The 137,011-nt window shown below is 46.5% G+C and overlaps 2 protein-coding genes across 2 annotated transcripts; one reads left to right on the forward strand and one right to left on the reverse strand.

The window, feature by feature from the left end:
• The first annotated feature begins 5,012 nt into the window (after positions 1-5,012).
• DENND3 (DENN domain containing 3) lies at positions 5,013-34,888 on the forward strand. The gene is made up of 22 exons (XM_084306707.1): positions 5,013-5,067; positions 5,827-5,942; positions 6,436-6,575; positions 13,566-13,677; positions 14,534-14,653; positions 15,895-16,113; positions 16,686-16,807; positions 17,301-17,456; positions 19,603-19,699; positions 22,304-22,407; positions 22,737-22,918; positions 23,285-23,806; positions 24,824-25,086; positions 25,442-25,612; positions 26,497-26,626; positions 27,075-27,182; positions 28,500-28,639; positions 29,877-30,037; positions 30,931-31,064; positions 31,834-31,949; positions 32,081-32,218; positions 33,341-34,888. Exons 2-22 carry the CDS (start codon positions 5,937-5,939, stop codon positions 33,539-33,541), a joined length of 3,342 nt encoding a protein of 1,113 aa, XP_084162833.1. The 5' UTR covers positions 5,013-5,067; positions 5,827-5,936; the 3' UTR covers positions 33,542-34,888.
• A 5,728-nt stretch (positions 34,889-40,616) lies between these two features.
• Positions 40,617-63,273, reverse strand: SLC45A4 (solute carrier family 45 member 4). The gene is made up of 7 exons (XM_084306919.1): positions 62,947-63,273; positions 47,617-47,805; positions 45,485-45,664; positions 43,405-44,480; positions 43,208-43,307; positions 42,260-42,471; positions 40,617-41,545 (listed from the first exon to the last, which is right to left on the reverse strand). Exons 1-7 carry the CDS (start codon positions 63,188-63,190, stop codon positions 41,183-41,185), a joined length of 2,364 nt encoding a protein of 787 aa, XP_084163045.1. The 5' UTR covers positions 63,191-63,273; the 3' UTR covers positions 40,617-41,182.
• Between the last annotated feature and the right edge of the window lie 73,738 nt (positions 63,274-137,011).

Genomic DNA, 137,011 nt, shown 5'->3' on the forward strand with positions numbered 1-137,011 from the left:
CCCCCTGAGGCGGGGAGCGGCTTCCCCGGGAGCTTTCCCGGAGGAGGAGCCGCGACGCTCGCCGAGCGGCTGCCGCCATGCGGCGAGCCCGGCTCCCCCTCAGCCCGGGCGGTGACAAGAGGCGAAGCCCCGCCCCGAAAAGCCCGCCTAACTCAATTCCGCGTCTCTTATTGGTCGTATCCTTAGAGCGACGTGAAGGACGGCCAATCAGAAAGCGGAACTCCCTGAGGGGAGAGGAGGGCGCGGAGCCCCCTGAGGGAGCGGCTCCTCCCCGGGGCCGCCTGAGGGGAGGGGACGGGTGGTGCTGAGGGAAGGCGGCGGAGCGCCGCGTCCTGCCGGCCAGTGCCGCTCCGTGCTGCCGTGCCATGGAGGACGTGTTGCCCTCGGGCCTGCTGGAGGTTTGCCTGATGGTCGGCGTGCCCAAAGAGCAGCTGAGGGCGCTCCTGCAGGTGAGGGGGGTCGGGGGGCTGAGGGGGAGCGGCGGGCAGCCTCCTCCGTGAGGTAACCTCCATGGGACAACCTCTGCAGCTTCTTCCCCAGCTTTTTTTCTTTCCTCCCTGCCCTCCTTGAGCTTCTCTCCCGAAGTGTTGAGGCGGGCGAAGCACCTGGGTTGCCTGCTTGCTGGCATCGGGTGCGGCAGAAACGCTCGAAAAGTTGACAGGAGACCGTCAGCAGCAGGGGGAATTCTGCAAAAAATGTGAAGTAATTGCGCTTTGTTGAAGGTCTGGGCTTTGGTGGAGGGTGCAAAGTAGCTCTACATAGGCAAAATGCTTGGATAGTGTGTATCCTTTACAGGTTAACATCCCATTTCCCACCTCGAGGTGGAAAACAAGGTAGAAGTAGGGGAATAAAGCCAGGTAACCGGTACCCTGAGGGCAACCTAAAGGTCGAAATCCTGGTATTGAGGTTAAGGTTGGGCTCATTAAATGCTCCCAATTACAACCTGTTTGATTCAGGTACAGCAGGAGTCGATAGGTTGGACTCAGCCTCGAATATTTGTAATATGCTCGGGACCCGCTGCTGCACACGTGAGTTAACAATTAAAGTCCTCTGGTTAATTTTGCTTTGTTGGTACGTGCTGATGGCTCTGTTTGAGGCTGTCCGGCTGTGGGAATAGCCGTGATGCTGCTGGCATGCACTAAAAGCTGAGCTCCTGCTCCCACGGATCTCCTCTTTCTTCAGCTTGGATTTGGCCGTGCGTTCTCATAGTGTTAGATAAAAAAAAGGCTTTGTTAAAATATTATTGTTGCTTACTCACTCAGGAGACGGTTTCTGCTGATGTCAGCCTCTTCAGTGATAGTGGCTAAGCAGAGGTTCAAATTCCAGGATCTCATTCATGTATGCATTCAAATTGGGGAAGTAGTTATGCCATAAATGTTGCCACCAGGCTTTTGAAATCGGTGTGTACGTGTTGTTCCGGCAGCTGCTTCAGGAGCAGACCCAGAAGGGATGGATTTCCTTTTCACTTTCATCCACTGTTGTATGCTCAGCCTGAGTTCATTGCTTCCAAAAACATGTGGAACAATAAATAGGAAACTGGCTTAAAAAAATAAAAGGAGCCTTTCCATTGTTCTGATCACATCACATGCTTTGAATCCTCTTTTTGCGCACAGTGTCAGAAAGGAAAGTAGGCTCTGTGGGTGTGGATGTTACTACAGTAACATCTCTTCAAGCTGTTACACCACAGGGTAATTGTTATCTTGGGGAAAGTTTGTAGGTTTATCCCACTTCCTTTTCCTTCCACAGCACTATGGACATCAGAAAATGTTGGGATATGTTTTGTGTAATTCCAGTGAATGCAGAAAGAAGAGAACTTCTGACAGGAATAATAAAATGTGGATGGAAACTGGTGATATTTGCAGATGTAACAGTAGGATAACCTTGTCAATGCTTCAGATCTTGGTCTGGAAATTGTGTTTATGCATTAACTTTATTGCAATGTGGAGTAATAAAGTCAGTGAGGTCAGTGGGAGCATGATGTTTAAACCACTCCCCAAACAGGAAAAATTTTAAGAGACCTGTTGCCAGTGGGGATTCCAGGAACAAAGAGACAATTTTGCACAGAAGTTTCTGGGCTGTCACCCAGTAATTGTCCTTATTGCCAAGATAATTTTCGCTCTAAGATTTCCAGATATAAAGCTGAGTTTTGAAGTGATGAGTGTGACATGCAGTCTGTGAGATGTCTGGGATCTTCCACTGGCTCCATCGTTGCTGGGTTTTTGATCTACCCACCACCATAAGTATTACAGATGCTGCTCTTTAATGGCTGCGTTGTGCTTTCTGGCCATCCCAAAGCAGACATCGCCACCAAACCATTTTTTTTTGGACATTTTCTGTAACGGCCTTCTGGAAGTGAGGTGTCACGTTGTGCAGAAGCAGCCAGGTGTGAGCACGTTGAATATTAGTCAGCAGTGTGAGCTTGTGGCAGTGAAAGCTGCCAGGTAGTGACCTGTGTTATCAAGACCATTGCTGATAGGTGAAGCTAAGTGGTGATTATTGTTATTATTGTAGCTCAATGCTCTCGAGGACACACCTGAAATACTGGCCCACCTTTGGGTACCTCGATACAGACAGCTGCTGACCAGCAGGAGGGCTACCAGAAGAAGTGATTTGAGTTATTTGAGGGCTGCAGCACAATTTGGGAGAATCTGCTTCTCGATAGATTTCTGAAACTGCTGGATGAGACCCAGAGCAACTTGATTTAACTTCAAAGTTATTATTGCTGTCACCTCCAGAGGTCCCTTCCTCTAGGGGAAGCCTTCATACCTTTCCCTGCCTGGTTCTTCCTTAAAGAAGCCAATTCTTTGGTGAAGTTTGAGGTGGAATTAACTTCTTTAGCGATGGGAAGAGGAGAATGCCATCGAGGAGACACCAAATAGTCAAGATCACATGGCTGAGAGGACGCTCCGTTCTGTGGTTTCAATACTCCTTGTTTTTGTCAAAAGCAGTGTGGTCATTGTTTCGTTTTTTTTTTTGTTTTTAAAGAAGTCTCTTTTATCTGTGTTGCATGTGGCACTGTTGTCACAGGAGCATAATTGGTGCAAATAGCGACAGAATAAAGTCACTGACTTCAGAAATCTTGCAGAATTAAAGGAGAGAAAAGGCACAAGTCTTTACAAGAAGCTAGGTGTGCTGCAAGGGCATTCGGTAGTGAGAAGCATCCCAAAACAGAGAAGTGGCAGGAGAAGCAGAGAATAAGAAATGCTCAAAGAATAGTAGACACGAGTGGATGTTGTTGGGTTGCTGCCTCTTCGTTCTCTGATCTGAGAGGTTAAGAAAATATGACTTGGGCTTTAGATCTTAATAAGAGCTGATCTGACTGCTGACAACTGGGTCACTGAGCCAGCGACAGCGCTGACGAGGCTGTTCTGTGGGAAAAAAATCAAATTGGTGTCTAATGCCTCTCTTGTAGTCCCAGCCATCAAGGCCCTGCCACGTTAGAAGCTGTTTAGCTGAGGGGCCGTGGAATCGCTGGCTGCCATCCAGCGCTCTGTAGCACAGAGATGCCTTCAGAGGCAGTCAGGGATTGCCTTGTCGCAGCAGCCTCCTATCAAAAGCTCTGCGGGGCAAAGCTGCCAAGTTGAGATTGCTGCTGTTGGAGTGGGTCCGTGTTTCCCTAGTGCAACAGCCTCAGGGCTAAGCCTTAATTCTCAACTTCCTTCTGCAGTGCTTAGCAGTGTGGTTTTTTTTTCTGTTTGTGTTTTATTTATTTATTTTTTTTGAGAGGGATCATGTTAGGTTTCTCACTTATTTTTATGTATTTTCTGTCAAGTATGCTATTATAGAATATGGTGGATCTTAACGATTCAGTAACTAATATATCATGAAGGTTAAGTATTCCTTCTCATTTTTCCTGTGATGCCTCACAAGTAAAGAAGACCGCTGGTGGGCTCATCTGCTGGAATGTGTATGCTGAGACTTCCTGTTACAAAACTGTGACAGAGGAGGATGGGCTTCAATGAACAAACAGAGCTTTGTGTATTACAGCTACCTGAAAAAGTGGGGCAAATGATGAGGCCAGCACTGCTATTCAATGATTATTTAAAATATAAGTGTCAGTTGCATCATGTCTTAGGGTAAAAAAAGTTGTATGCATGCTTTGTCTGTCTTTAAGGTTGGCAAAAAATGCACACGGAAAGGCTTGTCAGCCACACTGAGGCTTGCCTTTCCTGTTTCTAAATATCCGTTGGTTAAACAAAGTTCTCGCTTGCTGCTTTTGCCTTGCCAAAAGAATTAAAATGACAGCGAAGTAGTTCAAATGTCAGCTACTCATGTCAGGTACGTGGTCAAGAATCCAAGAAGTTGTTTTGTGAAAGGGCCCCCCTCCTTCTCCTGTAGATGTTATTCTGAGTCAAAACCTAACTTTCCCTGAAACTGAACAAAGACTTACCCAGGGAGTTCAGCTCTGCTTCCTTTGGTTTGTTTGTTTTCATTTATTTGTTGCCTGGTTTGTTTTGCTACTTTATAGAGAGCCTGTGTTTAATCCTAATGCTTGGAAGGAGGAAATAGCTTATTTGATATTTGTTAGTTTTCTTATGTGAAAGGGATTACTGATAAGGAATGTTTTTGAAAGATGAAGAATGATTCTTTACAGATTAAAAATGACCAGAGTATTCCCCTTGCACTGATTTATTTAAAGAGGGAAATTGGAAGGAAAAATGAATTATTTAAGAAGAGAAAAATGTATTCTAAACCCACAACTGTAGAAGCAGGGAGAAAACAGGGTTAGAATGGTTCAAAAACCTAGCAGGATGAGTATCAACTTAATGCATTATTGTTATTTTTTATAGGATACTCAAAGAAGAACCAAAAATCTTCCTCCCCTTGATCCGGAAGTTCTTTCTGTATTTGTGCCTCCATTCATCAGCAGAGATGATATTCACACGGCTAATACAAGCACTAATAATTTGAACAGAAGTAAGCGTCGGTCTTTCCGAAAGAAGAAGGAGAAACCCAAGTTTGAAAACATCAAGAGTGTCAATGGGGAGCAGAAAGTGCCCGACACCGAGGACATTACAGTTCCAAAGGACATTGATCTTATTGGTTTGCCACAGCTGTGCTTCCCAGGTACTGTAGGGCTCTCACTTCTAAGTGAGAACTGTTTTAATATGTTTTTCATGACCCATAATACGATCATCTTCACTCTCTTAGTGAATTCCACAGTACAAAAACCGTGTCTACTTCTCAGCAGGTCAGTGATGAGAGTAGGGCTGAACTGGGTGGGACAGACCCGTTAGAACAAGAAGCTGCAGCAGGTGCAGGGGAGGGAAGCAGAAAATCCCCGTCCACAACGGATTCACAATCTTGGCTTAAATGGATGAGCACCCGTGCACTTTTTCTTTTTTCCCCCCTTTTTTTTGAATGACTCTTGGAATTTGCATTTGCTATTAAGATAGCCTAATTAGTGTATTCTTAACATATACAATAAAGTTAGTAATGACTCTTTCCTCCAGGCTTAAGTGCAGCAATTTTAACATGCATATTAGTACTGCACACCTTACAGATACCTTGAGGGGGGAGTGAGCAAAACTCATCTATTGTACTTTCCATTTAAAATGCAAAATAATTGTGGAATATTTCTGGCTTCTTCAGTAATGTGTGGCTTGCAACCTTTGTAAGAAACCTTAGATTGATTGGATTGTATATGTGCATTTTAATCCCTTCAGATGACACATTTCTCCTGAAATTAAGTAGAAATGTGCAGTATTTGGTATGAATAATCACTTTTCAAGCAGTTGTCACTGTGTGTATATATATATCATTATATATTTTAACTACATATATATATAGTCTTAAAAAAAAAACAAACTTCTGTCTTCATTGCAGGAGGACTTCATGTAACTTCTGAATCAAAAGAGGACCAGATTCATTTCCTGGTCTTCACAGATGTCTGTGGTAACAGAACATATGGTGTTGTTGCACAGTACTACCAGCCTATGCAAGTATGTTATTTAACTCATGCCATTATTGAAACATATTAAAAGATATAAAATAAAATGCTTGGAAAATAATGCCGGGTTTAATTTCTGCAATTAGTTAACATAGTTTTTCTTAGCAGAAGTATAGAACAAATCATATTTTATAATGCCGTTGTAATTTAATGCATTGCTATTCTAGTGTACTCTGATTAAAATCCATAACAGGTTTTTCAGGAGTTTTGACTGAATATTTAAGAGCAGACTTGTCCCTTGGGCACGTTTTTTGTGAAGGCTGTGCCCTCTGTTCTTTCTAAATATCTTCTCTGCTAAAATTCTTTTTGATATGTGTGTTTAGTTGTGTAGGCTGAAATTTTTCTGAAGAGCTCAAGGGAGATAGGCATCCAAATCCCCTGAAAATGCAGAGGGAATTGGGTATCATATCTCTTGAGCTCTCAAGAAAATACCAGCCACAAATTCCTGATTAACATAAACACATTAATCTGTAGTTTCCTTGTAGGGTGGCTGTATTTCCTCAAACGGGCAGCCCCCCTGGGAATCTGCGCGGACTGAGAAGAAGTCGGAGTGTTTTGTACCGCTCGCTATTTGCGTTATATCCAGATACCCGTATTTCAATGCCCTCAAGGATTGCCTCTCATGGTAAGGCTTGCTATCCTCTGTGTTTTTACTGGAAATAACTGCGCAGGTTTTCGTACATCAGTTCCCACAACGTGCAGAATGCTAAAACAGGTTTAAGTTAAGATGCTATCAGATGGGAGGGAGTGGAAGAGAAGAAATGTGAAGTGAATGTTACCTGGGCAGCAGGAAAACACACATTTTAAATATCAAAAAAATTAATGTTTAGATCTGATGACGTCTTTCTATTCTTTGATATTCTTGGTATGCCTAGAAGAATAACAATTTGCAGGAAACAGATGCCTCAGACTTTGTGGTATTTTTTTTTGTTTGGTTGGGTTTTGTTTTTCTTTACACTGGAAGAAGGATGAGTGCAGTTCTGGCACACTGGTGAAAATCACTTCAAAAGCCAAAGACCTCTTTATTATGCAGCACACAAATGCCATAAGAACGTGAATATGTGTATGGATAAGCAGTTAATGACATTTTAACTAAATCCAAGTTAATTGAGGGAGTATGGTGGCTGCCTGGCTGTCGTAGAACTAGCAGAGAAAATTGTAGTGTTAGAGTACTTCATGTGTCAGAAACACTCAAACTCTGCAGTACGGATGAATTAAAAGAGAAATGAACATAAGTCAGTCTTCTTTCGTAACTTTTGAGGTCATAACCTTTGTATGTTGCTTTGTTGTTAAACTGTTAAAATCTGTATGCTTTTCTAAAGTGGATTAAACCCTCCTTGCGTGAGGGAGCCTGGCACTGCATGGTGGACATTCCTGGCTAATTTTGCTTGCAGAGGTAGAAGATTCCTTTCAGGAAATTTCAGCCAAGCTTTGTAGAGACAAATTTGACGTAACGTGTCATCTTTTTGCAGGGATTTGCCTCAGCAGGTGATATTTGTATATGTAAGCCGAGAAATACTAGGGTTTTAGGTCACAGCTTGAGTCTGCCAGTCTTTTTCTGCCTGCTGTTGGTGTTCTGAGCAGACAGCAGTGTGTTTCGTGGGTGCAGTGGGTGCATCACTGCCCCCCAACTGGACTCTGTACCTTGGTTGTTTCCCCTGTGGGCTTGGATGTTGTAGGGGCTGGCTTTCCCCGGTTTAGATAAGAGAGCCCTGGAAGAACAAAGCAGTGCCTTCCTTCCTCCCTGGTAATTCAGATGTTTCCTCCAAAAACCTTTGATACCAGAAGCGAGTAACTCTTGGCTGCCCTTAAGGAGAAAACACCCACTGCTGTTTTTCATGCTAGCTCTGTCCTGTCACTTTCAGAGCATTAATAGAGGGGTTAAGTGTGGACGAGGGACATCGATGTGGTAAAAACTAGGTATTCACAGGCTACTGCAAAATCCAGACGATCAGTAAATTAAAAAGGAAATGTTTTGTTTCACTTTCTCCTTTCCTGCCCAGATCACTTTTTCCAGTCCTTCCATTTTAGTCAGTTGCATCAGCCATTGGTACTGCAGGAGGTGATTCATTCGCTTTTTATAGTCCCAAACCTCAAATAAATACTAATTTGTGTGACTGTTACAACTGTGTACCTGAGCTGTGATGCTTTGCAATCTATCAGGCCTTTATAATATGCTTCTGTGGTGGTTTTAGCCAGCTGGGCAGCTGAGCTCCACCACAGATGCTTTCTCACTCCCCTTTCTCAAAGGGAAAGGGGGAGAAAATAGGATGGGAAGGGCTCAAGGGTTGGGATAAGGACAGGGAGATCACTCACCGATTATTGTGACAGCCTGAACAGACTCAGCATCGGGAGATGAATGACATTTATTGCCTATGACTAACAAGCTAGAGCAGTGAGAAACCACAAGCAAACTAAAAACACCTTCTCCCGATCCACCCTCTTCTCCCTCAACGCCCTGAGGGGCCCAGGGGAATGGGGAGTGGGGGCTGCGGTCAGTCTATAGCGTTTCATCTCTGTCTCTCCTTCCAGGTCCCTTTCTGCCCCTGCTCCCTGTAGGGTCCTTCCCAAACTGAGCCTGTGTGGGCTGTCCACAGGCAGCAGCTTTTCAGGAACTGCTCTCACACGGCTCCATCCCATGGGGTCCATCCCCCAGGAGCAAACTGCTCCAGCATGGGTCCCCCACGGATGGGCGGCAGCTCCCCTCAGACAGAAGCCAGCCCTGCAGCTCCCTGCTAGCAAAAACTTGCCACGTAAACCCAGTCCAGCTTTATGCTTTTTTTTTATTCCCTGAACTCAGCTCTCCACAGGCTGGGAAATAGTCTAGATTCAGTTTTGCAGTTATGGTGCTCAGCAGAGGTTTATATGGTATGTTCATGAGTCATTTCTTCTCTAAGGGAGATACTTCCGAGCTGGATGAAGCAGTCAGTTTGTGAAAGCATTTTTAAATAGTCCGCTAAGGGAGAAGTGGGAAAATGTTCAGGAAAGCCATGGAAAATTCCAGAGGCTACAGAAATGTTTCTAGGTTCAGAGCAGACAGGAACCAGCTTGCAGGTGGAGCCTTGCACGTGTGGAAAGGAACTAGCAGGTAGAGTCATCTCTTTAGAAATTCAACCTTCTGCCTCTGGCTGGGTATTTTAAACATTATAATTAAATATTTCCGCCTTGATCACCCATAACACGTTTTTTGCACTCACTTAAAGCATTAGCCTCCAAGGTAACTATAGATGGCTTCTTCCTTTAAACTGCACTGGTTTCTAAGGGCAGTTCAAATTCGTCTTTAACCTGCCATCTAAGCTTTAATTGACTTGTAGATATGTCAATAATTATATGGCAGTTCTCAAGGGTAATAGAACTGCAAGTTGTCCTGGTCATTTAGCGGGGGAATTTAGTGGCACAGCTCTCCTCCTGTATCTCTGCTGCATCTGGCTGTAAGATCCTCATGTGTGTGTGTGCAGCTGGAAGGAGAGGGGAAACGCAAGTGGCAAAACTCTGTTCAGTGCTGGCTTTTCCTGCTGAACTGGAAACTCAACCGATGATGTTTCGGCTAGCAAACGTGACGCCCATCTACAAGAAGGGCCGGAGGGCAGACCCGGGAAACTACAGGCCTGTCAGTTTGACCTCAGTGCCAGGAAAGCTCATGGAGCAGATCCTCCTGAGAGTCATCATGCAGCAATTGCAGGGGAAGCAGGCGATCAGGCCCAGTCAGCATGGCTTTATGAAAGGCAGGTCATGCCTGACGAACCTGATCTCCTTCTATGACAGAGTGACATGCTGGGTGGATGAGGGAAAGGCTGTGGATGTGGTCTACCTTGACTTCAGCAAGGCTTTTGACACCGTCTCCCACAGCATTCTCCTCAAGAAACTGGCTGCTCTTGGCTTGGACTGGCGCACACTTCGCTGGGTTAGAAACTGGCTGGATAGCCGGGCCCAAAGAGTCGTGGTGAATGGAGCCAAGTCCAGTTGGAGGCCAGTCACTAGTGGCGTCCCCCAGGGCTCGGTGCTGGGGCCGGTCCTCTTTAATATCTTCATCGATGATCTGGACGAGGGCATCGAGTGCACCCTCAGTAAGTTCGCAGATGACACCAAGTTAGGTGCGTGTGTCGATCTGCTCGAGGGTAGGAAAGCTCTGCAGGAGGATCTGGATAGGCTGCACCGATGGGCTGAGGTCAACTGCATGAAGTTCAACAAGGCCAAGTGCCGGGTCCTGCACCTGGGGCGCAATAACCCCAAGCAGAGCTACAGACTGGGAGAGGAATGGTTGGAGAGCTGCCAGGCAGAGAAGGACCTGGGAGTAATGGTGGATAGTCGGCTGAATATGAGCCAGCAGTGTGCTCAGGTGGCCAAGAAGGCCAACGGCATCCTGGCTTGTATCAGGAACAGCGTGACCAGCAGGGCTAGGGAGGTGATCGTCCCCCTGTACTCAGCTCTGGTGAGGCCGCACCTCGAGTACTGTGTTCAGTTTTGGGCCCCTCGCTACAAGAAGGACATCGAGGTGCTTGAGCGGGTGCAGAGAAGGGCGACGAAGCTGGTGAGGGGCCTGGAGAACAAGTCCTACGAGGAGCGGCTGAGGGAGCTGGGCTTGTTCAGCCTGGAGAAGAGGAGGCTCAGGGGTGACCTTATCGCTCTTTTTAGGTACCTCAAGGGAGGCTGTAGCGAGGTGGGGGTTGGCCTGTTCTCCCACGTGCCTGGTGACAGGACGAGGGGGAATGGGCTTAAGTTGAGCCAGGGGAGTTTTAGGTTAGATGTTAGGAAGAACTTCTTCACTGAAAGGGTTGTTAGACATTGGAACAGGCTGCCCAGGGAAGTGGTGGAGTCACCATCCCTGGAAGTCTTCAAAAGACGTTTAGATGTAGAGCTTAGGGATATGGTTTAGTGGAGGGCTGTTAGCGTTAGGTTGGAGGTTGGACTCGATGACCTTGAGGTCTCTTCCAACTTAGAAATTCTGTGATTCTGTGATATATTCTTTGGGATTTTTATATTTGTTTCAAAGCTCGTGATCACCATGTGCTTTCCTTGACTCCATTGGACAGATAAGATCAGAATGTCTACCCTTAGGGGTGTTTTGTTGTTTTTATAAAAAGGTAGCATACTGTGCCAGGGTGGAGTTGAGAGGAAGAAGTGGAGAGGTAACATTTTTTTGGTTTTGATTGTGTTACAGACTTATTTATTTTTCCTCATAGGGCATCAAACAGTTCGCTGCAGGGATGCATGGCTGTTCTGAAAGGAATACAAGCAATTATAGCAAACAAGACCTCAGTGATCTGTTTGGAGCAACCCCTGTGCAGCTGGGGTTGTTTCAGCTTTTTGTAACGTTACAAAATTCTGTCGCTGTTTGCCTGTAAAGCAGAAAGGCAGTTATGTTCATCTACCACTCTTCTGGGTGCTTTGGCTGATTTATCGTTCTGCCAGCCTGGGGATTTGAAAAAACTTGCTGGTGGACCTTAAACCACCTATTTCTGGTGTGTAGCTCTTTCCTGTAATTACTCATGGGAAAAATCCTCTTTGTTATTGCTAATAAAGGGCTGATGCTGAAGTAGGTTCTGTTTCCACTTAGAATCCTGTCCCAGCAAGAGATTCCTGGGGAAATATAAAAACAAAAAACTCTGTACTGCAGAGCTCGTTGTTTGCAGGCCCTGCAGTGCAGAGGATCGTGCATAGGTAGGGTGGTTGTTTGTTTTCATTTAGAAGATTCCTCAGAGGTATTTTGTCGTCATAAGCATTTCCAGATAAAACTTGGGCTCCTAATCTTTATCAAACACCAAAGTACAGTAAAAATAACTGGAAACCAGCTCAAACTAAAGATGAGAATGGAACATCCAAAGTTAGATCCATGTATGTGCTTTGAAGTGCAAGGTGAACTTCCAAACCTTCATCGTAGTGATGATGATCTTTCGTTCACAAAGTGAAATATCCCTGGCACTGATCTCCCTCTGGATGAGCTCTCATCTTGGATGGATGAACAGGCTTCGTTCAAACAAGAAATCTTCCAACCTGTGTAAGAGTTTCTTCAGCTGCCTTGGGAAAAGTGCAAATAGCTTGCAGCACCGAGGCAGTACAAAGCACCTACTCTCCCGTGGTCTTGCTTTCTGAAAAATCTGTTTGAGGGCAGTTAGCAGAGGTAATGGAAGGTGCTTAAACTCATTAGCTCCCTCTCTAATGTCTCAGAGATTACCTCCTTTATTTCAGCAGGCTTTTGCAGTGCGGATCTGTCAGCTGCTGTTACACTGATGGGCGTAGCTTGCTGATCAGGAGGCTCTCACAGCCCCTTTTGTACATCTGCTCCTTTACAGCATCAGGGTCAGGTGGTTTCTGTTGTAACACTTACTGGATGTGTTGCCACATGCTTTATAATCTCGAATAATAAAGCAACAAACAAAAACCTCTTGGGTCTGCCTCTGCTGTTGGTAGTACCTTAGATATGGTCTGAGTGTGGCAGCATGTTTAAAGTACATTGCTTTGAGAATTTCTAAATTCCTGTCCCCCTGCCACCTCCACACCCCCTGGTAGCTGATGGACTCTGCAGGATGCATGTTGCAGCCTAGTACTCAGCCCAAGGCAGCTTCCAAAGGTGAATTTAGTAAATCTAAATGTCTTCCTTATTGCTAACGTGCTATAAAGCTTGGTGACACAGAACAGAATGTCTTTATTCAGGAGTCTACGTTCTGTACACAAATGTGGAAACCTGACTTCTGATATATCTCTCAAGCTACTCAGTTGCTTTGTAGACTGCTTCTTTTCCCAACTACAAGTTTCCTGCAAGAGTCCAAAGAACATACAAAGCAGAATAAAACTGCAAAGGAGAATATTAACCATACGAAGTTCCTCATTTCTGCACATACAGATTAGGCTTAAATTCCAGATTTGTAGCTTCTGAATTGTTACGTTTCAGGAATGCTGTCAGACTTCCTGGTTTGCTGTGTTAATATCGTGTATGTTTAAATGCACGTGAGTTGAGCTGGCATATAATGCAAACCGCATGATCTGCGTGGCCTTGAAACAGCTGAGGTAATGCAGATCCAGAGTAGCAATATTGGACAAGTTTGCACTTTGCATTTGTCCTTACGGGGGTAAGAACGATAACAAACAGCGGTGTTCATACAGGGTTAGGCCTTACATTATGTATGGCTCTTGCTTCAGGTTCCTCTGCTGTTTAGTCTTTTTTTAATACACAGTTTCTCTTTTTTTGATAGTGTTTTCCATCTTAGAGCTGATCTTTGATGCTTGGGATGGGATGGACATAATGGCACTGTGTTGTTCTTGAAGCAATCTGAGTATGCTCCTTCCTCAAGCTGCATCTCACCTCTAGATTTCTTTGGCCATCATTAGATGAAGTGTGCCAGCTGCATCCTCTGATACATATGGAGCATTATTTTATGCAAGGAAGTAAAATAAAACAACCAACCAAAACAAAACACTGGTCTGCTTCTGATGCAGCAGCATCATTAAAATTAAATGGAGCCGTTAAAGTATCCAATAAATTAGAAACAAATTATCTGGTATAATAGCTTCATTGCTCCTAGTAATACCTCTTAATTCTAGGTTGTCATCAGAAAAGCTTTCTTCATGTTTATATGTTATTATTTATAATTTTTTCTCTATAATTTAATTTCAGCTTACTGGTGCAACTGCGACCTTTCAAGGATTTAGATGTCGATGATCACATAAAAGAATTTGCAGCAAAATTATTTTTAATACCCAGCCCGCCACCAGGACCACTGCACTTGGTAATTACTGATGCTGAATTTCCTAATTATCTTCGTATTACACACTATAAAGCTCTAGGATGTTGCTTCGTATAAATTAGAGAAATGTCTTCCCTGTCAGATCAGAGATTTTGCCTGCTGATACATAACTGATGTCAAAAGGGAAACAAAATTTCCCTCTCAACTGTGTCACTTGACCAAAGTGTGGGAGTTCCCTGTCTTGTATCTGATTTTGGGCACCTTGTTATCTTTCATCTACCTGAAATGGCTTCCAGGGAAGCAGTGCTTCAGCCATGTGCTTCTCCTTATCTGATTTCCTTGAACCTTGGATAAGGGGTTTGGAGAAGAGGGAAAAAAGAGCATAGGTGGAACATTGAGTGATTGGCTAAACCAACTACCGAGTGCCGAGATAATCCAGCATTTGTACCCCTGATATTTGAAGTGGAATATTTGAAACACTGAAATAATCCATTTGGTTTGGCTTGTTTTGTCTTCTTCACATAACATTCATAATTTTTCTGTTTCCTAAATGAATTTTATCAAGACTTTGAGTTTTCCAGTTGTACCTACAGATATAAATTACATTATAATATATTTATAACAAAGAAGGTTTTAGAAGTCTTAAAAGTATTTTATTTTAAAGTTTTATTGGCCAAGTAGCCTATGATAATGAAAGGAAACAAAGTCCTTGTCAGTCTTTCAAACTAGAGATTTTATCTTTTGCTATTTCCCTCTGTTTCTATTCCAGTGCTCAAATACCTGTCTTTTTGCTGCTAGTTCATCTTGATGCTTTGTAGCTGGACCTAAAATTCTGGGCTAAATGCGGTGTGGGAACACTTTCATTAAGAAATAAACAAAAAAACATCTGTTGTAACAGGTATTTAATATGAAACCACTTCAAATAATAATTCCTTCACGGGAGGACCCGGACAGTCCAGTTATTGACTTGGATCTTCACCTTCCGTTGCTGTGTTTCAAGCCAAAGCAGGTGCTTCAGGTAAAGCTCATCAACACTTTAAATTGTATGTGGGATTGATAGTACTGGTAATTTGTATTTAAAACAAAGAAACAAAACAAGATGTTTTAGTTACTGAAAAGCATCGTAAACCCAGGAATTCAGAATAGCCTTAGTTCTGCATATTAAAAATATAACATAATAAACCGTACTTATTAAGATATTTCCTTACTTAAAGACCAGATTAAGGCATATTGGATTTATTTCTTCTACAGTTTAGCAACAGGTGCTAAATTTCTTAAGCACACATTTTAAAATATAAATGCCCAAGCTGACAGATTTTATTTTGATTTCTCATAAAATGCATTTTCAGAAGGTTCATAAGAATGCTTCTCATGTGTTTAAAAAAAAAAGGACCTGTGGGATGGATTAGTGACAGTTGGCATTCCTGTAAAGAGAATGTAAATGGTACAGAAAGACAAGAAAATACAAGAAGCTATTTGCAAAGAGTTTTTTTCAGGGTTTCATAGAATTGTCCAGTAATTTTGATTTGGAGTGTCTTTGTAGGTTACTTGGTCTGACTCTGCTTAAATGTAAGATCTGACTTCAAAGTTCAATTAGGTTGTCCAAGATCTTTAGCAGTACTGGTGTCACTTCCTCTAAAAAGCTCAGGTTGGAGACTTCTATCCATGTTTGTAAACGTCCTCAGTCCTGAGAAGGGAGGTGGTACTGGCTTTTTTTTTTTTTTTTTTTTTTTTTTTTTTTTTTTTAATTTTTTGATGTGCCCATTTTTCCACCCACTTCTGCATTTTATGAATGGAGCTATCAAAAATCCTCCATAATGGTCCTCTGCAACTGGTGCATCTGGAGCTTGGAGTTTGCGTTCTCGCCTTTTTGAGATAACCAGTATGTGCCATGGCTTGGCTTCGAGTCATCCCACTTAACTCAAGGCATCTGAGTTTGGTGCTGAGATGCCATTAAGTCCCTCTCTATCAGAGGGAAAGGGTGAATTAACTTCTTCAGTGATTTCAGCTAAATCCTAGCCTCTTTGACATTGGTGGCAAAACGCCTCTTGACTTCCATAATTAAATTTACTCTCCTTCTCTGTTTTCTTCTCTTAGTTTTCTAAGAGCCCATAAATGGATGTTATTTCAATTTTAATAGTACGTAAGTTATCTCTTAGAAAACAGAACTTGTGAGACTGTTTTGCAAGCAGATGGAATATTTGTGTATATGCTGTATGTTCTAGATGTAACTCCTTGTAAACGCTTTGTTGTTTTCAGATCTTGACCTGCATTTTGACTGAGCAGAGAATTGTTTTCTTCTCTTCTGACTGGGCCTTGCTGACGCTCGTGGCTGAGTGCTTTATGTTGTACCTTCATCCTCTTCAGTGGCAGCACACTTTTGTGCCTATTCTGTCTCGTCACATGCTGGATTTCGTAATGGCCCCAACATCTTTTCTGATGGGGTGTCATATCGATCACTTTGAAGAAGTTAGCACGGTATGTTCCCATTCTTGCTGTTCAGTTCCATGTGTGTGTTTTCTCCCTTCTTTCAGATTCACCTAGAAACCTGGTTTTGTTATTTAGGTGTGTGAGAAGTGAAGAAACTGAAAGTAATAGAGCCATGTTAGTGTGACCATTGGCTTATTGGGATAAGCTGCTTGTTATATCCTTTACCCTTATTTTCTTTTCTCATGGCTTTTTCTCATGGCTTCTGGGAGTTTCTTTTTCATCTGGGAAAATTTCCATCTACATGTTGTTTGTGTATGAGTAGTTTCCCTTCAGATCTTTGCTTGAAGAGTTGTGTGGGCTGAATTCCTTTTCCAGGCAGCTGGGTTAAGAGGTCAGCATGCACTTGAAAATACTCTAATGGAGCTGCTGTTCTCTATCATGGAACTACTTAATTAATTAGAAGAAAAACAGCAATATAAAGAATGTAATTTCTCAGTTATTCTGAAGGTTTATTTTTGTCCTTATTTTTGAAACACTCTTTTAGTAGGTGGTAGTACTCTTGTGTATTAAGGAGAAAGAGAAATACATTGTCAGTCTTTCTGTTTTCTTCTGTTAAAAAGGAAACTGAAGATTTAATTCTAATTAATATTGATAATGGGAATATTGCACGTTCAAAAATGGATGAAGAGGAACCTGAAATTCCAGATGTTCCGGCACAAGCCGCAGAAACTTTCATAAAGAGGTAAAAAGATACTGAAACTGTGTTTATCATAGTGCATAAATCATGTCGGGCTCTCTTTTTAATGTTTTTATTGTGTGTTATTTATTATTAATTCATATTTTTCATATAAAATGCCATTTGATGAAGGAAAATTGAAGTTTTCAATTAATTAATATACAATTAACTTTTAAGCGGTTGTAATCATAGCCATGTTATGCTGCAACACCTAGAACAACTGTTTATTTTTGATTTCAGATATTATTCTTTGAACTTTACTGTTCTTTATACAGAAAACTGAGTGCACTGTGATGTACGTGCGCTAATAGGACTTCCAGGAATCTTGTTCGCTTGTCAGTGTTTGTAAATCAGTCTTGCACTTGGTAAAAAAAACAAAAACAAAAACAACAACAACAAAAAAACATTTGTGAGAGCTAAATGACTTTTTCTTTAATAGATAAGAAGAAAACATTGGTGTTAGGATGTAACTTGACATTTATTTTTCTTTTCCGTGTAGAGTGGAGGGTCTTCAGCTGCATTATGACCTAGAGCTGTGCCATCTCCGTGCCAGCACAGATCTTGGTGAACTCCAAATGCGCAGAAGGGCTTGGCAGCAGAAGCTGAATACAGAAGTTCAGCAAATGACTTTGCAGTTAATTGTTAATATATTCAGGTGAGCGGGTATAGAATTCTTTATCGTAAGAGCGTATGGCACTGGTTAAGATGTCACTGAAAATATTCTTATTTTATCCTGTTTCATAGACATTCCATAAATCTTGTAGGTTTTGTGAGGGAATGAGAAAGAGGTCCTGCCAACCTGCTGGAATATCCATCATTAATGTATTCAGATACATCTAGTACCTGCTGTAGGTGGCCCTGCTAGAGCAGGGGTTGGACCAGATGACCTCTAGAGGTCCTTTTCAACCCCAGTGATTTGGTGATATACGTTTTTAGGACATCTTAGGTAAAGCTGTTCTAATTGTGGACTTGCGTGTCTCTTTTGAGAGGATTCCAGGAAGAGAAGTGCAGCCCTTTTCTCTAGAAGAAGAGGGGAAAATCCCCAGCCATTTACCACCCCCCTCTTGTTGGGGATGGAGCTCCCTGTGGGTCAGCTGCTCACCTACCTGCTCCTAACACTTCCAGTCCGGAGGTGCTGGGTTAATTTATATAGCCCAAGTGCCAGGGCTGTGTTAACTGCTTGCTTTTGTTGGGTCACTGTAGAGAACAGTCACGCAAGTGGCTGGGCCCTCTGCAAGGACAGTAGCTCCTGGATGTGGACGAATCAACAGACTCCAGAGAGCACAGCTGGATCTGGAAAACAAAATCCATTTAAAGCCTGATGTGCTGCCACTGTGGAATTTGGTGGATTGCAGTGTTTGGCAGCAATATGTTCCAGATAAAGATGAACAAGAAATGCCTTTTCCTGCCTGAACAGCTTGAACTCTCTAACTCACTAAATGCCTGTATACAAAAAAAAAAAAAAAAATGAACAGATGCTTTGGTATTTAAGAGATGATAATAACCTTTTGATTGTTTGATTCTTTTGATTCTTTTCTTGCTTTCTTTCTCCTTGCCTTCAAACTTCCTCTGTTCTTTTTTTTTATTTTTCAGCATTGTTTCTTCTATCTTCTAATGCTCTATCTACCACCGTCCAGGAATGAAGGAAAGTAAATCTCTGATGCAATTGTGCTGCCACTTGCTGCTCTCTCCAGTGAAGCACTGTAGTATTTCTGTGTGCATGAGGTTCCATGTTCAAAGCAAGCCATGATAAATAATATAGAACTATATACTTGTACTAACTACCATTTTTCTGAACACATGCATGAAAGATGAGCAATGTAGTGGCCTTTTGTCAGGTCTCTGCATGGATATAAGATTCCCCAGTTGTGCTTACATTGGATTTTAGCTCACCAAGTTATTTTCTTCATTTACGAGTTTTTTTTTTTTTATTTCTTAATATCCAGCATGAATAGATGAAATAAGATAGAATTTTATTATCCTAACCTTTTATTAGAAGCCCTGGTTTTAGCCACTTGCATGTATCTAGCTTAAATAATTTAACCGTGGGCTTGAGTTCGGTGAACAGCTTTTGTTTTTTTTCCTGAAAAACTCACACATGCTGCTCCTGAGACAGCTTGTTCTCTCTTGTTTTTAGGACACAGAAGTTAGAACTGATGTCTGGTTTTTCAGAGATAGCACAGAGCCTCTGTTGCCTGCTGTGACCATGCATATGCTAAAAATTGCATTGATTTTGCATCTCACTTTCTCTCTTATTGAAAGAACTCTTTCTCTTCAGACACAACACAAGTTGTCACTTAGTGCTGGCTTTAGGAGCAGAGTTTGAGAGCACAGCAAAACATTTTCAGTGCCTCATGTGCATGTTACAGACGTGATGCAGTGGGACAATATGAAGCCAGATCACAGATTTCACGTTGCCCACGTGGAGAGGTGCCTTCATAGTGCCTCCAGTGGGTTGTATGGGACCCTGCATATAGACACAATTTCAGGGTTGGAGCCTAAGTCATGACTTACATGTAAATTTACAGATTCTCCTCCAGGGGTTACTGAAATTAAACCCATGGACTGTAAGTGACCTTGCTGGTTGGAAATGGCAGTGACAGCAGGTAGCTTGTTTTGCTTCTTACAAGAGTCTGTATTTTTTTTCTGTGATTCGGTAGCTCAGGCTTGTTCAGTAAAACTGAATTTTCCTTCTGATACTGCGGCATGTTTCTGGTAGTATCAGTGGGTTGCTGCTGCAAAAGGGCAACTTACTTACAAATCCCCAAGCATATTTATCTTTGTGTTTATTTTATCTCCAGGGAAGTAAAAGACCATCTAAATTATGAACACAGAGTGTTTAACAGTGAAGAATTTCTGAAAACAAGGGCAGTGGGAGACCAGCCGTTTTACAGAAAGGTAAATTCAGTGTTAAATATGTTGTGATTCTGCTATTAATCCCTACTTTAGGATTAATGCCAAAAATTAATGGCATGGTCACAGTTTGGGCTGTGTAGTGTTCCTGACTCACCAGCTTTCACAGAACGCTTTATGAGATTTGTTTTATTTACTGTAAACAGATTAAATAGCAGGCAGCATTTTGGAGAGCAAGACACTACGTAATTTCAGAGCAAATAAAACGTAATTCCCCAGGGGTGCGATAAACCTATGGCAGATGGTCAGTAGAGCTACATCTAAACTGCATTTTAAGCGCAGGCACCTGTCCAGACTGTTTGGACCAAAGCCCACGCGTGGACACGGGTTTTGAGCAAGCCTGTGAGCACGGCAGAAGAGCCTGAATGGCACGAGTTGAAGCACCTGCCTTATCTGCAGCGTGGGCAGCGGGGCATGGAGCTACTGATGCCTGCTTGGCTGCAAGCCCCAAGCCCGTTTCCTACAGCGTGTCACAGTGAGAGTGTGCTGCTCACACCAGCCACAGGATTTGTCTCTTGTTGGGCTCAGTAGGTAGAACTACAGCTGCTTGGGCTAAAGGAAACCCTAAAATTCCCACTTAATTTTTCCTAGCACTCCTACTAACTCAGCTTATTGGAATATACCTTATTTTAAAGCCCTATAGGCATGTGGAGTTTTCCTGTACAAGCCCTGAGTTCCTTTTGTTCCTTCTGTGAGGTTGCAGGCATTTTCCTTTGGAACACCAGTGCATGAGGATGCTTTTAATGTAATGACTGTGTATATCCTAAAGAAATAGGGTGGGTGTGATTTCCTCATTAAAAAGAGAGCATCTTGGTCACAAGGCTGTAGGATTTGGTGCTGTTCTCTTTGGTGTCAGGCTGTCACTGATCATCAAAGGCTGGAGACCCTTTGGGTGAGGAGGGGAAGTGAGGAGAAAGGAAGTGAAAATGGAAGAAGGAAAGGAGCAGGGAGAAAAGGAGAAACTAAGAATAGACAAATTACACCAGAGCTTCTTGAAGTGTTCAGGCGCTTTGCCCAGAAGCTCAAAGTTTGAGATTTTTATCCTTGCAGTTAATTTTTCATCAAACTGTTTGCACCTAATTAAATTAATATTTACCTTCAGGTAATTAAACTAAACCGTCACGTGTCTGAGAAATAGACTTAGCGTATTTAAGGGTTTGTGTCTAGCCATTTACCAAACTAAATACGGAAAAAATATAAAGAACCTGTCAATGTGTCAGCTGGCCAAAAACTTAGGAGAAATGTTCTGACTCAGATTTCAAACGAATAGAAATAATTGAAATGTTCTCAATGGCAGTTTCTAATGCTATAAATGAAGGAGTGGCAATTTCATGAGTTGAAATTTAAAGCACATCCATATTTAAGAAGACCTTTGAACAGATGACTCATTTAAATACTAAAATACCACAGTGGTACGTTTGCTTTCAAGTAAATCTTGCAAGTTAGAAAAATATGGACTAATCACTAGTGTTATCTAGTGTTATCGATAGTGTTAATGGTATCTAGTGATATCTGGAGTTATCTTGATTAATTATCTTTAAAAACCATTAGGAAGGACTCAGTTCCTGCAGCTTGTCAGCGCCTGTATATACAACTGGAAATAAAATACGCCATCTACTGGAGAATACCTGAAAGCAGAAATCTTGGTGCTTCTGTAGATGCCATTTTACAGGATGCATTGCAAATAGGTAGCTAAGAGGCATCCTGAGTACAAACAGGCTATTTGTTGTGAAAATGTTTCCATTAAGTTCAGAGTACCAGAATTACTTACGAATCTGATTCATAAATCAAAATTACTTATGTTTATCTGATCAATAAACTCCCACCCCGGTAACTACAAGACTAAAAAGCATACTTTAGCCAAGCCTCTGTGATAAAGCATTAATTAAACAATTTTTGTATTTACAGTCAAAGATACAACTGTCTTTTTGTTAGTGTCAGTCCGTTTCTAATGGCTAAAAGTTGCATAAGCATAAAGACAGGATTCCTGGTTATAACAAGAATGGTTATAATTCCTGGTTATGACACTCTCCTGATGAAGTTTGCATTGGATTTTTCTGAACGATCAGTTTTCTGAATGGTTTAACTTCAAACAATACTTCAGTGCTCTGTGTTAGTACTAACATTTATAGAGTTATACATGTTATGCTGCCTCAAATCCTGGTTTCATCTTGTTTTAATTTGGAACGGTGAGACTGGTAGCTTTGTAGTTTTATGTAACATTAGAGTGCCAGAAACTTTGTGTTCCAAACCATAGACAATATCTGCATCACTTTGTTACAGGCAGAAAATAATGCTGTTACACTTCAGTAGCTAAAACCCTCTGTTATGCTCAGTATTTCTCTTTTTTATTTTTCTTTCCCTCTTTTCGAGGTTGGTCTGAGATTGTGGTTTGCCACTAAGCAAGTACGGAAGGTGCATGAAAGCTGAGTTGGTTCTTCTGGTGTTGAAGTTTGTGTTGAAATATTTTTGGTTTTGTGACTGCTAACATCAACGTTCTTAGCTTTGTATAAGCAAAGCTAATAAAAATAAGCAAAAGATGCTGCTAATTTGTAAATGATCAAGAGTTAATCAGTTTATCTCTCACAGGTTTTGGAGACCTACATGTTTCACTCTTTTCTTAAAGCCCGTTTGAACAGAAAGATGGATGCTTTTGCTCGACTTGAGCTGAGTACCCAGTCTGAAGAAGACAGGTGATGCTTTCTCATTTCTTACTGTGTTTTTGAATCTCATCTTGGTGTCAGCGATAAAAGTCCTTTTGTCTCTATTGGTGTGAGATCAGGTTATCCATGAATAAGATTGTGACTAACTGATAGGCCATTTTATTAAGCTTGCTGTGAAAGAATGATATAAATGTGTCCAGTCACAGCTGTTGGAATTGTAAATTAATAGAATGATGGTAACTTAATACTGTAAAACTTAATATTGTAAAACAGCAACAACATTATCAAGTAGTCGTTTAGTGTGTATGTATACAGAGTTGTAAAATTAATTGTATATCTATTAAAATTATTTCTCTCAGATTAAACTTGATGTTTCGTATCCCAAGAAGAATGGCTACGGAGAAAATGGCTTCTAAACAAATGAATTCACAGTCCACGATGAATAGGCGTATGGTGATCAGTATGCCTGATCTGCAAGATATCAAGCTGCCAGAAGTACCCCCTAGAAATTCCTCATTTCGAAGAGTAGGAACAGACATTGGTAAGGGAAGAAGGTGTCAAACAAGTGCTTTTCTGTCGTTTTTATTGGTGACATCATTCAATGATTTCCACAGAAACAGGGTCAGATGCTAGAAAGAAATGGTGAGCTGGGTCACTTTGAGCCTGTGCTTGTATATATATGTATCATATTATATATATGAATACACAAATTAAAATATATTTCCTATTACTGACGTTATCAGAATAGGGAATACTCTGATAATAAGGAGGATGTGCATACAGTGCATCTGTGTCCTTAGCACAACTGGAATTTCTTTGCATTATTTATAGTACTGCTGGTTGTGAAGACACTCACACTTTTACTCTCTGCTTACGCTAATCAGTGTACCTTCTTTTTTGTTTTTAGCTCTGAAGATGCCCTCCAAATCAGTCAGCACATTCAAAATCCCAGAAATTCACTTTCCTCTGATGTACCAGTGTGTTCACTCCTACTATACAGAGTTCTTCAACCATCTCAGCAAAGCTATAAATACCTTACCACCTGACAAGTCAGCATTGCTGGCAAGGTACTTCTACCTCCGGGGACTTATTAGCTTGATGCAAGGGAAGCTACTAAATGCACTTTCTGACTTTCAGAACCTAGATAAAACAGACTTAAGAATTTTTCCTACTGATCTTGTAAGAAAGATCGTGGAAACTATGCCTCCTTCTGAGCGTTTTCAAGCAGACCGCAAGCCTGAGCTGAAGAAGCTGATAAGTCGAGTGATGGAAAAACAAAGGGAAGTTACAAAAATAGATGACCACGTAAAAAACTTTGCGTTGCCAAAAACACACATGCAACTGGATGATTTTGTGAAGCGAATCCAGGAGTCTGGGATTGTCAGAGACAAAGACACTATACATCGGTTGTTTGATGCCTTAACAGTAGGTGGGTAGAAAATGTATTTTTATGGATTATCTACATTGACATAAAGACAAGGAATCTGCTTATGTGCACACAGCTTACAGTTTTCCAGATTGTGTAGATGAGGTAGTTTTACTTGTTTTGTGATCTGTGGTGTGCAGTTCTGCTTTGGCTTAGATGAGAAAAGTGTTGTCTTAATTGCCAATGGAAAATAACTCTTAAAAATCACCAGGTAGCCTGGTAAGGTGGCAGACTGTTAAAAGCACCTAGCAAATTCCAGAATTCAAGTAGCTACAAATTAAATTCCTCTTGGATGGTCATCGTAGCAAAAGGAGAGGTTACTTCAATGTTTGAGAGAACTTTCTTATCTCCTCAAAGAGATCTGAGTCTTGTGACAGATTTCTAAAAACAGTTTGAGAGTGCTTTTCTAAAACACTGTTTGGTTCTTTCTGCACCTAGTCACTGCAGTAACTGTTACATTTTGTGCCACGAAGGATTAAATGTTAGTCAAAATAGCAAGACTTTCTGAGGCCAAAGGTAGAATACACTTCTCAAGAATTTGTTTGACTCTGCTTTCAGACCCACTTGAATTCTTAGAATAATTATGTATTTGGAATAACTGTTGCTGAAGTATTTAATTGCTGGAAGTCTAACTTTTATTCCAGGTTAAGTATGTAGCATAGTCACACAGTATAGGATAAGGAACTGGAATGTAATAATGAAAAATACTCAGTTCAGTAGGGGATTACAAATCCTTTCCCATTGTCTGGCTGGATTTTTCTGATAAGAATTTAAAGAAAAGAAATAATGGTGCAGTGTTTGCATTTTCCTTCTCTAGAAATCCTTCTCAAGAAAGTTTTTGTCTCCAAACTCTTTTCCAGGCCAACTTTTTTTTTTTTTTTTGATATTTTTTGTACTCTGTTTACCCATTATGCTGTTAGAAGCACAAATTGAAAGTTTAAAGCTATCCTTTAAAGCCATCTTTCTGTTTAAATCTGTATAATAGTTTCTCACAGTAACCAGCATTCTGCTTTTTTTTAGGGCATCAGAAACAAATCGATCCTGAAACATTCAGAGACTTCTACAACTACTGGAAAGAAACCGAAGCAGAAGCTCAAGAAGTGAATCTGCCACCAGCAGTAATAGAGCATCTAGATAAAAATGAATGTGTCTACAAGTTGTCTTGCTCAGTTAAAACTAACTATGGTGTAGGAAAAATAGCACTGACCCAAAAACGCTTGTTCCTTTTGACCGAAGGAGGACGTCCTGGCTATATCCATATTGCTGCTTTCAGGGACATAGAGGTGAGCATCGAGGAATTTCTCTTGCATGATCCTGGATCACGAATCTTGTTCCATTTTGCAAAGAGATTTTCCTCAACCTGACTGTTTCAGTGAGGATTGTAGGAAACACCTCTGATATCAGTGATTGGATAAAATTCTGGATCTTCAGGCCAAGAATTGCAGGGTTGAGGTGTGCTGGGTGCTCAGATGGCATGGTACAAAAATCTGGAGCCCGTAACCTCTAGATTTACAGAAAGATGCAAAGCACAGTGGGATATAGAGGTGGAGGTGTGTAAAAACACGAGTGTTTTTACTCGTGGGTCTGCACCTCACCCGTGCCTGCACGGTACATCTTCCTTGCTTTCTTTCTTCCCAGGATGTGAAGGTCACAACTGTAGCTTTCCTTCTTTTGAAAATACCTACTCTGAGGATTGCAACAAGATCCAAAAAAGAAGTCTTCGAAGCTAACCTTAAAACAGAGTGTGATCTCTGGCACCTGATAGTGAAAGAAATGTGGGCTGGGAAGAAAATGGCAGACGATCACAAGGTATATATTTGGGCATATCTAACTGGATAAGGGGTGTGCTTTCTCTGTTCTGAATTATTCAGGTATCAATCTTGGAATTTCTAGGTTTCAGCACATGATAGCTAAGTAACAAGCTGTTGCTTCTGATGTTTCTTCTAAATATGGTACATCCAGAATACTACCAAAAAAATGTGAAGTTACATTTAAAAATTACTTTTTTCTAATCCATTAGCCTGGACCTTTTTGTTTATTCACCAGTTATGGGAAATAATTCTATAGTTTAAACTTACAGCATGAGAGTATCGATCCCAAAAGAAAGCTTCGCACAAGTTGCTTCCCTTAAAAAGCATAATATACAAAAAGATTTTTGCCACGTGGGAATCTTGGTGGTTGTAGATCCCTTCGAATGAACAGAGCAAGATGCTTTCTTCTGCCACGGAAACCTTGAGAAAAAGGATCACACAACCATGGTTTCCATCTAAAACACCAAATCCTCCAGCAGTGATGAGTTTAATAGTGAAAATGTGTCTTGATGTTTCTCCAGGAAGGTTTTGGATCATTTTAGCTGAGATCAAGAGTAATGCACTTCTGTGCAGAGAGGTCCAGGCTGAAAATTGGTCTCTATCCTGTCCATGCTGCGTGGTTTCCATCAGTGCAATTCACGTGGTTTCGTTTGCACATCCTGAGTCTGAACTTCCAGATCTAGAATACTTCTTTCAGTGCAATGAGTTAAAAGTAGCTCTTCTTTCCCTGTTCCATACCCTTGCTTGGGGGTGAAATGGGACGCAGGAGTGGGGTTTGAAATGGGGTCTGACTGCACTTAGCATGGGCTGTGCTCCAGGGACACAACCTTGTGAAAAATAACTTGTGAAAATAACAAACTACAACAAGACTTTTGTCTTTAGGATCCGCAGTACATTCAGCAGGCGCTGACAAACGTTCTCCTGATGGATGCTGTGGTTGGTGCACTGCAGTCCTCCAAAAGCATCTACGCAGCCTCTAAGCTGTCCTATTTTGACAGGATGAAAAACGAAGGTCAGTCACACAGCAATACCACGAAACCTGCTCTTGGTTCACCATCTGCCTCAGCTTCTTCTATTTACATTATGTTTTTCAAGCTAATTATCTGCAGAAATATAAGATGACGATAGTCTAATTGCACTTTATAGCTATAGTTTATTAAATAGTAACTTTATTTATTTATTTTGCTCCTGTGCACAACATAGTTGGCATGTCTATGTCCATATATAGGCTGCTGGATTTTTGTTTCACTTCCTTATTGCTTGGGTGTTGTATGCGTGATTCTCTTACCAGAATTCATACAAATACTGTTTGGGCTTTCATGGTCAGCCAAAGTTAGAGGGAAAGAAAAATGAAAAATAATAATTTTAATAAGTGATGCAGAATTATTCTTTCAGAAAAATTACAGATCTATTTCAGGCTTTAAGCATGCGCTTTGTAACCTTTTACATCTCTTTTTCAGTGCCCATGATGGTCCCCAAAACAACCTCAGAGACGTTAAAGCACAAGATCAACCCCTCAGCTGGTGAGACGTTTCCACAAGCAATAGATGTCTTGCTTTATACTCCAGGTGAGATGATGAATTTCTCTGTGTTAGCTTTAATTAGTCTGTGAAGCAGGTTATCTCCCAGCACCTGGTATGGTTCTGTTCACATTCTGATGGCCTTTGGTTGCGTATAGAATACTAAAACAGGAAAATCATTAAAAAAGAACAGTAATATTGCATATTAAGATACTCCAAGGTATATTTTCAAAGCTGTAATTTGCTTCCCTACGTGTATGTGTTATAATAGTCTTTAATTATGTGTTAATGCACTGATTTCCCATTAAGACTTCCACCTCATTTATTGAGCGGGGTGGAAGAAAGATGCTCCATTATTGATCAATAATCATTCACCGCTCCTTTTTATCTTCCAGGATAGTCAAATGGGGGTGTTTTGTGGAACCACAGTGCAGGGAATAGTGTACTACCTCTTGAAATCCCAGACAGATCCATATTCCTGTGGTTCTCACTGTATCCTGTGTGATCCAATGTCTAATTTGTTGCACTTGATTTAGGTTCACTCCTGAAGAACATATTATCGTGTTCCTTGCGAGCAAAAGTTTGATGGTTGGCAAATTTGTACCTCACTGATTCAAAATGTGCTGGAGGAAAAAAAAAAAGTTAAGGATGAAAGCCTCATCATTTCAAATGCTTAATTTGGGTTGTCATGGCTCTGATTTTTCAGAGCAGTCGTATTCCACTTCTTAATGAGACTTGAATATAAATTCAGCTTTTCACCTCAGGTTTAACGTCTGAACCGTAACGAAGTGAGGAGTGTGCTGCACATGAGAAGTTCTGGATTAAATGTTTTACATAGGTGTTCTGGTTCAGAAGCACTAAGAACTCCCTAGAGATCCTAACTTCTGCCTCACTCACGACATGCATTTAGCCAGAAAGTGAAGGAGAAAGCCTAGAAATAACTCTCCTTTGCTGCAAGATCCTGCTCTAATTCAAAAGTAAATCTATACAGTGCAGGACAGCTGGCAGTGATGTATGAGACACAAAGTATATGATCATACATTTAAAAACAAAACAAAAGGCGTGTATCTGAGGCTGTTCACAGCGGGCGTGAATGTGGGAAGTGGAGCAACTAATTCTGGGTTAACTTCGTAACCTTACTAGTCTTCTGATGCAAGTTCGCATTTAATTCCTAATATTTGGGCAACAGATAGATCAGGAGCACAAATTCATCATGAGCTGTCATCCAATTCATTAACTGGAGTGCTCAGTGGCAGAACATGGGTGGATTTTGTTAGGAAGTTGCTCTGCCTAACCTAATAACGTTGTTTTTTTTTTCCCTGTGTCTCCAAAAGTGGTTTATTTTCTTCTCTGATTCATTTTTAGGGCATCTTGACCCTACAGAAAGACCTGACAGCGCTCACCCGAAACTCTGGTGTGCTTTAAATGAGGGGAAAGTGGTGGTTTTCGATGCATCTACCTGGTCTATCCAACAGCACTGCTTCAGAATGGGCCGCTGCAGGCTGGTGAGACTTAACGCATACCATGACTGCTGCTTCAGCTTGGTTTTTCTGTTGCTAGAACCTGTGTGACCCTGAATCGTGGGGCTAGGCCACGCTGTTACTCATTAAAAGTTGTTGGAGGACATTCAGGTCGTTTGTGCCACGGTCAGCTTGGAGAAATGAAAGCTTTTAAGGAAAAGGGAGAGGAGAGGAAATGGATTTATGCTGAAATAACTCAACTGGTAGGAAGCGATGGGTTGAGTGCTGGTCTGGTGTGCTGGGCTAGTGGCGTGGGCGCTTGGGGCAGGGAGGTTGCTTTGAAACAGCTTGAGTGGAGAGAGTCTACATAAAGAGAAGCTGAGGAGAACCTGAAGAGTACACGGAAAGTCATCTGTGATGAAGAACTGGAAACTGGTGCAAGGAAACCAGTGGATGATTTTGTAAGAGAGAGAGCAGTCGAAAAGAAGATGACTCTAACAACAGATTAAAGAGAGATGCTTGGCTTGAAACAAGTAACTTGAAAGGGAGAGAATAACAACACGGAAAGCTAAATCAGGTTTGGGACTGAGTGAAAAACATGCAGAAGAAAGAACAAGCAGCAAAGGAGTTGGATAGGGGACTTGCATGGAAGTTGGAAAACATCTTTGAAGATAAGTGTGGGAGAAAGGGAAAAGTAAAGCTGATGGTGAGGGGCTGGGGGTGGAGGAGAAGTGGAAATTTAGGGGAGGAGTTGGATGCTGGCCTGTTCTGAAGAAGAGGAGAAGAGAAGTTTGGAACTTAGGGGACTTGGGAGAGAAATTAAAAGTTTCTGAATGGGGGAAGGATGTTCCAGAGGCAATGAAGATGATATTTTCCGAGGCACCACTTCTAACTAAAGTGGGAAGTATGTTTATGTCAGGTGGCTAGTGCAGCTTCTAATCCAGAGGACAGAAATACACCAACCTCAGTGGTTTCCCCTGGCACCATCTGTAACTTTTACTTTGTGTAAGCCAGGAAACACAGCTTGGAGTCAATAACCAAGATACATGATTAATCCTAATTACTGAAGGTTAAACTTGGCAGAGATCTGTCCCTTTTCTCTCTCTTTTTTCCTCTCTCCCCTCTTTTCCAGCAGAGCAAAGGATAGAATACTGCAGTGCTGAGTCTTGATCTTGTTACAGTTTTATGGTAATTACTGGAACTCTTAATGCAGCATTTTTTTAAGTTACATTCAAAAGTGTTTTTCTTCTGAAATGTCTTTAATCCTGCTTTTTCTCCCCAGACTTGTATGGTGATGGTAGAACAGAGTCAAGTGTGGATCGGCTCTCAAGACTCCATAATTTATATAATCAACACCCACAGCATGTCCTGTAATAAGCAGCTAAATGATCATCGTTCTGATATTACTGACATCGTTGTGGAGAAGAAGAATGGGATACCCAGGTATATCTAATTACACTGTTTTCGTCTTAAAATACATTTACAATCAAAAGTGAAAGACTGGAAGAGTCGTGGATGTAAGGAGAATCTTCCTGTGGTTAAACAAAGAGACATTTTACGTAGCTAGAGAAGTATTCATCAGTCTGGGCACCTTCAGCCTGCAGTGCAGGACCAGTTAAAGGTCTAAGTGATGCAGCATGGTGCCTTAATTATTTGACTGAAGCAAAAACAAAAAAATTAACTTTGCTCAAGGAGCATAGAGGAAACCAGTCGCTGATTTTCTGAGATGTTGGAAGGAAAAAACCTTACAGAGAGATCTGGACAAATTAGAGGGCTGGGCAGTCACCAACTGTATGAAGTTAAACAAGAGCAAGGGTCAGATTCTGCACCTGGGAAGGGGCTTCTGTGAATATATTCACAGACTGGGGGATGAGAGGCTGGAGAGAAAGGGATCTGGGGATGTGGTCAATGACAAGCTGAGTATGTGTCAAAAATCTTAATCAAAAGTCCTAACAAGCAACAATGTTCAGGAGGATTATAGGGGATGTTTTTGTTGTACTTTATTCCTCAAGCATGATGTAATTGGTGCTCTAGTTCAAGTGTAGGTCTTTCCTTGGGCATCTTTTTGGGAATGGGATGATGGGATGGATGTGTTCTCATCCATTCAAGGCTCTGGTCACTGTTTCAAATAATTGAGTGAGGCTGAGTGTTCACTGCTAAAATGATCTGTGTCTGGCTTGGAGCCTCTTGGACTTCAGTCTGTGAAGTGAAAAATGTTAATTAGGCTTACCTGCAAAATAGCAAATTTTATGCTAAGCCTCTTCTGTGTAAGAATTCTGTTGTGAACATGAATGTACGCTGTGCTGTCATTATTAATTTTTTATCTGTACCAACAGTGAAGCGTACTCGAGCAGCTTAGATGGCACAGTGATCGCTTGGAACATCAACACTCTGAAAGTTAACCGTGCGTTTCAGCTGCCCTGCCAGAACCTCACTTCTCTCAAACTTCATAACGACCAGCTGTGGTGCTGTAAGTTCATTACTCTAACAATTAACTTTTTTTTTAAATCTTCACATGATACGCTGTTTTATTAGGCAGAACAATCCATTAATCTCAAACACTGACTTTTCAGTATGTGATATTCTTTCCACTTGGTCTGTTTAAGCAGTCTTCAGCGGGTAAGGCTTCCAAAACACTTTCATAGTTGGCTAGCTCGGATTTCTCCTAAAGGTATTATCCTTACTGCAGGATATGACTCCTTGCTACACCCTGTTTGTCTGCCCTTCCCTGTAAATTGGAATGAAAAGCTTTGAAAAAGCCCTTTTAAAGTCTAGAGTGACAATGATGTTTGCAAATTCCATTTGATATTTTGGCTAGATTTGATGTTATTGGTCTGACTTGGTAATCCTCATGCCTGCCTTCTGGCCCTGAACCTGTCATCCCCTCTGCAGAAGCCTAGATAAATAAAGGCAGGATTTATGTTTGGGTAAAGGATTATCTCCTAATACTCCTTTAGATCTCCTATTGTAAAGGAGTTTGGTTTTTCTCCTTGCAGTGTTTTTGGATTCCTAACAGGTGTTCGTGCTACAGAATGGTAACCAGAGTTTAGAGAAAGGACAGATGTAAAAAATAGATGCTATAAAAAAGAGGAAGAAGAACCTCCAAGATTTCACTGTCGACTTGAGAAACAAGACAGCTGTTAGATGCATCTGCTTTATTTTGCCTCTTTTCCCCCTGCTTTGTGGCTGTGGAAGAAGCAGGCACTTCCGCTAACAGCACTTTCCCTTTCATATTGAAGGTACTGGAAGTTGCATACTCGTTATGTCAACTTATGAATTTCGACTGCAGATGAAAATTGATTGCCACCTGAAGGATTTGTGTTCATATTTCCTCTGCTTCCAGCTCTTTCCTGAGGTACTAAATTTGAATTGGTAGTCATGCTGTCTCCACACCACATTATGTGGTGTTACAAGCGAAAATATAATTACTTATCACGTTATGCTTCCTGTCAGCAGTGCTGTTAAACACAACTTTCTGTCCTTTAGAGAAATGAAGTGTGGGCATCGTATTCAGGGAGCAGTGACCTGTATATTTGGAACACCAAAGACTTCACAAGCACGCCCCAAAAAATTCATCTTCAGGATTGCTCTGAGATCACCTGCATGATCCAAGTTAAAAACCAGGTGGGAGACATTTGGACTGTTCTTACACGTGGAATTCTTGTGGAAGGGAAGTTTAGGTCCCTTGATATTTAATCTAAAGGCTCCTGCAACTGAGTTTTGGAAGAAAATGTTAATAGACAAACAATGAGAAAATGAGAAAAGCTAACCTGTAAATTAGAGGGTTGTTTGGAAAGCCATATCATTAAGGGCTCTTTTGCTCTACTTTGAACTTTGCTCCTTTTCTCTTTAACTCATTCCTCACTCATTCCTCCACCTTAACTAACCTTGATATCAAAGAAACAACTGGAAGATATCCCTGCGTGCTCCATCTCCTGACCCTGAGTGTTCAAACACCATCTTCCAGCCTGCCCCTGTTGTCCAAGCTTGTCACCGTGCCTGGAGCACCCATGCTCCTCTTCCTCACAGCTCTGCAGTTAAACTCACTCACTCTCCTCAGATCTTGTTGAGGGGTACTAAACAAGAAATAAATGGATGTATTTCTTCCTCAGTCTCATCTGTTTTTGGACCTGAATTCTGTAAATCTGATTCCATCTTGAATTTGCAGGTTCGGCAGCTTCCTGGAGCAGCAGGTTCCAGAAGTTCACTGCCAGCTGTATAAAGAGAAGTGCTTTCTTCTGCATGAAACTGAACTCTTTCTAGTTTCCACACGGGGCCCTTACTTCTCTAGTTGTGGGATTCGTTGAAAAATAGTTCTACATTCTCCTTCTACATTCTCATCTGCACTCTTGTGATTTTTTTTTTGTCAGAAGCCCAGCTGACTTGCTCCCAATAGATAATATTAACAAATACTCTGTATTAATGCTCACCACCAGTAAGAATTTCTTCATTTACTCAGTGATTTTATCCCCTGTGATGATCTCTGCTGTCTTTCCAGGGATGGAAGTCAGACTTGTTAGCCTGATTATTTTATTTTTCCTAAGGATGCTCTTCAGGACCCCTTTCTTTGTAGGGAAAACCCTGAATCCAATAAATACATATATGGGAGATTCTCAGTGTTCCCTTCTTCCAGCTTAGGAAGACAGAACCCTCACTTTATTCTCACAGCATGTAAAACTCCTGTCTCGGCTGTGTCCTAGAACAAAATCTATCAAAAAACATTATTCTGTTATGTTTTTCTTCCAGATGTGGGTTGGCAGCAGCGGAACATCCCAGGGCAAAACCAAAGGGAAGATCTACGTGGTCAGCGCTGAGAAGAAGAGCGTGGAGAAGGAGTTGGTTGGGCACGCTGACACAGTAAAGGCGCTTTGCTCGGCAGAGGACAGATACGTCCTCAGTGGTGCTGGAAAGGAGGAAGGGAAAATCGCAATTTGGAAGGTCGAGTAGTTCAGCTTTCCAAAATACAAAAAGGCAAATTCAGCGTGCCTGCCTGTGCTGGAAGAAGACCTCCGGCTTTGTTTACTGTAGCGTTTTGCATCTATTTCAACCAGCCGTCAGTGTTATTTTTGTATTTATCGAGTTATTTTTCGGAGCTACGTTGTTGTAGAAAATCAGACTAGAAGCGAATCTCACCTTGCACCTTGAATTGCACCTGCACGTTGGGTAAAGAAATGGAAATGTGAATAGCGGGGCCACGGGCTTTCAACTTCCCCAATTTTGGTGTGAAGGATCGGAGCTGGAGGCCGGACCCCGTGGTGTGGGCTGCACTAAGTGAGCCAAAGCTAGCGGAGGATAAGCTTGGTAATTCCACAGGGATGTTTTCTCAGCGATGCACGGATTACCTTAAAAACTCACAAAAAATGGCCTTACAGCCTGTAATAGCTGGAAATGTTCACAGGAGGGAAAAACACAAACAACACAGAACCCAATCTCTCCAAAAAAAAAAAGCAACAAAACCCCAAACAAAACACCCAAATGTGTTAATTTGATTTATTGAGTTACTGTAAATGCCCGGTACCTTTCTGAACCAGCAGATTTAGGTGGGAGGGCCGTCTGCTACCGCCTTGTGTATATTTATGGTGCTGTTATTTAAAAGGTTGGTCCAGGCGGCCTCTCCCTGATGGCACTGAAAGCTTCCTGCTGGTAAAGCAAGATACTTGGGTAGTCTCCATAAGGTTTTACTTCTTAAACCTGTTCTTCCTGTAAAAACAATGCAGTTGATACTCGTAACACTTCATGCAACTGATTTTTTTTCGTTTGAAGCACTTAATACATGCAGCAGTTTATTATTAGTAGTTTATTCAAAGAAAGTGTGTCGGACTTCCTTTTGGAAGCAACCTTTTAGTTGCCTTGCAGACAAATCTCTGCCAGCCCTCTCTTCGGTCTCCCTTTCTGTAAGCAGAGGAGCTGCTGTTATTTAATGGAGAACCTGCTTAATTTAATGTAATTTTATTTAAGTTCTGCAAAGTCATCAAACTACTCCTTAATTACTGGAGTGGGCACCATCAGATTGCAGTCAAAGGGATTCTTTCAAGCAGCATTCCCTGATCTCTTCCTGAGTTTGTTTTTTTTTCCCCATTGGTAACAAAATCATCTTCAAGTAAAACAAGAAATCTTTGCAGAATAATTTTATTTGTGTCACTAGAGTGGAAGACAATATTTAAATTATTGTAAATAGAAGGAAAAATATGGGCTGCTACTTTTTTAACAAGTGTAAAATGAAACAGTGAAGTGTAAACTACTGGAGATGTACTTCATGTCATGCTTCTGACTTTCGATGTACTGACAAACGGTTTTATCATGTGATGGCAATTGTAATTTTATCTTTTTAGTATTTTTTTTTCAATTTAAGACTATTAAACACTATATTGATACTCTAGACTGGCTTTATGTCTTGTTCTTTCTCCTGTTTAACTTTTTTTTATAAATATTTAAATTATTGATAAACCAGCAAGAGGTGCTGCGTCCTGCCAGCCTGTGTTACAGACAGCTGCTATTTCTGATCTCACTTGCCCAGAGAGGCTTTGGCTCCTCTCTGCCTGTCTCCATTCAGCTTAACCCCAAATAATTGCCTTCCAGAATGGACACGGAGACCTTCTGAGCTCTAGGAAGCCCCTTTGAGGAGCGGAGCTGCAGCAGGGCCCTGTCTGAGCACACTCAGTGGCTCTTTAGCCCCGTGCTGGGGCTGCTCAGCTGTGCCGTGCAGCTTTCAGCTCACCTCTTCCGCCTCTTGGAAAGATTCCTTGTTTTTTTTTTTTTTTTTTTTTTTTTTTGGAAGCCGGCTGCGGTTCAGGGCTAACTTTCGGTATGTTCCTTCCTGCAGTTGATGATTCAAGCCGAGGGATGGCAGCAGTTCCTTCTGGAAGTAACCCACAGGAGCTGCAGCGATGGGAGCTCCGGCTGCGAGCAGGTCAGAGGCCGCGCGGGGGCTGAGGATGAGGTGGGGAGCGCTGGGTGGAGGCTGCAGGGGTCCCTGCAGGTCCCTGCCTTGCCCCAGCCCCAGCTTTTGGCCCACTTTTTCCTGCTGCAGCCCCTTTAGGGCCAGGTCCAGCAGGGTCTCACACCCCATGAAAGCAGAGGAGAGGCAGCTGTGCAGGTGAAGGATGGAGGAAGCTGTCCCCTGAGCTGCTTTGCCCTTGTAGCTCTCAATATTGGCATTTGTTGGCTTAGAAGGTGGCTGCCACCCCTCGCCTCTGCCTGGGAATGCAAAGCCCTGAGAGCAACCAGCAAAAAAAACCAGGCGTGCACCTCACCCAGGCTGCAGCACGTTGCTCCTCCATGGGTATTCCCTCCCTCAAACATCACAAAACGTCACAAATATACCCCCACCCTACAAACAACACAGGAACGCGAGCCCCAAACTCTTACTGAAATGTTTATTAAGATCGAACTTCAGAACAACAGATCGGAACACAACGGCTCGTGAAGTAGAATAGCTCTAAATTGATTTTTTTTGTTGTTGTTGTTGTTTTCTACGCGTAAATGAAAAAAAAAATAAATCGAGATTATACAAAAAGAACAGAAAGTGCAGAACACAATAAAACAGTTCTCATGCAACAAATCTTTTTGTTTTCTTTTTTTGACCTTAAAACAGAAAATAAGCTCAACAGTGTAGAAATAAAAAACATACATACATTATGCCGTCTATGCACTCAAACATTCATCTGTGACATTACTTTTCTTTATCCCTTTTTCCTCATAAAACTTAACATTATGTGTTTAACACATGCTTATAAACATTGCTAAACTCAGCAAGAGCTATTATAGTGCCCCAACTTAATAAGTTGATAAAAAAGTAGTTGTCATATGGCCAGTTCACAAAGGAACTAAATATTCTCTTTTTATTTTTATTTTTTTTTCCGCTATGAGATGCCTATATGCAGCTTTCTATTAATATGAGGCATTTTAAAGAAGCTGGTCATTTGGCTACCAAAAGGGCTTAGTGTTCATGTTACATCCGAAAGAAAATCATCATCGGGAACTGCCAATGTGGTAAGAGAGAAGTCTTCCTGGTTTTGGGGCTGTTTACTACAATTTGGCTATCGCTGAGGATTGAATAGGTGCGGGCGATGCCTGGCTGAGCAAGGCAATGCTCCTAGAACTCCACCCACAACTCCGAAATTTCGGAAATGTCAGAAAATTTCAGAACGTGGTAGAATATGTCAAAATGAACCCATGTCCGGGCTTTTCGGTAAAGCTTTAGCAGGTCATAGCTGTGCCAAAAGCCTTTGAATTTGAGAAGAAAAATGAATTTGAGAAGAAATTTGAAAACATTCTCTTTTTTTTGGGGGTGTAAACGCTTGCCACTAAACTACTGTAATTTCGGTCAACGTCGGAGTGCCCGTGTTTCCCTGTGCGAGGCTGAAAGCCTGAGCCCCTTGGTTATTATCTAACACCCCTTCTAACTGGCCAGGCTGCTGAAACCTAAGAGGCTGCTGCAGCTCGCCTCTTGTTCTGGATGCAACATGAGAAACAGAAAACTTTGGGTAGCTCCCCTGGTTTTAAAATGACCACTTTTTCAACGCGCTTTACAAACGTTCAGCTTTGTCGCTTAAGAATAACAGCTAGAGGACTCTCTGTAACCATAAAAGTTTCTGCAAAGAAAAATAAAATTTGGTATTTCTTCTACACAGTCATTAACAACATTTCTGTGCAACATTTGGTGTTCATTAACATTTATTTGGCCTATGAAAAGGAAACGAGGACAAAACAGCTGCAAAGAAAACTGACTTCTCTTTCACAATAGATACTTCAGATGCTGAAGCTGCTACATGTGCTTGGAGTAGCATGCAGGAGTTTACTTAGTGATTTAAATAAGGTCTATACGTGTAGCCGAGCTCGTCGCGCAGCGGGCGAGGACGAGGGAAAAGCTGGAAGAACTCAGTTGAAAACCTTGCTGAGTACAGTCGCCTTGGGCTCCCGAGGCGAGGGGAAAAGGACAGCGCGTTTCAGGGAGCGCTAACCTCTGCTGGATTTACTGGCTTCCTCCCTCCAGATGATGAACAACCCGCAGCTTTTGGTGCCTGCTTACTGCCAGCGCTCCGAAACGACCGGAGTCGTGTTCCGAAAAGGCTATGTAGGTAATAAATCTCTATGATCGTCGTCTAACCAGCAGGAAGGGAAACATTCCTAAGAAATTATTGCTTCTGGAATTTCAAATTGCCAGCCGCAAGCGGTTCAGACCCGACTGGGCTCTTGCGATAACCCAGCGGTGCAAAATCCTTGCTACGCCTTGCTGAGCGCATCGCTTGGAGCTTCTCTGCCTCCCCGTGGCTATCCCTACCCACGCGCAACTCACCAACCACAAAGTCCTCACGAAACACTCAAGGAACTGAGCACTGACGGTGCCTGATGCAGAGGTGCTGGAGGTCAGAAAGGCTGCAGCAAAACATTAAATTTTTTACAGTATAGAGCGACTCGGAATGAAACCACTGCGCCTCAAGACGACTGCATGAAGGTCCCAGGACACGGAGCACGCAGGATGAGCTCGTACAGTAATACCAGCAAACAAAAATGACACTTACTATCACCAGGAATAAAAAACAAAGCCCCCTCAACTCTCTCTTCTGTAATAAAGACATAAAATCATACTAGTTTAGCTTTGAATTGTGACAAAACCCATCTTTTCTGTATCAAAATAAAGATAAGGGACACATCTAGACACAAACGAGTGCCCACTCTACCCTGAGCAGTGCCGGGGCTAAGAAAACTCTCAGAAATTCCAGAAAAAAGCATTTATCTCTCTGACAGACGTCAGAAACCATCGCTGGCGAGCGCGCTGGAAGTCAGCGCGGTGGTTTCACGGGCTGGCCGAGGTACAGGAGGAGATACTTTGGCAGGGGCTGCCCCCAGTTAATTCTTCTGGCAACACTACAAATACTTCAGCCTGTTTACAATGGGTAATTATTTCCTTTGGCTTTAGAGGGCAGTGAAATAGAGCTTCCTGCTCCAAGGCGCTGTGCGTATTTCTGCGTCGTGAAGGGTAATTAAAGAACCCCATAGCCAATCCCAAATCTGGCTTTTAATGTCCAATTCTTTGAAACGAGGCTCAGCAAAACGCTGCCTGGGACAAACCGGCCCTGCTCTGCCTGCGACTGAACCCCCCTGGGCTGGAAATGTCGTTCTCCCTCCTCACCGCTCGCCCTGGCCGAGAAAGCTAAATAAAAGAGCGTGACCTCAACCCCAAAACTGTTTTGCGTTCCCTGTGCAAGAAATCTTGGCTTACAAAGGTGCTGCCTGGAGCAACGCCGGGCTGAAGCTACATTCACAATCACCGAAACCACGACCGGGGGGGAAACGGGGGAAGGCTGGCGCTGACCAGAAGATTTTCAGCAGGTTTTCAAAGTGTAGAAGAACCTTTTGAGAAGTAGAGACTGAAATAAGGAGCGCTCGACAGTGTTCATTGAACCGAAAGCAGAATCTTCAAGGAGTTTTCAAAATAAAATATTAAAGTAGCTTTAAAACGCCTAACTCAGTTTGTATTTTACATGAATGCCAGTTATAGGGTGAAATACAGCTCTGTTAGATAGGAATATCACCAGAATATATTAAATGTAACTGAGATGATCAAATTCACGGCAGAAGGTCAGTTAAAGCGTTTCTCGCAACTGATTGCTTCAGTAAGGTCTCGTGTTTTTCAGTAGTACTACTCCCCTGTCCGAACACAGTTCACAGTATGTGTCCTAAATAAAAAAAAAAAATCACCTTAAAGAAAAAAAAAAAAAGACTTTCTTGAGACATTTGAGAAAAAAAATAATAAAAGTCCTGTGCGATTGCACGACATCGTCACCCTTGCCAGCATAAGGACGTCGGCGCTGACCGAAAGCCTTCAGCTGGAAACCACACCAGGAATTGGTCGGTGATGCCAGCCGAGACCGCACGTCGACTTCGAAGATACCAAAAGAAACATTTCTTAAATACATCGACAATTCAAGTAATTTGTTAAAAACTGCTTCTCATTTGGAAATATATATATATAGATTTTTTTTTTTCTTTTGACTGACTATATTGCAGCATGATTTCCACATGCAGGTTTAAAGGACTGTAGTAGAAGAAGTTTGAGGCAGCAGGAATCTTATGAGGAGCTGTGTGAGTCGGCTGCTTAGCCCACGGATGGGCTGCAGCCCGTAGGTCCACGTGAAAATGGGTCAATAGCATCACAAACGCTTCTCAGAAGACGACGGGTGGAAGTTGGGGTCCTGAAGTTGCTTTAAACGGCTGCCGGATCTCTGAGCTTCGTCTGCCCATGGACTGGGGAACTGCCAGCGATCCCGATCAGGTTTTAAATCGGATTAGCACAGCTCTTTGAAGCTCTTCACAGCAAATGTCTTTGCACCGTGGCTACGTCCTGAATCAAGGAAGGGGGCGCGGAGGTTGCGCTGATGGAATTGGAGCAGCTCGGGCGAGCTCCAGCCTACAAGTCCTCCGACACACGGCCTGGAACAGCAACACACGCTAGTGGGTTGGATTTTAAGGCCTAAAAACTGTTTCCGACATGGATTTTTACACAACCAGATGATGCCACAAAGTCACAGAGGTAGGCCTGACACTGTGCCCTTCCCCCAGCCGCTGCCTTCCCAGCCGGGGGGTTAAAGGATCAGAAAAAGTGCAATTCAGCAACGGCTTTCCTTTCCCCACGGGTGACAACTCGCACGCCCCATCCCACCAAGCTGACCCCACAGATGACCCTTCCCCACGGCAGCTTCATCCAGAGACGATTGGGTTTAAACGCCGAGAACACCCCAGAGCTCACGGGCACACGAAACTCCCAGCAAGAAATTGTCACAGCGTTATTTCCAAAGACATTCACAAAGCTCAGCACTCGTGACAAAAACCCGCGAGTGCCGACCGCCTCTCCCAGCCGCTGCTCCTTCCACCTCTGCTTCACATCACGCACCCAACGCCACCCGCCTGGGCCAAGCAGCAGACGTGGGAGCAGCTGGTGGACAGTATGACCAGAAGGACTCGCAGCAGTTTCTTAGAAACCGCAGCAATTGCTTCTTTTTTTGTGTGAAAATAAAACTATTCTGTAGTAATTGCACGAACGAAAATACGAAATCTAAAATTCATGTTAAAGAACTGTAGCTGTCAGACCAATAATACGCTCCTGAAAAAAAAAAAACAACTGGTCAAGGTGTCAAAGCGTTGGATTCAGCTACTGCACTAGTGAAATCTGAAATGTTCAGACAAAAAAAAATGGCAAGAGACTAGAAGTCAAGATAGCTTCCATTTTGAGTTAGTTTAAAAACAGCCGAAAACTTATTTTTTCTAACTGCTAATCGTATACACTGTGAGTCTCATGCAGATTAATAAAACTTATTTGAAATCTAAATGTATTCGCAATAAAAAAGTGTTCAGAAATGACATTTCTAAGTTGTAGAGAAAGCAATTAGCATCATAGCTACCTGTTCAAACCTAGAGTAAGGACTACAGAATTTCATTTACATTTTTGCATGAAACTGCCTGTTCTTCTGCAATTTTAGCTACAAGTAGTGAAGATCCTAATTCGTTTTCCTGGAAAAAAACAAAAAAAAAAAGAAAAGAAAGTTCTTGATCCTGCACCTGCACTCCCTGGAATGTGGTGAAGCCTCACACGGCTGACTCGCCCTCCAGCTCCGACGCGGCGGTGCCCTTGCGCGTGAGCTTCAGCACGGTCGGCTTCTCCGCGCTCGTGCTGCTGCCCTCGGCGGTCTCTGGAGGACCCAGTCCTTTCTGCTCTTCCTTCGGCTCTTCGTTGACCTCGGGGTATATCACCAAGAAGGTGGCTGTCAAAAAGCCCAGGAAGGATCCCACCGAAGCCACCATGGGAATGACTCTGACCGTGCCAACCACGTCCACCACGCCGCCGAGGGCGGAGGCCACGAGGATCTGGGAGATGTAAACCTGACACGACAGAATGGCACAGTCGATGCCGAATCCTCGCTTGGAGTTCCCGGGGCTGTGGTGAATGTACTGGGAAGAGACGAGAAACGTGTTAGGAGGCAAAGCAAAGCAGGAAAGCAAACATTTAGACGGGTATCTTCCTCAATATCTCAGCCACGTGGTCAATTTTATGCCACGTCCAAAGCAACAAATTCCTTATCTCCTTATCAAAGCCTCCTCACCTTACCCCGAGGTATTTACCTAGCGTGACTTTGGCTCCAGGATTAGGTTTCATAAAAAAATCGACACGGAACCATTGGTGAAAATTATTTCTGTGATTTTAAACCAGGAATCTCCCTTCCAGTCCCAGCACAGAAACGTGTTATGATAAATAATCCTCGTGTCACCTGTAAGCCAAACGTCACAGTGCTAAAAACTGGGCAGGAAAGCTGTCCTCATTGCCAGCAGCATCAGGTTGCCTTCCATCTCCTCAAACCCTGAGCTTCAGGTCCAGGCTCACCTCAAGATCTAAGGCTGCCAAGAACCTAACTAATGCTACCATAACAGTGGCAACCACCATGTAGATAATAAATACTCTAATCATTATTTCCTCTCTCTTTATCTACCCACATGCATGCAAATCCTTTCATATCTCTGCACAGAGATATGCAATCCTTTCATATAACTGCACAGAATTGTAGGGGTTGGAAGGGACCTCAAGAGATCATCGGGTCCAACCCCCGTGCCAAAGCAGGTTCCCTAGAGCAGATAAATGCTCTGCCTTGATCAAAGTACTCCACGTACCTCTTTAATATCGTGGTATTGTCCCAGAAGCGCGTAGGGGCAGTAGGAGATGCTCATGGAGACTATTCCCATCGTGCTGATCATGATCATGGTGACGTACACGTTGGGGAACATCGCCATCACTGCAGTGCCCAGAGAAAAACCCAGTGTGCCCAGGATGTAGATCACCTTTATGCTAAGGTCGTAGTTGTCCAAGTATTTCTGCAACAAGGCTGCAACAGATCAAGAATAAAACAAACACCAGCTTATTTGGTGAGCTTTTATGGTATTGACATGGCCGGGGCAGCTCGATATGCTTTTTAGGATTTGGATGCTGACTGCATATTTGGCAAGGCATAGCAGCACTGCTCAGCCCTCACTGGGAAAAGGATGTATTGCTGCTTCAGAGAGGAACTAACGAGCTCAGGGACTTGCCTACAGCCCTGCTACGAGCCTGCAGCAGAATTCAATAACGTGAAACTCAATCAGTCCACTCAGTGGAAGTCCATTCATTGTTATCTATTTATTAAACATCATCGATGCAGCTGTACTCTGAGCACAGAGCTCTTTCTAATGCAAACGCATTTGCTAGATGAAATGATCAGATGATTGAAGTTTTCAGCCGTATTTCAGTTTGTGTAAAACTTTCATTTTAAAACAGTCTTTGGAAAACCCTTTTTATACGTGCTTGAATCTTCTAACAAGCAAAATTTTAGTTTCCTGATGATAAATGCCATTTAAAAATGGTATCATTTTGTGCTCAATACCATTTAACTCATCTATTCATATTTCTACCTCTATATTTTTAGGATTTTTTTTTAAATCTCTCCCCTTACAACCACCCAAAGTGCTTTTCAAAAGTATTTTTCGCTCCAAAAGAGGGGGCAGATGCTAACTGAAGCGAAACCATTTTTATCTTGCAGTGCATCGATGAGGTGCGTTCCAGTGTCTGGCTGTGCAGTCTCTTACCTGAACAAACGGCAGCAGTAGCAGCATAAATGACCAGCCCCCAGCATCCCATCTGAACCCCCGCGTTGTAGGCATGTAACTCCGTTGAATTGGAGGGGGCCTGTGCCAAACGCAAAGAGAAAGACATTTGGTGAGCACACCTCAGAAACAAAACAAGCAGCTCCAAGCGGGTCTGCACATGGGAACTCCTCTCTTACCTTTGGATCGCCCTGAAAAATGACCTGGCCCATGAAATCCGTGTAGAACACAGCTTCAGCAATGATCGAGAACCACGTTAAGAGGTGACAAACGCACAGTCTCAGCAGCTCCTTTGGCATCTTCAGCATCGACAACCACAAGAGCCTGACGGTGGTTTCGGTTTCCCCTTCCTCGCTCTCGGTGTCTCCGCTCGAGTTCGTCGCGCCGCTCTGGTTCCTGTGCCGGTAGCGCTGCCGCTGCCGTTTCTGCATGTCGTAGATGTCGTTCATGCTGCGCGAGGACTTGATCAAGACGATGGCGTTGGCTCGGCGGAAGCGGTAGCGGTGCGAGCCGATTTTGCCGTAGTAGGAGAAGGTGTAGGAGGGCTGCCGGTAGAACATGTGCCTCCGCCTCCGCATGGAGTTGGAAGTGCTGGACTGCTTCATGCCTATTCGGGCGTGGCCGTTGAGGAAGTCTTTCCGCAGGGAGCCGTTCGCGTTCGGGACTTTGTCTTCGTTCAAGCGGTTATCGAGCAACATCTCCTCCTCCTTCTCGTTGTCCCTGAGGAAAGGAGCGAGGTGGTTCAGTTTGGACTTCATCATCTCCTGGCTGGTGTTGTGGGGGGTGTTTGGATACGAAGCGTCCTGAAAAATGGAGGGCTCGATGTCATGCAGGAAAAGCAGCTCCGATTCGATTTCCAAGGTGGCGTCGGGCATGTGCAGAACGGAGTCGCTCTTACTCCTCACGATGTTCACCTCCAGGAACTCCATGTTGAGATCGTGCTCGGACTGCACCTCGTCGTGGAACATCGAGGCTCCGTACGGCTCCTCCTCGCTGATCACGTTCAGCCGATTCAGAGGGGGGAGGCTGCCGCTGAATTTGACACTCGAGAGGGTGTCTCCTTCGTCGTCGATCCTGTCCTGCTGAGGGTTATATTGCTCTTCTTCAATGCTAAAAAGGTGGAGAGCAACGGAGACTGAGAAAATAATGGCTGCGAAGAAGAAAAGGACTTGCTCTTGAGATTTAAAAATAACACCCAAGAAGGTCTGCGTCCAGTCCAGCCCTCCTAACATATAACCGATTGCTCCTCCGAGACCTGTGGAAGAGAAAACGGAGGTATGGCAATAAGCACTGGCAAAAAAGCACATTAAACCCGACAGACAAGTTGCTTACATCAGAAAACTTCAACAAAATTTAAATGAAATGAGTTTTAAATGAGTTTAAATGAGTTTTTGGCTCACAATGTGAGGAAATATCTGATAGGGCTATTTCTTTGGGAAAATGCCTTCTTTGGGACACATACTCTAGCTCTGGACAACCTGAGGGCTGCAGGACTAATTGCTGCTGCCCTTACAGTTTCCATGCATCCATAAAGACAAGGAGGAGTAAATAAATAAGACGTGTTTGTGCAAAGCTCTTTTTTGGGGCTGTACAGCTGCTACTGTATGGGATAAAGGCTGTTGCTCCCTTAGCCTCAGAAGGGATGGAGTGCCCGAAGGGTGCATGTTTGGGGAAAAGTGGTAAATAAAAGAAGGACTGCAAGTGTTTGGAGGATACATCTTTGGATTCATGTCTTAAAATGAGTGTGTACTGCGGCTGAAAGGTGCAGCAGTAACTCTGCTCCTCAGTTTGTAGCTCACTGCCCTTTTCTCACACAGGTTTACGCACACAAGGTTCATTACCAAGTATGGCACTTGGGGAAAAAGAACATAAACCTACGTTCAAGTAACAGACTCGCTGCAGTTTGCTACTGTTCAGTTTTGTCTACTCAGCAGATAGCACCAAATGCTGAAAGCCCTCATTTTAACCAAGTGGTTTAAAAATTGTATAATGCTGACCACCAACTCATTGCTTTATGCCACTAGGTAAGTGCACTTTGCATTTGTATTTCATACTCTGTAAATAATTTTTCTATTCTCTGTCTGGGGGTCCTTACAGGTATTTCCTCCAAGACAGCTGCACTATGAGCTTCAGTACTAGTAAGGAAACAGCAGGGGGAAAGGATGAAAAAAACCAACAGTTGACCCAGGAAAAATCAATTCAGCCAAAACTCAGTCATCAGAAGAGCTGACAAGACCTAGACATGACCTAGCCACGTACCAGCTGAAAAGGCATGGATGTTAAGGGCCATATCTTGCTCTTCGCTGTCCACCACATCCAACAGGTACGCCCGAATTGGCCCTTCCGTTGCGTCGGCGCAGAAGTCCAGCACCACAACGCCAAGCACCGTGAGAACTATCCCGATGGGCTGCTTGTCCGGGACGTCGCCAATAGCCAGACCTGCAGGAAAACAGGAAAGAAATCTGAGCACGTCAGCCCAAAAGCAAGCACTACGAAGAGCAAGGTTAATCTTAAGGGAAAGGTGGCCAGCACACTTACTGGAAACATTCCTTTGCAGAACAAATTGGCAATTTTAACTCTCTGGCACAGCCTGATGGAAGGTCTGGGGCAGAAGATTATGTTTTTACACTTAGAAGGCTGACATTTATTTTTCAAAATGCTATTTTTAAAGTGTCTCTTGACGCACTGCTAGCACTGGAGATTATTTTGCATTCTTCGTGTATTTTCCTCCAAATGCTGATGGCTGCTCTTATAAAAGAGACTGCCACGGTGAGAGAGGAGAGCATCCAAAAGCAGAATGACAAACCTCATCTATTGCCAGGGAATTTTTCATAAAACTAATCATTGACAAAGGCGTGAATTACTTGAATCAGAGAGATTTAGTTGTTAGACATGCAAGAATGATAAAAATATTAGTGTAACTGATGATGATGACTGAGTAAGAGATGAGCTGGCTACAGAAGAGGTCTGGAGAGGACCTTGGGATGTGGCTCACTTCTGCTGAGTTTGCTCCAGGCTCCTTCGGGAGAGGCACAGCAGTGTTCCCAGTGCTTTTCAGAAGGGGTTATTCTTTCAAAACCTACCACAACAACATCCCAGGAAGGGATGCCTAATGAACACGGATCACTTTTGCAATGCTCTGCGATAACCTCTGTGTTTAAGGAAGTTTCACTGAGCAAAAGCAGCTCTGGGTATCTGAAACACGTGGGGTTTCTAGAGAGCTATGCCATAAACTGCACTGCTGTGTAAGGAAGAAGAGGAGAAAAATCAATTGTGCTGATTTATTAGAAGGTGAGATACTTCGAAATGAACCTGTAAAAGCTTTGCTTGCCAGTATCAATGGCTTCTGCCCTAAGCCAAGGTGAGGAAATAAGAGCTCCTTGTCAATTAAAATCTTGCAGTAGGGCTGCAGTCCAGTATTTTGCCTACACCTGGAGCTGGAGGAGTAAGTCTTGGTGACACAACAACGAAGCACAAGTGGTACCATACGAGAGCAATTCCAATAATTGATATTTCTTGGGTAAATTCAAAAAACCATAAGCTAGACCTTGTTCACCTGCACTTTGCAGAGAAACGAAAAGCTTCCTATGGCAATCCAACCTGGCTTTGAAAAGCTAACGTGCTGAGCCAAGGCAGTGTTCCGCTCACTTCCCTCAATTAGTACAACTTTTTCACAATAGAGCTGTACCTAACCCCCCCAAAAGAGAGCCAAGAGGATATTATTAGGTGTTAAGTTCCTTTCATTTGCATCACAACGTAAACATTTCCCAAATGTACTCGTGTCACCTCTCTTACACTAAATTTACAAAAGAGCCTTAGATTGGAGATTAAGTTCTGTAGTAAACTATGTTCAAGGAGAACTATTTTTACCAGCTTTGATGGGGGCTCAGGAAAAATTATTTTCCCACATCGTTTTTGATAAACAAATATTAACTGTGCTCTGGCCTTTTTCAATACCGGCTCTAAGAAAAGCACAAGAAAAAGTGAAAAGATAATTTCTGAAATAATGCTGGAAACAGGATGTGTTGCCAGATATGCATTAAAGGGAAAACGGATCACAACAGGAAACATTTCCCTGTGAACAGGTTGCTACAGTTTTCCCATGTCAAGGATCGCCGAAATTCACCTCGGCGACGGCAAACATTCTGCTGGCAGCCGCTGCGCGAGTAACTCTGCAGCGACCCTGACAGCTCCCGTTGCAAAACACTCAGCACAGCGCTCGGATTTTGGGGTAGGAGTGAAAACATTTAGGGTGGACAGCTCAAGTGCGGTGTTGCAGAGGTTTCTGATGACTTTACCACCGAATTATTCGACTGCTTGTCGTTATGGTTAACTTCTTACATAAAAATCTGAAGGTAGGGATGTGTGCAGGTGGTTTCCCCGTTATTTACCTATAACGGAGCCGTTGAGGAAAAGTGCAACTCCAAAGAGGACACCAATGGAGAGAGCGAGGATAAAAGGCCGCCGGCGGCCCCAGCTCAGCGTGCAGCGGTCACTGGCTGAGCCTATAAGCGGAGTGAAGATCAAGCCCAGGATGGGGCTCAGGAACCAAGTGAGGCTGTAGTATTGCTCAGGAAGACCTGGAACAAAGACAAAAAAGGATGGCAAGGTTACATGGGACGCAGCAGACATTTGACCTCGTGCAGGGCATTTCATTCAGCTTTGGAAAATTGTAAATTGATCTTTGGTTTACTTTACGTTTGCTCCTTGATGCACGACTCCGGCCAGATTTCTTAACAATGGTTAAAAAACACAACATGAAGTATATTTAAGCAATTGAAATAAAAGTTTAAAATAAAAAGGGTGGGGGGACTAATCAGGCTCGATTACACCCGGTTTGAATCCCTGCCCCCAAATCCCACTTTTGCTGAATTTTGCTGAACCTGCTGATTTTTTTTTTTGTCAGGGATTTTAGCAGGGAGTGCCTCTGTAAAGGAGCAGCAGCCAAGATTTGCCGTGTAGAAGCCCGATCACTTTGCTCCGTCCTCGGTCCATCCACGGATGATAAAAGCAAAGATTTTTGGGATGCTTGGAAGCGAGCTGCTGGTCGTACATCTCGTACACATCTCCATCTCACCAATGCCCAGCAGCAGCCAAACATCACAGCAGCACTGCACATCTAAGACCAATGCCTTAGAGAGTTATTAAAGACTGAATGGGCTGAAGATGATGGGCAGAATTTGTCTGTCATGAGAAATTTCCCATTTTTAAGGAAATTTTTAAATGTTTGTTTATGATGGGATTGATCAATGGACAATGGAAGGAGAAATAGTTATTCCTTAAAATGCAGGGAGCAGCTGAAGAAGCTTGGTTGTCTCTCATATCCTTGCTTTTTATTTTGTTTTCCAGAACTGAGGGGATTACTCAGAGCATCAGATGGAAACAGACTGGACTTACCATGTAATATTTACCTAGGGAAAAAAAATAACATTATAAATAAGTTTTGGAGAGGGAGAGGTGTGTGGGAGGAAAAGGAAACCCAAGAACTCTGCTTTACACCTCTCCAATGGCCTGCAGATGGCAGACTGGACCAGGAGAGCTGTGCTTGGGTTTTTTTTTGCCATCTGTCCCTGTCTGAGCTTCTCAGCACGGGTCAGGTAACCCCTCCGACATGCACTGCAAGCAAAACAATCAATCGCTGGCAGCCCAAGACCAACAAGCTCGGTGTCTCGATCCTCCGAAGGAAAATCATTCATAATCGAGAGGCAGCCGCTGTGTGAGCGGTGTCTGACCTTCGCTGGAGGCTTCGACCTGCCCCTCGTGCTCTGTTCTGCATCCTCAGGCACCTGCTGCCAGCGGGATTACACCAATCCCCCTCCGGAATAGCCCAGGCTGCGAGGTTGGAAGTCTAATCTCCTGTTATTTAAAGTGCCATCAAATCCCGACTAACGACGCTGGTGACTTCCCCCGCTAGGTACAGCAGGTTTTCCCACCGTTCTGGTGATACGGTACTTATATTACAGGAAAAAAGCCATTTTTTTGCCCACAAGGTACCATAAAAACACGATTTCGCCATCAGGATCCAGAACTGAGGTCTGAAAGCAGGGGCTGTGTGTTTAACCAGCACCTCGCCTGCTCCAGGATGCTCAGGGCACGTAAAGCTAAATGCTGAGCAGGCTGTGATTTTTTTAGGGTGGAAAAAAAAAAAAAGCAACACACAACTCACCAGCTGGCATAAGAATGGCCCAAGATTATCAAAACCCAGGGATTTTTACTGCTAGCGTTACCCTGACTTCAGTACTTCCGAGGTCAACTTTACATGTAATAACTCCAAAGCAGCTTAAAGCCTGCATTCTGATTTTACACAGCAGTAAATAAAAGGAAAAAAGGGCTTTTACCCAACCTCTGCTCTGTGCCGAAATGTGGAGACTCATCGTAGCCTCGGTGAGTCAGGGGAGAGAGACTCGAGTGCTTTCTTGAGAAGGTTTCATCTTCGCTGATGGAAAAGGGTGATCTTCCTAGCATCTGTTATAAATACAAACCTAAATCCAAATATTTGCTCTGAAAATGGCTCGCAGAAGATGCAGATCTCAAGGATTTCAAAATGAGTGAGGGATGTATGGTAGTTTTTATGGAAGGGAAATAAAAAAGGACGCTTATCCGAGCACGTAATGTTTGGAGATCCTGCTTTAGACAAACCGCTTTGGGTTTGTTTATTGAACTACTCTTTAGCAGCCAAGACGTCTATTTTTGGAAGAAGAGGCCGTGATAAAAATCTCTAGAAGAACCATTAGCCCCAAAGCAAGCAGAATTCCGAAAATTCTGTCTTGCAGGAGCTTTCCCTGCTCCTCCAAATAAACAGGAAAGGGCTAACTTGCACGGAGAACAGTTCCCACTGGTTGTGCACGGATTTCTCAGGACCATTTTTCCCTTTTCTCTTGCCTGATTTCCTCAAGACTCTTCTCTCCATATAGATTTAGGTGTTGCCTCTGATGTCTGCACTCTGGTGATGGGAAATCATCCTTTGTAGAGCTCACAGAGTTCTTCCCACCATGGGTCCTCCAGGAAAGAGCTTTCTGAAGCAGTCTCACCATGATGTGAGACTTCAAAACATACCTTAGAGATCAAATCCTACTGGCGGCGTCTCCAGCACCGTCACCGTTTCAGCAGTAGGGTTATGTTGGTGCTAGAAGTTTTGATATAAATGACAAATTTCCAGACAGACAAGGAGAAATCCAAAGCCAAAACACTTCCCTTAAAAGAGGTTTTACTACCTTCAATGCCTACGTGCATCGCTAGGATATTTAGGTTGGTGTCTGTGATTTGTCAGCAGAAAGGAAATAAATACGGGGACTGGACATGGAAATATTTAAATATAAATATATATACGAATGTTTTCTGAAAGTTTGCAGCCTCACAAGAAGGAGCTCTACCAAACTTCAGAGAAATTGTGTCCGTGAAGGGCACTGGGCAGCTGAGGAAGGGAATTACACATCCTAATGGTTCCTTTCTCCATGTATGTATGTGCGATACCTTCCTACACAACTTGACCATTTCATATGAAATTTTTAAGTTTGAAACCAGTTAAGGAGGCATCCAAGACGATGAGCTGAAATGAAGACATAAAGGGAACATTTTAACACCAAGAAGTTCCTCCTGATGCCCCACCTAGCGGCAGGGATTCCAACGCAGCACAGATTTAAATAACCCTTGGCCGTGGTGCCGTGCCAGGAGGCAGCATCCAGCCTCTGATGCTCACCACAGCTGTGCAGACGCCGGTTTGGATGAGATTTCAAGGCCCAGCAGGCTTGACATCGACATCACGGCCTCGCCACAGCCAAATGTAAAACGTCCCAGCTGCTGGCAGCTGCTGTACCCACCTGGAACAGGCTCTCACCGGGCTGGGGCCAATTTCAGATGGCTGAGGGAAGAATCCCGCAGCCAACGCTTTTAGCAGAGGCTTGTAGGAGGACTCGAAGTCCAAAGCAGCTGCATCCCATTCCCAGTGCCATGCTGTTCCTGTATTTTGCCTGGAATTTTCCACCGATGCGTTCTCCCTGCCAGGTAGCAGCTCGCCCGTGCGCCAGCTTGGAAAAGGAGCGACACGGGGAGGTGGTTGGGGGGGAAAAGGGGGAGGAATAATAACCGCAGGATTATTATTTAGCTTTTTACTGACAGCTATAATCTGAGGAAACACCGAGAAGGGAAAAAGCAGATTGGATAAACAAGGGTAGCGTTTGTGCTGTGAACTGGATCCGGAGCAGGTCACAAGTCGGCCTCCGAAGTCTGAGAGAAATCAGTGAGAAAAAGGGCAAACCACAACAACAGCTTCTGTTAGCAGCGCCGGCAGCCACTGAGACCCTCGTAACGTGGCATTTCCCAGCCAGCTACAAACAAACAGGACACTGGCTTCTAGTAAATAAGGGTTTGTTTTTTCCCAGACACAAAAAAAAGTGCCCAACAATAGTGGGACCAGCACCGCTCGCGGTTCACAGGAAATGCTCACTGTGTCACCAGCGGGCTGAGGGCTGCGTGAGGTCACGGGCTCCGTGGAAGAAAGATTAAGTCCCATGCAGCGCCTTCTATTCAAAACCTCGTTTTGATAAGGTCTATTGGGGGAAAAATAGGTCTTTATAAGCTTAACAATACGATCTGATATGGGAATCGGATGCGGAGCGCCTGGTTTCGTTCCTCAGAAATCATCACCTAGAGACTTGTTTACGCGCCGAAGGCGAACGCCGTCCAAGTTTCTGGGCTACCACGAGAAGCTGTCGGGCCCTGCACGTAAATACTTTGTGTGCTGCAGCTTCATCCCCCCGGAAAACACGGCGTGCTGCTAAAAATACCGTGCATCGATCTGTTTGAAATGCATTCCCTCCGCAAGCCGCTCTGTTTCGGCTGCGTTTTTAAAGCACGCAGCCAGCCAGGATCAATGCTTGTCAAAAAAGCTGTGAAAGAGTCGGAGCCTCGGTATCTGCTCTTCGTCTTGTCGCGGCAGATTTGGAGAAAACAGAGCAAACTCAGGCATTTTGGAGAATCTAGATGAGGGGTTTCGGAATAGGGCTGCGAGCATTTCAGAAAGGCAAGCTGACGTCTGCTCCCCAGCCTCTAAAATACAAACACTGAGCTTGGATCCCCCTGAGAAACTGAAACAAGCTGTTAAGAAGGAATTGCTTTGAAAAGCTCCTTGCGATCACAGCCTGATGTTGTATGAGAAGGGAGAGCCCCTGGTTTGCCTTCCTGATGTCTCGGTGTCTTGTGCCCTCAGCGAGCTGCCAGCAGAGCAAAATTACAGTGGGCAGCGTGTGAGGCCACAGGGCTCGCTTCAACTTCCACGTGCAGGTGGAAGACCTCAGAAAAAAGCTGCCACCACGAGCTTTTTAATTGCTGTTTGCTTTCTCCACCAAGATCCCAGCCTATATCGAGCTGTCAGGCAGCTTGTGTTTGCTCAGGGTCTCCGAAATGACCCGCGGCGATAAGCGGAACGTAAAACAGGAAGGGTATCGAAACCGTGGCGGAGATCTTCCCCCTGGTAAGGTTTCCCTCCCGAAATTCTTCTTGGGGCTGCCCAACGCGAGCCTTTCTGCCTACTCTGCAGCTTTCTCGAGCTGTCAGCACGTTACGTGCATCTTATGGGCAGTGGGATGTGTGCTCTGCGTTCTGAACATACTTTTCCGGAGCACGAAGCATCGCCCAGCTGCATGAAGTCCGCCCTCTCCTTGGCTCCAAAGGGTTTGGGGTTGCTCCTGGGGACACGAAGCGAGGCCAGGTGAGAAGGGAGAATCAGCTGCGGGCTGTGAGAGCGATGGTTAAGGCACGATGCTGCTGTTTGGGTGGGTTATTAACAGTCAGGGAGTGATAACCGAGAGAAAAAATCATTAGAAGGGATATTACGAGGATATAAAAGGCACAGTATTTTGAGGAAGTGCTACCCTAGGGTAAAATATAGAGAATGATCTCCAAAGCCACCAGAAAATGTGGCTGGGGCCTGAACGCAGGGCAGGGACCCCCCATGCTCCTCACCACGAGGTCCAAACACTTTTAGAGCAGATTCCTGCCCCTGAAATGCACTCATTTTCCTGCTTTAGTTGCTCTGTGTCGTAAAGACAAGGCTACAGAGAAAAGCCGGGTCTAGCCCGAGATAAACGAGCAAAGAATTAGCAGGGATGTTAAAAGGATCACGCCACCAGCAGCCCCGTTGGGTTAAATGACACTTCTGAAGAATAGGATTAAGGGAATAAGTGCCAGGCCTCTTCAAGGATTTCAGCATCCCGTTTTCCCAGTTTCTGTCTCGGTTTTCCCATTTTCTGTCTTCTCAGCCTCCTGCTGCTGCCCTCCCCATCTCTTCTTTGGCAGCTGGGGGAGTCCAACAGACCCAGGTGCCAACACAAGCCACCCCTACTGCTGCTGAAGAGGAGAAACGAGAGGCAAAACACGTGAGACGCTCAAATTCTTCGGTCAAAAGACCCAAGAATCAATTGCTGTTGTCAATTTTCTTATTATAGCAAAAATCCATGGCTGGAACCGATTCACTGCAGTTTCCTAGATTACCTGTGCCATCTTTTTTGGGCTCTTGGGCAACTTGTTGTCAACTCATCGTCCTCTGTCACTCATTAACCAGTATTTAGGACTCAACCAGCAGCAATAAAAACGCCGCCTTCCAGCTTCCAGCCAAGGGGAGGTCTGGGGATGGAACCGAGAGGTTTAAATCGAGGGGAAAAAAGCTGAGGATTTCCTCCGGAGTGCCTGCGAGATGCAGGTTGCACCCAATTATCCCTTACGTACCCGTGGGAGCACCCGAGGCCAGCTCCACCACGTCACCGTGTTTATTCTGCCTGCAGGCACGCAGCAGCCCAGTTTGTCCCGGGCTCGATATTTTCCCGTCACTGCCTCGGAAATAATCGGCAAGTTTATAAACGAGGGCGCTCACTTCAGCTCCAACGCGCTGCACAATCCCCCAAACCCAACAGATTTACGTGCACGACATAAAATCCTTCATTACGTGCTCTGCTACCCACAGTGGAGCTTTTGTTGCCGTGATTAAGGCATTAATACCCTGGGATGTGACCATCTACGTAGCCTCTGTACCAAATCTAACCCCAAAGCGGTGTTCAAAACCCCTGTTTTTTCCCCTCCACGCAGCGCCAAACCTCAAGTGTTAACTCTGAAAGCTCTGTGCCACCCGGGGACGGCCCCCTAAAAATCTGGTTGATGATTAAGGGCAATTTTCCAACCAGATTTGGATTGCTTAATGGGGAGCTGCCGGCCACGGGGCTGCTGGTAGCGGGGTGGGGGCAGCCCAGCAGCTGCCCCATGGGGTTTTTGTCTAGGGGAAACCTTGGCTGCCCTTCTGCTCTGCTCTTACCCAACCTGACAGGAGGCAGAAGCATGATTAAGATAAAAAATCAAGCCATGGTAAGGTGAAGAGCGTGGCCAGGACATCCCAAATACTGTAGGGTAAGGGAGCAGAAACCAGCTTGCCTTTGCACATGGAGGAAAACCAGCCTGGTTTTTAGGCTACACACTTGGAAAAGTGACTCAGGAAGGTGGCTTTTGGCCTGACACCCCCCCGAGCACCTGGCCAGGTGGTTCTCTCTGAATTTCAGCTGGGATCACGTCCGTGTGGTCCTCGTAAGGGCCCCAAGCAACGCGGGCAGCTCCTTCAGTTGCTGCCCTAGAGCCAAGGAAACACGAGAGGTACCAAACACTGCAGGTATCTGGTGTAACCTTTGTGTTCTGGCCGCTGTTCTTCCAGCCTCCTGCCCCTTCCTGAAGTTCTCGGGACTCCCCTGAGGTTATTTCATGTTTTCAAAAGTGAAGCAGGGATCAATTATTAAAATATTCTTAATTCAATTACAGAGGAAGAGCCACCCTCAGCTTTTTTAACCGATTACATCTTGTTTTCTTCTGCCCCGAGTATCTTTAAAGCCCCCCCATGCACTTCTTCAGCAGTGATAATATGAGGAATATATCCCCTAAGTGATCCCCTAAACCCTTTAAATATTTTTTTTTTCTAAAAAGGCAGATATAGTACAGAACAACTACAGAGGTGATAAACCCCAAAAGCCTGTTTTTGTCAGGTTTCACGGAAAAATAACTCAAGGGGGGAAAAGCAGGAGCAGAGCCCAGTGCGTCTGCTCTTCATTCGTGTTCCTACCTTGGAATAAAACACAAGATGAGATGTTTTTGAGGCTGCAGGGGCAGCCCATCGTTATGGGGTTTGTCTGATCTGTAGCGGAGCAGGATAAACAACCACTTTGCAGTCACCTGATGCAGCCCATGTCAGGCAGCAGGTATGCCTGTAATGACTCTTCCCTGCCAGAAAATGCCTGGCTGGGTGAGCCGCGCCGCCTGGCTTCCCAAATCAGGCAAGGAAAACACAGCAGATCCCGCAACGACCCGTCCCTGCCCCTAAAAAATCATTTGTCTGAGTACCGGGGGAGTTTTGTTGCCTTTAGGTTCCTCCTGGAGCATCCCCTATGATGTAAGCCCCAGAGCTTAAGCTCTGAAGTGTGTGGACTTGATCTCCACTCCGCAAAGACATAAAAAAAAATGCTGGAAGTGGCCAGATACAACATTTATAGGAGGTGCTGAACACCTCGTATAACATTTATAGGAGGTATTGAACACCTCCAGACCCAGAGCTCAGTTAGAGCCAGCAGGATATTTTTGGAATTTGCCGATTATCCTGGCTGGGGGGGTGCTGGGCTCCATTCTGATAGAGTGAATTTTTGAAAGCCCATTGTTTACGGGGCAGGACAAGTGATAAAAGGAGGAAATTCACGTTCCCAAACAAGCCCATACACAAGAACACACAGAAAAGGGTCCAGCTTGGTTTGTCACTCGAGCCAGAGAGGCCAGAAATTGGGATCCAGAGTAGGATCTCTGCCAGAAATTGGGATCCAGAGCCAGGTTTGAGGCGATCCCAACAGAAGGCGCACCAAACTTAGCAGCAGATTGAAAGAAATCTTACTTTGAGACCCCTGCCAAAGACGAAGGTGATGCTGAGGATTGAACCAGCGAGCTGGAAGGCCTGATCCTGCCCACGGATCTGGGTGCAGCTCCTGCCCTCCGGGTTGGCACTGCGTGGGGAAACACAGCCTTGCTTCGGAAGGGGATTAAAAGCTCCTCGAGCCCAACCTGCAAGCAATTTCTGAAGGTTCAACGTAAGCAGGGACAGGTGAGACAGATGCTACAGCGACAGCACAGCCAGTTACAACACCTCACCTTCAGACTTCAGAAGGGAATATGATTATGGAGGGACAGGAGCTATCGGGGGGTTCTCCAAGCCCACGGAAACAAAAGCTGTGATTTGCTTTTTCCGCGTTGAATTAAGCGGACTCGTTTCCAGTTTCATCACCGAACAATCAGCAGCTCCGAATTCCCCAACAATTTCTTGCAGAACGGCCTGCAGGAAGCGTATCTGAACCCTTCTCCACTGCTGTTTGGTTAAAAAAGGCCGATTTAAAGGCAGTCCCAGAGGGCGCATGGCAGCAAAAACGCTGTTGCAACAAGCACACAGGAGACCCGGAGCAGAATAGAGGCTTAAGGGGCTGCAGCTCTGACAATCCTCTTGCAGCGAGCTTTATGAAAGCGTTCCGTGATTTGGCAGCGGCCCGCTGACATTCTTTTCATTTCAAAAGTGGCCTTCGTTTTCTTTCCTTGAAAATTAAGCCTCCTGTTCGTTAAGGAGCACGCAGCCTTTCCCCTTTCCACGCCCTGTTTCACAACCCACGTTGAACGGGAGCCCCTCGATTTGAGATTTAAGTGAGGCTTCCCCTCACCTCCTGGAGCGTGTTTGGACAGAAGTACAAAAAGCTGAGGGTTTTGGCGAGTTTGGCTGACAGCAAACGTGGGCAGAAGGCAGGCTAAGAGGAAGGGCTGAGGCAGCGAGGGTAAAACCACTTGATTTTAGCACACATCTCACCTGCACCAACACGATGGGTGGCAGGGAAGAACTCCAAAACAACCCAACGTAAGATGCACAGCGACAAAAGACCGAAAGAAAACTGAATTTCACCCAATATTTTCTAATTAAACCCCCCAAAATCTGCTTACACTTCAGTGTAGTCCCATAACCTGCTGGGTTTTCGTGGTGGCGTTAGCTGGTCCTTATCACTGCTGCTTTGCTGCACCTGCTGGGAGCTGGAGAGGTTTAGGAAAGGAAATATCCATTCCCTTTGTCAGGGGTGATCGTATTTGGAGGCCTTGAGCCCTTTCCACAACACACAGCCTGAAGTGTCAGGATAAATGGGTTTGAAGAACAGAAATGGCAACAAAATTGAGAACTGCTTTTAAATCTCCATCCTCTCAGGAGAGCTGACAGCGTGCGTTGTCCTGCAATTTGCTTCGTCTTGCACGTTGTGATTTCTCTACCTGCCTGCAGTTCTCAGATCTGCTTCTTGCATGTGCTATATGGTTTCTCACACACTAAATGAATCCCTAACCAAACCTTCTCCTGAAGACAACGTGTTCAAAAACCGTGCTGCTGCTGATTCCAAGCCAAGAGGTGTTTTATGTCAGAGAAAAGTGATACGAAAGCCTCATTGACTTGGTTTTTGGTTTAAAGTACAGTAAAATTAGAATTACACAACCCCTTAGCGGGCATAAAATTAGTCAATAACCAACAAATGATGGGTGAGAGGTTTTATAGGGCAGTCAGCCTCAAAGGCACAGCATTTGCTGTTTTCCTTTTCACTGTCTGAGATCTGAATTCAAGCTTTATGTGATCTTTAAGACACTATCCTCAAAGCTACCACGGCTGGGAAGTGTATTCAATTAAGCCTTTACTGGTCTGAGTTTTCTGGAGCCACTGTAAATTCAATTCCTGCCCTGAGGTCAGCTGTGGTACAGTCCCCCCAGGTCAGCTCTCAAGCCGTTAACTCTTCCAAGGCGGAATTCAGATCTTCAGCATCACATGCAGCTACGCCCAGGAGCTCAGATGCAGCTGGAATTTAGAAAAAAATTCACTTGGGGGTGAAAGGGCAACTAGGACAGTTTCTTCCTGGTAAGGGAAATGGGAAGACACAGATTCGTGGACAGTTGTATGAATGTATATCCTTTATGTCCTTAAAATAATTCTCCGCCAGAGGAGAGCTGAGCTGAAATAAATAGCCAGTGCTGCTTTTATGTTGAAGAGGCTCCTCCAGCTGAGTTTTTCCAGCCAGTCAGCCCTTTTTCCCTTGAATTATAGGCAGCCTCTAAAAGCTCATCCAATCCCTTTGTTTCCCTCTCCCCCCCCCAGGTCTTTAAGGTTTTTAGCTTGCCTTTGATCTCAGGCTGAGCCGTGGAAGACTATCCCCTTCCACACTGAATTGAGTCAGCAACTGATACTTTAATTCCTTTGAAGAGCCATACCTACGGGCTGACTTATCTTTAACACTTCATGCTTGGTTTCTAAATACGTCCCCATAATCTCCTCTTTACCTACCCGCATTCTTCTCAGGCAGGTATCAACGCTGAATTTCAAGGGGGAGACCAGCTACTTCATGCTAAAAGTTCACCCCGGAGTATTAAATCTGCTTAGGCCAGACACTTCTCGGCCACCACGTTGAGATTTCTCAGGATCAGCAATTTCTATTCTTGCTTAACGCACTTTTCCCATCCTGGCAAGCCCACGTGAGCTCCGTTTCAAGACCCTCCGAGCACGCTCTGCTGAGCTTCGGGCTGATAAAGCACTTAGTCATAAGAGCTGAGAAGGAAATTTCGCTGCAAACCCACAGCCCAAAGCCCCAGACAGCTATCCCATATGTGTGAGACAGCAGCAAGGACAGTCTTCTGCTGGTGTGAGAGCACAGAATGGGAGAAATTATTGAAATTATAAAGCAAACCAAACCTAATTTGCAGAGAAACACCCCTAGATTTAAGTGGTGCTGTAAAGGTAAGCGAGGCGTGTTTGTGTTTTTCTGGATGTAAATGCACATTGTTTCTTCCTCAAGCACTGGTGTAATCCCCTTCATAATTCACGCAGGGGAATGAGGAACAGCTCTGGTGCTGACAGTCACTTCTCTGCCTATTAACTATTCATAAAACACTCAACAGCACGGGAAAGAGCCTTTGAAGCAACAGGAAAGGGTTGGCGAAGCTTTCAGCGTATTAAATATGAAATTTACACTCTGTGTTTGCATCACCTCTATTCACTTGTCGCGGGGCAAATCCTCCCGAAGGTAGGAGCCACCCCAAGCCCCAAAATACAGATTTCTCCAAGTTTTTATGCCAGACCCGTCCTTACCTTCTCCTCACCTTGATTCACATCAAATCCCTTGCAAAACCCTTTCCCAATCCCATCCAAATTTTCCCCGAACCATTATGAATTTGGAGATGTAATGCTTAGAAGCCAGGTTTCCAAGTGACATTGTATTTTCTTCCCTCGTTAATAGCAGGGATTTTAATTCCCTCTCACAGATAACAGCATTGCAGACCAGATGTTTCAGAAGACAAAGCCTTCTCGTGCTCTTATGGAATTTATAATATGGTAACGTGGCAGAGGAAGCCAACAGTAGCTGGTGTCAGTCAGGGTTAATGCAGAGAATATCCTAAATTGTAACACAAAATCCTCCAGCTCCTCCAAAACCACCTTGGACTGACCTGAATGACCAAACCCAGCGTGCTGAAGGAGCCGCCACTTGCTTTTTTGTGATGTTTTAACACTGGTCGGGAGAACTGCTGCCTCAGTGGGCCTCCAAAAAAAGGTTAACGAAGGTTTTTAGAGGTTAAAACTTACAGAAGTGCCACCTAGTATCATTTCATCTGGAGTCAGCCTGTCACTTCTCCTACCAGGTGTAGTTCTGTGTCCTCCAAATTATCCTCAACAAGTTATCTGCTTAATTTTGAACTCCTGAGCTGCAGATAGCTGGGAATCAAAGAACACGTTAGAATAAAAACACCCAAGGAGATGCATTTGTCTTGTTCCTGTTGCTAAGCTACTAAAACCCGTTTATGACAAGACTGCCACCAATTTGTAGCTGCGTTGCTGAAGAGGCAACGTAACATCCATCTATCTAAGCACGGCAATAAAGGCAAAGATTAAAGTCACAAATCTGCACGTATTTTGGCAGGCGTACAGCACTCAGAGACTTCCAGAGCTTTCGAATTCGCTCCTTCGAGTCGAGCAGCTCCCACCTCTGGTTCTTTTGTAAGGGATTGAGGACTTGTTGGAATTTAAACGTGCTGATAACCCAAGCAGGGCTGAACTGGAAAGGGACAGCACCAAGGGAGTACCTGAAGTCTCCGGGTGGTTAGGATCAGCCACGTGGTAGCTACACCTCTGATTTAGGGTACACAAACAGCTCGGGAAGTCAAATATCTGCAAGCACAAAGCGTCTAGCACCGTGCTAACGCATCTAAGGCTTTAACCGGGGCATCAGATAAGAATCTCAGAGCGTTTCGGGGAGCAAAGGTTTTCTTTGAGATGAGGAACGTGAGTACAAACCAGAAAGCTTCAGATTTAACGTACGGCTGTGAGGAGGAGTCTGCCCTGCACATCCAAATGGCTTCTGGTTTTTCGGTTTATTTGGAGCGATTTTGTTTTCTTTTTGTTGCTTGCATCGCCACGCTTCTCCAGCTGCCCCCTCTTGGAAAGTTTCTGAAGCCGGAGGGATCTCAGGGAGCAAAGAACCGAACGCTGCTTTCGCCAGAACAAGAAGCAGAGGGAATATTACGGCACTAAAACAGCTCCGTGCAGCCCCTTCCACCGAGGCAGAAATATTGAGGCAGACAGATGTTGAGGTTGATAAAGGTAAACAGAAGCATGTAAGAGGTAATTACAAACCAGGAGAGAAGTCACCCGTGAATAACTTAACCCTTCAGTGCATCCAGCCATGTTTAGTGCTCTGCCAAGAGAACATGAGCAAGAGCACCGAGAATTTCAATTCCCCAAATGCTCTCATATTTAACCAGCGACCTCCACTTCTCATCTATACTACACTCAACATTACCACTGCATCCCCATTTGCCAGCTTTTCTAGAAATTAGAGCTCTTTTCTTCCGTTCCCTTCCCCCGAATCCCAATGTTCTGGTGATCACTGGGGCTAGGGAAGGAAGGGAAGAGAGATTTTTCAATTATCTGGAGGAAACAGATCTGCCAGAAGAGCTCACAAAAGACCTGTAAACCAGGAGAGTGATCAGTAATTAAGAGGATGGTTTGTTTATGCTGCCTGACCTTAATCGTTTGGGAAGGTAAAGGCAGCTCAGCCAGCTATGCATTTAAACACCCAAGGGCCAGCACAAACAACAAAAAGAAGTACAGGTCACTTACAAAAGTGGAGGTCTTCTCCATGCAGAGCAGGATGCGAGTATTTTGTAGTCATGGTAGACAGTACCTAAATCTAATCTCCTAATACAATTTAAATATTTTGAATCTCTGAATCTTGACGTTATCCAAAACGCCCTAAATCCTGAAAGAAGTTACAGCCATTGTAAATATTCCTAGATGAACCTTGCGTGTGTTTTATTCAGCCAGTTGGCTTGAGCAGACAGCTCCTATTCAGAGGAGTTGAACATATTTATAGCACGTATAACGTATATCAAAAATACATTATAATTCTTTTATAATCTATTTTAACTATGTCAATAATATATCCAAAGAGGGCACCTGATGAGCTCTGAGAATGAACATTTTCAGGAAAGCTCGGAGGAGGAATGACCCCTCAGGGTCTCTCGTGGCTCTTGTACCGGTTATAGACCCATCTGTTAATAGAAAGCAAACCTAGCAGTAATTTCATCTGAAAACACGATTTTATAGCTTCAAGGAGGAAGGAATTTGTCCACCGCACGCTCGCACGTTCAATCTCTGATGCACTTTGGTCATATTAAAGGAAATAGGAATGCTTCATTTCAAAGGTTAGCCTTGAATTTTTTCAGCAGTGTTGTAAAATGTTCATCGCACGGCATTTAGGGACTTGGCTGGGTGCTGCTGTTTGGCCACAAGCGAGCGTGCTGTAAGGCACGACTGCTTGTATAAGCCAAAGCAAACACTAGCAAAGAGGTAACACGCCTGTGTTGCATACACGCTTACAAAGTGTACACAAAATATTGATTTATTCACGCGGAGCCATGCTCGCTGCAGTGTCTCCATTCACTTTCATGGAATATTTTCAGGTATCTGATAGAGGAACATGATTTTCTGAATTTGATAAGGTAAAACCAGATATCATTAATACTGCAAGCAGTTTATTGGAAACCTAATTATAGCACTCACCACAAAATTTACCACAACCTGCTCCTATTCTAATTCCCCTTTCTCCCTCATTTTTTTCTAGAGCTATTTGTATCAGGGTTTATCCAGAGCATTTGTGTATTTAATCATAAACCAAGCACATTAACCATATAACGCAACACTCACTAGTGGTTTGAAATGAATGTCACATTGCATTAAGAGCTGGAAAAGATAAATTAAACATCTAGTTGTTCTGAAGTACTGTAACCTGAAGCATTTCTTCATAAATGAAAAAGCTTCACTGCAGTCTTTTATAGCCTGAAGTTTCTGGTGTGAAGGATACCTACCTTTTAACACAGAATTTTAGAAGCTTTGGAGATTGGTGGTTTTAAATGTGAACTCAAAACTTACACCGGGTTAAATGGAGCAAAGCAATAGTAGACAAGGTGAATGCAGACAGAAATCCTCCCCACTTAAACAGTCACACAATTAAGAATTAAAAAAAACACGTAACCCTTTTTTTTTTACCATCTGCATTTTGAAGTCATCGGCTCCCACTCCCCTTTTCCTCTGACTTCAATGAAAATTTAGGCATTAACTTTTGATGAAGAGAAGCGAGACTCACCGATCTGTAACAACACCGGCGTTACCAAAGCCGTCTCCATGGCGTAACAAAATTCCCTGCCAAACATGACTGCGCCGTGCATCACCCACAGGCGGATGGGGATCCGGTCTATGGACCCTTCGCTAATGGTCTCCTCTCTGCTTTCGTTCTCCTTGGTTTCTGCTTTCTGAAGCTGGGCCACAGGTAGGTCTTGAACTTGCATAGATTCCGAGTCAGCATTCTGGGGAGCCATTTTCATTACCATAAAAATATATATATATATATATCTCTCTTTGTTATATCTATATAAATAATACTACCATAACTCCACAAACAAGTCAGGGTGTCTTCTCGTTCAGCTTCTGTTCCTCAGGCAAGTAAACGCTTATATTCCTCTTGTATAAACAGGAATCTTGCAACTTCTTGTACAGGTACGAGACATCAAGGACGAAAAGCTATTTGGTAGGAATTTCAACATATGGCTTGCTGGTTTACTGAGAGTTAGAGTTAAAAATCCATAATTGCCATTCAGTTAATACCAGTTTCATAATTATTATTGAAGAAGTGCTGAAGTTGTTCTTCTTGCTACAGAGAGGTGGAAAGGCGACACAAAGAGGTGCTCCACTGTTAATCCCCATCGAGCGGCTGATTAATCTGCAACAAGAAGCAGGCATTTAAAAATTTCAATAGCATTTTTTTTTTCAGGATATTGTGTGCCCCCCCCCCTTTAACCATATACCCTATTTCCTGCTTAATGCTTTCCATTGTCCCTGCCTCCTGTAGGGTCTTTTATTCCACGATCCCTCCTACCCCTGGACTTGCCAGTGAAAGGCAGCTCCTCCCGTTAACCGATGCTTATCTGAGCTCCTGAATTCATCCTAGACGAAGCCACCGAAGAATACGCAGCAGTGCCTGAGACCCTGAGCACAGCCAGCACCAGGCTAACAGATTCTGGGAAATGTGAGGCAGGTTCCATCCCCAAAACAGCGTGGGATATTCCAGCACTATGCCAGGAAGGTGATTCATCGCCTGCCATTTACTCACCGACAGCCCAGGTCGGACTTTTGGAAGTTGCCAGCTACTTCTGCAGGAACATCTGAGAGCCCACAGCTCCTCCGAGCTTCCCTAGCACTAGCAAATCGAGTGCACGGCTTGACAGAGGAATTCATCACCGTGCAAACACAAGCAGAAAGAAGCTATCAGGCACGTAATTCTGAAGACTGGCATTAAAATATTTGAAGTTTTAACGAGATCTATATGGCATGGGCATCCATCTCCACTTTCTGCACACACCTGAGTGTTTTAGTCTCATATCCGACGAGGCTTGTGAATTTAATGAGATAATGGTGCAATACACATTGCTGGTGCACTGTACATTATTTGTGAAATCTATCCCTGCCAGGTAAGACGGGCTTCTCCTGTCCTTCCCCTTCCTCTGTGCCGCAGACGAAGTCAAAGCAGCCCCAATACAGTCCCACGTCAACCAAATATTCACTCAGGAGGATGAAAAAGCATTTTAGAAGGAGTCTTATCCCAGGACAAACCCTCGAGGGGTATGGTCCCACGCTGCCAGACCCCAACAAGTCCCCAGCCCTTTCAGGTACACCTACAAACCTCTTTGTGGGCTCTAGGGTAAATCAGACCATTAGGCACCATACCTACAAGTCAGCCCTAAGAAAGAGATGACACGTCTGGGGTTTAAAGCAGCACGTCAGCAACTCTGCTTCCACGTGACCCCAACACCCTGCTCTACATGTGCAGCAAGGGAACGTCCTGAGTGCTTCTCTTCTTCCAGCCAAAAGCATCCTTTTTTTTTGGTCTGGGTTTTTTTCTCCTCCCAGACTTCCCCAAATGACTTGAAGTTTCAGTTTCGGCCACCTCGGTAACAACTTACTCCCATCATTTCCTTTTGAGCTAGTCAAATCATGCAAGGGAAGTTAAAATAACTAGGGGTTGTAAGCTATTTTACTTAAGTTTTAAGTGCCAAAGTTTTAATCTATAAGTAATAAATCCTTCACAACAAGAAGGGCTCAAGAAAGCATTTCTTCACCCATTTGGTACGAAAAGGAGGAGCTGAGCTGCAGTGCCCAGGGTCGCTGAATTACGGCAAACACAGGAACTTGTTCCAAGTTCTTCGTAAGCTGTTTCCATAAAGCATTTTCTTCCCATCAGTGTTTGGATTTGCCACGTTCTGCGTGTGGCAGAGCTCATTTGCCCACTAATTAGCAGTGTGTTGAGCTCGCAGCAGGAAGGAAAGGGATGGCAGTCTCTTACCTTGCTCTAGTGTCTGAGGTTTCAGACTCGCTCCTCGAACAGCGATTAGTTTATCAGAAATATGAAATTAAGCACCGTGTAATAAAAACACCACCACCAACACCCCAAACAGCTCCGCCACCAAAACACGAGCACAGAACACGTACGCTTATCGTAACAGAAGGCCCGGGTGAATAAAACCTAGAGAGCACAGGTTGCAGGGTAGAAGCTATTATTTTAATTACAGTAATAAAACGCTTAATTGCTGGCAGGCAGGCAAAACTGCATTCAGCAGAATTTAATAAGTTTACGTATCAGCTCTTACTACTTGGAAATCTCTCCGAACGAGCATGTCGTATTACAGGCTGAGGTGACTGATAAGGCTCCTGTACTACAAGGCTTTAAAGCCTTAGGCTCAATGGCTCCTCGTGTCACTGTCTGGGAGGGATTTGACTCAGTTTCCCCCAAACACCTCTTTTATAAGGTAGTTTCAAGGCAGGAAGAGCATTTTATGATGCACTGGGGCTGTCTGAATACGCAAGCAGGCTGGCAGCAGGCTGGGAGGATTTGTCACCAGGATGGAAAAAGAGGGAGGACAAAAGAGGAGATGTGAGATTTCGGCTCTTCAGGGAGGGCTGGAGAAGTTCTGCTCGAAGCCGGGGAGCAGTCGGATAATTTAAGAGACTGGAACAACGGATGATGGATGGAGGAAGACTTTGAAGCTGTAATTGACCCGGATAAAAAGAGCAGGAGATTTTAAACACGCCAGAAAAAGCGGTTGCAGTCTTCAAGTGCGACAGGGGGAGGCACAACGTGCGGGTTTTATCTCAAGCAGCAGCGAATTGCTGGCCCGTTGTGCCAATTTTGTGGGGAGTGGCACTTTCATCTGGCTCCAAGCACACGTCTAGCACACGAGCTGGAGGGCAAGAGCCTCTCGGGAAGGTCTTCCAGTCCGTTGGTAAGCCCTGGAGGCTGTGTTCAGGCTCATCTTACAGGCTGATTCTTTTCCCAAGCTTGTTTTGCATTTGGCAGGTTTGAACGGCGGCGTTCTTATCAAAAGGGCAGGCAAATTCATTTACCTGCTGGAAGGAAATATTACGGAAGCTTTTACGTAGCAAAGGGCTCCGCATCCAAATTAAATGGCATCTAAAGAGGAGCTGGATTAAAACAGCAAAGAGGGCACACTGCCATGGATGCATCTAGCACAAATATTGTTTTGTTTTCACCTTTGTCAGCCAGTAAAGCCACAATTTAATTGACAGCATAGTTTAGATTGTAGTTTTGAATATCAATGGGAATTTGTAATACAGCAAACTCCTTTTCCTCCTGAGGTTCAAAGGCTTCATTTTATAGGGAAAGAAACAGGCCTGTGCTGTTTTCCTTTCTAAAAATAAAAAGAAAAGGTTAAAAATAAAGCCAAGTGATGAATTAGGCTTACCTTTTACCTATCACTCAAGCAGGACAGGAACATCAGGCCACGCAGCACCCAAAATCACTTCAAAATGTGCCTTAGGAGGACGAGACCACGTACCCCATCTGCCACGCACTCTCAGTGTACTTTCCCCAACGCTTTAAGAGGCGTTTTGATGACTCACAAAGAATGAGAAAGTAGAACAAAGTGTCTCGGCTTGACAAAGGGGTTAACGTCGGGCACTGTACGGAGGAGGGGTAGGAGCAGGAGCTTCAGTGCAGAAATATGCACGCTTGTAAAACGTATATTGGAGGAGATTTGATGACACCAGCTCTTCTCCAACCTGCCTGCAGGCTTTTATTTGACCTCTGGCCCCGCTGCACATGGTACAAACAAGAAAGGGGAGGCTGCCACCTCAAAGGCAACTCAGAGGACTAACCTGCGAGCAAAAGTTTACAAAAGCTGCTCAGCTCTCTTCTAATCTGATAAATCTGTGCTCTCTCCCATCCAGGCATGAGTCAAACGACTTCTCTTACATTTCCCAGCCTTAGTGAGGGCTCCGAGGTCGAGCAGCAGTGTTTTCACATCCCTGACACCATGGTCTGGAGATCAGGTGATGGGCACTACACCCAGCGGTCCCAAAATAGAGCATAAAGGGGGGTTAGCAGCGGTCCCGCCCCAATCTTTCAAGACTGAACTATTTTTAATACATGTTCCCAGATAGCTCTGGCTCACAAGGAGTAGGAATGTACTGTTCTACGAGCAAGGGGATATTCTGAGCCAGTGCCAGAGCCTGAGACCTTAATGAAGCTACGATGCACGCAGCACACTTCAGGTGATCGCACGCACTCTCTTTGCCACCCGGGCCTTGTTTTCAAGTGATGTAGCACTTGTCCTGTCTCAAAGACTCTGCAATTTGTGAAGTTTCATCTTCTTGATGCTGGAGCAAAGGATGGAGATGCCTTGAGCCATCCTTGCATACCAACGCCCCTGCCTTTCCCTCGTTCTTCACTAATTTCCCAGGGGAAACAGTTAAAAATCACGAACAACAAAAAAACAAGCGAGCATATTTCACAAAATACCCAATTGTTTGACTCAAAAAAGAGTCCAGGAGCTGCCAGTCTAACACGAGAAGCCTGCCTTCCTTCCAGGATCTTGCACGTTACCCTCCTTCAGTTCTTCAAGGAGCACACCCCACGGCCACACGCGCTGCTAGCCACACTATTCAGCTTGGGAATTACATTAGGGTAGCAAGCCTCTAATTGCCCAGTCACCCCATGTACTTGTCAACTTGGTTTATGCTCGAGTTTCTAGTAACCTGGCCATCCCTTGAAAAGTTATCTCGAGTGGTTGAAGTGCAGCTTTGATGTTAGCATGGGAAAGAAAGGCATTCGGAGTGCATCTGGCTTTTTCTCAGACTAAATAAACGTTTGGCTGAACACTTCCACCTCTGCGCTGGAGACAAACATCATTTGTTATTCCTTCTGGGATTAAATGCAAAAAGGAGGCTGGGTTCTGCTGCGGCGTTTGACGGCCTTGCAGGATGATGCATTGTTTGGGCCCGTGCCTTTTGAAAGAGGAGAACGGCGTTTGTCCAAGGAAATTGCTGGCATTTGGAGCTCCAGTCCCCTCAAACACCAGCAGAGCAATAGTGTGGTGCTGTGAAAAAGCAGCTACCGAAGGCTGTCCCTCATCCCTCATCCTTCTGCAGCCATGGATATGCCACCTCACGTGGATTTGTCCCTTCTCAAAACACCAAAAACGGTTCCAGGAGATGAATCCAGATGATTTTGTACCGAAACAGGTGGCTCCTTCACCGTCCCTGTCTTCTACAGATCTGCCACAGGCCTGGTAGCCACCCCTGGGGTAGCAGCAGCTGGAAGCAACCTCCCCACAGCACGAACAGCTTCAGATTTATCAGCAATCTGTCCTCTAGGCCAGCCAGCTTCACTAGCAAGGCAATTTTGGCTTTACAGCCTGCTGCTTGCAAAGGTGTAACATAAAATACACAGCCAGCCTCTCACACTGCTTATGCTATAGGTTTCTCAATCACTTCGGGTTAGCATAAACAAGTACTTCCTCTAAAAGCAGCACTCTGTTCTTCCTTTTCTTCCTTACTCCCACCCCTTCCTGCACAACGCCACGAGCATTTATGAAGCTGATCTAGGTTAAAAACCAACCTGAGCAAAGCCCAGCCAGAGAGATCAGCGTATCCTTAAAGCCAGGTTGGTTTTACCTGGCTGCGTGGCTCCACACCAGCATTTCAGGGGATGGGAGCAGCTAGAAGTAACATTTTGGGTAAAAAATACCCAAACCCAGTGGGAAATTGCAGCTCCCGGGGAGCAAAGAAGCCATCAGCAGCTCCCTGAGGCTGCAAGGTCAAAAAGCAGACTCACCTGCTCAGCTCCACGCTCCTCCTCCTCAGAAGGAGGATCCTTCAGCCGCCAGTGGCAGCATTTATTCTGCCTCGCAGCACTTGAGAGATGCGAGGCAGAAAGGCACTTGCTTAGCCACCAGGCAGCTATTTTCTGCCCGGGTGTTTTGTGGCTCTGTTGCTCATTATTAGCAGCTGTTTATAGTAACAGAACTGGCCACAGGGGAAGTTTCTTTGGCCCATGCCAAGGCTCGAGCGCTCGGCTGCGGTAGGAGGGTGAAAAGCAGCTTGAAAACATACCTGGATTTCTGACCCTGCCGGACAAACGCACTCAAGAGCTCTGCTGGAGTTGTGCAAGGGGGCTGGATCCTCCCATCGTCCTGCGCTGCTCCTTCGCAAACGGTTACAAGCAAAAATCCTGCACCTTTCTAGAAGCACCAGCGTGTACCCGAGTCACGAGGCCTTCGGTTCAAAAAGGCAGCAATTACAGCCCCGTAGCTGATTAAATTCCCATTAGGGCTCCTCACCTAGTCAAATGCAAACACAGAAGGGTTTTCAGGCGCTGCTTTCTAAAAACAGAACTGCGCTAACCCTAAGAGAAGGGGGAGGCTGGGCTCATTCCCTGATTTGTTTTTTTTTTTAATGCAGTTGCACCACATGTTACTTCACAGCCCCGTACGCGAGCACCGCTCCTCCTGCCACCCAAAGGCAACCTCGGATTTGACATTGAACAGGACCAACCTGTTCCGAAGAGCAAAGAGGCTGCTAAAGGAAAAAGGTTAAGGCTAACTGGGTGCAATAAAGAGCCGCGTGTGACACGTCCTAATGTTTAATCCAGCAGGCAGCTAAGCAGAGGCATCGAGTCCACACGGCGTAAAGCGGCTTGTTTTACCAGGGGATTGTGCCTGAGCAACACTACTAAGGGAAGGAAAACGGGGAAAAAGGGGAAAAGAAAGGGGAAAGGAAAGGGGAAAACAAAAAAAGAAAAGGAAAAAAGGAAAGGAAAAAAGGAAAGGAAAAAAGCAGAGAAGGAGAAAGAAAAGGAAAGGAAAAAGGCCATAACTTGTGGAAAATACACTTATCTAGGGGAAGCAGAGGGTTCTGGCAGCTCTCCCAGTGCTGAGGCCGTACTCTGACATCCCCGACTCCCCCAAGAAACGCAGATGAAATACAAGCAGAAGTGTGTGCAGCTTCCCCTCGAAAGGGTTCGGGATTAATTATTGCACCCTTGCCTTGGGATGCGTACAAAACGCCAGGAATTATTAAAACCTGAGCTAAGTGAGTGCCCACCTCCAGCCTTGCTGGTACTAAATCTACAAAACGAAGGGAAGCCCGGCTTTTTGTGACGTTGCTGAACCAATTCAGGGAGCTGTCTTTTCAAAAAGGATCCCGAATTGAAGGCGAGGCAGGCTTTATTGGGTGGATTGGCTATTATACTGCTCCCTGAAGGCACAGCCCGTTGCTAATATTAGATCAGATTACATTGTTAAATCACTGCTGCTGCTGTTTTTACTAGGAAATACTTCATTTTCTTCAACAGGGGAGGGACCATTATCTGATTAAACCTCCTTCTGGCTTTACCACTAAGAGCAAACAAACAAACAAACCCCCAAAAAAACACTTCGTGTGTGCTCCTGTTAGCCTGAAGTGTATTAACAGTGATGTATTAAACAAGTACACTGCTAAGGAGGCACGGGCACAAATAACAACTGAGAAACCTTCCTAAGTGGTGAAAAACAGCTGGGATTTGTGATGCCAGTAAGGCAGACTTGAAGTAGTTTCACAGAAAAATGTGCCCTAATCTTGGATCTCCAAGTCGCAGGATCTACCCTCAAAATTAGATGAGGGTTAAGGGCAAGACAGCAAGCCCTGAGTGCATTCAAAGGTGAAAAATAACAATCTGCTCATCAGAAACTCGTTGGGATGGAGATCACTCCATCAAATATGGAGTAATGCTGCAGTGAAAACGAAAACATTAATGAAGGAAAAGCATTAATTTGGTCAGCTAAGCCCAGGCAAACCTTGGTAAGTATGGTCCAGCTCAAGCAGAACGATCCTCAAGTCTTAAACCACGTCGAACACGAGAGTTATCTCCCATCCAGAGCTGATTCATCCCCCTCTGTCTCAACGAGGCAGGGCCGTGGAGGAAAACACCCGTAAGGCTATCGTCAGGGAACATCTCGCTATGTCTCTAAGTGGATTAACTGGGGCGATCTCACCTTCCTGCAGAAGGAAGGTGTCCAACCCCGCACGGCTGGTGCTGCGAGTGCAATCCTACCTATCAGGGCAGCGTTGCCAGCAGCATTTTCTCCCAAGGTCTTTGACCAGGGCGGTGTGGGAAATGAATTCTATCAGCGCAACCATTGGCAAATTACTCCCCAGAATGAGCAATGCTTTCTGCAAGAGGCTGAGATCGGTGTTTTGTGTGAATATTCATCCATCAGACACAGTCAAGCCAGACTGGCAATGCCAGATATTCCCTGCAGATGTTACTGCACCTACGGTGAAGGGCACAAGACTTCCTTTATTTTCGTGCGTTGGCATTTGAGCTAATTACCCTCGGTGCTCTGAAAACTCGCAGGCTGTACCAACTGGTTTCTTCAGGCTGTAAACGCTTCAGAAGCCCAAACAGTGCCAGAAGATGTATCAGACAATTACAGAAGCTATTCAGCAGATCAAGACAAGAAAGAACAGAGCATAGATCTTCTTAAGTTGACTTCCCCTAGCATATCATTAACATCTGCAAAGTCTAATTCATTGGAATTATCTCCAATTAGCAGTCCCTAAATGCATTATCCTCAGTCAGGCTCAGAAAGCTCTGTTAAAGTTGAGCTTCTGAAAGCATCCACAGAATTTTCTCCAACCAAGATGGAGAAGTTACGCTCTGGCTACGTTTTCCTAAAGCTGAGGAAATAATTACTCCCTGGGAGGAAAAGCAAAACAACTCGGAAGAGTTTCTCACATTTCTGATCCTCCAAAGAGGTTGTAAACACCTAAATATAACTGCTCATGTCACCTCGCACTGCATATTATCATTTTGCCTTTTTCCAGTGAACTCACAGCCCAAACTGGTACATTTTCACTGCGACAGCCTGGTAATTCAGCAGGAACTGCTTAAATCATACCTGGAACCTGCAGTTTGAGCCAGCATCGATTCAGCACGACTGCCAGAAACAGCCTGCCTCTCAGCAGTGTGAATAAATAACGCCTTCCCTTCTGCCTCGTCCTCACCCCCAAATGTTTGCGTAGGTTCCTTTCATCAAGGGCTCCTAGATCGTTTTACCTGCCCCACGTGAAACAAAGCTGACTGCTCTTGCACTGAAAGACAAGAATAAAGGGATTTTAACAAATTTTTCTCTCTTACACCTTCAGCATCTCCCCTTTGAAACACCAGTGAGCAGAACCAAGTTTTGAGGTTGCACACTCAACCAAAAGAGCAGCTACATCACTTGAGCAGATTCCTGCTCTGCTCCTTCAGACCATCCCAAACACCAGCCGTGTTTATGTTCACCGCCACAAAGGGCAGCTATTCCATTGAGTTTCTGAACAATTTAAATAAACATTTTATCTGTCCGAGCAGTGATGCGTAGCCGGTATGTTTTAAGTAGGACATAAGATAAAGGACCAAAATTCAGAGTCGCTTCTTAGCAACAATAATTAATAAAATTAATGAGTCTCAGGAATTCCAGACGAATGCTGTCCTGCCCATAAAATGGATTAATCAGTGCTTAGAAGGGTTGTATGACCACACTGATTTCAGACCACATCTCCAGGAATGCTGTAAGAACCTCCACCAGAAGTATTTTAATATTCAATTTTAAGCAAAATTGTATGTGAAATACAACACTTAAGACTTACACTTTCTAGGAGCTCGTGCACAGACAACATTTTGACCAATATGAAGCATTTACAAACCATCTGTTTTAGACAAATTCCCTGCAAGTCACAGGATTTAGACAGCTGGTTCACGAGCAGCCCTGCAGAAAGCTGGGGGCCGCGTGTGAGAGCAGCTTGCTACCAACATATTTTGATTTTTAACTATGAATAAATGCTATTTCAGTCGTGGCTTTTGCCAAGCTCTAACCCTGTTAGCACTGGCGAGATAAGACATTTACAGACACACACTGCAATAATAAGAGGCTTGGCAGTTGGATGCGATACTTAAAGACCTGCTAGAGGGGAAATATTTGGGGTATGCAGACCTCTTCCATCCGACTTTGTAGAGCTATGAAGCACTTGGCAAAGGCTGGTCAGATTTTGGCGTTTTTACCTAATTTGGGAAGAACTGTCGGCCACTCTCCTCTTATAGGACGCACGAGTTTTAGTCTCCACACCACTACACAGCAGACATCCGGACCTCCATGGGATGAGACTTGTGGTTGAGGTGTTTTTATGGTCTGCTGTCGCACCTGTGCCATCATTAGGGCAGATCTCACAGCTGATGGTCACGTTTGGCAGGAAAAATCAAAGTACATCTACCTCATGGGCTGGGTTCAGTCCTGTCACCTTCAATTTGATCATGCTCTATCAGCAAATGCTGATTGAAAAGCATCTAGTCTCTTACAAGTATTTCTCCTGTAGTTTACTACCAGATAGTTGCCTAAAATTACCTAACACATCCTCAGGGAATCAGCTTTATGCATACTAAAGCACCTTTTCTTGAATGCTCATGAGTAAAAAATACAATTGTGTAGTTTCTGTTGGATTATTCAGGCTTCTTCTAGGAGTTTCTTTGCATAAAAGGGGTATTTGAAGGCAACAGCTCATGGCCAGCGTTAATTCACTTGTGAGATTCGCAGGGATTGCACTTGAGTCATTTGCTAGACGCAGGGTTGCTGGCACGAAGAATGTGGAAATGAGAAGTTTAGCCTCTACAAGCACGATTGATTGTTTAGAAAACAAAGCTAATCTAGTGGTTGCTTCGTTATGCACAGCTAATTGCATACCAGCTCGAGTGCCCTTCCAGATCGTTCTCAGAGGCAGAGTGAATTTGTGGTCAGATAATATCACGAGCGCTTCTGGAGGTGGGCAGAGCTGCTTTCCAACTCACAGGCACTGCAAGCAGCACACGGGGAAAGCAAGCAGGATCATCAGGGAAACGTGAGAATTTCAGCACACAAAGCAAGTGGGAAATTCACTTGCGAGACGGGGAAGAGAAGCAGTAGCCTAACCACAGACAAAACAGGCTTGGTTTTGTGCTTTTATTGTTTAAAAAGACCTCAAAATGCACACGGCAGTTGGTGTAAGCCATCTGCAGAGGCAGGAAATAAAAGGGACTCCACAGTCTGAGTATATTTTCAGTGTCAGGTGAGGGCTACAACATAAATTCAGGATCCCCAAAGTGGACAAGCATCCACAGATGAAAGATTTCAGTATTTCCTTCCCATGTTTAAATCATGTACTAACCACAGCTTGGAGTGGAAAGTGAAGTCTGTTGAGTGTTGATTTGAAGCATGAACCCAAACAGCAGTGCCCTACTCTCAGAAGTCTTTAAGATTAGTCTCACAGGCACTGAAATTATAGTGTGGGCTTCCTAAAGGCAGTTAAATAGCTCTCCATTCAGCTTCTCTCATCCCCACACGTTTCTTACACTTTTCCTCACCTTGCCCCACTCCCATGCAGGCTGGCTTCAGCTCTGCTCATGTAGTGGAAGAATTGCTGGTACAAGTTTTTTTTTAGCCTCTTCCCTTTGCTCTGATTTCATCTTTTTTCGTGAGCAGAAGCTGCTCAGAACAGGGCTACCAGGAGCTAGGATATTCAGCTCTTTGCTCGAAGCTTCCATTGCTCGATGTTCTCTGATCCTACAAGCGTGATGGATGTCCATCCTCACAGCTCCTTCAGAAAGCTGAGCCTGATCTTAGGGTATTCTACATCTCTCTGATCTCCCTTATCACTCCTCTGATCGTTTCACCTCTTGGTGATTTCCACTTGCTATAATATCCTAATTTTCCATTCAAAATCAACTCGGTGGTAATCTTCCAGGAGATGACAACCACCCACAGGTAAAGACCAGCAGCAACCTGAGCAAGGAGCAGCACAAATCACATGCAGAGGACACACAAAGGACGATGTGAGTGCAGGTGCACCTGTTTCAAGCTGCTAGGCATTTCTGAGCAGGTAGGTTTCCGAAAGGGATGCCTTAATTCTGTTTTTACAGATGAAATCATGGGCTTACATCTGCAGGGGGAAACAGCAGGGCAGTCGTTATTCCTAAAACAAAGGGATGAGCTGAAGCTGCAAAACCAAAGTCAATTACTTGGATGAAGACTGAGTATTACCTACTCTCAGCTTTTTAAAAGAGTTTTAGGTCTTCAGTCTATTTCTTTAAAGGACTGCTCTACTTTTAAGCGAATATTTTCTCTTATCAGTTTATTCTGGTACAAGATAGTGGCTTGGCTTCCAACCCAGCTCCAAAGAAAATAGTTAACACTTGCAGGACTCCTTTCTCCAGCATCAGAACCAGCGAAGTGCCTTTATACAACACGAAGCTGAGACGGGACAGAACATTTTTCCTTGAATTATTTCCCTGCATTGGGCCTGTTTACTAATTGTTTACAGGATGCTTATACGAAGAAGTTTGATGGAATTAAGATGAAGGAATAATTTTGCTAAGTGCACAGAAATACACTTAGCTACGTTGTTGCTTTGGTGCTCACAGAGCAGACAGAGATGTTACCTCGATACAGAGATGTGTGTGTGCTAAGTATAGAACGTGTTACAACTGCTAAAAGCGTGTGGCTATTAAGAGTGGGCATCAAACCAAAGAAGTGAGTGAGCCTTGGGTGACTGGCAGAGATCATACAACAGGTTTGGGTTGGAAGGGACCTTGAAAATTATCTAATTCCAGCCCTCTGCCACAGGCAGGGACACCTCCCACCAGCCCAGGTTGCCCAAAGCCCCATCCAGCCTGGCCTTGAGCACCTCCAGGGATGGGGCATCCACAGCTGCTCTGGGCAGCCTGTGCCAGGGCCTCACCACCCTCTGAGTGAAGAATTTCTTCCTTATATCTAACCTAAATCTACCCTCTTTTAGTTTACCCCTTGTCCTACCCAGGTCAGACTGTGGTGATGTTAATTTTGCCTACAATTTCTGAAAAAAACCCTCTTACAAGTACTTTGGCATTTTGGATAGCCTGCCATAGGCCTCCTTGGGTTTGTGAGACTTTTAGAATTGATCCTAAACAACTGGAATCGCCTGAATTTGGTCACTTGAGGTTTTCCACAAAGAATCCTATTCAGAAACACAGGAAGACTTCATTAAACTAGCACTGATGAAGGATTTCACTGGCCTTTCTAGAGCAGTACACCATCTTCCCCATCTTTTACTAGGAAGCGTGGCTGACCCCAAAACAGCATTTCTAACCAGGATGTCAGGAGTTTCCCTGTGCTGGTCCAGAAGCATCAGTTAAAGCCCTGAATTACTGAACAGACCTGCACGAACTGCAGGGACCAGTCTGAAATTAAAATTGATAAAAAAAACAAACAAAAACATTTATTCAAACACTGTGTTAGCACAGTTAACTGAGGAAGGGACAGCAGATTTTTCAAGGTCTGTGGGTTTTAGCAGAGAAGTAGAAGCCAAGCCAGCCTCCTGTTGAAAACAGATACTCCTGCTTTTGTCCTAGCGTGCTCCTGGAGGTGAGGATCACCTCATGTGACTGATGACTCCTCATCCAGTAAAACAACATTCATCTTGAACACTTCAGTGCACAAAGCACGCCGTACCTAAACAGATGCCAGCCAACCCGAAAAAGCTGGGGGGAGAGCCAGGAGACGTGACTAAGGCAAGGCGGAAGGGCATGGAATTATTCTCCTCACTTAAACAAAGACTTGACGATGAGATCCAAATGCAAAACATGTTGAAAAAGCAGTACACTAAAGCGATCTCTTCTTCAGAGAAGAGGAAATTGGCCTAAGCTGCGAGCAGGAAGATTACAGCACATTCCCCGCGTGTTATCGGTACCAGGAGTGTTATTATCTCTCCTGAGAAAGGCAGAGCAGGTTTACTCCTTCCTTACCACACTCGTTGATAGCTTTCTTGGGGCTCTGCAAGCTGAGATTGCTCCTCACAACCCTCACCCATCCAGTTGTGAAGACACACAACTGCCTTCCTACCAGGTGCAACGGCGCAGACTTTCCCCCTTGGGCTGCACGCTGTAGCCAGGTGCCTCGATATTAAACACGAGGAAGTTCAGGGAGAAAATTCTTCAGTTCTTGTAGCTTGTGGACAAGAAAGTACAGTTAGTATTCGACTAACAAAGACCGTAGAGTTGAGGAAAGTTACACGGAGGTATTTGACATTTTAGGTCACTTGTCAAAGTGAGGGAAGCCCTCAGGGCGAAGAATTTCATGGCCGTGCAAGCTAATTTTAACAAAAAAGTGGCTTGTCCTTCTGGACTACTTCATTTTGGCAGCTTCACTGAGAACTCTGCTTAGTCATTTTACTTTTCCAATTACAGTACCAGCTTATGCAATAAACTAATGTGTTTACTGCTTGAACAATGACCTGCCAGATTTCAGGGAGGACTAAGATTTGATTGAAGCAATGCGCAGTTACGCATAATGTACACTCAAACGTTTTGGGCTTTAAGAGCCTAAATAGACTTGAAATTCCCTAATGCTGCTTTGTAGAGCAGCCAAAATTTAATAGACAAAACAGGGGCACCACTTCCCTGTTATCTCCTTGAAGTGAAAGCCATTTATTATCCTGTAATAAGTTTTTTCTCTTCGAGAAGGAAAATTTTTAAGCTGGACACCCTTGTGCTATCTGGAAAAAAAGGGGGCAGACAACAAAGCTCTCTGAAGTGGTACAAGTCATCATACAGAACGACAGAAAGAGTTCAAAAGGTTACCTCATTTTGGTTTAAATGGAAAAGTCTTAGCTCACCTTCTTTTGAGGCCCTAGACAGCTTGCCCTCGTCTTAAAACTCATACACAAAGACTGGAGAAACAGCGTGAAAATGAAGCGTGCCACTGTGTCTTTATTTTCCTGACGAAAGAAGGCTTGTCCTATAACGATAAGCTTCACTCAGGCTCAAAACTTCACTCAGAGGGAGTACAGAGCTTCGCAAGTGTTATCAGCTTTCAAAACATGGAACTAAAATTAGCAGAGACGCAAGCTTTATGGGTTCAGTATGCCACGACGACTTCCAGAGAAGAGGAGAGTGCCCTCAGCACAACCAAAACAGACTCTGGTTTATTCAGGGATAAACACTAGGAACAACCAGGCATCTGGGGAGGGATTTCAGTGACCTGAGCCTGGATTTCTTTGCTCTATGGAAGACAAACTGAGCACATGTATGCGCCTTCTGGCAGGCTTTATTATCAAATGTGATCGGTTCAAGGAGTGGGACAATCCCAAGGAACTCAAGCACACTGAAAAGGCTCCTTCATCCTCCTTCCTATGAGCTAAAGATATGATCTACACATCTGAAAAAAAAAAGTTAATGCTTGCGAAGTGAAAAGACAGCTTTTGGAAACAGCATTTGGTCCTCTAGAGGGCTACAAAACCAAGAGCCAGTGTCATTTATCTGCCAGTCAGTACATCCTAGCTTGAAGCTGGATTGGAAAGGTCCACCCTGTTCAGATTATGATAAAGCATCTCCATTTACAGAAGTGATTCCAACTGTGAAGTGACTAAGGAAGACATTAAGGTAATTAGGGCTTCTTTTATTAGGAATTCAAGGCGCACAACACTGTTCCAAACCTCTGAAAGCCTTCAGACTCATCTTTCCTGACAGTGTCTGCGGCTCTCTTCTGCATAACCTTGGAAGCAATCCTGTGTGTAGGAGGGGAGTAAGAGGAGAAATGCACCCTTGGTTCTTTGCTTCATCTCTTCAAGGCAGTTTTGTGCCACCCTGGGCATTTTTGGGAACAGCTTCTGAGCTGTCACCGACTGGGATAATAAAGAGCTCATCATTACAGGGTTAAAACCAATTCAAATCAACCAACTCAAAGTTTTTCCTGGTGCAAAACCCCAGACTGCAGCAGATCCCTGCCATTAGCAGCAGCTGTGCCTACCATTTGCTGTGATTCAGCTGATTTCTGAAGTGTTGGCAGCTCCGCAGCCGTGCCTCGAATCCCATTAGATCGGGAACGGTGACACTTGTCTGTCACTCCGAGCGCATCCTCCCCACACACACCACGAGCAAAACTCTTGGTGTAACAGATCAGAAGTGTGCCAGGCTTCCCCTGCACAGTCAGCAGCTCCCTTCTGTGTCAAACCTTACCAGAAAGGTTAGGAATAAAGATTTAACAAACTACATGCTCGTATATATGTATAATTAGAGATTTATTCACTGCTCTGGGAGCCTTCTCTTTTCAACTCCCCTTTCAATTCTTTCCTGGGGGGTTGGAAGAGTGGCAACATCAGGCTTAAACATTTGTAGAGGCAAAAAACAGATTTAAACAGCTTTAGTCTTAGTTGCTAGCACCTTACAGAGCTACATTTGTCCCATGATGCTAAGAAATTGATGAAGGGTTTTGGGCTCTTGCTTGCTTTATCAGATAGGATGGGGTCAAGAAGTTTCCAGCCTTGGTTTCCTGCTTTGTTCTCATCCATGTTTTTAAAACTTAATTCACCCAAAGTCAAGAACTGGCCAATATTTTCATTTGAAAAGTTGTTGCAATTACCCAGAAAAATTGTAATAAAGGAAGTTATTTAATCCCTGCATCAATGGGGAGCAAAAAAACGAAGCATTTTAGTGGCACTTGCGTAACCACCAGGTAAGAATTAGAAAGGATGCTGGGCAGCCACTGGAATAAAACTTAAAGAACTGGTTTTCCTTTAATATTTGCCACTGGCAGGCTTCCTCTCATTTTCCAAGCTCGGGGTGGATGCAGTATTAATGAGCTGCAGGCTGCCATAGGAGATAAACAACAGTGTGGCTTCCTTACCCTGTTTCGCAGGAACACGGCGTTATTTGGTGTCTCCACATAATGCTAAAGCCTCACTCCCTGCTCACTTGGAGAATTTGCCTTCTCTAAGCTAGGCTGGGTGTTAAGTCTCAGCCCACGAGGGACTTAAAGCTTTCTCTGGTGCAGGTGTTTGACCAAGGGCCACTTCCCAGCCTGGAGCTGTCAGAGGGAAAGCTCTAAAACTTGAAAGATCCTCACAGGCCATCAGGAATGCATCAGCTGCTAAAATCCTAGCAGGCAGAACGAGGTTACGACCCACAATTGAGGCAGTTTATCGTCAGCTCAGTGAAGGATCCCATCAGATATTCAGAAATACCTACACAGGCTCCTTCCAGAGCCACCCAGACAAGGAGCCCGTTGACCACAAGCTTCTGAAAGAGCCTGAATTTCAGGGAACAGTGTGGCTATTATTGTCCCAGTGATAAATCTCAGCATTAATTACAATCAGTTATTCAGTAACCAGCCCTAACACAGAACTGGAGCTGATTTCTTTAGAGGGTGTTAATTTAGGAGCCTAGTTAATGAGGAAAAGAAAGTAATGAGGGAAAGAAAGCTGCTAAGAGCAGCTCCGGGAAATGCTGCGGGTCCTGGGCACCCTGCTGGAGGTGGCCCCACTTGAGCAGGGGCTGGAGCAGCTGGCCCCAAAGGTCCCTCCCCACCCCAAACAGCCTGGGACTGGCATTTCTCCAGCAGCTACCTGCAATATCTGTGGGAGCACAAAGCGTGCAGATCACTGTCAGGCTGTGCTTTTTCTCAGCTCCCAGGATGAAGTGTTTTGACTTCAGCTCTAGTGACTGACATGAGCAGCAGCCCGAGCCACGCAAGTGCCACGATGCCGGAAACAACCAGAGTTGTTTCCACTCCTGCACCAAGAAGCAAACCCCTTCACCCTCTCTACTTGTTAGTTAGGAGAACAAGAGCCAAGAAGACACAAGAACAAACCTACATCAAGTGCCAGTTCCCCCTGACAGCGAGCAGGCCATGTGTGTGAGATGTGTTAGCGTGAAAGCTAGCCGTCCATTTATTTTGGGTTAGTTTTTGAGCTCCTGGGAATTCGCTGGCCGGCCACACTGCTCCAAGGAGCAGCAGCTCACACTGCCAAATCACTCCCCAGGGAGCACCCGGGGCCAGGCTGCACAGGCCGGCGTCCTTGCTCAGATATTCCCCTCGTCAAAGGGGAGAAGTATTTTTACCCCGCACGCACGCCTTCTCCCACCCCACTAAAAACAAAAAAAAAAATCCCTGTGGCACATTAAAATTAAGCGGCAGAGAAACCCGACGGCACCACACTCACCGCTCCTCGGGGTACGGTCGCATCCTCAAGGCCAGGAGGCAGGAGCTAAGCATGACGTGCTGCTGGCCAGAGGGAGCTGCAGGTTCAGCCCCCGCTCTGATCGTTTATTTCTCTGGCACCGAGGGGCGATAACGGCTTGTTTGCGAGCCTCCAAAAGACACGAAGCACGCTGCACGCAGAAGTGGTGCGGGCCAGCCAGCGGAGGGCTGAAAATATGCAGGGTCAGCAGAACGCTGGTTTCAATTTCAGTTAGGAAAACATCGGAGCTCTCATTTAAAGCGAGCCGAGGAACCGGGCTCTCTGCTCCGAGATCACCAGCCGTGCGAGCCCAGAACACCACTGCAGGAACAATTTATCAAAACATCCTTTCCTCTTGCTGTTTACACACCGCTAAGACTTTTAAGATCACCTTTTATTCTTTATGGCCACGAAGGGCTGTTTACCTCCTGTCTTCCCATGCCTTACTACCTGAGCAGCAATAAATGACTAAGTTTTGGTCTTGGAAGGTTTCTCCATTGCTGGACAGCCCCAAATTTGTCAGTCCTAGTACAAGAGGGACAAAGTCACACCTCACAGCATCAAGCCAGCTGAAGGGGATGGTTTAATATTAATAGTGCACAGGATGGAAGTGCTGGGAAGCGACTCTGAATGCCTGAACTGCATTTTTTTAAGTTTTATTACTGTGTTGAGACGAGCTTCTTCCCAACACCCCCACCTCGAGCTTCATGCTCGAGCACAGCACACGCCAGGAGAGCGAGCCCAAGGTCAGCAGCAGCTCCTACACCAACCCGAATTATTACCAGCCCAGCGTGCCGGCCAAGAATGAGTTTGATGAGAAAACCTGGCTGCTTCTCCCGAGCTGTTATAATAAAGAATGCCAGCTATGGTCTAAATGACTGCCCAGCCCTTGGGAACACCAACACGAGGGGGTTTTGGCTAAGCCAGGGCACAAAACCTCCCAAGGGAGGGCTGCGACACCCAAAATCCCACATTTAACTTGAGTTAAGTTCTGTTTGAATCAAAATTGGATAGGATAAACTCAGCTCTTTTTAATGCAAAGTATTTTATTCCCCCCTCAGGGGAGAGACCCCTTGATCGAGGATATCACTGGTGAGCTTGAGGGTTCGAGAGCCACTCAGCACCAGCTGGAGGGCAGAATATCCTGCCCCAGCTGAACTTTTGGGTGGTTACCGAGCACACCATGAGTAGGGCTGTGACCCAGATGCACGATGTGTGGGCAGCTGATAAGCTGCAGCCCATAAAGCAGTCAGCTGACCAGCAGCAGCTCCCTGTGAGCATGTGAAGTCCTTAGCTCTCAGCACTGACCTCCTCAGCTCCAGGGTCTGCTTCCAGCTCCCTTCCCGGGCTGTTTGGGGCAGCCCAGCTGGAAGGAGAATCCCAAAATGAAGCCCCAGACCCCACTCATGCTGGCTGCACTTTCTCCTTCAGCTTTCTGGCAGCTGGATTTGCCAAAACCGCTCACGTTTTGTTTCTGGACGATGTATGAGCTCTCTGCTAGGAAGCTCACTGAGCAACGGGAGCGACCCTTTGAGACCCCAAAGCAGCCCAGCCATTTTTCATGCTACCAGTTCCTCTGCTAACACTTCCCTCCATCACCTTGCTGCATCCACAGCAGCTCCCCTGGCAGATCAGCCGGCGAGTCCTGCTTCAATTCAAGCAGCTCTGCCTCTTTTCCGCAGGCTTTCACACTGACCATCTGCTTAAAGTCAGCCTGAACCACAAGCAAAGCTTTTATTTTTAAAACCTGAAGCTCCACACACCCTGCTTGATCATTCAGCGCAAGGATTTCGGGGTGGCCTGCTGTTAGTAGCAACAGCAGAGGTACAGACGCTAGCTAAGCCCTCAAAATATTTATTATTTATTTATTCTCAAAAAGCAATCCTATCCATGGCTCTGCTCAGCTAGGTCAGCTGCCAGCAGCTCCCACCTAGGCACAAACACATTTTCTATGCTGTGTTGCCAGCTGAACATTTTGACGCCGAGGCTTTTCAATCCTCAGCTGCAGTTTTGCTAATGAAACACTTCCCAGCATTCCTATTCTCCCAGCTTTTAGGAACGACCCGCTGAAAAACAAGTTCATACAGGGAGAGCAGTGGAGTCCACACATTCCAGCCCCAGCAGAGGAGCAGAGCCCTATTAAATTACCAAGGCCTTACTTTTGAGCCGTCACCGAAGCCAAGACTGGAGCGAGTTGAAAGGTAATTAACCTCCGAGGTCACAGACTCGCGAGACGGGTCCAAATTCAGCCTCTAAGCTCCTCGGAGGCTGTCCTAGAAGGAAGGCGGTTGGTTCAACTCGTGATTTTTGTCACAAGGTGACGCAGAAGCAGGAAGTTCGACAGCTAAAGTCTAAGCACCGCTAATAAAGGACATCTACAGGATGCATCATGCTGCTTTAAGCTGCCAAGGGAGGACGTACAGAAGCTGAACTGCTCACAACATCTCAGCGTTGAGTTCTGCTTTCGATCATGAGGAGCCCCCCCAGCACCCAAATGAGATGACAGCAGCAGACACTGCTCACTCCCCTCAAAAAAAGGGAAAAAAAAAAACCACCTCCTGCAGGAACCTGCTGCTTTTTGGGAGTTAACACATTACACAAGAGTGTTATCTGTAGGAACAGATGCTTTCAGTTTTACTGAAGACACCTCAGTTGTATAGAATAAGACCTGTTATCATTCCCTTGCTCCATGAGACATGAGCCAACTTGTGAGCCGGCCTCCAATATCACAAGGAGCTAGCCCAAAATCTCACTGATCCCATCCTCTCCATCATGGGAATTGAGTTATTTGTTGAAATAACTCCCTTAAATGCCTGATTTTGTACATATAGGAACGAAGCTCTCACTTCCAAGCTGCTGCCTTTGACAGAGAGATGTCCAAGAACACCCGAGACAGACCTGGATGCAGTTTGAGCAGCTTACAAGCGCGTTACCTTCTCAAGCCTAAGGTGAAAAGATACTTCAGGAAGCATTTATAGCCAAAGCATCAACTAAATACCTTAATCTGTTACCCGAAACTGCTTTTCCTTATTTAGGAAGGGAGCACTTAGGCCTGTTGAACATTTCATCAAGCCAGTATAATCATTAAACAAACGAGGAAAACCTTATTTTGCAATCCTACAGGAAAAAAAGCAGGCACAAGCTATGCAGGTCCAGCATTTAAGCAGCAGAAGTGTCAGAGTCATCACATCAGCAGCCACTCCTGCTAGATATTTACAGAGAAGCTCGAGTTCTACAGGGAACCAGCAAGTATCCACCAGCTCTTCCAGCTCAAGTGCCAGCTCAAGCCATATTTCCTTAAATATTTCAGTAGCACTGCCTGATCTGAGGCAGCAGAACATGACGCAGATCGTACTGGAGCAGCTCTTACAGAGCACACTGTAACAGAGAGATTTCTTCCCGTGAATTCCCAGAACACCACTGTTATCCCTCTGTGCATCTAGCAACACACCTCCTTTCCGAGCAAAATCACCTCCTCTGTCCAACCTCCACCACCCTGCGGGGTCTCTTCTAGCCCTTCCCACTCGCAATCAGCTGCAGGAGCCGAGCTCCAGCCACACGGACTCACCCACTGCATCCAGTCAGAGCCCTGGCTGCGTCTCTTCCTCCCCTACACACAAGCTAAAGGATGCCAGCCTTTATAAGACCCACCGCGATGGAAAACTGCCCCCAAGGGAGGGTATTTTTCAAGGTCAGAAGCAGTTTTCACACAGCTAGCAGGTGCAGAACGAGGGCAGCTCTGAGCTGCAAATCACTGATAACAATCTCGAGGAAAACTGCAGCTTTCGGGGGAGATTTACGAGTTAAGTGCGAAGTAATTTCTTTTTCCTCCCCCCAAGACTCCCCAGTCACCACCCCAGCAGCCTAGGTTAGCCCTCACTGTTTGGTGGTGCCCGCCGAGATCGGCTTGCAGATTAAACGTGGAATTATTCCAGTGGCAGGCTAGTCAAGTTTAATAGCCTGAAAGGCTAAGCTGATTTCCATCTTTGGTCCCTTCGTCCCCCAGCAGAACCCCACAGCCACCTCTTTTCATCCCATCCTCACCTTGTTCGGACTCGTTGCTCTACTCTAGACACCCCAATTGAGCCTCTCCATCCCCACCTTACTCATCCTAGTCATCATCTCCATGATCTCCACCCCATCTGGCTGAGGCAGCCCCCCAGCCCGTTACCATGGGGTTCAGTGCTTCTCCATCTCCACAGCTCCCTCACCCCTTACTCCTTACCCCATTTTCTCACCCTTCTCCTATCTCCCTCACTAAAAAGCTCCCCATCCCCTAGCTCCTAACACCCACAGCACCTCCTTCACCCCAAAGCCTCTCCACCTTCCCCTATTTCCAGTTGCACGCCTTTCTCCCAGTTTACTTACCTTCACAGCCTCATATCCCCATCCCCCAAAACATCCCCAGCTGTTCGTCACCTTCATGGTCTCCTACCTTCCTCACCCCAAACCCTCACCCCACAGCTCCCCACCCCTTCACCCCACGCTCCCCTCACCTCAAATCTCCCAACCCTTCCTCACCTTTGCGGTCCCATATTTACCTCATCCCACCTTCCTCCCCTTCACAACCCCACACACCCCTTACCCCAAATCCCCCCCAATCCTTCCTCACCTCCTCATCTCCCCTCACAGCCCTACACCTCCATCACCCCCAACCCCTCCTGAGGCCATACCCACCTCATCCTCACCTCTCACCTCCACCTTCCCCTCTACAGCCCTAGATGTTCCTCACCCCAAATCCTTCAACCCTCCTTCACCTTAACAGCCCCATATCTCCCTTATCCCACCTTCCTCCCCTTCACAACCCCACACATCCCTCACCCCAACCCCTCCTCACCCCCTCACCCCTCAGCCCCCCAAAAAACCCCTCACCCCCCAAAAAAAAACAACAGCCCCCCAAATCCCCCTTACCTGCCCCCTGCTCTCCCCCCTGCACCCGGGACCAGCTCCGTGAGGCGGGGAGGGTGGGGGGGGAAAGGAGGAGAAGGAGGAGGAAGAGGAGGAGGAGGAGGAGGACGAGGAAGGGCTCAGCTCCCTCACGGCGAACGCGAGCGGGCACCGGCGGCCGCTTTATACCGGGCTCCTCGGAACCCCGCTTCCGCTTCCGCCCCCTCCACGCCCCCCTCCTCGCCACCGGCCTCATGAATATGTAGAAGGAGGCGTAACCTCGTCTTTTTTCCCCCAAAAAATGGTGGGGGGGGGGGTGGGATGGGATGTTGCTAAGGAGACGCGATGGCGGCTCTACGGGGCCGCCCCGCGCCCCCCGCAGGGGCGCAGCCACCTGAGGGAGATGGCGGAGGCGGGGGGGGGGGGGGGGGGAGCAGGTGTAGCGGCCATTTTCGCCGCTCTGCCTCCTCAGGCCGGCGAGGAGCCAAAAGGGGGTGGGAGGAGGAGGCCGCCAGGCTCGGCTGTGGCTCCGGGTGTTTTCCTCAGACGAGCCACTTTGCCATGGGGTGGCCCCCGGAGGGAGAGTTGTGCCCTGCCACCTGCCATGGCAGGCGACCTTCGGTCACCCAAACACAAGCGCTGGGGTCCCTTCCCTGCCTGTACTGCAAGCACTCCAGGTTTCTAGTGTTTTATATAATCCACATATCCAAAACTTTCCACGCACCAATGTTTTCCACACGCCAAATTTCCAAAGTACTCCACACATCAGATTCCAAAGTTTTACACACCAAATTTCCAGAGTTTTCCACACTCCACATTTCCAGTTTTCTACACAGCAAATCTCCAATGTTTTCCACACACCAAATTTCCAAAGTTTTACATACACCAGATCTCCAGTGTTTACCACACACATCTCCAAAGTTTTTCACACCCCAAATTTCCAGTTTTCCACACACCAAATCTCCAATGTTTTCCACCAAATTTCTATTTTTTTTTCACCCTCCAGATCTCCAAAGTTTTACACCCACCAAATTTCCAAAGTTTTACACATTCCAGATTTCCATAACTTTCCACACACATCTCAAAGTTTTCCAAAAACCAAATCTCCAATGCTTTCCATACGCCACATGTCCAAAGTTTTCCTTTTATTATGAGGAGAAAACCCCATTACATTGAAGTTCCTGCCACATCGTATGCACCCTGTGCAAACTTGCCCTACAGTTTCTTTCATAAACCTATACAGGCATGTATTCTTAAATCTGAATTACTGACATCTAGTCTTAACTGTGCTGACTGCATTGGGCAGGGTAATATTTAATTTTCTTTACTTATATAAACTAGAGATGCGTAAAGCTACATGTTAGTGGCCTGTAAAAATGCACGTTATATCGCGTAAGTGTAACCGTTTTCTGTTTCTTGCCATTCCATTAAGTATATATTCCAAAACAATTTTTTTTTTTCTTGTGAACTTCTTTCTCTGCAGTTCATGAATAAACCACAACGCATACCAGACTTCAGAAAAGAAAAAGGAAAACCACAGAAGGCAAAATGAAAGAACGGCATACAGCTCTGCGATATTAAAAAGCAATATTAATTTTGAGTAGAGCAAAATTACTACGATTACATACCCTAAAGAAACAAAAACCAGAGCTGATCTTCTATTCTAGAACACCACTTTCAATATATCTTTGTTTTTAGGCTAATTCAGGCCAAGGACTAAAAAGCAGGCGTAACCACAATCCTGTACAACTTGCTGAATTAACCATCCCCTGGTGAGGACTCCCAAAGCCTATTCAAAGAAGGGTTGTTGGTTTAATGTACTATTGATGTACATTAACTGTAATGACATTGTTACCTTTCTGGAAAAAAAATAAATCGGCAAAATAGTTGTCTTAATTACGCACGCGGTAAAGATAAAGCTGCCACACCGATAGCAGCTTAGTGTAACACCTCCTCCTGGCAGGAAAACAACATTCATTATATCTCAGCTGAAAGTGCATTAATAAAACATGAGAGCTGGTTCCACAGAAGACACAAGATTTGCCTATATGGATAGCAGTGGAGGAGTTTAATGGCTTGTGGTGAGGGAAAAGACCTGGGTGATTTCAGTGCAAATTACCTGAGGTGCAAACGCAACTGGAAACACCCAGCAGGAATCGGGACCTGGGCGTGCAGTTAAAACATCCCAAATTTGCTTCTGGTTCCCCATAATTTGTGGCAACGCAGGTTACCTGATGTTTTGACACCTCACTTTAAAATACCTGAGGAAAATACCCTTTTGTTTTTGTCCTTTTCTTGTCTGCCGCTGTGGCAAAGCTCGGTCCTTACCTCCCCCTGACATTTTAGACGTGTTCGGGCAGTGTCCAGACGTGTCCAGGCGTGTCCAGATATTTCTCCATCTTATTTCCTCGTGTGATTTTCGCTTGAGAGTTGCTAATTGTCAGCCACTAGCTGAGCCCAGAGCCAGAAAGGGTAATTTTCCATAAAGCGAATATTTTACTTCAAAAAAAAATAGGAATTGTTACAAAGAGAGCGAGGGGGTGGAAAAAAAAAAAAAAAAAAGCCGAGGAAGCAGATCCACCTCGTCCCTCTGAGGTTCTTATTCAACTCCAAATATTTAATCCATAATAAATAAACACATCCTCGAGTCTTGGCAGGGGAGAAATGAAGTTTCTCCTCTTGCTGATGCTGAGCGATCTGTGGATGCGCACTGGGCACGACCATGTCCGTCGGGACACAGAGCTGAGGTCTGATATTTGTGGGGCTGAGAGAAAAGACCCTAAATAATAATTAAGAATGAGGTTCGGGACACATTCCTCTCCCTACCATTTGTTACAGTTTACCTTTAGCGGGTCCCTGCTCAACAGGGTGGCTTTTGTGAATCTTTTTCCTTGAGCTTATTTCTCCCATGGCAATGCGTAGCGGGGCTGAAGCACTTCAGCCGGAGCTTACCATAGAGAAAACATCCAGAAATGACCTTAAAATCTCCCTCGTGACCCTCACAGTGCTTTGCTTTCCATGTTGTGGGTCGCATAGCTGGTGAACCCCCTTGGGCTCTCCTCTCTCCCAGGATTCTTGCTTCCACTGCTTTGTTTTGCACACAGGACCCGAGGATTTTCCAGAAAATCCCTGGGCCCTCTGGAGAGCAACATCCTGCCCTCAAAGCCATGCAGCTCCCCATGCGATGCCCTCCGTCTTGGCAAGGGGTCTCCTCTGTTTAATGAGCTGCGTTAATTAACCAGCATCGTCAACAAGCTGCCGTGAGTACTCCCTGCTCCGTTTCTCAGGTACTTTTGGCTTCCAAAAGTGTTATGAAAATTGGCCACGCAGCCAAGGCAAACAAACACCGCCCCCGATATTATTTTACATGCGTGTCAAAAGAAATAACTTGCCGCAGGCAGAGCGGGCTGGAGGAATTTTACAAGGCTGCGTCTGATCCTCCCTCTCCTCCCCTCCCTCAGACAGTTGAAGAGATGTTTGTGCGATGAAAGGGGTAAGGGAGCAGAGGACAGCTGCTGAGGAATTAATGCAATGTTCGAGCCTTATCGTGCGATAATGGGTTTAGCTGACTGCTTGCCAGCCTTCAGAGCTGGTGCAAGTTGCTTTATGCCAAAGGCAGGGATTCCTCGATTGTCCCAACCTCGGGAGGCTGCTCCTAAATCCTTTAAAACCCAGACTTTTTTTTTTTATATAAAAGGTAATTCATCATCCCCGGCAGACAAAAGCCCACGGGGTTGTTTTAGCTGGCGTTCAGCCTTCACAGCGTGTGACACAGGTGGCTCTTCGAGGTGTCTCCTGACTGGCAACACCCGTGGGTTTAGGAGACCTGAGGCGAGGCTTGAAGCAAAGCCGAGCCCTCCGAAGCCCAGCTGATGTCTCCTGGCCAGGACCACTGGTAAACAGGACGTGAAAAATGAGCCTCAACTTTCACACGTTTGGCTGGTAGCTTATCCCTCGGGTATCTCTTGCAAAGGGTGTTTGATTCATTTCTGATGGGAAAACAGCGCCCTGAGCTTGAAACTGTTGTTTTTCCTTCTTCCCACCCTTCCCCAGCATACGCTCTCATGAAGCTGGAACTTGAAATGGCTGTGTTAATATGGCCCATGTCCCTTGATGCTTTTATTTTATTTTTCTGCCTAAAAGCATTGAGATATATTTCTAATTTCTGCTTATCAGATAAAAGCCGTCGACTTGTGCCAAGCCAACCAAAGATTTTTTTTTTTTTGTCTGGACTCAGACAAGTCACAAGAAGGTCTCACGGACAGCAGGATGTATGAGTTTGTGAGGGGGACCCAGAAGGGCACTTTTTAAGCTTGAATTTTCAGATCCAAATTGCTTTGGGCAGCACCTGCGGCTACAGAGTGCAACCCGGCCCTTTGCCCTGCCTCGTCCCCAAAAGTTCACCTGTTTGGGGCCAGTTGGCTCGTGTCACCCCAGAGCAGTGTCAGTGGTCCTAAGCAAATGTGGCAGGGCACTTGTGGGTCTCTGTGCCTAAACCCGGAGCAGGAGCAGGAGCTACACCTCCCCAAACCACCCCCGTATGGAAAATAAATGGCTGATGGGTCAGGTCCCGAGGTACTTTGGAGGTCCTAAGATGTGTTATTGCTGCCGCTGCTGCTTGTGAGGTCTCCTGGAGGTTGCCTTGAAGAATGAGACTTATTTTCCGGGTTTGCACAGCTAAAATTGGTACTAACAGCTGCAGAATTATCCTGTCTTTTGAATTTATGTGCTCTATAATTATCTGCACAATAAAACTGCGAGGCATTAAGCTCCAGTGCAATTTGCACTTGATGGGGAATTTACTTGTCTGGCCTTCAAGAACAGCGGCTGCTGGACAACGTTTGAGAGCTGCAGGACTTGGTCAGTTCGGCCACTTCTTTCCTTGCAACGGAGAGACCAGAAACTGCCCTTTTTGGAGTTATTTTCTCTTTCTGTTTCTCTCCTCTTGGGCAATGAGCTGCGATTAGTCAGTATTCCTTCTGAGCTCTCACATTAAACCATGACGAAGATGTTTATGAGGTTTCCATCGCTGCGCCGGGCTGTTTGTGCTTTGGTCTCTCTCTATTTTTGCCAAACTGAAAGGCGGATACGTTTTCATCGCGTTAGGTTTGCGAAGAAGAACCAAAAACCTGGAACCAAAGCCTGCAATGAGGCAAAGCCTGAAAAACCAAAGCCTGAGGCTGGTTAAGGCTGAGATGATTTCCAAGTGACCTCATTCGCTTTAGCTTTACCCTGGCCAGTATCACTGCCCTTTTACACTGGTGAATACACAAAAAAGACTGAATCAGGGAGCTGTGCTCATTTTCTCCCCATACAGGCTCCTGCAGTGTGCTGGAGATAGCTCCCAACCAAAGCCTCACCTGAGGGATGTTTCTATTCCCTAGTGCTTTCTCATAACAAAACGACCTTTCGGGGGTTTAACTTATTTATAGGTGATGCCAGTTCGGCGCAGAATAAATGTCATGTTTTATCTGGTCATGACACAGATGCCGAGCCGATATCTCTAGACACTAAACCAGGGCTTTTAGTTAACAGGCCGTTTATCCTGACTCACACCTCCTTCTTGTCTTGCAGCCTTTTAGCTCCAGCTGAATTGAAAGCACGCAGGTGTTACTGGGCACGTCTGTTTTGATCGCCGAGGTGGGACCTGAAACCTCTGCAGCCTTCCAGGAGGTCTTGCTTTTGCTCTTTGTTCTGCTAAGGCCTGTTACAACCGCACGGCGTGACTTATCTCATCTCTCCCCTTGCCTAATCGGGGCCGTACCTCACCAGCGTTTGCAATATTCCGGGTCCCAGCATAGGCAGGAGTTGAAATTGTTCAGCCCTGTGTCATGGGGACGGCACGTGGGAAAGCAGCAGTGTTTTCTGTGTTTTTTTGGAGAATCCTGGGGAGCAACTCAAGGAATCCACCTCAGCTAATGACTTCTCTAGCCGTGACTCAGTGCTAGCGGAGGTCTGTGAGCAGTCACAAAAATAGACCGGGTTGTACCCACTACATTCATCATTTTTTTTTTTACATTCCCCTGAAAACATGAGTAACGCTCACCTGGGTGATGGAAAAGCGAGCTGGATTGGCACCGGTTGGCAATGGGATGGAAAATTAGTATGTAAAGAACCTGGTGATTAAGATAATAAAAACAATGTTAAGAGTCTTAGGTGAAGCCAAGTTTTATAGCCCTCGAGCTTTTAATTGTGAAATTCTTGGCTCCCAGTTTGTTTCTGAAATAGAAATCTATTTAAATGACTTAAGCAATCCAGGTTTCAAGAATAACCTGGAGCACGCTGTTGTTGTAGTTGTGACTGAGAAACTGCAATGAATCGGGCGCCTATTTTTTATTCTAATTGCTTGAATTTCCAAATACAGCCAAACAACTGCAGACCCTGAAGTGTTTCATATTAAAGCCATTTTAAACACAGAGGAAAAAAAAATGAAATGCATTTCCAAAGTCCAGAGTTGTTTGGAATGGAAACTAAAATCCTCAGCAAAATACTGAGGGTTTATTTTTTATTTTTTTATTTTTTTTTTAAGGTTCTTTTAATCAAGTCTTCACTAAAAGGTGGGTGGAAAATGTCAAACTCACAAATTCTGTAATTTGCTCAGAAAAATTGTTATTGTTTTTCCTTTTCCCTAGAACTGACTGTCACCCCCGTCGTGAATTTTCATGTAACATTTTATTTGGGGGAATCCCTCTACCTAAAATACAGCGTGGAGACCACACGCTGCTGTTCTTGAGCTCTAGCTTCACTTTGCACTGACGATGATTTAAAATCTATTTGCTCTCCAAAGGGGTTCTTCTCTTCCTCTCCTTTCATCCGCTCGTTGTATGTGCCCAGGGTTACTCAGTCTGTCTAGCCAATTTGGTGGGAAACCCCACAAAAAAAATGGGCAGTGTTCTGCTGGATAAACTGGGCACACTGACTCACACCACAGTTGCTAAACCTCATTTCAGCCTGCGGAGGCTGGCAGATAATGGTCAGAGCCTTTCACATAGTGTTTTCTCGCCCGGGGTAAGTCACACTCCCGTCCTCGCTTTTGACCCCTATAAAGCCAGCTGCATTTCCCAGTTCCCAAATCCCAGATAGGATTTGGGCAATCCTATCAGTTCAGCAGCTTGTCCCTTGGTTTGTAAAAGGAGTCTGGCAGCTAAATTCCTAAAGTAAGTACCTCAAAGACCCAGGACTGCACTGGTAGCGACCAAAAGTTTTGTCCCCTTGATTTTTTTCTTCTATAATAAAATTGAGAGGAGAGAAATTCCTAGCGATGAGAGCGATGGGGGTATTTTAACGAGCTCCCCGGGGAAGCACTGTTGCTGTGCCGAGCTTTGAGAACAGACCAGCAGAAATGGTTTTGAGGAGTTTCGATTTTATCCCGTCAAGTAATCAGCTTTATTTCTGCAAAAATGGCCACCCCCAATCTCAATCAGACAACAACTGGCCTGAATGGCTTGCTCTGAATTTGATCGAGCCATTTTCTTCCAGCTGGCAGAAGTTTCATATATTTTCCTCTCTCTCTCCCTTTCTCCTGTTAGTGGTTTTGGTCAGGCCAGAAGCGAGCGCTACAGAATCTGCCAGAAAAAAAAATGTTTCCACAATTGATATTTTCACAAATGCCTCTCAAAACCTGCCGGTCAGCACCCTTGGAGACAGAAATCCGCTCTTAAACTCTACAACAGGTACGGAGCAGACACCAGCTCTCATCATCTATCTATCCACCTGAAACGAAAGACCTGCTGGACTCTTCCTCTTCGGAGAGGGGCACACGTGTTTTGTAGGGGATATCAGCTTTCTGTCACCCCCTCTGGTTTGTTTTGAGCTTTACTTCCCAGAAATGAGCGATGCTGCTGTACTGCTTCCCTTTCGCTCCCTTCCTCCCAGCCTGCCCTGCTTGCTGCTAGCCAAGAGCTCCCCTAAACCACTTCTTCTTCCAGGCCTGCGTCTTGTTGTTGACTGCAAAACTCAAGCAGAAGCTTTCCTGGGGTTTAAGCAGCTAGAAGGTCTCTCCACCACGTGGATGTGCTCATAGCAAATTCCACAAAATCTTGGAGATGGGCGACACGTTCACACACCTGAAGCTGTGTTTGGCCCAGCCCTCTGAGCTCTGGGTGAATTCTGCACTTGAAGCCAGCCCCGGGAAACCTTTCAGCTGTTCCCACCTCTGCTTTCAATGCCTACATAACAAAAAAAAATCAGAGCTGGTGGTAGCAGACCTCTGCTGACGGCGCTGTTAACGCCAGGAAGAAAGCAGAGCTACGCAGGTGATCCGTGACCACTTCCAGCTCATTTGCTTGAACCTCACAAAAACTTCCAAAAGGACTTCAGGCGTTGCTGGGATGGATATCCCGGCCCCCATCCCACTGGTGGTTTGCCTCATTCACCCTTTTACAGGTGAGAAATGCTGCTCAGCTGCAGAGATTCCCATTCTTTTCAGAACACCCTCCGACAGTTTCTGCGCGTTGTGGTCATCGCCTTTACTTTCTCCCTAATGACCTGCGAGTATCTCTTGTCTCATGGAATTGAGTGTTGTTTGCTTGTTCACAGTTTCCTTTCCTTCCGTTTTCCACCAAAGAAAGTTTGCTTAAGTGTTTTTTTTTTTTTTTTTTTTTTTTTTTTGAGCTCTTTCAAGATCCCCAGAAGGATGATACAGGAAACCGTGAGTTTCCTTTCTATACAAACTTCTAGGGTGTTCCCATAATAGCCTGAGATTTATCTGCCCTCCACAGCCTGCGATTGGACCAAAAAATTAATGAACTGTCAAAGGATCACGCAAAACACAATTAACATATCAGAGAGAGGAGAGCGTGCAATAAAAAAGAATCCTCCACTTACACAGCACCTTTCATCCCAAGGCATGACACTCACGTTGCCAAACACTTCCCTTTCTCTCCTTGTGTTTCCAATTACTTTACAAGTTGGCCACGCTTTAACCATTGAGCTTGAAATTTTCCATAATTGCTCTCTGCCTCAAGTTGATTTAATTTATTTATTTTATTTTTTTTTAATTTTGGAGAGGAGTGAAGGGGGAAAATTTACGCACACAAACCAAACCAAACCAAACCAAACCAAAAAAAAAAAAAGAAAAACAACCCTCCCTGAAAGGCGGGGTTATTTTTCACTGGGATTAAAAGCTAAAGCAGCAGTTTTATGAATGTTTAAGCTTTCTGCCTCTTTATTTTGAAGGGCACTTTTGCGCCGCAGGAGGCTGGAACAGAAAGGAGCCGCTTGGCACAGAAGCCGCGCCGGGGATCAGAGCCTGTCGCCGTCTCGGTGAAAATGCATCTGGACTCGTCCAAATCCCAAACCACAGACCAACCTCTATTTACATCTATTGGGGGCGTTGCCTACACCTATTTTATTTTATTTTTTTTTTCTGCCTGCTTGCTCCAGCGCACGTAGCCCCCCAACAGCAGCCCCCCGGGAGCAGAACATCTGGGCAGGAGCGAGCTTCTCGTCTTTCACCATTTCACCCGGGGTGACCTGGCGCCGTGGGTGAGAGCTGGGAGGATTGTGGCACTGCGAGGGAGGGCAGGGCCCGCGTTGAAAGCCGACAAGGTAGAAGCGTGAGTCACGAAGAGGCAAAGACCAAACGCTAAAGAAACAATTACTTACATATTTAAACAAGGAAAAAAAAAAAAAAAAAAAAAAAGAAAAAATCGCTTCTGGAAGGCACATTCGCCTGATGGCTGACACTCCCTAGGAAAGCGCTGTGTTATTCCACAAGTCTCCCATGAGGTGAAGAAACCTTGCCAGAGAGAACTGCAGATATCCAACGGGGTTGGATAATTGCTTAACTCCGTGCAGGCTGAGAGCAGAGCGAGAACCTTTGCCATCCCTGCCCCACTTCCTCATTTTTGGGGGGCTGCGCAGCGCTTGGGACACCGTGGCTTGCATTGGCCGGAGCGATCAGGGCAGCAGGCAGGAAAAAAAATATATAAAAAAAAGCTTCTTAGCAACAGCTTCCCAGCATCTGCTATTTCCAAGCCCATTCATAAAAGCAGTTAGCTGAGGCTGGCCGCTCGGCAGACTCGTTTCTGCGAGGAGAGGGAAGCTCTTGACTTGCTCGGTGCCCGCAGATTGCCTCCACTCGTCGAGCAATAAAGCAAATGGCTTGCAGCCACTTCAGGCTCCAGCGCTCCCGTTGGTATTCTCCGGTTACGGAGATCAAGGGATGCGGAGAGGATGCTGATAACAGCTTCGCCTCCCCTCTCAGAGGGTTTTTCTCCGGCTGCAGAGACCGAGTTTGGGGACCAGACGCTCTGGTGGCATGGCTTGGGTGCTTCGGCAGCACACCGATGCTCCTGCATCGCAGGTGTTGCATCAGGCAGGATTTTGCTGCCTTTATTTTATCCATAACTCACAGCTAACCCCAAATCAGGTGCTCAATCTGCTGCAGCCAGGAACAGCAGGTCCATATGCACAACTGCGTGGCCACAGGCAGGAGCTCCTACCCAAAATTGTTGGGGTAACGTCACTTAGCGCTGCCACAGCTTCTATTAATTTTCCAAAACAGTTTGGGTGTGATTCACTTTTTTTAAAATCAAGAAACAACATTTTTCTTTCCAAAATCACATCCTTCACCGAGAAAAGGCTGTCTTTACAGCCAGCACGCTGCATTTTATTCAAGCAAAATAATATCCCATGCAACCTTTCCTTAAAATAGTCTGGGAGGAAAAGTGAAGAGGTTCTGCTGCAAAACCTCCCACTGCAGAGCAGGAACCCGAGGAGGACGGTTGATGTAGGTGGGAAGTGGGTTTGGAAACAGGAGCGGGCTGGAGCTCTGACATGTTTGGCTCGCAGGAGGGAAGGTTGAAAGGGATTTGATCCGTCCCCAGGACAACCTGCGGTGGCAGCAGGTGCCAGAATTTAGCAGGCTGCCTAAATTATCGGACCGAGAGCTGCATGAGTCATTTTCTGGAGGCAGAAACACGAGATGTTCCTGCTGGAAATGAGGATCAGGGGTTAATTAGCTACAGGGAGGGAGCCACCCCAGGAATTCCTACGTGACAGCTTGGGGGGAGTTGACAATGGGGATTTTAGGTGTCCAAGGAAGCTGCTCACTGTGCTGTTGTGGAGATACATCCCATTTTGCTGCTTGCAGAGCGATGCTGAGGCTCCTGCCCCAAATATCACAGAATCCCAAGCGCAGAGGAGGCGCAGAGGCTTTGAGGGGCTGAGCGAAGGAGTTTTGATGAAGTTTTTAACTTCCTAAAGGAGCAGAGAGGCGCATGATGCTGCCTCTCCGCTGATGGTACCAGCTCCTTTAGCAGCTCTCTGAGTCTGCTTGGTGATGAGCCCAGCTGAACGAAGACAATTTGGAGGCAAAAAAAATTGAAAATATCTCGGTCCAAAGCTGGAACCGATTCCTTTTGGACGTGGAGAGCCTGAGCTTGGTGTATATCGAGCCCTGTCCCTGGGCAGTTTAATCTCAGCAGCCAGAAACCCCTATGGATTTGTGCTTCCATATGGAACTGTTTGATAACCACGTTGCCATGGCTACGTTTGAGCCTTGCAAGAAATGTGTAATTTCACACATTTACATCAAAAGGGACTCCAGGACATGCAGCTCCGTGCAGCGGAGCGAGCTGGTCTCTCTCCATAAACACTTCCCGTTTTTAACACCGCATTATTGTACTCGTTGGGGTTTTTTGGGGGGTGTGAGGACTATGGGGCAGGTGTGACAGCCTGGAGGTGATATTCCTGAGTGCCCTGAGGTCTTGTCTACACTAAGGCTTCCCCAGTGCTGGAGAAGACCCTGCTGAGACCCTGAGACCCTGCTGGGGTCTCAGCTGCCCTCAGGTGCCTTCTCCAAGGTTCAGTCCTCAGCTTCCTCTGACTGATGGTTCCTTGTCCCACAGACAGCCCCCCCTATCCCACAGGCAGCTCCTGTCATAGTTTTCACCTTCCTTCTCTGCCTCCATCCAGAGCAACGAGCACACAAGGGTTATTTAGCGAGGGGCAGGCAGCAGGGTAGCAGAGAAAAAGGCTGCACCCATGGGAGGTGGATGGCAGAGATGCACCCACCGAGCATCAGATCTCGAGAGGATTTTGTTTCCAGACTCCAACACAGTTTTTCCTGACCTGATTTAAACAGATTTTTCAGGAACTCAAAACTTGGACAGTTCTGCCTTCCTTTTTTTTTTTTTTTTTTTAATTTTTATTTTTATTTTTTTTATTTCCCCTGTAGCAATGATGGCAGCTGAAGGGTTGTCAGCACCAAGGCACCGCTGCAGCTGGGCTCCTCCTCGCTCAGAAGCAGCAAGGTGCTGGGAAGCCTCTAGGACTAACAGAATTGGGCAAAACAAGCATTTCAGCTCGCTCTTTGGAATTACCGTTGGGTAGAGAGGAAATCAGACCCGAGACAAGTGCCTGAAATTGCAAATTTCTGTGCGACGAACTGGACGAGTAAAATATCTTGTATATTAAAACGCATATGCATAAAAGCATAAGGTTTATTTATTTGTTTTCAGTTGTTTATACAACTGGAAAAGTTAAGCAAGCCTAATTATTGAGGTTATTGGTTTTAATGAGTCATCACCTTGCTGTTATTATTCCTGGTTTCTGTTGCCATAGGACAAGAAGCTGCAGCTGGGCTAAGCGGTGCTGCGCAATGACTCCTGGTGTTTGCCATTCCAGGATTGAGACATAGGGGAACGGATGGGCTCAGGCAAAGGGGATCACGGGGCAATAACGTAATCTGTGTCAGCGTGGTGGGTGTAGATGTTAGGGAGCAAAGGCAGGCTTCTGCCAGGAGCTGGAAGGGCTATTTGGGGTTATTTGTGGAAGACAAAAAGGAGAAGTTAGGAGAAACGTCTATTTTAGGGTAGAAAAGTTCAGTTGGAAGGGACTTACAAAGATCAAGTCCAACTCTCTGGCCACTTCAGGGCTAACCAGGAGTTAAAGGACATTACTGGGGGCATTGTCCAAATGCTTCTTAACACTGAAGCCATGGGGCATCAACCACCTCATAGGAAGGATCCTGGATGGGTAAGAGCGAAGCACTATCAGGTCCCGTGGAAGGTATTTCGGTAACAGAGGAAGGAGGAGATACACAAGAGATTTACTTGCAGGGCTGGAGAAGCTGGGCTGGAGAAAATTCACAAGGTTTAAAGCCAGCCAAAATGCACGGACTGTGGAAAGAGAGGTGGGAAGTGGAGCTGGCATCCAGGAGCTGCATTAGCGTGGCAGATAACACATCATATTGTTTGCTGTGTTATGAGAAAGTTTAGGGAGGATGCTTAGGAGGAAGGGGATATCCAAGGCTGTTTTAGCCAGGCTGACCTTTAAATATTAATTAGGCACCCATGGGGAGATGTAGGAGAGGCTAAGATGGTATGGAGGGCAGAAGGAATCAGAAGGTTTGGCCAGGAATAGAAAGATGCTCTTAGCAGCAGGGAGAGGTGGCTGAGTTTGCTCGTGTGGATGAGTGATCCCTGGGAAGAGACTCAAACACACAGGCCTGTGCGACCCCATCAGAAGCTAGAGGAGGGAATAAAGGAAACATGAAAGAGAAATAAAGAGGGAGGAGGAGAACAGGGCAGAGTGAGTCACAGAAGCTGTGGGAAGACAAAATATCAGCGGCTAAGCAGGCCTGAATCCACGATGATTGCGCTGAACGGGCCTTTCCTTACGGAGAACCAAGCAGCAGGAGGAGCTGGGGTCTCACCAGCTGACGGTGTGTTTGTGTGTGTCACCGTGTTAGCTCTGGCCACCCCCCAGCCTGCAGGACCATGCTAACCCGCAGCGTTTCATTGCCTGGTTTCCATTGATCGGTTGTGTAGAAGCAACGCAAGCCAAGTTCCCGCTCTCTCGGCTGGTGCAGAGGGCGCTGGGTTTGCTGCAGCAAGTTGATCTTTTGCAGCTGACCCTGCATTTTCATCTCTCTCTCCAGGATTGTAAAGAAAAATCTTTTTTTTTTTGAGACAGACGGCTGGCCTCAAAAATGAAAGTCAGGGTCTGCTAGGAAAATGGGATCTTGCACTCATTTTCTTTCCCTCTCAAAGGTGCATCTACTGAAAATGCCATGAAAACGAGCACACTAAAGGCACGCACGGCCATGAGCTGCCCTGTGAATGTGAAAGCCGTCATCGAGCCGTTGTTTCCTCCAGCACAGTCCCTCCCGTCAGCCCAGCAAGAAGCGTGGCCAAATCTCCCTCGTCACGCTCTGCCAACCCCTGCGCCTCAGTGTCTAAAGCCTGGGAGCTGAGGGAAACCTCAGAGCAAAGGATAAAGCTTGCCTCTCCTTTTCACAGCTGCCAAAATGCTGCCTTTCCTGCTCATTTATCCAGTTCCAAACACTTCCCAAAGCTTGAATGCTGGACTCCACCAAGGCATGGCAAGAGACAACTATGGACTTGGCCGCGGATGACCTTTGCTTCATTCCCTTTTGCATCTATGCCTCCTAGGAATTAACTATCCCAGCCAAAAGCGGTACAAGGACCGAGGAGAAGGAAGGAGACGATGAGCCGCGGCTCAATCCTGTCCTTGGATGTCTCCTCAGCTGGCCAGGAACGAGTTTTGTGCCCAAATGAACCCGAGAGGCGCCGTGGCCGGGTGCCCCGTGCGTGAGGCACCTCACATCCAAGCAGGACGTGGTGGCCTCTTCCCAAAGAGCCACAACACGCTTCGGCCATGCTCCAGGGACCCTGGGGACAGCGGCAGGGCTGCTGCCAAGGCGCCGAGCTCCCCTCGGGATGACTGGAGGATGACAAAAACCACCGGCTGTGAATGCTGTCTGGAGCGGATGACCTGGATGTGTCTGCCCGGCCTTTGCACAAAGAGCCAACGTGGCCCTGGGCTTCCTCAGCCTTTGTGCCGCCAAGTCCCGGCACAACGTGTGGAGAGCCACAGCTCCTGCTCGCCCGAAAAAGAGCCCAATGTTCTCCTCAGGCCCACGAACCCGCCCGCACCATAGACGTGGCAAAATGGCTGCCCAGGCCTTCAGCGCCACCATGGCTGCCAAAGCTTTCCGAGGGCAGGCGGCTCTGCAGCCCCATGCTGCTTTCTGAAGAGGAAAAGTCAGAGATTTGGGATGTCTAGATGAGAACTGAGGAGAATATTACTGGTTCATGATGGTTCTTCACTCCTCACGTCACTTAGATTTCGGACTAAGCGCCCCCCTTGTGCAGCACTGCTCCTGTTTTTATTTATTTATTTATTTATTTGTTTATTTATTTATTTATTTATTTATTTTATTATTATTATTTTTTTAGATTGCCAAATCAAATTTAACCTGTATTCTTCTTCGTGTGTTTATAGTTCTTTTCTCTGTGCATGTCTATAAGGTAATTGTGATCTGAAACTCCCCCTCCTCCCCACTGAAGCACACCGAATCCTCTGGCAGGATCCTCTGCATCCTCTGTATGGTCCCCGGCCCACAAACTAGCTCAGCCTCTTCTCTGAACAGGTATTTATTAGCTCTATGTTCAGTAACCTCTTCTCCAAAAATGTATTTATTTGCTCCATGTTCATTAACCTCTTCTCCTAACAGGTATTCATTAACTCCATGTTCACTAACACAGGACTCAAATGCAGGAGTCCCCGGCCAACAATGCGGTTGTGATCCCAGCCAGTAGCTTCTCCTGTGCCTAATGATTACCTAATCATGTCAAATACCCCAAAATAGATCTAAAAGAACATATAAAGGATGGGTAACAAGCTGCTCAGTCTGCTCCAGCATCACATGGGGACAGGGATCAGTTCGCCTTTGCACCACTACAGGGTTTACTTCACTCCCTCATAAAACTGCACCATGAAGCAGAGGTTTCCCTAAGCATTTCTGTGGTGTGTTACATTAGAAATAAAAGAAAATATACATTTTCTGTTAATTTTTTTGTTTGTTTGGGGCTCCAAATTTTTTTATTTGTTTATTTGGGAAATGTTAAAGGCCAAAAATTCATCACAGCCGAGCAAACTGAAGATCAAATTTGGATAAGAGAACTGTGGAAAGCAAATTTTGTATGTCCCATGCCTTTTTATTTGGAGGAGGGTTGGGGTTTTACAATTAATGGACTTTTAAAAATGATCTGATTTGGTCAAAGAAGAACTAGAATACTGGTTTTGTTTGTTTGTTTTTACTGAGTGAGACAACACAGGGGAAATTTTTGCTAGATTCTCTTGAATTAATACAATTTTTTCTCCTGGTTTTCAAATCAGGTCAATGTGCAGGGTACCAGGAGGCAGACAGGCAGGGCAGACAGTGCTCCTTTGGCCTCTCTTTCTCTCCTGCTTGCAGAAACGAGGGACCTGATGGGATTTCAAGCTTGGATCAATGAGAAGTGTCTGCCAAGGAGCAGAGCCGCTCCCCTAGAAATAACCCTGCAGCTCTCCCAGGTGGGATGGGAGAGTCTGACCATTTCATTCCCTTAGTTAGGAATAAATATTGCATGTCCATCACTTATAGCTAAACATGAAGTGCAGTGATCCATCATACATGATTTGATAGATAATTGGGATCCTATATTTGGGGTCAACCCAGCTGGGGCAAACTATCCTCTTCTACCCATTAAGGCATATGTCCTGGCTTGTCTTTGCATCCTGTGGGCAAGTGGAAGCTGTGTGGCCCAGTTCACATGGCCAAAGTTGATAAATGAGGTCAAATAAGGCCTTAAAAACTCCCCTTTTTCACAGTAGCTCAAACTCAGAGTAAGCACAGGCTACACTGGGCCAGCTGAGGAGTATGTGGGACTTTGGTTATACCCACAACACTAAATACATAGTTCTTGTTCACTCCATGGCTCTTTGACAACCAAGAATTTAGCTAATTAAGCAAAATATCCCAGACACTAATAGCCAATGCGGGTGTTGAAGGAGTCTGAGTATCAATAAGGTTTCTGCAGTGCATGTGAACCTGGAAGAGTCAACGTGCCCGTCCCACGAGGGCTGTTCCCGTGACGAGAAGAGGAAGGATGATACCTTAATAGACCCGCGTGTACGTGCCAAAATGAAAGCCCGAGGCTTTTGTGGAAAGCTGCGATCTTGTCTCGGCTTGCCTTGATGGGCAACCTCATCTAGGTGGCCCTGCTTGAGCAGGGAGGGGTTGGAGCAGGTGGGCCCAGAGGTCCCTTCCCACCTCAACCGCTCTGGGATCTTGTGACTTCAGCAGGACTCCGCACATCAAGTAGGGGCAGGGAAACCTGGCTGGATTTCGGTCCCCGAGCGCCCTGAGGACACATCGCTCAGGGTGTCTCAGCCAGGACGGAGACACCAGGTGATGCGTGAGAGCCCTCCCAGCCCTTACACAATGAGAAAAGAAAACAACCTGGCACGAGGTGGTAACTGCTGCCGTGTGGCGTTCAAGGAAAACCTCTTTGCGTGGGATGTACTGGAAAAATTGCTCAAGAACGGGGCATTCTCATAAAGAAAAACACGATCTGGCTGCTGTTCAGGTCAGTGTTTTCGTGCATGCGTGCAGCTGCTAGCAAAGTGTTTGTTGTGTGTGTGTGTTCAAATTCCTATTCCTTTGGGATGCTGGAAATGTTTGTCCCTTGGGGGGCTGGACCCATCTCAGAGCAGCTTGCGGATGACTTCAGGGCAGGCAGAGGCACTCTGTGGGTATCAATCCAGGAAAGCTGCTCATCCAGGAGGAGTTTGTTTGTGGTGCTTGGTCACTTTCGGCACCCGCCGTGGGAAGGTGGGTGGACGGCAGGGCTAAAACGCGACGCCCAGTTCCACGGCAGGATATGCGTGGGTTGCCAAGCCCTGCCAAGTGAAGCCGTGGCTGTGCTTCAGAGGTGGATGAAGATTTTCCTGGTCATCCAGATCATGAATCACAGAGTCCCAGAGTGGTTGGGGTGGGAAGGGACCTTGGTGGCCATCTGCTCCAGCAGGGCCACCTCCAGCAGGGTGCCCAGGACAACATCCTGGTGGCTTTTGAAGGTCTCCAAGGAGAAGACCCCACAACCTCTCTGGGTGAAGACACCAGGAAGGTGTCCTGCAAGTCAGAGAGCTGCAGCCCTTCCCTCGTGTGCCAGTCTTTCCGTCCTTCCTCCCTCCCTGCAGCCTTTCTGACAACGACAGCGTTGTTCTGAGCTCAGCTCCTGTAATCTTCAGGACGAGAAATGTCGGGGCCATCGCTACCAGCGCACGCAGCACTCAACCCCTATGGTTTCACAGGGCGAGGTTTAATGGGCACATTTTAAGACGCCTGCTCAGCACAGAGGACCCTTTGTCCTCGGCTGTGTTAAATAAAAAAATACAGACCATAAATTTAGTGCGAAAACAAACAATGTAGTGAAAGGCAATGAAGTAGCAACCCAGGACGTTTCCCTAACTTTCATCTCCAAAACAGGGAACAGAGATGTGAACCAGGGAAGGCAGGGAGGAGGTGGGACCTGTGCCTGGAGCACGTAATGACCACACAGCATCGATCCCTCCATCAGGGGAATCAATCCTAATCCATCAGGAGCAGCAATGGGCCCCCGACACCAGCTTTTCAGAAACAAGCTCTGGTTAGAGCTACGAAATTCCTGCTTACAAGGCTGTAAGCACCAGAAATAACCATCACGTTAAACCCTGGCAGCTTTCTCCTGCTAAAAGCACGGCCCTGCATCGCACCCAGCATCACAGCCACAGCAAAACCATCGTGTTCGAGCGGCTGCAGAGTCAGCTGGGGGGGACGGGGAGCATTTCTCACCTCCTCCCCCAAAAGCGCAGACAGGCACCCACGCACAAGAAGCTCCCCAGCCCCTGAGCTTTTTCCTCCAGCAGCAGTTTTGCTTGCACAAGCAGCGTTTCTGCAAAGGCCTGGCCTCCAGCCGCCGGTCCAAAGAGCTGCTCTGGGTTGTGCCCATCCCCGTGGTGCCTGGGCTTTGCAAAACGGGCCTTATCTTAAAAAATATTTATTTATTTATTTATTTATTTATTTATTTATTTTTTCCCTAGGATGAGTTCAAACCGATCGGTGCTCCCCTGTCTCGAGATGATTGTGCCCGCTCTGGTAATTCTGCATCTTTAACCAGCCTCCCAGGCTGCAGCATTTAACCGCCAGCAAACATCCTCACCCCCAATTAACCCCCCTGCACCAAGAGCTGCAGCGGCAGCCACAGGATTGCTCTTCTCCTTCCCAGTCCTTTACCGAGGGGACGTTTCCTGCGGCAGCTGGCTCTGCAACAGCCTTTATTTTTAGGCTGGGAGTCGCTGCGCTATCTTTGCTCTCCGATGCCACCTTTAAGCTCCCGCGCTGCCTTCAGCAGCACCCGGCGGATGCAGCGAGCCCACGGCGTGCCCTTTTTCCCCCTCGGTCACCCGGCCGAGAGCTGCATCCCCCCCTTGGAGCCACGCATGCAAACTTCCACCGGGGCACTCACATGGGCTGCAGCGCGGATCCCTTTGGACGGCTTAGCTGCGGATCATTTTGAACCCCGGAGCTGCCCGCATGCATCCAGAAGCCGACATGTCAACGCCACGGTGGTGTCGGGAGGAGACGCACCGAACGAAGCAGACCCGAAAAAGCAGCCCACGCGTCCCTGTAAATGCTTCCCTGCTGCTCGGGCAGGCAGCCGGTGCCTTCTGCTGCTGCTCCTGGCTTTCTGCAGCCCTGCTGGATTCAGCGCCGCTAGCTAGCGGTTCTGTGTCGACGTTTAAAATAGCATCAGGAGCGGTCCCCGTTGATTTCTCTCCCTGCACTCAGCACGTTTAAAGCATTTTCTTGCTCCCCGGGAGGTGGTGGGGGGGGAAGCCTGCAGACGTTTTCTCGCCCAGCTAGCGGCAAATCCCGACCCCAGCTAATCTGAAAGCAGAGGATGCTGGCGGTGCGTGGAGCTGCTGTGCTGCCTTACCCTTCATCTCTCTGCAGAAGGCCAGGTGAGGAAGCCGAGCTCTCGCTCCAGCAGGAAACCACGAGGAGCCCGGCAGCAGCCACTGCAGAGCCTGCTCGCAAGTTCGCTCCCTCTCTCACAGCCCGTGCAGCTTGCCAGGTAGAGCCCGGCTGAGCACACGCCGTGCTCTTCCCCGGCTGAATGAGATCAGCGCATATTCAGGAAAGAGAAAAAAAATCAAAAAAGAAATAAAAAAATAAAGAATCCTCCTAATGTATGCGATGGTTTATGACCCAGAGGTAAAGCGTTAGTCTACGAGTTCCTCTGCTTTAGGACCCTGGATTTTCTGGGGTGGATTTCACGGTGAGGGTGGAAGTTTCCCTATTAAAAAAGCATGGGAAGGGTGTCCCTCGTCCCTTACAAGCAGCGGAGATGCTTTTACAACCTGCATGTTGATGGTTTTGGCTCAAGCCCCTTCCTTGATGTTATGGGCACCACAGGGCTGAACCTTTTGGTGTCAGGAAGTTAAATGGGGCCACCTACATCTGGGGTGGCCGTCCTTGTGCTGGGGGATCCTGTACTCATCAGGAGGACCAAGGCAGACCTTAGCTGATGCTTGGGAACCTGCAGGGTATTTTCTTTTATCCTCACCTGGGTGAAAAGCGGGTGCATTGGGGGAAAAAGGTAAACGATTCACTCAGGATCAGGCCCTGAGTCTTGTGGGGTTGGGAACCAGGCAGAGCCAGCGGGACCCTGCAGGCACCTGGCTGCTTGTGGGGTGCCCACAGCTCGGTGAACCTGAACCCTGTCCCCCCTGAGAGGACAGAAAATGTGGGAGAAAAACCCAATCAAGGTCAGGCTTTGAAAGAACCTTGAGCGAGGGACAAGGTCTTATGGGCCCTGAGACCCTCTGAGGTCCCAGTGGGGACCCATGGGGACAAAAAGGTGGCTCTGCCTTCAATCCAGGAGGCACGCTCGCCTGCAAGACCGAACCTAACCTACCTCAGCTAGGCGCTCGGCTTAATTAGTTGACCCACGTTAAGTGCTGTGAAGATTTCAGGCCCTGCTTAATCGTTAGGGAACTCAATCAGCGTGGGCTGCCTGAGGCGGAGCGGGTGACTCAGCTGGACTCTGACAAGTGTGGGGTGTGGAAGGAGGGAAGGAGGGAGGGAAAGCTCTTTCCAAGGCTGGGTGACAGCACCAACAGCACCCAGTATCAGGAGTAATGGAACCAGCAGGAGCAGGGAGGTGATCGTCCTCCTGTGCTCTGCTCTGGTGAGGCCGCACCTTGAGTTCTGGGTTCAGCTTTGGGCCCCTCACTACAAAAAGGACATCGAGGCCCTGGAGCGTGGCCAGAGAAGGGCTACAAAGATGGGGAAGGGCCTGGAGCACAAGTCCTGTGAGGAACTGGGGTTGTTCAGTCTAAAGAGGAGGCTCAGGGGAGACCTCATTGCTCTCTGCAACTCCCTGAAAGGAAGGTGTGGGGAGCTGGGGGTTGGCCTCTTCTCACAGGTAACCACTGACAGGACCAGGAATGGCCTCAAGTTGTGCCAGGGGAGGTTCAGGTTGGAAATGAGGAGACATTTCTGCTCAGCAAGAGCAGTCAGGCACCGGGACTGGTTGCCCAGGGAGGTGGTGGAGTCACCGTCCCTGGGGGTGTTCGAGGAGAGGTTGGGCCTGGTGCTTAGGGACATGGTTTAGTGGTGACATTGGTGGCAGGGGGACAGTTGAATCAGATGATCTTGGAGCTCTTTTCCAACCTTAATGATCCTATTCTATGATTCTATAAAATCCTGATAGGAAGAGCTTAAAAGGCCACCAGGAACTCCGCTGGGCTCTTCAGGCTCGTTATGGCCAAACCACTGAGGGAGATCTGGGTTTGGGGCAGAGCCAAAATGCTTTAGGGGATGTGTGGCTGGGTCAGGTCAAACCGGGAGGACTGACATGCCATGGACTGGCCTGTCCAACCTGTGGGGCCTGGCCCCATGTCACAGCTTGGACGAGCCACCACCCTACTGACAAGGGACCCACTTGTGTCCTCCAGATGAGTTCTTTGCAGTGATACAGACCGAGAGGCCCAGGGACATTGTTGTGGTGGAGTCCACCCACCATCCCAAGCCATCTTTCCTCCTGCCACCACGTCCCATCACTCTCAGACACAGGGTCTGATTTTTGGGTGGTCCTGTGCGGACCCAGGAGTCGCACTCGATGATCCTTGCGGGTCCCTTCTGACCCAGGACATTCTGATAAACTTCTAAGTTTTTCTCCATCTTTTTGGGAATAGGTTCATCTCCTGAAGGTGCAACTCGCTGACGTGAAGACTTCAAACCCAGGTTAACCCCACTGTGGAGGTGACTTCCAGCCATCTCCCACCATGGTTAGGGAACACCCCAAAATCAAGGGGAGATGGGGGCTCCTTGGCCCTGTGCCCCATCCACGGACACATTCCCAGGGCTTTCCATCAGCCTGGATCTGGGAAGGACTGGTGTGTGCCTGGCTGGAAAAAAAAACAAAACCCTCTAAGCTCTGCCTGGTGAAACAATTTGGGAACTGGGGAGCGGGCTAGAGGACACACAGCCAAATCTGAGCCTCAGGAAGAGCCAGCGGAGATGTGCCCCCATCCTACTCACCCTTACCAGCGGTGTGAGCATCCCCTGTGGGCTCCTGCACCACTAATCCTACTCTTTCCTCCTGGAGCAGCTCTGTAAGAAAAAAATCCAGCCCGGATGAGGTGCCTGACTCTCAGCTGAGACCTTCCCAGGTTTTGGAGAAGTCGGCGTCGCCAGCAGGCAGCCCAGTGGCCCAGCACCAGCTGCGGGGCTTGGCGCCTGCTCGCAAGGCACCCCCTGACCTCAGCCATCGCCCACGTCCTTGCAGCCGGCTTTAATCCCTTTTTAATTAAACGCGGAGGGGTGTGATGGTATCAGGAGGGTGGGAGGGGGGTGGCCCGGGGTGTTTTGGGCTCGGTGTGTGTGCCAGCCAGCTGGCTTTGATACGAGCCTGTCAGATCTCACACGCTAGCTTTCCCCCTCTAGTTCCTCTCCAGGTAGCCCCGGCATTGCGTGGCTCAGCCCCGCGGCTTGCCCACCGTTTTGGGATCCTGTCCTACCTTGAATGCCCACGAAACCGGTGGCTGGAAGGTGAGGTGACTTCCCTGATGGCACTGAACGCCGGGGAGGAGGTTTGGCTTAAAGCAGGACGCGGCATGAGATAACCAGGGCAGCGAGGGCACGGCCACGGGGAAGGAAATTGGGGTTAGGGCTGCGTCTGAGGTCTCACCAAAGGCTGGCAGTGCCAGGGTCATTTGAGAAACCTCGTGGCTCCGTTACCTGGAGATCTGGGGGCTCTGCTTACAAAATCATGGGGGCACAGAGTGGTTGGGGTGGGAAGGGACCTGTGGATCCATCTGGTCCAGCCCCTGCTCAAGCAGGGCCACCTCCATTCGGTCTTAGGGAAGCCAATGTTTAATCCTAATCAGCCCAGAGATTTTCCTCCTACCATGGCAACCCTGGCCGGGCACCTTGGTGCGTTGCAAAAAGGTTTTTCCTCTTCCAAGCAGATTGACTGCCCCACGTGGCTACACTGCTGAGCCTGGGGAATGGCCTTGAACAGCACGAAGCATTTTGCTCCTCTGCAGGTGGCTGAGCCCTGGCACAGGCTGCCCAGAGGGGTTGTGAAGTCTCCTCCTTGGAGACCTTCAAAAGCCACCAGGACGTGGTTCTGGGCACCCTGCTGGAGGTGGCTGATGCAGGTTTTTGCATTTATTTTTATTTTTTTTTGCAGATTTTTGGTGTTGGGCTCTGTGTGGTTGCAGAGCTAATTCAGAGCTAACCTGCTTCCCTTTCCTGGGGACAAATCCATTGCAAAGCGATGGCAGCAAAGAGAGAGGGAGAAGCAGGGGCACATAAAATGGGATTTCTGCCTTTATTCCTCAAATAACAATTCAGCAGACTCCTGCTCTCACGGGGGTGCAGGAGGGGCCAGTTTGGTCCCACTTGGTCTGTCCAGCGCTTCCTACCAGCCCCATGCAGCGTGTGGCCACAAAGCAGGAGGGACAGGGGGACACAGACCCAGTAGGAAAGCGAGGGGTGAGAAAGAAGAAGGTTTTTTTGAGAGCCCTGATGTTTCCCATGAGGAGGTTCCTGCCGTGCTGGGCGGAGAAGCTCTGCTCTGGGACCTTGGTCCGCAAGGGCCACCAGAGGGGAGGAGGCAAAGGCAAGCAGAGGGATCCTGGCAGGGCTTGAAAACATCATCAGAGAGAATGACATTTGCTCAGCGAGAAGGAAGAGCTGGCAGGGGACCTTTCCCCTCTCCTCGCATCTGTCCAGCGCTGAGCAAACATCAACTAATCTTCCTGACACCTCGGTAAGACAGGGCAGCGTTACGGGGCCGGCACGATAAGTGCGGTGGAAACCACAGCTGCAGTGACGCACGCTGCACAAAACCACCTCGCAGGCAAACCCTCGGCCTCCAAATCTGCCAGCACAGCCCCTCAGGAGCCGGGCTGAGACGCGTTTCCCACAGCAGGTCGGGGGCAGACCTCAGGGCAGCCCAGGCGTCCTGTCCCACAGCCTCCTGCTCTCGCTTCTGGGCTACGAGGGGCTCTATCAGCCGGGGGAATAACATCTCAGTGGAGCCTGGAGGGGTGAGAGGGTGATTAAAAGCTGAACTAAGCTCCTGCTTTGGAATATTATTTTTTTAAAATCGTGTTTTCTTAGTGATTTGAAAGCACCCTTTCATCTCCAGGCTGGCTGGAGCTATCTGTTCATTCTTCCTAGGTTTGCTCCCAAAGAGTTTTGATCATGGGGCAAAAAATGAGGCCCTGGCACAGGCTGCCCAGAGAAGCTGTGGATGCCCCATCCCTGGAGGTGCTCAAGGCCAGGCTGGATGGGGCTTTGGGCTGGTGGGAGGTGTCCCTGCCCATGGCAGGGGGGTGAAATTAAGTGGTCTTCAAGGTCCCTTCCAACCCAAGCCATTCTGTGATTCTCTGATTCTAGACAGGAGGCAATTTATCAGGCAGAGCAGAGTGGACGTACGAATCAAAACGGAGAGGGGGATGTTAGTTCACATCAGCAAATACTTAAAGCTTTGCTGTCGAAGATGCAACAGCTTTTTTTTTTTTTTTTTTTCTGCTCTTGCAGGGAGATTCTTGGCAAGTAACAAGAAGTATCTGTAGGCTCGTTCTCAGATGAGATTTCCAAAGACGTGGTACAGGGAGGGGGAGCAGAACTGTCAGGGTCTTCCGAGACAGCTTTGATTCAACCATTGCTGAATTTAAGGGCAGTTTTCGTTCTCTTACAGGTCCCTTGCAAAGCCAGCAGGTTGAGGGAAGTGATGATCCTCCTCTACGTGGAGCACCGTGGTCAGTTTTGGGTCCCCCACTAAAAGAGGGAGCAACAAACTGGTCGAAGTCCACTGGAGAGCACAAGACATATGGGAAGAGGCTGAGGTAGATGAGGCAGATTGGTTTGATGTTTTTTTTTTTGTCCCTTGGAGGAGCTGCCAGTGACGAGTCTCTCCACCCTTTCCTATGTCAGTGAGTCACCAGCATTTACTCACTGCTCTGTCTCCCAGCCCAGCACGTTGATCTGCTGGAATCTCGCTGCCTTGCTCCCCTAGGTGCCATCAGCACGTGCCGTTTGTGTAGCCCTTCCCTTGCCATTACTCCAAATCCGGTGAATTACTCCAATTTGGTGCATTACTCCAAATTCACCAAATAGGGTCTTGACCTAACCCTGGTGACCCTTCTAGGAGCAGGAGATGGAGCTGGAGATGGCCAGACCTAACTTATTCAGCAGGGAAGAGAAGGAAAGAAGGAGATCTTTGTTACAACAAGGAGGGGAGAGGGAAGAAAAGGGGAAACAGTGACTCCAGTGGCCTTCATTAACCTTGCTGATAGACTTCGACTCATCATCAGCTGATTTATGTGGCACTGCTTGGTGCTGGCTGCAGGACGAACCAAGCACTTTCCATCTTCAGGGATCAAAAGGTGATGGCTAGCACACATACCCTGCCTCCTTCCTTCTCCTCCTTTGGAGAATTTCAGGGCCCAACATGGAGACAGATCTGTATCCTATTTTTTTTTTTTTTTTGCCAGCACCGGAGGCACAGGAGGACGTGCAGCTTGCCCAGCTCTGCGGTGACTCACTGGCAGAAGCCAGACTCCTGTCTGCCAGCCGTCTTCATCTCCATCTCCTCTCATAGTCCTCTGCCAGACCACAGACGTGTGGCTCCCTCCAGGTCCTGGGCACAACCTCCAGGGTCTCTGAGAAGGCTGAGCCCTGGTGGGCTGAGATGGTCCCCAGATGGGAACATCCTCCATCCATTTCCAAAACCCGATGTGTGATTGAGGGTGAGCGTCCCCCAGCTTTTCTACACACTGCTCCTCTGTATTATGGAAGGGACAGAGGGACTGCGACCCCGTGACACTTTGCTCGAGCCCTTAGACCCCAAACACCTCGCTGTATTTGCCCACCCGTTTTCACAGCACGTGGAGGACAACCTCTCCTCGTGCTTCTGCGAGCCCCAGGGTTGTTGCTGGTGGGGTGAAAACTCTTGGGCAGGAGGGGAGGAACAGACAGGCATGGTGACTGCATAAGGGGATTTTCTAGCCACATAGGAAACCTGGCTGAGAAAGAACCCAAGCAAAAAAAAACCAAAAAACTCTTTTTTTTTTTTTTTTTTTCAATCAGCTTCCTCAAAGAGCTTGGGGATCTGGTAGCTGGTCAGGAAGGAGCCTGCCCCAGCTGAGCCTCACGGCTTTCCTCAGCCACCCTCCCAGCTGAGTCTTGGGTTGGCAGCGATGATTTATCCCCCCACCTGCCTCAGAAAGTTTTCTTAATCACCCAGCTGCTGAATAACCCTCTTGTCTGAATTCCCCTGAAGGCCCCCAAAAAGGCCTCTGCTTATCTAACGCTCGTTTGACCGGATAATTCGATGGCAGTTTTCAAGTGCTCTGGAAGTGACCTGCTCCAAGGCACTTCAGCTTTTCAATCCCCTTGGCAGCAACATCAGCAGTTTTCCTTGATTTTTTTTTTTCCTTCTGCAGGCTGTGACATTTCTACCCTCCCAGCACGATGCTCACCCCACTGAGCCTCAGAAGGATGCGGAGGTGCCCGTTTCCCACCGAAACTCAATCTCAGGGGATCGTTTGCAAAGACTAATTGATCTTCAGTGCCTCGTTACCTTTTTAACTCCCATCCTAGAGTATTTGGAAGTGGCTTCCTAGAGCAGGTTTGTCCTCTGAGTATGCTATGAGTGGCTGCTCCTCATCCTTTCTCTTCTTTGAGCTCTGTAACCCCGCTGCTGTTTTCTGGTTGCTCTCTCCAACTCACTGTCCTCCTCTCAGGGTGTTTTTCCTGAAAATACAAACTTTAAACGCTGAAATAACTGAGTCTCCTTCCCAGAAATTTTCACGCTCCGATCCAGAAAGACCTAAAGCATGTCACAGGCAATAGCTAAGGGTGTTGGTTTCAGTTTGCTGGAGATACAAAGCTAATGACCTTTTGCTTTCTCTTACGTGATTTTTCCGCTTTGCTCATTCAAGCCCTCGAATCCTTCACTTTTTTCAGCCAGTTCAGATGAAGGGCTGAAGATCTTAGAAATCAAAACTCCTGCCACTTTTGCAAATACCACTTGCTGGATGGAGAAAAGGTCTCTTTCCATGCCTCCACTAATGGAAATACAGTGCTATGATTGCAGTACGTATTACCCCAGAGGAGAAGTCTCTAAAAACCTCCAAAACCATCCTTTAAAAACCTTCAGTCTCTAAAAAAATAGGCTTCATAGTTCCACTTCTCCAAGGACAGCTTGTCCACTGCAGGGAATGATTTGAAATGTTCACCAGATCCTCTGCCAAAGCTTCCTGGCCTTGTAGTTCCCTGCTCTGGAAACTCTGGATAGGATTAACACCTACAGCACCAAGACCATGCCAGTGCAGGAGGATGGTTTCATATCTGGAAGAGGGTGGACCACAGCAGCATCCTCCTTGCTTTGTGTCTCCTTGATGCTTGTATCAACTCAGAGGAACGCTGCCAAAAAACGTCCCTTCTGTGCTGTTGGCTCGCCGGGGCTGAGCAGGAAAAATATTGTTTCCTGCAATTTCGCTCGCAGCAGTCAGGAAGGGCTCTCCTGCCGAGAGAAGGCACTTCAGTGAATTACGTCCCTCGCTCGGCTGCGTGTGGTAAATCCAGTCCTGGAGTGCAGGCTGGGAGAAGAACTGGTGGAGAACAACCCTGTGGAGAAGGATTTGGGGGTTTTGGTGGACAAAAGGCCAGGCTGGATGGGACCTCGGTCAATATGATCTAGTGGAAAGTGTCCCTGCTCATGGCAGGGGGTTGGAGTAAAATGATCTTTGAGGTCCCTTCCAAGCCAAGCCATTGTATGATTCTCTGAGTCCTTTTGTCCTTTATTTTCCCCATCCAGGTGCACCACGATGAGGCAGTAAGAGCTGAGATACGAAGCCCATCCCAAACCAAGATGGACATCCTTGGGGTTCCTGCAAAATTTGGCCTTATCTTCCCCAAGGACAGTCCTGTAAGGCATAAACCTGTGTTAGATCCAGGCTTTCCCTGGAGCTCTTGGTACCAGCACAGCAGAGCACTTTTAGCAGGCTAATGAGCGTATCTGATGGTTTTAATACCTGGATATGGGCCTTCAGGAGATGGCTCTAAATGACATTTGTCCTGAGACAGCTGCCATCTGTATCTGGAGACTGTGCTAATGGTGTCCGCTGCTGTGTCTGGTTGCAGAACAAACGCAGGGAAGTGACAGGGCTGTGGCAGGTCGTGGCAGATTCACCCGTCAAAGTCGAGAGAAACGGGAACGAATGGGACATCTCATCCTAGCTGCTGTCTCCCCATGGGTGTTATGGGGTCTAGCTGACAAGCTGAAGTGCAGATGCCCATTACTGTCTGCACTGACCTTAAGATTTAAGCACTAATTGCCCTAATTTATGCACCTGGAGACTTAGGAGAAACTAGAAACTAAGGAACTGTGGCAGAGAGAGGGGCAGGATGTGTCCCTAAGGGAGCTCGGCCGAGCAGGACAGCGTGTAGTGAATCTGTAGGAAATCTTGAATTCTTCAAAGGTTCAGCAAAGAGCAGGTGAGGTTTCTTTGGCTGTTCTGCACCCCCAGGTCTTCTTTCAGTCGCTGAGCCTCGCTGTGCCCCTTGGCAGGCACAAGCCTTGTATTTACAGAGGAGGATGGGGCACATGCAAGTCTGTAAGCACCGAGCCTCGCGAGATGGGGATTCAAGGGGTCGTGGTGCTGCCAGACTCCTGCTCCTAGCGCTGGAGCTGGCTAATGAACAAAAAAAACTAAGCAGGGCTGAGTCGTTCAAAGGTTAAAATCCCCTCTGCAAGCCAGCCAGGCGATGCAGTCGGGCTCCCTTCCCTTCCTTCCCATTCAGCCTGCACTTGTGCATTTAGCTGAGCATCTTGTTTAATGAAAAGGATTGCTTCTGATAGATGCAGGTTCCTGATTATGTAATTGCCCTTGCAAGGAAGCGCAGAGGAGAATTTCAGCGAAATTGCTGGCTCTTATGCAAGACTGCTGCCAGTGTTTACTCTGCAGAGATGCGATTCTCCTCTGCCGTTTGAGCAGAAAATGATGCGTTAATCTTTTAAGGCATTTATGAAACGTCGGATTACGCCAGGATCAGGGCGCTATCATCTGTAAGGAACCTGCTGGCCGGTTGGATGGCACACAACTTTCCGACGCAGGTTTTATATTTAAACTTCACCTTTCTGCGCCGGAAGAACAGCAAATATCAAGCTTTTAAGAGCCCTGGATAAATCATGAGGTCCGAGTCTTCAGCAATTACTATCAGTGGAAAGTTGGGCTTGTGCATCTGTCAAGAATAGAAGCTGTATTGCTGAGCGCTGGTCTCCTGGATACATTTTCATCATATTTCTCAGCTAACAGGATTTGAACACAGCTAAATTGCACAGTAATACCAAGAGGCCATCCTGAGTCTTAACTGTTCCCCAGAGGGCTCCGAGATGATTTAATGACACAGGTTTAGCGTTCTAAGTAGTGACTGGAGCAGTGACTTCAGAGCTAAATTGGGAACACAATAACATATGGGGCATTGAACCAACCTCAGCTAAGTAAGTTTGATCTCTGTAAGTAAGTTTGGCTCTGCAGGAGCCAGAACTATTGTCCAGATTTGAGAAGAAGCCCCTTGCTGTCTCTGTTCTCAGGAATAAGTCCTTGTGTTTAATATGGGGCGGTGGAGAATCGCACCGGGACCCTACAGATCCTGGGCACACAGAGCTGGTAAACAGCTGTGAGGCTCTCTGGGATGTCTGCTGCACACAGAGCCTGTCTGGTGCAACAGGAATATTCAAGCTCAAGCTGATGGCATGATTTTGCACAGGATTGAGACATCGATTGAGGCAAAGTGTTGAATCGGTCTTCACCTGGACCCAGATTACGCAGCTTTGGACGCCCACGATGTCCTGCAAAGAGTAGGGTTCAAAGATTGAGGGCGTTGCAATTAAAGCCATAAAAATACTTCAATTTTTAAAACACATGTTTGGCTGTATTTGCCATCCAGTGCTCACACAGGCATCAGATATATGCAGCGTTGGACAAAAATAGTAATATTCTTGCCGCTCTCCTTGCTAAAATAGGATGCTGGCCCAATCGACCAAATGTTGACTTTTTTTTTTTTAGGAAGTCTAGCACTGTAATTCACACCATTTTCCAAGCCCAACAGAATAACAGCAGCAACAATAATCATAAAAATAATAAAAAAAAAGCTTCTTTCAAACTGCAGTTAAAAGGAGGTACATGGTGTCCCTTGGAAATCTGGCCACGGTCCCTGCGCTGGGAACTGCTCTGCAAGGCAAATGCTCCCCTTGCGCTTGGAGGAGCACGAGAAGGGCCAAACAAGCATGGGTGTGCACACCTGGACCATCATGAGACTGGCAGCACTTTGTAGCTGTGTCACACCCACCTCAGCAGGTGTCAACACCCCTAAGCACATAATTTTTCATGTGCGTTTCTTGCTTTTCACCAAACGGCTGCAAATCATCGAGCATCAGCCGGAGGCTCCCCTCCCCGCTGCCTCTCCAATCACCCAGCAATGGATCCGCTTGCAAATTCCTCCTTTTACAGGTGGAGGAACCGAGGCAGAGCTTTGGCAGAGCTGGGGACAGCAAATGTGGTGGCCTGGGATGTTTCAGGGGCAGCTGAGAGCACTTGGGGCAGGTTCAGGCACACTTGCTCTTGCCTTGGGGCAGAGGGAAGGAGGAGGTCACCTCGTGGTGTCCTTCCCAGAGGCTTGAGGATCCACCCAGTTGCTTCGGAAACAAGGCCCTCCCAGCGGTGACACATGGATTTCTCTCACTCTTCCTGTTTATGTCTCACTGATGCCCTCATTCCCACACCCTTTAGGGTGTTTGGGACTTCGGGGCCGTGAGCGCAGCATTCGGTGAGCGGCGTCACCATGGGGCGTGCTGCAGAGTGCTCCTCGGTGCCAAACACCGGTGAATTAATGCTGTGGCAGCTCTCCACCACATCAGAGATTTACCAGTGTTATTATATCATGCCAGCCACTATCCATCCTGCAAAGCTCTCCTAGGAGCACAAGACCATTCGGAGATGCAAGTGCCCCCAGCACAAGGCACCGGGGATGAGGAGCGCAGAGATGCTCCTGACCCCGCAAAGAGTCAAAAAGCTGCCCACTGGCACTTTTTTGGGGCTCAGAGAGGACATGGCATCGTGGTATGGGGAATATGTTTGTTAGCAGGTCACCAGGTAACGACCGGGCTCCCAGGGTGTGACGGGGAGCCTCGCCGTGGGTTAATTTCTCCTTGGGTGGGGAGGGCGAGGAGCAGGGTGTTGGTCACGTAGGCGCAGAGGGTGTCACCTCGGAGATAGGTGGCTGGATGCGGACCCCTCTGAATAACCCAGCCCCCTCCTGGAAGGCTCTGCTGTGGTTTGGGGTGAGCCCCATGCTCAGCTTGGTGTGGGGTGGAAGAGGCAGCGATGGGCAGGCTGGGGCTCCTGGGGGTGTCACCTCGCCGAGCACCAAGGTCTTGGCAGCACGGTGCCCATCCCACCTTGCTGTAAATGATTAAACAGGGAGCTGAAAAACAGCTGGGAATTGCTGTAGGCTTCTGCAGTCCCAGGGTAATTCAGGTTGGAGGAGACCTTTGGAGGAGGAAGAGACCACTGTCCAGGCAGGCAGCAACAGGGTGTCATTTAACAAGATGCTGTTTTTTCGTGGTGAAACTGGCTTAAGAAATTCCCCTCCTTGTTCCTTTGCTTTTGAGCCTCCGTCACATTTTGCTTTTCTCCTTGCTCATGACAGTACAGCTGTTCCTTGGCTCTGCTGGATCACTGAACCGATAGCAATATCTTCTCCTCTGTGACTTTTTAAATTCTGGAGAGAGAGGCCCGGGCACAGCAAGTTATTTTCACTTGGAGATCTTACATCCAGAGAGGAATGAAAACTAGACTCACGTGGGAGCCCAGCACTGTAACTTAAACCAGGAGCTGAGCATCATGGCTTTACCACCAAACTGAGCTCCTGGTTTTATCGATATAATTGATGTCTATCGTGCTGATGTTTAGGCAGGTGGGTTAGCTGTACGCTTAAATGACTTATTAGTCTCCACTGGCAGCTCCGATCTGGTCCCTGGTGGCTGCAAAGTGAGCTCAGGCACCTACACCCATGGAGACACCTACAATTAAGCACCATAACCTGCAGCTGCCTCCTTTCCCCGATGGCTTTCCAAACGCCTCCTTTGATGTCACACGGGGAAGGTTGTGGTGGAGAAGGGGAACGCCTCTGGATCGCCTGACTCCTCAGCTGGCACGTTAGCACCTGTTTGCTCCTGCCCGCGTGCTGATGACACCGCCTCGTGTCCCCACCTCCTTCATCTCCATCTCAGCATCTCCCCACGCTGCCTCTTGGCTTGGCCTTTGGGGCTGGCACCGTCGCGGCCAGCTCTGCTCATGGCAAGGGCTCCGAGGTGCTTCAGGGCTACAGGCACAAAATAGCAGTAATAACAAAATTGCTTTTCTAATTGCCTCAAGAATCACAATTACTCTCGAGCCATTATTGATATTAATAACAATGACGGTAATAGTAGGTGTTAATACACACCAGTAATTACTGTTGATCCTCCAACGTGCTAATTACCATTTCTGCTATTAGTCCTCCTGGAATCGGAGGGCAGGGACTCGGCATTGTGAGTCACGTTACTTTCACAAGGCCACGAGGAGAAGGCTCAGCCTGACTCAGACCGCAGGAGGTACGAGTGCCCTGCCGCACATCTGCCTGAAAAGGTGCTCAAGGCGTTTCCTGAAAGGAGAAAAAAGTCACGGAATGGGCAAATTCTAGAAGTGGAAGCAATGCGCAGATGTGTGATTTCCAGGTTTGGGCAAGAATTTAAGGAATATTTGCAGAGATATGCAGATTTTCCCCTTGGGGGGTCAATATGTCTCCACTGAAAAAGGTAGGGGGTTCCTGGAGCTCGGAGGGTTCCAGCCAATTTCTGATGACAGAGAAAAGCTGAGTTTTAGAATTTCTCAAAGATATATATTTTTTTTTCAGTCTGTGTTTTGAGAAGGCTGTTTGCAATTTATGAAATACTTAACGCAAAGTTAGGCCATTAAAACTGAGCCTCAAATAGAAAAAAAAAAAAAAAAAAAAAGAAATCCTGCTTCCATATTCCTCTCCATCACCATTTTCCTACATGGAAAAAGACCCAAAACATTAGGAGTATTGCTTGAATGTGGGACTAAGCCAGACTATGAAAGCTAAAATGTCTCTCTGTTACCGTGCTGATGCTTCTTGGGTCCAGAAGCAGAAACAGAGGTGGAGAAATAGCAGGGATGGGGTAACAGGGCAACTTTACCTATAGGGGAGGACAAGGGCTCTCTAGGTCTACGTTAGAAGGGCAACAGATCCTGCAGGTGGCAGAGCAGTCACTGCTGTGCCTGTATTGGGGTTCTGCTGATGTTCTGATGGAAATGTTGAGCTTGGCAAGACTGGAGAATGGATGAAGATTCCTGCTGAAGAACCAGAAGGGACCCACAGTGAAAGGGCTGCACAAATGGCAGGTGTAAATGGCTCTTAGATGAGCAAATTGACTAAATCTCTGTGTGTTGCCAAAAGACACTCGGACTTGGAGATGAATAGCAGTGAGTAAATCCCGGTGACTCACAGAAGTGGGACAGCATGGAGAGACCCATCACTGGCATCTCCTCTAGGGGACAAAAGGGTACATCCAAACCCAGCCCATTGTCACTAAACAGGGAGAAACCCAAGAAGTTTGATGAGGACTTGACAGTCATTGTCCCTTGTGCCTGGAAAGGAGAAAAACTGAAGGGCGATGGAGTGCCCCTAGCTTGAGATGTGACATTCAATAAGATCCCAAGAGGCTGTAGGGGCAGGAAGAAGCCTCATTCATTCACATTTTTGTAGCCAGTGAAAAGCTTTCATTGGATGTAAAATTGGATGTGAAACTGCCTCTGAGTCATTGCTGAAATCTCTCCCTTTGCTATTTGTCAGATGCAATCATTCCAGAAATAGCAAGTAGTGGCAGAAGCAGCAGCTGTGGCCCAGGGAATACGCTGTAGCCTTCAAGAAAATGGTGTCTGTAATGTGCCCAAGTGATGCAGAATTAATCAGGTTTGAAAAAAGAACACGGCTTTCGCACCCTGGGGGACTGTTGCTAAAAAATCCTGCCTATGCGGATCCTCCCGTCGTGCTCCTTGACATAACTTCTAAGAGAAATAAATGAGTTTATCTCCCACATTGCCCGGAGACCTTTCACATGGAAATAGTGGGATTAAGGAGATTAAGATTTAGCTTCAACTTGGATAAAGAACAACAAAGAAGAATGATTAACACATGAAATGCTTCTAAGTCATTAGATCTGAAGTCCAGTCTCCGTACATTGCCTCTAGTGACAGCTTTTCTGTTGTGCTCATTGCTGTCACATCTGATCCCATAAGAGAACAGGAGTAAACCAAATGGTTCCCTGCAGTGGGGTGCCTTGGCTCCAAAACAGCCATGGGCTGGGCTATGGAGGAGGTGGAAGGCATGGGAAGGAAAAAAGGAGGCTGGTTTATTAGATTTATTGGATGGGTGGAGGGAAGGCCCTGCTTGAGGAGGACAGGGCCGAGGAGGTGGAGGGCAGAAGCTAAGGGTTGGGGTCTTGGTTTGAGGAGAGCAGAAGGAGGGAGTAAAAGGTAGGTTTGGTGGGGACCTGGCTTGGGGTGGAGGTTTTCTCTTCCACAAAGATGTGGGAGGAGGTTGGTGTGAAGTCTCATGATACTGGTGGCCCCTCATAGTGGTTGAAAAATGGCCCCAGATCCATATACCCTGTTATGGGTTTGGTCCAGACAGCAGATGGGACTTGGAGTTAAGGATGTGAGGCTGTTGGGATGCAGGTGAGGGGATGTGTGCTGGGAGAGATGGTGGTGCAGGGCCCAAAAAAAAAAACTGCCTGAAACTTTGGGCAGCACTTGTGGGGCTGGCTGGGAGGGAAGGAGGGAGATTTCTCCATGACAATGGAGCCCTGACTTCATGGGCTCGGTGATGGTCAGGTGTTGGGACATCCCAGGCAGTTCCCTGGAAAGATGTTCCTGGTCTCCTCAGTGTCCACCAAACCCCCAGGGAGATCCCTGGCTGTGTTGGGCCTGCATGGGGCCTATTGACGTGTGAGTGAGAGACACAAACCACCTCATGGCACCCGTGTGTGAAAGCAGAAGTGTCCAGCCCCACACAGATGCTGCAACCAGAAGCTGGTTTCCCCTTCTGTTTGGGCTGTTTTTTACCCAGCAGCAGTGGCTGAATCAGACCTTCCTAGGTCCCTCTGAAAGCTGTGGCCACCAAGATCCTTCTATTGGTGGTGTGGAGGCACCTTTTGAAGCAGGAGCTTCTGCCTCATCCTTCCTTCAGAGCCTGATCAGGATGCCAAGCCACCAAACGAACATGTCCTGGGGGATGGGAGCTCTGGTTTGGCCTACAGTGTTGTGACTCTGGCTACCTCAAAGAAAAGGGAGATTTTTAATAAAAGGAAGCTGTCAGGCAGGCGAATTAAAGCCTTTGGAAAAGCAGGGGGCAGTCTGGCAAAGAGCAGAGGAGGCAAATACATCACCAGATTCTTTTAGCCTCATGTTTGATGTCTCTAGACCCAATGTTCAGGGTCTTGCCAGTCTTTCTGGGTTTTGGGTGCAGGTGTTACGGGCTGAAATCCAGTGGCTCTGCAGCCCCCACGTTCAACAGACTGGGGCTACCTGTGGCTGATGGGGTAAGGAGCCAGGGGTTTGCTCTGGGACCCCCAGATCAACTTTGGGCCTGGACAGACAAGACAGGCCATCAAAAGTACATCAAAAAATACACAAAAATCCAGTTTTTGGAAGGTAGATCTGACCTTGTCAGGCTGATATTTCCCCATGAGGACAAGGTAAGCAAGGGGACCAGATGTGCAGTCTCCATCCTTTGAGGTTTTCGAGACCTGGTTGGGTAAAGACCTGAGCAATCTGGTCTGTCTCCCATATCCTTGCATGGAGCAAGAGGTGCCACGTTGGTGACAATATATTAGGATGCTCAGTTTTCCCTAACAGATTCCAGCCAGTGACTGGTGACACTGGGGACTTGAAGCCAGCTGCCCAGTTTGCTCAGTGCAACACCAGGGCCTTGAGCAGGAGGTACCCAAAGGCTAAATAACCACGTCAGCACAATATCCAGGCTCCCAGCCCTCAGAGAATTGCCACCCCATGGCTGACTTCATGGGTCTGGCCTGAGCTCACAGGGACAGAGGCAGAATTAGGCACATAAAGCTTCTTGGGCTTCTCGAAGTCCAAGTGTTTGTTGGGGAATTTACCTTTTAAAGGAGATCCTACTCCCGCCCTACAAAATCCAGCCCTTCCTAACACATCTGGGCTTGCTTCCCCAAGCAGCTGGCTGCTCGCAAGTTCTGGTGTTCAACAGCCCTGACTTGGCTGCAGTGTATGAGGTCAGAAAAGGGTATGCAGTACTGGTTCCAGGTCCCTCACGTCCCTGGACATATTAATGGTGCTCTGGAGACTGCAGAGCAGTGCAAACCAGCTTGAAGCCTGCCTCCTCTTGGCCTGATCAGCAGGTCATTGTTGGTTTCCTTACGGAATCACTCGGACTTCTGGTGCTGCACCAGATGTTAGATGAGACGCAGATGTTTGCTCTGACAATGAGTCATTACCATGCTGCCAGAAAAGCTGGTGTTTCTTTGCAGCTGGATCAGGGACTGTCAAAGCCTTCAGCATCCATGAAAACACAGGAGTTCATGAGCTGTTCTGGGAGCCTGGGGACAGCCAGACCAATCAGCCCCAGAAAAGGAATCCCTCTCTGTGGCCAGAGGAGTAATAAATTTACCCGTTCCTGCTCTGCACTGCCTGTTTAACCTACTTGGGGTCAGGACTTACGATGTGTATCCATGTAAGACAGCACTATGGGGCCTTTCTGGCTTCGGAGGTGTCCAGATGTGACTGCAATAGCGGTTCTAGCTTCACCCCTTGTGTGTGTGAGTTGTATTTTCATACACACAGTGGAAAAGGGACAGGGATTCCTGCTGGAAAAACAATTAGTGCTAATGGCTTTTATGATATGGTGGCTTATCTACAGGACTTGACCTTCGCGAAGGCCCCTGGATACTCTTTTTTGCTCACTCTCAACCTGGCCAGACTCTCACATCCTGTTCCTACCCCTTCTCGCTGCACTTCTGGAGTTTACAAGCGTGTGTTGAAAACAAATTGCAGACTGCCGAGGATAATTTGGGAACATTTAAGCAGAACACAGCATGCCAGCACACAGGGACGATCTCTGCATTCACCACTCAGAGAATACAAAGCTCAGAGAATACAAAGTCAGTCAGAGATAGCATCAGAAGAAATGGGAAAAGTGGAAGGGAGAAGCAAAAAAGCTGGAGGGCTTGAGTAGAAGTAATTATTATTATTATTATTTATTTATTTTTTTTTCTGATAATTTTCGTGCATCGGATGAAAGATAAGAACAGGGGATGTTATTAAGAGGAAAGAGGGAGAAAGTCCCTGCCTGGGTTCACTCCAATTTATGTCAATAACAGCAGCTGATAGAGAGCTCCTGGAGTAGAAAGAAAAAAACCACAAAGTCTAAGCAGTGAGGACACAACTTATCCCACAAGAAACCACTCCTTGCCTCAAATACGGGGCAAACCCCTGATTGTAGTGGTCCATTGCCCTGGTGGTGTTTAGCAATTGCAGATGTGGTTGCTCTTGGGGAAGAATTGGAGCTCCTGGGACATATTTTTTTCCTTTTCTTGCTTAAAAAAAATAGAAAAGTGCCTCTGGGAGTTTCAGGGGTTGCGTATATTTAATTTAGAGTAACAACAGAGGGCACAAGCAGTGTTGCTGCTCCCTGCTATGAGCACGCACTGAGAGCTCACCTAAAAGCATTAGGAGATTTGTAGTAAGAACATAAAGCTGAGGATGTTGGAAAAAAGGAAAGAAAAGGAGAAATTTCGAGTAAATGCTTCATAAGCATAAAAGACAGAGAAAGGATAGTGATTTTCTGCCCTTGTAAGGAGGGCGTGAAGGTCTCTGGGGTGAGAGCAATTCTGCAGAGTGCAGGGAAAAACGGCACATGCCCCCAAGGGATATTTGTGCTCAGCTATCCTGGAGGAGCAGCTACCATAAACCTAAAGAAGGGAAGTTATCCATAACCCAGAAAATACAGGGAAATATTTTCCGCGCCGCTCTGGGAGACCAGGAAGTTATTTTTGGTCTCTGTAGCGCAGCGAGTGTCGGCGGGAGCATGTGCAACAACAGAGCTCTCAGCAGCTCCCCATTGTACTTGCTGCTATCGACCTTATCGCTGATAGGTGCAGGATGTGAATTATAACGGCAAAGATGTAATCGGAGAGGCCTGGAGACAGCTCGTCTGCTAGGGACGAGCAGTTACCATGACAGAGGCCCTCGCGTTGCTCCTTTCCAAGTGGCACGTCAGGTGGAACAAGGGCTCTGCGGCTTCTGTTGCCTTCGGTGTCACTTAGGGGATAAATGACTTTGCCGTTTCCTGATCCTTTCTCATTTACTGCAGCTTAAACAACTCAGGTGGTGCTATATCCACCTAGACCAGCTCAGTCTGGCCCAGCATTTCCATAAAGTGTAGAACCAGATCCTTAAACCCTTCAGGTATTCTTTCAGCCGTTGCTTTTGCAAGGGAAAAACATCTTCCCTGTGCTGACTGCCCGGCCAGGTGAGGACTGAGTGACTCTGATATCTTTTATTACTAGCAGGACGAGGGAAAAGAGCTGGCACTCAGCAACATGTGCTTTATATCTGGTAGAGAACCAGTACATCACTGCAGCCCCTCCTGGCCCAGGGTGCAATGAGAGCTTGGCCAGGCAGAGATATTGCAGAGGGCTTTTGAAGGGTTTGGAGTCACATTTTTTTTTTTTCTAGATGCCTCTGCCTGGCTCTTATGCTGGTCATAACAATATAAGGAAAATGGTCTGAAAATCAGGAGCAGTGATGGACGTAAAAATTGTTTCATGTCTTAATGGTTTGAAAGGAAAAAGAGAGAGGAAAAAAAACCACCTTGCAATGATCTCATATGGGTAGCTGTGCGTGGGAGGATTTATCAGAAGATGGGAGAGCAGCGTTACCTCTGCAAGTGTCTGCGTCCAGGGCAGTGGGGGAGAAATCAGATTAAAGGGGGATGGGGTCAGCGTACGACAATGTTGTTATTGCCAAATGTATCAATACCAATGACTTTTGTTTTAAAAGCAATTTCTCTTTTTGACCTGAGAAATGCAGTCCAGCTACAGATGTGTGGACTAAGCAAGGCCCAGAAATCCCACTGAATCTTGGGCCGAGCCCCCCCGGCGTTTCCCTACCAGCACAAGATGTTGAGGGGGAGCTGATCCCCGTTTTGCAAGGGGAGACAAAAGAGGATTTTGGCTGGCTGGTGGCTGAGCAGGCATCTGAGCCTGTGCTCTCCTCCACGCCAGATTTCAGCCATCTCCTCCAGACACCTTTCATTTTCATGGACTACCCAAATGTGCTCAGTGGGTGTTATCCCCACAAGAAGAGCTGGAAACTCTCAGCACAACTTGTTCCCCACCTACACAGACCTTTGGCCTGTGTCTGAGTTCCTCCAGCCAGCTCCCAAAGAGGCCTCGGGGCCTTGCAAGCTTTTTGAGGTTTTGGAACATGTTGCTGGGGAAGGCAAGGCTGTCCTTCTGCAGGGCTTCGTGGGGTGAAGCACTGTAATGCACGGAACAAGAAGGCAAAGGCTTGGAGATAAAAGGAAGCAGCTGGCACACGTCTGTCTGGCTGCTCTGTGGTTTTCCATGCATGCCTTCTTACAGGTACACATCTCAGCACCCCATTGCTGCCAGTTTTAGGGCACTACAGAAGAGATTTGGCCACGATACATCTGCAGCTACATTTTGCAGGAATAAAGAGTTGCTGATGCTGCTATTTACAAAAAAAGCCGCTCTGTATGTTAACCATTAATTCGTTTCTTTCTACGATCTGCCCTCCCCAGTCCATCCCCTGCCAGAAACACCTGCAGTTTTTGCGCTGCTGGATCAAACTGCTTTATGGCTGGTGATTATGGGATGGTTTGTGGCCTGTGGAACATAACAGACCTCATAATAACAAGGTAATGAGAGCAAAGATGCGTGGATGTGTTCTCACTCCATGCCCCACTCCTCCTGAGAAGGGATGCTCCCAGTGCTCAGTGGTAACAGCCACAATGGCAGCAAGGGCAAAGATGTGATTCCTGGTCTTAGGGACTGGAAACAGGCACCCGAGAGGAGATCTCTTTCTGCTTTAATGAGGGCAGGGAGTCCACAGAGCAAACTCAGAGAGGGATCTTCAGCAGGCTCCATCCTCTGCAGCACAGGGCAAGAATTATTCTGTGCTTTGGCTGGTCTCAGCTGCCTCCAGGGACCGGCAGCTGGGGCAAATTGTAGCAGGTAGAGCGAGGATTGCATCTTGCAATACAATGGCTATGCTCCTGAGGACCAAATAAAAAAAAACAAACCCCATAAAATGGTTTGTGCTGATCTGCAAAAAAACTCAAGGTCTTTGCAAACTTCGGTGGTTGAATCCGATCTAGCAGGCCACACGGGCCATCAGGCTCTTCTCGACGCCGTGACGCAAGGCGGGACAATCCCCAAAGCAAAGTTCGTACAAACAAATTGCATCAGCAGCTCCTGCCCTGCACCTAGCTGCAATTCCCAGCCCTTTTTTTTTTTTTTCCATCTGCCTGCTTCTCCCGGTGGGGAAGGCAATGGGACTGTGGCCAAAGCTGGATCCATCCACGAATGCAACCACGATGACCTCCGTGCCTCCAAATGCTGGGAACGGTGACGGTGACAGGGACATTTTGCAAGTATTGCCCCCTGCTATATTGACCACTTGTCACGTGAATATAACCTCTGCACAGATAATGTCTTGTGCTTGCAAACAGCACGTGTTGTTGCAGACCGAATCTGAGCTTTGCAGCAAAGGAGCAGGCTTTTATTTTTATTTTATACTGCTTCAACAGCCTATAAATACCGTACCGATATATTTTGACCGCTTGTGCTTTAAAAGGCCGTCAGGAACACTCCTCAGCAATTTTCTGTGGAAATAGGAAAGAGGAAGGGAAGCAGCTCGTAAATGCTCATGCGGGCCTGCTGTCTGGATAAGCTTTATGTGCAGTGCGAGCTCAAGCTCAAACACAAATTTATGGTCCTTGATCCGGCGCCAACGAAAAGCTTGAGCTCAATTGCTTCAAGGTGCGTCTGTGTAGACGTAGGCAATTTGAGGTTAACTGAGATGAAGCCGCTGCTAATTTTGCTGATTGGTTTTAACCTTGGGCGGACTTGAACCTTCTCCCAGATCTGGAATTGGGGGCACTCTTCAAGCAAACCACCACAACTGAAAGCACCTTGGAGAAGTCAGTGTCTTCAGACGAGTGCACAAAAGCTTCCTTCAAAGGGAGCAAAAGGGTTGACATTTTACCCCATTTCTGTCTGTACTGAGGCTGGAATGAAGGCTGAGCACCTCCTCGGCCGCTGTTTGAGCTTTTAGCCCTCTCCACCTCCTTTCAGTTGCCAGAGACTTGCCATTAAACCCCAGAGCCTCTGAGGACACCCTATTTAATCAACACCCCCGCCCCATTCATTCTGCTCTCGCCGGCTTGTGCCGGCTCCTTTCCCTGGATGGGTGTAGCTGGATGTGCCCTGCTCCACGTGTCCCTCTGCCCTCCCGCACTATGGCTTTGGTATCAGCTCAGATCTAAAGGGTTAGGCTCAGCTCACCAGATGGGTGTGATTGGGAAGAGGATTAGGTTGATCCCATGTCAGCAAACGCAGGGGAGGGCAGATACAAGCAACGCTTGTGTTGAAATCATCTCCAGCGAGGATGTAGACAGCACCCTACAAATACGAGCCATGTTAATCCTTCCCACTGGGGTTTTCAGAACTCCCACTTCTAAATCCATACTAAACTAAAGCACAGAGAAAACTGTGGTTTGGAACAAAGAACTAGCACGGATCCATTACTGGGGAGCTCGTTCCTGCAGAGCCAACTTTCCAAGCTAAACAGGACTACCCAGAGGGGCGAACTTAAAGTGTGCTCACTAAACCACGTCAAAGTGAGTGAAGCTACACAGAAATCCATTTGTTTTAACTCTGACTCTCAGTATCAACACGCAGGTTTAATGTGGTTGAAGCAAGAATGCTGAGAAAACAGTAAGATCTGGAAGGGCAGGGCCGTGTTTTAGGATAGAGGTTATAAAGGGCCCCAGGACAGCCGTGCCAAAGCAGTATCATTTCTCCATATGGTTATTTGGCCAGATGTAGTCACTCACTGCACTTCCTCCTTGGAGTATAAATTTCTCCTGTAAGGCTGGGGGGTCCTCTACCTAAAAAATAGCAGCAGGATCTCCAGGATACAAATAATACTTTGTTAAAAGGAAAAAGGGACAATTTCTGGAGTTGCCTGGCTTCTGTGTGCAACTCTTTCTGACTGCGAGGCACCACCACATTTTTCTCCATTGACTTGTCACTCAGAAACAGATCAAATCACCAGCCAGGCGAGCTCCCCCGCCTCTGCAGGTTGGGCTGTAAAAAAAGGCTGCTTATGTCAGAGCCTTGCAGTGTTTTGGGCTTGGGTGAATTGCTGTGTCACCATTTCGCCGGGGCTCTGTGTTTTGAAATAGGCTCTGCAGCTGCCGCTGCTTCTCTTGTTTGATTTGGAGCGAAGCAGCGGAGAGTCATCGTGGGCCATTTTGAATGTTCTTCCTTCGTGGCAGCTTGCCGAGATGAATCACAGGCAAGTTACATGCCCTGTCCAAAGGAGTGTGAATGATAGGGAAGGCTCCGGGATTATACTGGTGATTGTCTCCCCGAGCAGCCCACTGAATCGTGCATTTCACAGGGCTGGAGGTTGGGGTGGCCTCCTGGTCCTTTGGGTCCTACTTAAAGAGGGATGAGCTCTTCTGTTCTGCTCCACCAGCTGGTAGCAAAACCTGTTAGGTTTGCCTGACCTGTCAAATTGTTAGGGTTCAAATGGATTAGGAAAGGAACATCACAAAATGTTCCCAGCATATGGGTGCCTCGTGGCCTTGCAGCAGGCTATGTGTCACGGGGAGAGGTATGTGCAATCGGGGGGGAGAAGGGAGATAATGGAAATATTTGCTCCCTTGTTGCATTCGAAGACATGAAAGTCTCTATGCCTAAGGGAGACCAAGGAGGAATTAAGCATCGGGGGTTACCAGCTGGTTCCCAGAGTGTTGTGCACAGTCTCAGGGAGCTTGGACTGACCAGGGAAATGGGGGATCTATTTTGTGAGAAGAACATATTGATCACTTGGGAAGATGTGGGATTTGTTGATATCCACAGGAGGGCATTGGAAGGGGATGCCCATTATTGTTCTCAGCTACACGCTGTTTTCATCATGTTGAGTTGTTCCCATGTTTCAGGGTTTCTGCTAGGAGGAAGGAAACCTTTCCTCCTTGACGCAGAACTTGGCTTTGGGTTTGATTTATTTTGGGGGCTCTTTTCTCTCCCTTCCCTGTTACCACCGGACAAGCCCAAGTAAAAATAGCCAGTTGTGGAGAAGGGCAAGCAGTCCACTTGTGCTTTTAGAAGGAGACAGAAGTGTTCTGAATGGCCTACACCCCCAAAATTTATCCCAGAGTCAGACCTAACGTCAGAAAGGAACTGGGCTGGGTCCTTCCTTCTCTGTAATGCAGAGGGTGACATCATTTGGTCCCTTCCAACTTGGGATATTCTATGATTCTATGATTCTATGATCATTTGACAGGGACCCATGACCCTGGCAAGATACTTGCTGTCTCCTGCCTTTTTGTTATGGCACATCGTCCTTGGAGGCTTTTAGTCCTTTGTATTTCAAGTGTCTCCTTGACTGAGAACTGCTTGGGATGCTCTGTTGTGTTTTGTGTGGCACGTGGAGGGTGGTGGTGGAGCTAAACTTTGAACAGGGCTTCTTCAGGCTCTTTCAGACATACATAGTGCCTGAGGAAAATGCACAAAAAGACTCAGATGGTTTGGTCTGGAGATGCACTCCATAGCAAGTGGTTCACAGGATTGATTTGTGGTGACTTATTTCCACCAGAACCTTTCCTTTTCCTTCTGTAGTGACTTGGTAACCCAAAGGAAATTCCCAGTGAAGGAGCACTGCGTGTCTGAGAATGGAAGGGATAAGTCATAGCTTTATTTTCCCCTGATTTACTAGCAATCCCAGAAGTTGACAAATAAAACAGCTTCAGACAGGAAACTGCTAGAGTGTAATGCAGGGTGTGTAGGTTTTCCCTGGAGCTGAGGGGTTCCCACACATGCTGTGTGTGATACCCAAAGCATTTCCATGTCCTGGGTCCTGTTGTGCACCCAGGAGAGATACTAACTGCTCTTCATCTGGAGGTCTGGGCTTAGACCACTTATCCTTGGGGTGGATGAGAGCCTCAGAGCCTTAAAACAGCTCTAGCCAGGTATGTTTAGGACACTGACTACAGCCTGGCAGGCGAGGCAGGACACAGTGCTTCCCCATGTATCTGCAAGACATAAGGAGTCATATAGATGAAATCAGGGCCAGAGGGAGTTAAAGAGGAAGGACTTCTAATGGGAAGGGTTATCCCAGGACTAGGCCAGGGTCACCTATGCAACAGTATCCCGTGGCAAGAACAGGGGAACCTTTCTTGTAAAGATGCCAGCACCCCCTAAAGACAAGCAGGGTCTGTCACAGGGCTGCATCCCTTCCACATGCTTAGCTAGAGGGGCTGCTGTAAAACCACCACAGCTGCCCTTCTGCAGCATCCAAAGACAATTACCACCTTGACCTTGACATATGCCTGGCTGCTGCTGCTTTTGGGAGCTTTTGGGGCAGTTTGATACCCAAAATAGCTGAGAGCGTGGGGCCAAATGTTGGTTGTGTTATGTGCTGAGGTGGGTGAAGGGAAGCGGGGTGTCCCCGTCCCTCACCTCTCAAATGGAAGGGAGCAGGGGGTGCTCGGAGCAACCTTTGGGCTCCCCCATTGCTGAGTCAGCTCCCTTGCTGAGGGAAGGGGACAACAAAGTGGCTGTCCCCTTGCCCATGGCTGTTGTGACATTGCTGTGGCTCCACACCTGACTGTGGGTGGGGGGAGAGGTTTGGGGCTGAGCCTTGACACTGAAGAGGTCAGAGCCCTGACACCTAAGGAGCATGCCTCTGAGGGGACAGGGTCTGAGCCCTGCCACCGTGTGGGGACCATGTTTGAGCCCTGCCACCGAGGGGCCGGCATTCCTGTCACCGAGGGTCCCCTCACCGCCGTCAGCATGGCGGCCCTCGGCCTTTCCCGCAGCGCCATCTTGCGACCATGGCGGGAAGCGGCTCTCCGCTCTCCCATCTTCTCCCTCTCTCCTTTCTCCCCTCAGCCTCCCCCATGGCGTTGGGGCAGGGAACCCTGCTGCCTTCCTTTCATGAGTCCCTGTGGCAAGGTCCAGAAATCAGATCCCATCTCGCAGTGGCCGGTGACGTGAGCACGGCCATGCCCGCCTCAGGCTGTGGTGTCTGGGGGCAGATCCCCCTCTCGGAACCAAGGCTTGGCAGCACCATTAAAACTGCACCAGAAAAATGGTGTGGGATGGGTTCTTGCCGAGTACATGGGCAAGAGCTGAGATGATTTAGGAAGGAGAACGATTCAGCCCGTGGTGCTGGCTCTGTGGAGTCCAACTGGAGGCTTGTTAAGGGGTGCCACCACCATAGCTATGGGGGACGGATCCTGGGGTTGCCCAGCTCTGGATATGGGGTCTGGGGTGGGAGTTTAGGGTGAAATATGTTGTGTGTGGGTTGTGTTGGCAGAGCCAGCTTCTCTGGCAAATGGCAGAGAGCCCCCCTTCAGCAAGTGCTGAAGAGCCCTGAGGAGAGATGTGCAGCCTTCTGCCTCCATCCTCCTTCCAGGTAGGGGCTAACATTTATTTTCCCTCACCTGGTGCTGTGTTAAAGATGCTTTTTCACAAGCTCTGATGTGATATTTTTTCTTCTCCAGCAGCTAAAAGCAGCACAGGGGACCAACTGCAGCCATCTCTTAGAAAATGTCTGAACTCCTTGCATCAGCATGGGCTGATATCTCTGAAATGCCAGGGAAGCCCACCAGTGGAATAACCAGATGTCCATCAGTCTGTAACCCTGTGTGTTACCAGTCTATAACCCTGGGGTTTCCGGTGTGGTAAGACAAGGGAGGTCTCAGGCACTTCTTGCACTGTGTGTCCAGAGGAGAGGCCACAAGGATGCTGAAAGAGCAGCCCAGCTCAGCTGAGTGGCATGGTGACTGCTAAAGCAGTGGTGGCAAGTCACAGCTCAAGGCATGAGGCACCTGGGGTGGGATCTGGACCAGTCTGGTGGCTGGATGGGAAAGTCTCTGCTTTCAGTCCCAGAAGGAGGGCACGGAGCTGTGCTGTTGGGTCTCTGCTCCCTTCCTGGCTCCAGGCTGGCTGGGCTGTTTTGAGAAGTGTGCTATAAATCAAGCGATGGTGCCAAGGGTAGTCCTAGCTGGCAGCTTTAATAAATGAATCCTTAGGAATCTGTGTGTGCTGTGCCCTGGGGCTTGGCTGCCCTACTCTAAATTAGTGTGTGGAGCAAACATCCATCCATCCTGGGGGCACTGGTGACTGACCCCTCACCCTCAGAGCTTTGGGGACAGGTGGTCTCAGAAGAGGTGTACAAAAAGCTGTTGGTGGTGGACAAGAATCCTTCCTGCCCTTGGCTGTGTTTGGTCCTTTGCCACCTTTGGGCTGGAGCTCAGGGATGGAAGAACCCACCAGAATCACAGAATCACAGAATTATCTAGGTTGGAAGAGACCTCAAGATCATCGAGTCCAACCTCTGACCTAACACCAAGTGTTTCTGTGGGGTCCAAGACATGAAGGCGTGCATGAGATCACCCTCAAAGCTCCTCAGGCTCTTTCAGTGAGGGAAACTGAGCCCAAAGTATGTCAGACAAGGGAATGACTGGCATTCTGAAGATGAAGGAGGTTACTCCAGTTACCTAGTCTGGCCTTCATCTGAATGGGGCCAGAGATTTCACCTCCTCCCCATAGCTGGTGTGCCCTTGAGGAGGGCACCCAGGCTTATCTTATTGTGATGGAGACTCCACAAAGTCCCTTAGAAATCACTTTCAGTGAGTGATTCCTCCGAAACGTAGTAAGTTCCCCATATCTTTGCCTATTTGGATGCACTTCTGTGGTAATTCTCATCAGAAACTTTTCTTTTTCTTATACATTTGCCAAAATCCTTAATCAGGGTGGCTGGTGGAAAGGGATCAATACAAAACATGTTTGATGGTGAGCACAAAATAGCAGCCTTACGTAGCGATGTGTACTTAAATGCACTGTAGAGATGCAACCCTGTAGCAGGGATTTGACATGAAAGCCACAAAATACAGGACTTTGGCAGCAGACTTGAAGGAGAAATTCATGACCTAATATAGGAGGGGGTCGTTTTCCTCCATCCGCCCAGCAAAACAGGATTTCTGTGTTAATTTTCTGGCTAGCTGGATCCTTGGGATCTCTGTGGGGACTTCGGACTGTGTTCAGCAGAGGGCAGTGCTTGGTTTGGTCACTACTTGGCTGGCAGCGTCAGCCCTCTTCAACCACTGCCACAGTCTGGGAGCCTTTCTCTGTGCCTGTGCTGTGAGCTTTTGCTGTTTGTTGAAATCCTTTTGCTGCAGGGTATCCAAAAAAAGCTGTAGAAAGCAGTGATGGGAGCAGATCCTCCCTGCCTTGCAGCAGTGCAATGCAGCAGAGATGGCTGAGGGTCAGCGAAGTCTTTTTGGGGAATTTAGCCAACCTCCCTCTTCCCACCCTGTGGCATTTTACAGAGCTAAAAAGGATTTCCAAGGAAAAAAAAAATAATTCCTTGACCTGGTTTAAATCTACTGATTTACTAATGCTTTTCTAGGAGTTTGGCATTTTGTTATCCCCGAGTGTTTAATTGAAATAAAAAAATCCTTAAACCTGCTGGTTGTGTTTATAAAATTTCCCTAAACAGTGTGTGTAACCAGTACTGCTCATGTGAGCAAAGAATACCACGCGGCATCTCATCGTCCGGGCATCCTGTTCCCGTGGGAAGGGAAGAGATACGAGAAAATGGAAAAATTCCTGCAAAACAAGGATACCAGCCACCTGGACCGAGCAAGTGAGTCGTAGGTGGCCTTGGGAAAGTCCCTTAAGCATAATAAAATTGGTGTGGGACTGCTCTGAGCTGCTCCAGAAAGCCTGGGAAGGGAAAGCTGGGGGACAGCTCCTGTGACAGTCCCTCGGTGGCTGCTGGCATGTCAAGTGATAGCTTTAGGATAGATTTAGGATCTCACCTCTGTGTGGCAAGGGCTGGACCGACACTGGACACACTGGCGTGAGTAAGGCTTGAGAAGAAATGGTAGAATGGCTGTAACGCTGCTAATAAGGCAGACAAAAGCTCGTGGGGATCTGGGCAGACTGGGAGGGATGAGTGGAGAGGTTCAACATTTGTCCTGCCCAGTGCTGAGTCCTCTGTTCCTGGCAGCAGAGATGAGCCACTTCCTAGGCTGAAGCCTAAAAGCCTAAAAAGAAGCAATAGAATATTTATGGCTGTGTCCTGACAGCTTTTTCTATTCTCCAGGCTGTTTCCTGTGATTTTACGCTCCACTAGGTGGTCAAAGAGGCTCCTCTGGAGAGCTATTAAAGCGTATTTAATCCATAGAGGTGTTTTGCTGATTGCGGAGGAAAACCACCCTGCCATGAATGGGAAGCAAATTGTGTCCTCGAGGAGGGTGGAGAGAGCATAAAGAGATCTCCTGCCCCTTTGGGCTCGCATTAACCTCGCATCAATCAGGGTTTCTCAAGGTGCCGGGGTCCTCAGGTGTTCAACCACTTGTTCAGCTCTCTCAGACCCCAGGGCAGGGGACCAGGAGTGTTTTTTCTTGTGAAGGCACCAACAGCTGGAGCAGGTGGGAAAGACTTCCAGGAACAGCCCAGGACAGACCACAAACCCCTGAAATCCTGCCTGGCCGCCAATGGATTCTGGACCTGGCTTTGGGTGATGTCTGATTTACATCACACAGCAGGAATTTGCTGGTGTATTTAACAGCCCACAGGCTCCTGCTGCCTGACACAGAGAGGATTTCCCTTCCTGAAGCTGTTTCATCCAGGATCCTTGCCCTGTTTCTCCATCACCCCGTTATAACTACACACACACACACACACAGAGGATTCATTGCCACCCGTGCTTGCTTTGCACACCTACACCTCTGCGCAGCTCTCCTGCCCTGCTTTGTGTGGCTCTCCCTTTCTCCTCTTATTCAGCATTGCTATAAGTGACCCTACAAGATACTCTCGGCAGAACCAATCGATTTTTCTTGCCCCCAGGAGCTTGCAGGACAAACAGCTGCTCTATCGATCACCAACACTAGGCTGCAAGTCTGACCGTGGAAGTATGCCTCATAGGAAGAGACAGGGCCATTTAATATATTTTTTTTTGGAATGCGGGAATGCATGGCTGTTTACAAATACGTCTGCTGGGACAAAGGAAAAAAAAAAATCTGGCGTTGTGGGGTGTAGTAATCTGTTAGACAAAGACAAAGCAAAGAGCCATGGTTGGAATGTGATGCTGCAGAGAACGTGCTTTATCTTTTGTAAACCTCAGGGAAACATCGGAGCAAAACTGGAAGATTGTCTAAAAAAGGGCTTAAAACCCCCTAAAGAAGCCCTAAAAAGGGTTTCCAGTTTAAAAGGGATGATTGCATGAGGCTTTCTCATCTCTGGTAGGCATGCGGTAACCTTAAGAAGAACTCCTGCAGGCCTCCAAGTCCTGCCAACTGTGGGAGGCAGCAGGGTTTTTGTGCCTAATTTTGCTGTTGCAGGGATTAATATATCCTACAGCACTTGCTGAAACCTCTGCAGGCAAGGTATGGTGTTCGCAGTGGCAGAACTGTTAGGATTGTATAGATAAGCCACCCAATAATTCGCTTTAATTATGACAATACTGATTTGTTTGCTTTACGCAGTGTTTGTCAGAGGATGAAGCATGGTTGCCAAAATTATCGTGCAGACTAGTCTGTGTATAATAGCAGGCCAAGAGGTTAGAAGAGGAAGGGTTTCCGGGTTGGGTAGGAGGCACAAAGTAAAGCTACCAGATAAACAAACCATAACTTCTGTCAAGAGCCTATCAACAGATTCCCACCACATGGGCTGCGAATGGGCAGCCGAATAGCTTGAGCACCGCCGTGTTTTCCAAGTGGTGCTGGCAGGACGGCATTTCCAACTCTAAATAATATCAATCAAGAGAGGCCTGCCCTTGGGAGCTGGGATTTGGGCAGTCTCCGAGCTCTCCAAAACGTCAAGGGGCTGGGTACAGGGCTTTGGTGTAAGCTGCTGTCTAAGGAGCCTCATGAATGAATTTATAGGGGTCCTTCGCTAGCTGGAGAGGTGCTGCCTGTGAGATCAAAGGAAAGATGAGCCAACTTCTGGGCTCTGACCCAAGGCTTTTGTGCCATGCCCTGCTCTGATATGGGCTTCCCCTGGGCAAATCTGTTGGGGGAATCTGTATAACCGACTTGCAGCAATCCTTTCTTCCCCTGTGGAGATGAACAACCATTTCTAGGCCTGTTTTAGACATCTGCATTTGGGGGAGATGGAAGTAAACCCACTCTGAGGAAAATCTTGGGTAGT

This window comes from Netta rufina, assembly GCF_964035555.1.
Source record: "Netta rufina genome assembly, chromosome: 2".
NCBI lineage: Eukaryota > Metazoa > Chordata > Aves > Anseriformes > Anatidae > Netta > Netta rufina.

Bases quoted from the DNA above. Each gene is read 5' to 3' on its own strand.
- SLC45A4 (XM_084306919.1), bottom strand. From the start codon at position 63,190: ATGGTAATGAAAATGGCTCCCCAGAATGCTGACTCGGAATCTATGCAA. The intron at 44,481-45,484 runs GTACGTGGCTAG...TCTCTTCCACAG, and splicing joins CATCCATGCCTTTTCAGCTG to GTCTCGGAGGAGCAATCGGT. The intron at 43,308-43,404 runs GTAAGAGAGGAG...CGTTTGGCACAG, and splicing joins TTTTTCAGGGCGATCCAAAG to GCCCCCTCCAATTCAACGGA.
- DENND3 (XM_084306707.1), top strand. The intron at 19,700-22,303 runs GTAAATTCAGTG...TATCTCTCACAG, and splicing joins ACCAGCCGTTTTACAGAAAG to GTTTTGGAGACCTACATGTT. The intron at 31,950-32,080 runs GTACTAAATTTG...TCTGTCCTTTAG, and splicing joins GCTTCCAGCTCTTTCCTGAG to AGAAATGAAGTGTGGGCATC.